At 42.3% G+C, this 144179-nt stretch overlaps 4 protein-coding genes and 3 pseudogenes across 5 annotated transcripts; 6 read left to right on the top strand and 1 right to left on the bottom strand.

Annotated features, from left to right (window-relative positions):
- The first annotated feature begins 3964 nt into the window (after positions 1–3964).
- Positions 3965–4587, top strand: LOC124077074 (interleukin-6-like; annotated as a pseudogene).
- Positions 4588–18393: 13806 nt separating this feature from the next.
- Positions 18394–20119, top strand: LOC124076990 (solute carrier family 25 member 16-like; annotated as a pseudogene).
- A 3798-nt stretch (positions 20120–23917) lies between these two features.
- Positions 23918–24499, bottom strand: Vpreb1 (V-set pre-B cell surrogate light chain 1). Its single transcript, XM_046421315.2, has 2 exons — positions 24454–24499; positions 23918–24362 (listed from the first exon to the last, which is right to left on the bottom strand). The coding sequence occupies exons 1-2, from the start codon at positions 24497–24499 to the stop codon at positions 23956–23958; spliced, it is 453 nt and encodes a 150-aa protein (XP_046277271.2). The 3' UTR covers positions 23918–23955.
- Positions 24500–49204: 24705 nt separating this feature from the next.
- LOC124076971 (clathrin light chain A-like) lies at positions 49205–49666 on the top strand (annotated as a pseudogene).
- Positions 49667–76178: 26512 nt separating this feature from the next.
- On the top strand, positions 76179–79608 carry Prame (PRAME nuclear receptor transcriptional regulator). The gene is made up of 3 exons (XM_046421140.1): positions 76179–76468; positions 76845–77459; positions 79077–79608. Exons 1-3 carry the CDS (start codon positions 76179–76181, stop codon positions 79606–79608), a joined length of 1437 nt encoding a protein of 478 aa, XP_046277096.1.
- A 4884-nt stretch (positions 79609–84492) lies between these two features.
- On the top strand, positions 84493–109696 carry Top3b (DNA topoisomerase III beta). Its single transcript, XM_046421294.2, has 18 exons — positions 84493–84576; positions 91566–91751; positions 92882–93013; positions 94856–94962; positions 95601–95675; positions 97059–97255; positions 97920–98076; positions 99060–99173; positions 100831–100921; positions 102621–102775; positions 102904–103009; positions 103678–103824; positions 103948–104121; positions 105901–106029; positions 106595–106744; positions 107168–107268; positions 107931–108132; positions 109147–109696. The coding sequence occupies exons 2-18, from the start codon at positions 91682–91684 to the stop codon at positions 109626–109628; spliced, it is 2589 nt and encodes an 862-aa protein (XP_046277250.1). The 5' UTR covers positions 84493–84576; positions 91566–91681; the 3' UTR covers positions 109629–109696.
- Positions 109697–113868: 4172 nt separating this feature from the next.
- Ppm1f (protein phosphatase, Mg2+/Mn2+ dependent 1F) lies at positions 113869–143825 on the top strand. 2 transcript variants are annotated; one of them, XM_046421162.2, is made up of 9 exons: positions 113879–113948; positions 114429–114498; positions 119658–119929; positions 124541–124683; positions 128939–129141; positions 130187–130375; positions 132589–132732; positions 137701–137794; positions 139554–143825. In XM_046421162.2, the coding sequence occupies exons 3-9, from the start codon at positions 119727–119729 to the stop codon at positions 139931–139933; spliced, it is 1356 nt and encodes a 451-aa protein (XP_046277118.1). In that variant the 5' UTR covers positions 113879–113948; positions 114429–114498; positions 119658–119726; the 3' UTR covers positions 139934–143825. The 2 variants fall into 2 exon arrangements, with proteins under 2 accessions (XP_046277117.1, XP_046277118.1); XM_046421161.2 differs by lacking the exon at positions 114429–114498 and having other exon boundaries at positions 113869–113948.
- The last annotated feature ends 354 nt before the right edge of the window (positions 143826–144179 follow it).

Below are 144179 nucleotides of genomic sequence, written 5' to 3'. Positions count from 1 at the left end.
TAATGCTTTCAAAATTTTGGTTTTGGTGCTTGGGATTGACCCAGAGCCTCACACATGCAAAATTACCCTGATATCAAAATCCAGAGAGACACCACTAGAAAAAAGAAGAAGAAGATAAATGCCTAAGGAAACTAATGCAAAAATCCTTAACAAAATAATAGCAAATTTGACAGAATGTTAAGAGGATCATAAACCACGACCAAATGGGATTTATTTCCAGGGTACAATATACACAAATCAAGCAATGTAATACACCATATAAACAGTATGAAGAATAAAAATCATCTGATAATCTCAACAGACACAACGCCCTTTTTTGATAAAAAATTCAGGCAAAATTAGGTACAGAAGGAATTTACTTCAACACAATGAAGGCCATATCTGAAAATCTTTAGCTGACATCATATTCAGTGGTGAAAAATTGAAAGCTCTTTCCCCTAAGATCTGGAACAAGACAAGGATGCCTACTCTTGCCATTTCTATTCAACATCATACTGGAAGTCCTATCCAGAGCAATTAGTCATGAAAAACAAATTGAAATTATCCAAATTAGAAAGGAAGAAATAAAGTATATAGGTTTTCAGATGACGGGATCTTCTATGTAGGAAACTCTAAACATTCCACAAAAAAATCCACTGGAACTAATAAATGAACTTAACAATACTGAAGGATACAAAATAAAATACAAAACTCAATTTTGTTTCTATACTAATAATGTATAATCTGAAAATTCAGAAAATAATCCACGTACAAGAAGATTTAAAACATAAAATGCTTAGAAATAAATGTAGCCAAATAAAAGAAAGAAATGTATTCTGAAAATCAAACAACATTGATGAAATAAATTATAGCAGACACATGTGTTTGTGTTGCAAGCCAAGTGTTATGGATATGAGGTGTTCCCTGAGAGCTTATATATGAGACAATGCAGGAATGTTTAGAAATAAAATGATTAAACTATGAGAGCTGTAACCTAATTCATGGATTAACCCATAAAATGGATTAATTGTTTGAATGGATTAATGAGTTGTAACTATAGGGAGATAGGGCATGGCTGGAGGAAGTAGGTCACTGGGAGCATGCCCTTGGGGATTATATTATCCCTGACTCTTTACTCTCAAGCTCTCTCTACCATGTCCTGAGCTGCTTTCCTCTGCCATGCTCTTCCACCATAATGTTCTGCTTCACCTTAGGTCCAAAGCAATGGAGTAAGCCACCATAGGCTGAACCACTCTGAAACCATGAACCAAAATAAATTCTTCCTCCTCTAAGTTGTTATTGTGGGATATAATGGTCACCATGATGCAAAGCTGACTAACAGGCCAATTGTTATTAGAAATGAAGCTACAAATTTTTCTAAAAATTTAGAAAATTTTATAGAAGTTTATAATGTAAAATTTTATAATATGCTAATGTTGATTTCTTATTTTTTAAATTTTTAATAAATTTGGTGTATCCCAACTCTACGATGATTATAAAGTCTACAGTAATTTGTACTGTTGGCCTAGGCCTTTACATTTACTCAGAACTCACTCATTGATTCACCCAGAATCTGCAAGCTCCATTCACAGTGAGTGCCATATACAGGTGTACCTTGTATATCTTATTTTTACTGAAATCTTGCCTATATTTAGATACACAAATACTGTTGTGTTACAATCACTTACAAAGTACATCACAGTAATATTCTGTTCAGGTTTACAGCCTAAGAACAGAGGCTATGTTGTCTAGATTTGTTTATATACACTTTGATATTTGCATGCATGAAGATGGAATTGCCTAATGACAGATTCCTCAGAATGTGCCCATCATTGAGTGACATGTGAATATTTATCTCTCTGCTTAGTTAGACTTTCTACTTATGCTTTCTTTTCTCAGAGCCGTCATTTGCTGCACAGAGCTTTTGAGAATACAATGATATTTAAATCGAAGTATTTAATATTAACATTTCATGGCATTGGGAATAGCACTGTTTTATGAATTTCAATTTCTACTTATTCATTGCTAACTATAGAAATATAACTGGTTTTTCTTAAATATTTGTCTTGTATTCTATGACCTTTCTAAACTCACTTGCTAGTTCTTCCAATTGTGAATTTTTTCCCTTTCAGTTCTGAGTATTTATTTCATGAACTTTGAACTTTTTATTTTTTTATCATGTAATTTTTTTAAATTTTTATTTATTCTAATTTGTTTTATATGACAGCAGAATGCATTACAATTCGTATTATATAGAGAGAACAGAATTTTTCATATCTCTGGTTATACACAAAGTAGAGAACAACCATTTTTGCTACTATTCATTCATACTCTTCATCTTTATCTTAGCTTCAATCACAGCCTGACTGGTGTCCTGAGTGATTGATTCTGTGTCTGTCTCTCTGTAGACTGTGAATTCCTTTGAAGCAGCAGACATATGTCTGTATCTGTATTTGCCAAAGGAACAACATTGAGCCATAAGTAGAGTCAGCATTTGATAAAAGTAAAGCTATGAAAATAAAGAGAATGACATTGATGAAGATGACAATGAAGAGGTAAAAATGCAAAAACACCTCTTGAGGCTATGGCAATACTTCCATAAGGTAGATATTATTTGCACATCAAATACTGAAATGCAACTAGGATCCACTTATGCTTGTACCCTTATTTAGTACATTTTCTTGGGATATTTGGTGAAACAATTTCCCTCTTTATGAAAGTTTCTTCAAAATTTGCTTTCCCAATTTATTTATTTATTTTATTGGTTCTTTTTAATTGTTTTTTTTTAATTTTTATTGTTGGTTGTTCAAAACATTACAAAGCTCTTGACATATCATATTTCACACTTTGATTCAAGAGGGTTATGAACTCTCATTTTTACCCCATATACAGATTGCAGAATCACATCGGTTACACATCCACTAATTTACATATTGCCATACTAGTGTCTGTTGTATTCTGCTGCCCTTCCTATCCTCTACTATCCCGCCCTCCCCTCCCCTCCCCTCCCATCTTCTCTCTCTACCCCATCTACTGTAATTCATTTCTCCCCCTTGTTTTTTTCCCCTTTCCCCTCACTTCCTCTTGTATGTAATTTTGTATAACCATGAGGGTCTCCTTCCATTTCCATGCAATTTCCCTTCTCTCTCCCTTTCCCTCCCACCTCTCATCCCTGTTTAATGTTAATCTTCTTCTCATGCTCTTCCTCCCTACTCTGTTGAACTTTTTATTAGTTCACATTTATAATTGTCTTCTTGGTGTACTGAGCCCTTTATCATTACTTGGTGTCTCTTTACCCTTGATAATAATACTTTTTCTGAAGTCTTTATAATTATCAGATTTTTTTAGTATACCATTCATGTAGAATATCTTTTGGCTTAAGACAATGGTGAAAATAAAATGGCATCATAAAAATACAGGTGTTCCCCTCATGTGCAGGATTCAGTTACCTGTGCAGTATGAATGTGAAAAAGTTAGGCAGATCATTGTCTCTAGCCCTACCCAGTTTAAAAGTTCATGGTAAGATTTGACCCCACCTCCCTCAAATAAATGTATTGGTGGTGGAAAAAAAATACAGGTGTTCCAAAACCCCTTCTAAGGGCATGCCTCCACTGACCTGAAACCTCCCACTAAGCCTTATCTCTTGAAGATTTCACCACCTCCCAATAGCACCATGGGGCTTTGAAGGACATTTCAGGTCCAAACTATAGCACTGTGTTTGAAGTTCAAATCCTATTTGGGAAAGACTTAATGTTCTTGACTTGGTAGACCTTCACTGCTCACATGTTGTTGCAAGAGAGTCTTCACACTTCTAAAGCCCAGATTTTAGAGTCAAATGCTCTCCAGTACTCTAAAGAATTCTTACACAATGTGTATTTGGGGACACATTATTTGACCATGATTATCCACAAATTCTTAACTGGACATTCAGCTCTTGAGCCCACCAGGAAAGAAAGAGAGCTCCATCTGCCCTCCAGGAACAGCCATGAAGTTCTTCTCAATTGCCTCCTTGGGGCTGCTCCTAGTGGTGGCTACTGCCTTCCCCCTCTCAGAACTTCAGAGAGAAGATGGAGAGAATAGTGTCACTCGAAATAAACCAACATGGGCCTCTTCAGGGAAAACTGCAGGACAGATTTCCTACCTCATCAAGGAAGTCTTTGAAATGAGAAAAGAGCTGTGCAAGAATGATGAGACCTGTATCAAGAGCCGTGTGTCAGTGTCCGAAAACAATCTGAACCTTCCAAAGATGACTGAAAAAGATGGATGCTTCCAAACTGGATACACAGGACAACAGCCTTGTGCGAATCACCTCTGGGCTTCTGGAGTTTCAGGTCTACCTGAGGTACATCCGAAACAAATTTCAGGAAGGCAATAACAGGGACAGAGCTGAACATGTGCAGTTCAGTTCCAAAGCCCTGATTGAGATCCTGAAACAAGAGGTGAAGGATCCCAATAAAATAGTCTTCCCTAGCCCAACAGTAAATATCAACCTGTTGGCAAAACTGGAGTCACAGAATGATTGGCAGAAGGTCATGACCATGCAACTCATCTTGAGCAACTTTGAGGATTTCCTGCAGGTTCACCCTGAGAGCTGTTCGGAAAGCATAGTGGGCATCTAAGCTTATTGGTTCATGGGCATTGCTTCCTATGGTCAGAAAACATGTCCTGTCCACTGGGTACCTACCTTATCTTGTTCTCTAAGAAGAACTGACAGTATGAGCATTAGGACACTATTTTAATTATTTTTAATTTATTGATAATTTAAATATGAGATTTGAGTTAATGTATATGTGATTGATATTTATAATTTTATGAAGTGCCACTTGAAATATTATTTTATATAATGGTTTTGAAATGATAATATGAAAGTCTAGGCAGTTTGAATATCCTGCTTCAGAGCCAGATCATTTCTTGGAATGTATAAGTTTACCTCAATAAAATTGCTAATTTATACGTTAAAAAAAATTCTTAACTGGCTATATCCATGTAATCATTGCTTATGCTGCATATAGAAAGTGTGGGGATTAAGGTTTTGAAAGAACTTTGTACTCTGTAGCTGAACTGTTGCTATGTGCTAAGGATGGAAAGATGCACACACCCCAACACACACATACACATTGTTCCCATTAGCCAGTTTCCTAGTGCAGTCCCAGGCTCTGATAAACTATATTAAATGTAAATTAATACAATGTTGTTTAAATGTCAAGTATGGTTAGAATTTGAAAGGCCAAGGCTCGTCGTCGGAGATTAAAATGCACACACACAGATAACAGTGACAAAGATGAAGCACTTTATTGCAAACTGCTGCTAGCTTATATAGAAAGTGAGAGTCAGTTATCTTAAACCAGGAAGCTCCCGGGGCCAATCATAGTAAAGGTCAGGTCATCACCTATGATGCACTTGTGTCCGCCCTGCATAAGATTCATGGGGGGCTCGAACTGTCCAAGAGCGCGGAAGACGGGAGGACCAATTAGAAAATTTTCAAAACAACTTGTTATCTGCCCACTGGCAACTTGCCCTCCGCCATGTTGCATTAGGGGCTCCTTATCTGAAAGGCCCGGGGAGTTCTAGCCGCCCCCTGGCAATTTACCCGCTGCCAAGTCTGAAAGGCCCAGGGAGTTCTCAGGGAGACTCCAACAGAATTGATGTTGGGGGGCGGGGAGGCAAACTAGACCACCTACATGTTTCACCTATAGAATAACAAAAAAAAAAAATAATTGGTCATTGTCTCTGGTTCCTGGCATAGAGTTCCTCAAATGCTTGGAATTTCCTAATGGGAGTTTCTACATCTAAGTTTATGCTAATGAGATATCTTGTGGTAGACCTCCTAGAGGGTGGTATAGCTAGCTGTTCATTAGAAAAACCAAGTGATTAGGGGTGAGAACTTTCAGCCTCCTCCCCCTTCAAGAAGAAGAAGAAGGACTGGATATTGGGTTATAAAAACTCTTGACTAATGTTGTTTTATCCTTGTAGAATGCTTATTTTAGATCTTTTGGATATATACCAAGGAGTGGGATAGCTGGGTCATATGGTAGTTCCATTCCTAGTTTTTTGAGGAATCTCCATATTGCTTTCCAGAGTGGTTATACTAATTTTCAGTCCCACCAACATGAGTGTGCCTTTTTCCCCACATCCTCACTGACTTTTTTATTACTTGTATTCTTGGTAACTGCCATTCTGACTAGAGTGAGATATCTCAGTGCAATTTTTATTTCCATTTTCCTAATTGCTAGAAATGTTGAATATTTTTCCATATATTTATTGGCTGTTTGTACTTCTTCTTTTAAGAAGTATTTCTTTAGTTTTTTGCTCATTTATTCATTAGATATTTTTGGTTTTAAGTTTTTCAATTATTTATTCTATATATTACTTCTCTATCTGAGGAGTAGGTAGCAAAGATCTCCCATTCTAGGCTTTCTCTTCAAACTCTTTAAACCATTATCTTAAGTAAATCCTCCAGAAAGAAAACAGCCCTGCTCATGCCTTGATTTTAATCCCATGGGAGTAATTTCAGACCTCCAGAACTGTACAATAATAAATTTTTGTATTGTAAGTGGGTTGTTTCACACCCAAATTTGTGATACTTTGTTAGAACAGAAATAAGAAATGAATACAAGATGAATGGAATATAAACTCTTTGAGATCTTTTAAAAAGTGGCAGGGAATCCCATGAAAATAGAAGACAGATCAGTGGAGCATGGAAGGGGGGGATTGAGTGGGATGGAGAAAGATGGGAAAAGGGAGAAATGGTGGAATGAATCTGACCAAACTTTCCTATATACCCATATGAATATGCCACAGTGAATTTCACCATTATGTGTGTGCACTAAATTAAAAATTAAAATTTTTAATTTTAAATGCACTAAATTTAAAAAACTATGAATAAATAGAAGAAAAATCAGTAAAGTAGAGGAAAGGGAACCGGGGAATGAGGAGGCAAGGAAAAGGAAGAGGAACTGGGGACTAAAATGGAGCAAATTATATTCCAAATGCTTATATAATTATGTCAAAATGAACCCAAATATCATGTGTAACTATAATAAACTACTATATCTATATCTATATCTATATCTATATATATGCATACGTAAACATACATGCTAACAAAAAAAAACTCCTGATGTGATTTGAAGAGCTTTGAAGTTGCTAAACACATCCAATGGCATTCCCAGAGAGGTCATGGGAATTCTGCACTATTCCCAACACCTTGCCCTACTCACTTGGCAATTCCTAAGTTGCATCCTTCCTAATAAACTTGTAACCATGAGTACAGTATTTTTCTATGAGTTCTGTGAGCCAGTCTAAGACATTATCAAACCTGAGAGAAACATGGAAACCCCTAAATTTGTAGTCCATTCACACAGAAATACAAATGGCTTGGGCATCCTATTAGTGACTGGAATATGAAGTAAAGCATGTCTTATGGGACCAAAACCTTTAAACCTGTGGAATCAGATGTTAAACGTGGAAAGTTATTGTCTAAATTTTTTGTAAGAGAAGACTGGGATTGATCCCAGGGGCACTCTACCACTGAGGTACATCCCCAGTCCTTTTTATTTTGAAACAGGATCCCACTAAGTTGCTTAGGATCTTGCTAAGTTGCTGAAGCTGGTCTTGAACTTGTGATCCTCCTGCTTCAGCCTCCCAAGTTGCTAGGATGGTAAGTGTGCACCACCACACTCAGATTAATGTCTGATAATTTAATTGCTGGAAACCTGTTGGTGTCAAGAGAATTATAAAAGTGGTGTCAGAAGACATCATACACCATATTTATACTTTTTCAACTAGAGCCACTCTGTTCAAAGATTCATGTAAAAGATCATGTGACTTTTAATGGTTACACTCTCATTGCCTGACACCATGGCTGGCATAAATAGAACTTCTCTTCCCATATGTAGCATTAGTCTCTTTAACTATAACTAGACATCAACTAATTCAGAACACCAGTCTTTACTTTGAATGAGTCCATAAGAATGACAAGAAGATAAATCTAGATTTGACCTCTGCTTTGATTTGATTTGATTTGGGGGCATGAGTCAAGAGCTCTCTAACTATACTGGGTTAAATATTGTTTTCACTCTCCCTGTGAGAAAATTCAAATCCAAAAGGAACCTATGAATATGATCTTATTTGGGAATTATATATTTGCATATGTAATCAAGTTGAGGCCATACTGAATAGAGTGAGCCTCAAATCTAATGATTAGTGTACATAAGAGAATACTTGGACAGAGATGCATGCATACAGGTGGAAAGGCCATGTGATGATGGAGGCAGAGATTGGTGTGATGCATTAGCAAGCCCAGGAATGCCAAGAATTGTCAGCAACCACTAGAAGTTAGAAAGCCAAGAAAGGATTCTTCCTTAGAGCTTTTGAAGGAAGCGTGGCCATATCCACACTTTGATTTTGACTACCAGCCTCTGGTGCTGTGGAGAATAAATTTCTGTTGTTTTAAGTCCCTCCATTTGTGACAATTCTAAAGGCAGCCCTGGGAAACTGATAACACCAGCCAATTGAACTTTCATATACACTTATCTGAGCAGCTTGTGTAACTAGCCTGAGAGATAGCCAGACATGAGAACCTTGTGGAGGCCGTCTAGCTTACTGAACCAGGGGGAGAAATCTACAGGAAAATCCCTGAAGATGTACTGTTGTGAGGTGTCCCCCAAAAGTTCATATGTGAGACAAGGCAATGGTCATATGTAAAATGATTAGATTTTGAGAGTTATAACCTTATCGATGGATTATTCCACTGATGCATGAAACTTCAGGCAGGTAGGGTATGACTGGAGGAAGTAGGTCACTGGAGCATGTCTTTGGGGGTTGTATTTTGTCCCTAGTGAGCAGATATTTCTCTCTCCTCCCCCCCTCCTTCTGGGTTGTCATGTCTTCAGCTGCTTTCCTTCACTATGCCCTCTGCCATGATGTCCTACCTCATCTCAGGCCCAGAGCAACGGAGTTGGCCAGCCATGAACTTAACCTCTGGAATTGTGAGCCTAAGTAAACTTTTCCTTCTCTAAATTGTTATTACTGGGTCTTTTGGTCAGGGTGATGAAAAGTTGACTAAGAATGTACTGGTTTGAGATTGCCCAAGTTACACATCTGCCTCAGCTGTGTGATACCAGATCTGGACAGTTGGAACTGCAGTATGTATCTGTGACCATTGGCTCCCTCTGGATGCATGCCATTTCCATCTTCCTCATGATTTTTGCCCCATGGAGGATGGTACTTCATGGATGTGCAGCTTGTAGCATCAGGGGTACAGAGAACCTCACCATGTTTTTTTAAAAATAGGCAGAACAGGAAATAACAACGAAGAACACTTCACTCTGCCCTGTAGGAGGAGACTGAGGTATATTTCCACTGGCTCCAGAACACATGGTGGCTCCTCTATGACACCTATATTGACCTGATGTTGGCTGCAAATGGGACCCACTCTGCCTTGACCAGTATATGAGAAAAGAAGGGATTGTGAATAAGCCACAGAATGGCCCCCCAGTGGACTACGTCAAGTGATAAGTAACACCTAATACCTTCAGCTTTGATCTCTGATTTGTGTAAAATAGAAGATTGACTAGATGATGAATCCTGAGTGCCAGCACAGGGCCAGGAGCAGTGGATATCATGGAGAAACAAGCCTTCAGGGGCTTAATCCTCTCTACAAGCCACTTGCCTGCTCCATCCCATCTACCACTCCTGCAAGGTAGAGTTCTTCTGTAGCAGATTTTCCTTCCAACCTTCTTTGTCTCTAACTCACAAGAGCTTGACCACCTCAAGAAGTCCCAACTTATTCCCAAGACTTTCATCCATAAGGGGTTCCCAAAAATGATGGAAGGCCTCCCAGAGACCCACGTTCGTGCACATCCTTTGATGTTCCACTTCACATTGCTCAAGTTGCTCTTGTGCACTAGCTAGCTGAAGAACCAGATCTGTGTAGCTATTAACATCTGCTCCCCTTGGGTGTACCTCAGCTGTCTTCCACACAGAACCTCCCACCACTTTTCTGAGTCCTTGCCTGCAAACCTTCTCCTCCACCACCTGAGACAAGTAACATCCCAGCCTAATTTTCAAGCTTCCTTTACTTAACAAGCCCATTAGTGGTCCCAGACAGATGCCCAAGACTTCACCATCACCAGCACAGTATTTGTGTGACCTGCATCATAAGGCCACCATGGACAGTATTGGTAAGAGGCCCACAGGGAGCTCTCCCAGGGCACACACGCACACACAGCTGAGTGTTTATTGTTCTGCAGCCTCTGCATTGTGAAAACCAAGAGTCTGAGAAGGTCATCTCCACTGACTGGTGTAAGACAAAGGAGATGCTGAATGAATTTAACCATGCTCAGCCTCCCTCCCTCCCAGGTTAGCTAAAAGTATCCCAGGCTTTCACTCCACTGAAAGCCCAAACATTCTAACTACCCACTCCTACTTATACTTTTTTTTTTGTGTCAAGCAGAAATCTACACATCATTTTCTGCCTCTGGTAACCACAGTATTCTAGATATAGATGCTATGAGGCTAATATGAGGACAGGGATCTCAGTATTTTAGCTGTTCCATCTCAAAAGTTTGAATTGCTTCAAATTTGCCTTCTCAGTTTCTCTCCACCCCCCCCCCCCCGAATTCACATTGGCACATGCACAATTTCATGACCTGGAAAGAAACTGGAATGAGTGGTCAGCTCCAGCACAGACTATGGAGGCTGCAATCTTAGTTTGTAAAGGGATGGAGAAGCCTCCAAGAATCAAACCACAGAAAGTAAGAAAACCAATGGGAATATGAAGGGCCAGAAGTCTTTTAGGGAGCAAACACAGGAGAACTGAGAAGGCATTTAGACTTTCAGGCATTCCTCATTCCCACCAGAGGATCAGACACTTACCTACAGAGAGGAAACCCCTCCCCCCAACCAAGAGATATGGGCAAGTGGTCCAGGTATAATGTGGGAGTGTTGTGCTACTGGGAGCAAGGGTCTCTGAGGAAAACAGACTAATTTTAAAGCAGACGTACTAAAGGATGAGCCTCAGCTTCCATTCCTAGCTGGGCTCCCAGCATGCTGGCAGCTAGGTATCTAAGCATCAGGAAGAAGTCTTGAGGATTGTTCTCAGAAGAGAGGAGGAATCTGCCTGATAAAATAAGAGAAACCTAAAGGTACTTTCATTTGAACATTTCCTACTCCTACAATGCTCTCCATAGTTTACAAGCCCTATCCAGGTACCAGAGAACCAGTCGCCTTCCCAATGCTTCCTTCTTGAATACAAATATACAACCGAAGATTGAACTTTTGTAGCAAGCAATCAGTAATAAGAAATCCAAAATAATGAACTAAGCATGAGGGTCTAATACTTAAGGAAACTAGAATATCACCCCAAAGTATGCTTTTTTGACATAAATATTTTTGAGCCAAAGAAAAGAAGAATTAGATTCAGGAAAAAAGCTTTCTGTGCTCCCCCATTTACCTAAAAGGAGCATACAAATTTATAAAAGTATTCCCCCTCCCCTCTCTTGTATAAAAAACAGACCAATTATAAGAGGACCATAGAAATCTGCAAACAAATGTACTACATTAGTTTACTCCCATGTGTATACCACCTCACAATTCCCTGCCTCTAAAAGTCAAGAGCTGCTTTCCTTTATCTTGTCACTTTCCTAAAATGCACTGTTCTTCTTGAAGATGTTATATAAGCCAGACCTTTAAACTACTGCATTGAGTTACCTCTCATTTATGTTTTTTCCTGCATGATCTGCACTGCAGGTATTAATAAACTTGCTTATTTTTCTCTTGTTAACTCATCTTTCTTTACAAGTTTCTGTTCCAATGATGAACTTATGAGGATGAAGGAGAAATTACATTTACTCTATGACAATGCCTCTTAAAGTCAAACAAACAATATCAATCAATTACTAATCTTTAATAAGAAAGAATATGGAAAAATAAACTTTGTCTCTACACACTCATACCAACACTTCTGGTCTCCATATGTGTGAATTTCCCATACCAAACAATTCTTCAGTTCTCTATGGACACTCAACTAGGTATCCTATAAGTCAACTCAACTTTTATACTATTTGCCTGGAGTTAATGTCAGATCCCACAGGTTAAGAATTTAAGTGTCACAAAACTGCTCCCACTTCCAACGCTGTTATGGTTTGGATCTTGAATGCTCCCCGCAGGCCCATATGCTAAAGCCGCAGCTTGCCAGCCTGTGGTGCTACCTAAAGGTGGCAGAACCTCTAGGAGGTGGGCCATGCAGAAGCAAGTTAGGTCATTGGTGACATGCCCATAAAGTAATATTGGAACCCCAGCCCCTTTCTCTATTTCCCAGCTGCCATGAGGTAAACAGACCTCCTCTGTCACATGCAGCTGTTCATCACGATGTTCTGCCTCACCACAAGCAAAAAAATAAATAAAAGAACAACATAGGCAGAAACTTCTGGAGCTGTGAACCAAAATAAACTTCTTCTTATCACTTGTATTTTGCCACACAACAAAAAGCTAACTGTTATCCTATCCTAATCTTATACTGCCTAGGTGACTTAGCAGCTTTAATCTTGCTTTCCTTTAAGGGCAGGATGCCTGAAAGTTCCCTTTGTCGAGCTGGCTGAAGCTGGTTGGATCTAAAATGGCTGTAAGAATAACCCCCAGACAACGTCTTGGGAATTCCCATGACAAAAGACTGGAAAAAAACAAAACGAGGTAGCACCTGAATTCCCAGGAAATCTCCTTGTGTGTTATGATGATAACATTTGCTACGTTACTTCTCAGGGACCTGAAGACCAGTGTTTTTGCTGAAAACACTGACTCTTTGCTTGGGCCTGCAGATGTCTGTTGGGTAACTGCAATGGGATGAAAAGTTTTTCATCTGTCTTCTTATTATATCTGTTCCCTTTCTGCTTTAACTTTTGTGTCAGATTCTACCTCCTCTGCAGGTTGGTGTGTTGATGGCCCATTAGAGCTGATATGTATTTTCTTCTACCCCACTCTTGAGCTCTTTCAGCAGCTATAGCAACCCAAGAACCTAAAGTTCTTCAGGCCTATAATAAGCCCTATCACAAGTAAAGCCACAAGACCAGGATGTTTGCACAGGATGTTGGTGCCAGCTGCAAGAGTGCTCAACAGTTCCTGGGGTAAGTTGACTATGACCAAACAGTAGGCCAAGTCTCACACAAGAAGAAACATCTTTGGGAACCATATCTCCAACCAAAGGAAAATTACTCCAGAAAAATCAAGAAAAGCTTAAATCTCCCTTTGTACAAGAAACAGCTTGGTCTCTCTCCTGATCAGTTCTGTCTGCCTTCCATTGAAGTTCCATTTAAAAGATTTGCCTGTGTGTATGTTTGCTTTCTCTTGGTTCAGTTACGTTTCTACCATCACCAAATCAGAAGTTCCCATCTCCAGTAACTTTTTGTGTATTACTTTGCAATTTCTTATAAATCTATAATTATTTCTGAATTAAAACTTTTCTAAAATTCAGTTACAGATGTCTTGACATATTTCCTACAAAGTCATAATATCATGACTACATTAAAAAGTTAATATAGTCCTAAATACCTTTGCCCTAAAATATCTAACATCCTCTCCATAGTCAGATCTCCATAATTGTCCTCAAAACGATTTTCCTTTATTAAAGTTATTGCTTTCTTATTTTGTTTTGTTTATAAACAAGATCTAAACCCAATTCATACATTCTAGTAATCTAGTTACTTGTTAAAACTCTTTAGTCTCTTATTTTTAATATTTTTAGTTGTAGATGGACACAACACCTTTAATTTATTTATTTATTTTATGTGGTGTTGAAAATTGAACCCAGTGCCTCACACGTGCTAGGCAAGCACTCTACCGTGATCCACAACCAGCCTTTAACCTGCAAATGCTTGCCTCTTTTCTTTCATGATACTCACTTGTCAGAGTCCAATCCAGTTTTCTTTCTTTTTCCAGCATCCCACAGTCTGAGTTAGTGTGATCATTTTCCTATGGCCCCTGTGTTTCCTAAAAACTGAGGCTGAAAGCTGACTTGTGGTATAAATTGTGGAATGCTCTTGTTACACCCCCTAGGAGACACTATTTACCCACAATTAGAGAATCCAGACTTGACTGCCTCATCAGGGGAAACATCCAACTCTCTCCAATGGAAATGTCCATGCTCCCTTTATGACTAGGGTTTGTGGGGTGACCCTTGTTCACTGATAACCACTCAATGCTTTCATTAAAAACTACTGTGTATCACATTGAGGTTGCAAATAATGATTTTCTAATTCTAGTACTCTTTCTTCATGTGTAAATTTTCATTCTTCTGTAAAATAAACTTTTCTTTGCCTCCTTTCTTTTGTGAATTAGCACTGTGCATGCACCTACCCAAGTGCTAATTCCATTATTCTTTGGTGAATTGGCTGAAATAAACCTTTCCCCAGAAAATTTTAATTTACTGTTTCAACACAACAAAAAGTTCCTGGTTAGGGACTAATTTGAATAGGCTTGCCCTGACCAAAAATCAGAAAATTTATAATCATTGCAATGAATTTAAATACCCATGAGCTTATAACACTAACAAACTAAAATTGAATGATGCTGACATATTGACTCATTATTTTGATAGTTAGTAAATAAAGAGAAAAAATTTAAATATTTAACCTGTTTTTACTTTTCAAATGTCCTTCAAAGTGACTAAATCATTTGGGGGAAAGGATTTTTATGTTACTTTTCTAGCTAACAAGTGCATGAGGAATGCTAGAAGGAAAATGTCCCCATTTTGCATTCCATAATGATCAAATGGATTGAACAGTGAGCATACATCACAAGAATGCAGCTTAAAATGAAGTTTTAAGGAAGGGCCTTCATCATTCTTCCTAATGGCCTCTGTATCCTGATTCCACCCTCTCTCTTCATGGTCCTCTCCCACTTTACCAGACCATGTCACAACCACAGAGGCCTTCTATATCCATGGAGAGTCCCTGCATTTCATTCTAAGTCTGATTGATTCTCCCCATCCCCCAATATCCCTGGGTCTTCCTAAAATTCTCTCCACCAAGAGTTTCAGGGTCTTCCTCAGGTCAGAATATGCAGGTCCCTGTCTTCTGTTCATATCCAAGCTTATTTGGTTTTGTGTTTCTTTGTCAAACTTGGAAGCTGAGAAGAGCATTTCTGTGCACAGTTCATAGTTCTTAGCACCCCACAGTCTTGTAGTGCTTTATCATCAGAAGTTCTGTTAGTTTCTGGTTGAGAGGGATCTTTGCAATATTGAGCAATGGACAGTTTGGGAACTCCACACTTTCTACTACCTTTCCCCTCTATTTCAGGTTCAGAAAGTTCCCCAAACATCCCCTTCCCATAATTCCATCTTTCCCTTCCAAGCCACTCTTATCTGTTGGATATAATCACCTGATACATATGCCAAGCATCAGAAGGGGTTGTATGTGTGTGAAAGAGACAAACAAAGTCAGAGAAATGAAGACATATAAACAGAGAGAGAGGCTGGCTAGCCACAAAGGTAAAAGAGAATGTGGGTTTGGTTCTCCCATCTTAGAGAATCACAATGATCCCAGCCACCTAGTGGGATCCTAGAATGTCGGGGTCTTTGGAATCCAAGGATTCACTCAGTAATGCATTCATTCACTCATTAATTCATTTACTCAACTCTCTTGTCACCTGGTATTTATCAGATGCATAACAGATCCTACCCACTGGGAATTTATAAACTAGTGAAGGAGGAAGCCTTGCTAAATAAAACCAGAGCTGTGTGGTTGGTGCTAAATATAGTTAGGAAAACAAGCTGTTTGCCCATTGGAGGAAGTTAATAACTGCATAAAGAAGTCAGGAAAGTCTTGCCCAAGGAGGGAGAGTTAAAATCATGAGGAACCCTTAGAGCAGCCATCTGGGAGGACACTGCCCAAGGACAAGAAGTCCTCCCAACAGGTAAACAGCTTGAACAAATGTTTGGAGGCAGGTAAGCAAATCGAATCAAGTGCATGATCAATTGCAGTTGGCTTACCATGGGAGAAATTAACCGTGAAGGGGTACACAAGTAATGGAACTTAGGACAGAAATCTGATTCAGTCTTCCAAGACAATGTCATAATAACGTGTATGAATTTTGTACCTTCAACCTGTGCTGTCTTTTCACAACTTGTATGTGGCTGTTGAGATGACCCATAGGGTAACATACATACTGGGTTTCAAAAAAAATAGTTTAAATGATCTCATGACTACTTTTCATATTGGTTGTATGTCAAAATAATACTAAATAAAATATATAATTAGAAATCATTTCACCTGGGGCTGAGGTTGTAGCTGAGTGGTAGAACACTCACCTAGCATGCATGAGGCCCTGGGTTCTATCCTCAGCACCATATAAAAATAAACAAACAAAATAAAGGTATTGTGTCCACCTGTAACTAAAAAATAAAATATTAAAAAAAATAAAAAGATGGGGCTGAGATTATGGCTCAGCAGTAGAGCACTGGCCTAGTGCGTGCAAGGCCCTGGATTTGATCCTCAGCACCACATTAAAAAATAAATAAATAAAACAAAGGTATTGTGTCCAACTACAACTAAGAAATAAATATTTTTAAAAAATTAAAAGAAAAAAAAAGAAAGAATTTCACCTGTTTTTTTTTTTTTTCACTTCTTTTTTTTAAGGGATGGGGATGGGAATAGGAAAGCCAATAGAATGAATCAGACATGACTTTCCTATGTTCTTATATGAATACACAACCAGTGTAACTTCACATCATGTACAACCATAAGAATGGGAAGTTATACTCCATGTATATATATGTCAAAATACAATCTACTATCATGAATAACTAAAAAGAAAAAATTTTTTTAAAAAAGAAAAAATATATATGGTGTCTCACTATGTAGCCCAGATTGGCCCAGAGCTCTTGGACTCAAGCAATCCTCTTGCTCAGCCTTTCAAGTAGCTGGGACTACAGGCACATACTACCAGTCCTGAATACTTTTCTTTTTATGTAGCCACTAGAAAATTGGAAATTACAGATAGGGCTTTCTTATGTCCCTTAGAGCATGTAAGGCAGTCAAGGGTCAGAGGGGAGTACAAGCAAGCCTGGATCTAGGTATAATGAAAGGGAATAAAGTTATAGGTTGCATCAGAGCCATAGACAGGAAGCCAGATGATGGTCAAAGTGAGAAATGACTCAGATGAAAGAATTGGACAAGAGGGAAGAACAGGTCTGGTAACTGATAAGGAAAGGATAGCATTATTTTGTTGAGTACCCATGACAGTCAAGCCCATTTTAAGCACTTCAAATTAATTAATTAGTGCTATCATTATTTCCTTTACATAAAACATTGGAAGTGGTGGCCTTGATTTCAAGTGACCCTCTAAGGCCAACCAGAGCCAAGTTCAGGATTTCATCCTCCATTGAGCTGGTGGGGCAGGAATGACAGAATGATGGATAAGCCCAACCTTACATCCCTGCTTTCTGGATTTCTTGTCAAGGCATGTAACCTCAGATCATGAAGGATGAAAGCAAAAAAAAAAAAAAATGGGGCGGGGGGGGCAGATGATAAGCAAAACATAGAGTTCTTTGGGCATCAATACAGAAAGAGTTAAGAAGGACCTTGATGGCCCCACCAAGTGTGGTTTGATGGAAACATGGAGGCAAGAGTTTGAGTGTTCCCTAGAGTAGAGGATCAGCCAGCCAGAGCCCCAATTATTTCTATAAATTAAGTTTAATAGGAACATAGCCATACCCATTTGTTCACCTGTGGTCTGTAAAGGGTTTCTTACTGTAGGGGAAAACCTGAATATTTCAACAGACAGTAGTCTCACCACCTTTGGCGCCAGCGATGGAATTTGGGTTTCCTCTGCATGATGCAGACTGGCTGCAAATTAAAGCTAAGAAAAGAAAACACCTGAATAAACCACACTACGCAGGAAGTAATTTTGAAAAGCAAGGGCTGGACAGTTCTACAACCTTAGGTGTCCAGCTTCCACACTGGGAAGGGAGTGGGAAGACTGAGCCCCCCACCCATCCACCCCGTTCCATTTATTTATACAAGGGAACTTCAAAGGTTTTCTACAGAATGTTCTTCGCCAAATTAAGGCAGGAGGTGGGCTGTCCAAACCCAATGGGTTACGCCCAATATTCCAGAGCTACAAGAACTGTCCCATTGTAGAGGGAGGGCAGATATCTCATGTCTTGGGTGGTCTACACATGGGAATGCTGGGATGGTTTCCTAGGGGAGATTTAAGTCCCCCATGGCTCAGTACCCAGTAAAAGACCACTCAAGTAGCTTTACAGGTGGCACACCACACAGTGGGACCCACAATGCCAAAAGTTAGTATCTGGCTGTTTACAGAAAATGTTTGCTAGCTCCTGCCACTCCCCTGTGCAGAAGAATAAGTGTGTTTCTCTCACCTAAGTGTCCAATTTTTCCACTGTGGGGACATTTAGCAATGTCTGGAGACATTTTGGGTTGTTACAAATGTGCAGGGAAACATCAGGTATGTACTGGCATCTGGCAAATTTACATTTTACAATACACAGGACAGCCCCTCAGCAAAAATTTGTCCAACCCAAAATGTTAGCAGTACCAAGGTAGATCTGGTACTCCCAGCATGGTGGTCAGCTTCCTGTCACTACAGGCACAGCTGTGTTCAGACCTGTGGTTTGTAAATTGACAACCAAGGCTCCCAAGATGTCCTTGTCCTGATGGCTGTGGCGGCAGCCCTGCCATCTCCCTCCCGCCATGCTGCAGGCAGCAGGGGCTGGAGGGCCCACTGTCTGCTGCAAATTCTACTGACTGGGCTCCTTCTTGGCCAGAGGTATTGCCAGATGCTGTGCAAAAACAACAGTGGTTCCTTTGGAATGAGTAAAGATTTTATTACAAGCTCACAATCACGATTACAGGCATTTAGGGTACTGATATTTTCCAAGCCAAAATCTTCAACTCATGGAAGAGTATTTTCTACATTGTGTGTTGCTCTCCAAAGAGAAGGACACCTGGGATTGTATAAAGGAAATGGTGCAATGATGATTCAAATCTTTCCCTATGGTCGTGTTCACAGATTAATGGATGGATCCATCACAGGTATGACAGCAGTTATCTGTACTTACCCTCTTGACATGGTTAGAATACATTGAGCATTCCAGATGAAAGGGCAACACACCTACACAGGAATCATTCATGCATTCAAAACAATTTATGCAAAGGTGGTTTCCTTGGATTTTTACAAAGACTGATGCTCACTATATTAGGAATGGCTTCTTTTTTATGCATTACAATTCTTGTTACACATATAGAGTACAATTTTCATATCTTTGTATATAAAGTATGTTCCCACCAATTCATGCCTTTATACATGAACTTTTTGGTTTTTTTGCACTACAATTCTTATTATACATATATACCACAATTTTTCATATCTCTGTTTATATATAAAGTATGCTGTCACCCAATTCGAGTCTTCATACATATACTTTGGATGATGATGTCTATCGCATTCCACCATCCTTGCTAACCCCTTGCCTGCTTCGTTTTCCTCCCATCCCTCTGCCCTATCTAGAGTTCATCTATTCCTCCCATGCTCCCCCTCCCTACCCCACTATGAGTCAGCCCCCTTATATCAGAGGAAACATTCGGCATTTGTTTTCTTTTGTGGATTGGCTAATTTCACTTGGCATTATCTTCTCCAGTGCCACCCATTTACCTGCAAATGCCATGATTTTATTCTCTTTTATTGCTGAGTAAAATTCCATCGTGTATATATGCCACATTTTTTATCCATTCATCCACTGAAGGGCATCTAGGTTGGCTCCACAGTTTAGCTATTGTGAATTGTGCTGCTATAAACATTGACATGGCTGCTGCAGGTATTTCATTTTTTACTTTTGATTATCTTAAAGAGTGTTGGGCTTTCCCATGCTCTTACCCTTCTTAGCAGACCTTCATCAGACAATCCTAAAGTCATGGTGCTGAAAACACATTAACTTACATTGTGCTGGTGTTGCTGTTGCAACAACATAGGCAATATCATACCCATTTGATGTAACTCATCAGAAAATATAACTAGGAACTATTCCACCAGATTTTGAAAAGCACCTTACCATGCGGGAGACTATGAACTATGTCTGTTGACACCACAGAATTTGAAAAGGATTATATTGTGGTTTATCCCTTAATTTCATTCTGTGTATTCCCTCTCAAGCAGTGACTTTTACAACATATGAACTTATGAAGCCGTTTTTTCACCTCAACTAAAAAAAAAAAAATGTGGTTTGTGGTTTCTTTAATAAACTCTCAGAAAAATAAAAACAGAGTGCTACTTTAATTGTGGAACAGGCATTACTTGAAAGAGGAAATGTATCTGTCACAGGAACCACTGACATTAGTACATGATTTTTTTATTCACAAATCAAAAGTACTTTCTGATGCCAAATATTATGCTTTTTGAATATTGAAAAAATATTCCTAAAATGGTGATGACTAATTATAATCAGATTGTTGGAGACCATTTTAAAATGTTATTTGGAAGCAGAACTATCTTAAAATGGAGTTTAAGAGATTGCCATTGTAATGTTTTGAGCAACTAATAAAAAAAAATTTTTAAAAAGAGATTTCTATTAGATTTATCATACTGTTCCAAACTTCCTCCTCCTCTTCCTCCTCCTCCTTCTTCTTCTTTTTGCAGTGCTGGGGCAAAATCCAGCACCTCACAGATGCTAGACAAGAGCTCCATCCCTGAGCCAAATTTCAACACTCCTGTTTAAAGCTTTTGATTGTAATCATAATTTGGGGGAGGGAGGGTGCTGAGGATTGAACCTAGGGCCTTGCACACACTGGGCCTGCACTTGACAACTAAATGATACTCCAAGCCTATAGTCATGATTTTGTAAAGACTCTTACTGTTTTGTTTATATTGTTAAAATAAATGGGTTTGATTATATTGCAGAAGAACAATGAGAACTGAATTTTAAGTTCTACAAAATATACCCAGCTTTGAAGTATAATTATTTCTCTTCTCATAATTCTGCTTCATTGGGAAAAAAGAATTTTTTTCTTCATTTTTTAGTAAAATAAATGTATTTAAAAACAGAGATTTGCTGGGCATGGTGGCACACACCTGTAATACCAGCAGCTTGTGAGCTGAGGTGGGAGGATCATAAGTTCAAAGCTAGCACCAGCAATTTAATGAGGCCCTAAGAAACTTAGTGAGACCTTGACTCAAAATAAAAAAAAAAATACAAAGGGCTGGGGATGTGGCTCAGTGGTTAAGTGCCTCCAAGTTCAATCCTTGGTATCAAAAAAAAGTAGACTCAAGCTGGGTATGTTGGCACACACCCGTAATCCCAGTGGCTCCAGAGGGTGAGGCAGGAGGATGGCAAGTTTGGCAACGAAAGGAAAACCTGTCTGGCGAGGCCAGTCTTGGCAACACAAGAAAAATCTATCTCAAAATAGAAAAGAATTTAAAAGGTCTGGGGATGTGGCTCAGTGGTAGAACAACCCTGGGATCAATCCCCAGTACAGAGAGAGAGAGAGAGAGAGAGAGAGAGAGAGAGAGAGACTCAAAAAAAATGAAGAATCATCAACTTTTGCTCAAATGTTATGACAAGTACCATGAGTGATTTGCATGTTTTTTTTTAAATTCAGTGTTTCCCAAGGCAGTAATAATAAAACCTGAATATCTTGAGTTTCAAAAAGAGTAGAACTATACATATGATCTTATTAATATCTACTAGAAAATTATTTAAGTGGACTGTGAACTATCATCAATTTAGATGTGAGTATCAAAGAATGTATGTAAAGTATCATGTCGTCAGGATACTTCTTCCATGTAAAGTAGTACAATATAAAGTTAAATAGAAAAATAAGATATGATCTGATCTATGAGACCAACCTAGGTGCCCTTTAACGATGAATGGATAAAGAAAATGTGGTATGTATTACTCAGTCATAAAGAAGAATGAAATTATGGCATTTGCCAGTAAATAGAACTAGAGACTATAATGCTAAGTGAAATAAGCCAGTCCCTCAAAAAACAAAAGCTAAATGTTTTCTCTGATATGTGAATGTTATCTTTTATATTAAGAAAAGTTTTAAATGTAACAATTTCATTTATTTTATATAGATCACTTTTATGTTTTATTGTAAGCATGACAGAAATGGGCAGGAACAATTAAAATTATATATTTAGAAATAGCAATTTATAGAATTAGTGTGATTTTTAAGACACTAGAAAAGTTAAAAGTGTTATTTCTGCACCAATTTTTTTTTTGCATAAAAGGTTTCTTGTCATAGTTTGGTAAAAATTTGATTAACTGGTTTCATTTTCCAAGTCTTTATTTTAAAAATAAATATGGGGGCTGAAGTTGTGGCTCAGTGGTAGCGTGCTTGCCTTGCATGCATGAGGCAGTGGGTTCGATTCTCAGCACCACATACAAATAAATAAAAAATAAAATAAAGGTCCATCAACACCTTTTAATAAATAAATAAAAATATGTATCTTTGTATGATACAGTAGAAATACATGTGTTTCTAAAAATATTTTGTATATTTTCATTTCTGGGCCATACTATATAGGTAATTATTGTCATGAAATCTCGAAATAATTTAAATGTATAAAATCAGTGTGTTCATTGCTGTTGGGACTGCAAATTGGTGCAACCACTCTGGAAAGCAGTATGGATATTCCTAAAAAAAAAAAAAAAAAACTATAAATGGAACCACCATTTGACCCAGGTATCCCACTCTTCAGTATATATCCAAAGGATTTTAAATCAGCATGCTACAGTGATGCAATCACATCAATGTTTATAGCAGCTCAATTCACAATAGGTAAACTATGGAACCTAAGTGTACTTCAACCTATGAATATAAAGAAAATGTGAGATATATATATATATATATATATATATATATATATATATATATACACACACACACACACACATACACACACACACATAATGGAATATTACTCAGCCTTAAAGGGGAATGAAATTATGGCATTTGCCAGTGAATAGATAAAGCTAGAGAATATCATGCTAAGCAAAATAAGCCAATCCCAAAGAACCAAAGGCCAAATGTTTCCTCTGATATGTGAATGCTAACTCACAAAAAGGAGGGGGGTGTCTATACTTCTAAGGAAGAATAGAAGTACTTTGGATTAAACAGAGGGAAGTGAAGGGAGAGGAGAGGATATGAGGGTAGTGAGGATAGTAGAATGAATCAGACATAATTACCCTATGTGCATATATGATTGTATGACCAGTATGATTCTACATCATGTACAACCAGAAGAATGAGAAGTTATACTCCATTTATGTATGATGTGTCTAAATGCATTCTACTGCCATGTATAAGTAATTAGAACAAATAAAAATAAGTATGTCGGTTTTGTTATTAATAAAAGAAAACTGCAAATATTTTAAAGTTAAAAAAATGCATTCTATGTCAGGGATATTGAATTTATTTTAAAAAAAAAAAAAACAGTACCAAAGTGGGGAGCCTGCTATATCTCTTTCACTTGGCTCCTATTGTCCTCCCCAAGGGCCCAATAAAAAGTGTTTTCTTAACCTTGTTCACCTCATAACTCCTGGGCATAATCAGATGACAATAGAAGGTCCTGTCCTCGGCAAGGATGTTCCTGCTCCAAGGCACTAGTGTCAGTCTCTTGTTCTCCTTCCCCCCCGCCCCCATAACCCTGAGTAGAGGCTCAGGTGAAACTGCCCACAGGGCCTTGACTGAGTAGACTGTGGTTGGTAACTTTCCTGGGACCTGTGCCCTAAGTTAGTCAGTTTCATCCCATGAGATCATGCAATCAGACCAAACTCAGCAAAACAACTTCTGAAAACACAAAAAAGCTTTAATTCTGTAATCTAGCTTCCAATGAGGTTTACAGCCATACTGCTAGACAAGAAGGAGCTAAGTGTCCCTATCTCCTGGGCTCTGTGCAGCCCCATGCTTCTATCCTCCCCCTTCCCACACCAGCCTCTCTGAGTGAAACCTTGTCTTCAATTCAGGTATACATGTCCTGGGGCATCTGGGATCCTGAAGCAGCAGGATCCTTTTCTTCCCTGCTCTCCCTCTCCATCTTTTCCCTCTCCATGCTTTGGGGACCCACAGCACAGAAATACATTGCCTCATCCTCAGACTTCAGTTTGGAGATGATTAAATACCCCCGGTTCCTGGCCACATCTTTGGATCCAGAGAAGCGATGGGGGACATTGGGACCCCAGTGCTGATCTGAGTATGAGAAGTATCTTAGCAAGAACCTTGGAGAGTTGCCCAGCCTCTGTTGGTACCAGTAGATGCTATAAACACCAATGTTATAGTTGCTGCTCAGGGTGCAGGTAAGGCGGACTGTGGTTCCAAGAGGTGAAGACATGGATGGTGGCTGATGCAGCACAGGCTGAGGAACACAACCTGGGAACACAGAAGCATGTGGGTTACCCCACGGAGGCAGGGCAAAGCAAGAGAAGGAGCAGAAGGCTTTGGACACTGGGAGTTCCCTCACCTGTGCAGTAGACTAACAGCATGAGCAGGACGGGAACCCAGGACATGGTGCACACCGGCAGAACTCTACTTCCCGAGGCTACTGCTCCTGGGGCCTTTGTAGGATAAGCCAGCCTCTTCCTCCCTGCTCCAAGGGGAGGAGCCATTGCAACCCTAGTTCCTACTCACTACCATCCCAGACTTTCTTGGGTTGGCATTGTCAGTTAAAAGAACGGTCCCACGGCAGGCTTTGTGGCTCTGGCCTTGCCATGTGGAAGGGTTTGGGGAGGAAGCACCTGCTGAAAGCTTACAGATCAGTGCCTAGGAGGTTGGCTGGTGAACTCAGGTCCCTGAGGGAGAGTGACATCAATTCCCCCTTGAGGAAGCTAAGCCTCACAGAAATAAGTTTCTCATCCAAATGTAGATGCCTAGTAAAATGGAGAGGACACATCCTCAGGGTAGTTAAAACACCTGCAAGTGTTGGGGATCCTGAAGACAGTGGGACGCTCTGTGCCTTTCCAAAACTCAGTAACACCTTTAACCTGGCTCTTTCCCCTCCTAGGACAAGGTGGAATGATTGGACTTCAAGAGAAAAGTACCAGGGGACCCAGAATTATTCCTCTTCCTGCTCTCAGCTCACTAAGGAGACACATTTTTGGCCCTGTTGTAGACTAAACTATGTCCCCCAAATTCACACATTGAAGCCATAACCCCCGCAGTGGGACTAATTTGGAGAGAAGACCTTTAAGGAAGTAATTATGGTTAAATAAGACCATAAGAATAGAGCCCTGATCCAGTACATCTGGTGTCCCTATAAAAATAAGAAATTTGAGCTCAGATACAGGGAAGCTGATAAGTGATGTAGAGAGGAGAAGGTCATCTTCAAGCCAAGAGAAAAATCTGGAACATATCTTCCTTCAAAACCCTCAGAAGAAATCAACTTTGCCAGTAACTTGATTTGGGACTTCTGGCCTTTAGAATTGTGAGACAATTAATTTTTGTTATTTAAGCCTCTTAGTTAATGGAACCTTGTCACTTAGGTCCTAGGAAACCAGTACAGAAGTTTCTTAGTTCATTTGGGCTGCTACAACAAAATACCATAGGTTGGGCAGCTTGTAAATAACAGGAATTTCTCACAGACCTCAAAGTTGTGGGGTAGGGGGACTCTACTATCAAGACATTGGTAGATTTGGTGTGTGGCAAGGACCTGTGTCTTGGTTCAGAGTAGATTGGGTTCTCGCTACAATCTCATGTGGTGGAGAGGCAAGAGACCCCTCTTGGCCTCTTTTGTAAAAGTACCAATCCTGTTCATAAGGATTCTTCCCTATAACATAATCACCTCCAAAAGGCCCTGCTAATGACACGTTGGAGGTGAGGATCAACATGGGAATTTGGGGAGACACAAACATTCAAAACATAGCCAGAAGTAATTCTAAGATGGCCCCGAAGTTCTCTTTTCCCACGGGCTCAATCAAAAGCTGGAGTCAAAGTTTCTCCTTAAATCTGCACAGCTCTATGACTATGGGTGAAGTGACCTTATGTGTTCTATATGGCACTGAGCAGCTGGGAAAGCACCAGTCCTCCCTTTCTCATAAATATTTGGCTAATTAAATTTATTATTCCCTAATATTAGTTCTATAGAGCCTTGAGCTTCCCCTTGTCCTTTATTTCCCTGACAAGGAGCAGACCTCACTCAAATTGGTCAGCTAGGGCAACTGAAGGAGATGTGTCCTTCTTCCTGCTGCCTCTCTGGCCAACCGCAAAATCGGCTCTGGCGAGGGGTGAGGAGAATCACTGCAGATATAGGACATCTTGATCACCCCTTGTCCAGTCACAGCTGCAACCACAAAAATGATCTGTCACTCTTCCCTCCTCAGCACAGGATGGTGGACACTGGGAAACTGACCAGAGAGTAAAGGAGAAAGGAAGCTTTGCTCATTCAAGCATCCATTCCCTCATCCAGTTTTTCATCCATGTGTTGTGCATGTATTCATGAAAAAGAAGTAGCATCTCCCAGAGCACCCAGTCCTTGAGAATCAGGGCTGGAGACCGTGCCACTTGTGAACATCAAAACAACTGAATCCCCACAATCTGGTCCCACCATAGTCACTGTCAGAGCTTTTTGATCCTTATAAATCTCAGAGAAAGTAAGTAGTTCCACTTTCACTTTTAGGTATACACATCTAGTTTTACTGAGACAATGAGTAAGCTGAGAACCTCCCATTAACCTTATAGAAACCCTGACCCCAACTTTGTTCTTATAGACTTAACCCCGGCATCCCAGGGTGTGATGCCTCTTGCTTCACTTTTCTTGGTAAGGATTGCTTTGGCTATTCTGGGTCTCTTATTATTCCAAATGAATTTCATGACTTTTTTCTTTCTATTTCTATGAAGAACGACATTGGACTTTTAATAGGAATTTCATTAAATCTGTTTAGTGCTTTTGGTAGTATGGTTATTTTGGCAATATTTTAGGTGGTTTGTCATGAAGCAGTAGATAATTAGAGTCTATAAGACATCAATAGATTAGGCAGGAGCATAGAGAAGTCTTTTGAATGTCTGTGGTCCTTGAGGACCTTGAGGTCTGTCACAGAGCTCAACAACTTTCTCTTGATTGATAGTTACTTAAAAGAGCTACATACAGAAGTGAAAATGATGAAATATATCATCTCCACTAAACTGCCAGGTTCTGAAGATGGCCCATGAGGCAGGATGTTGAGGGCAAAGCTGAAGGAACAGAGATGGGGATAGCCGTGCAGGGCGAGGAGTTCAGAATGTGTGATCCCCATCTACAGCCAGATGCTTTGAGGGCCAAAATTATATCCAGCAGGATCTGGAAGGGCCAAGGCATTTCCCAGCACATGTGTTGGCCACTGGGAGCCAATCTTTTCAGAAAAGTGAAGCAAGAGGCATCACAGTACCAGATCTTAAATTATACTACAGCTATAGTAACAAAAACAACATGGTATTGGCACCAAAACAGGCATGAATAACAATGGAACAGAAAAGAAGAAGACACAGAGACAAATTCACATAAATACAGTTATCTCATACTTGAAAAAGGTGCTAAAAACATATATTGGAGAAAAGTTAGCATCTTCAACAAATGGTTCTGGGAAAACTGGAAATATATATGTAGTAGAATGAAATTTAACCTCTGTCTCTTCACCTTGCACAAAACTCAATTCAAAGTGAATCAAATACCTAGGTCTTAGACCAGAAACCCTGCACATGCTAGGAAAAAAAAAGTAGGTCTAATGCTCCAACAGGTCATCTTAGGAAACAACCTCCTCAACAAGACTCCTAAAGCACAAGAAGTAAAATCAAAAATCAATAAACAGGATGGTATCAAACTAAAAAGCTTCTTCACAGTAAAGGAAACAAAGTGTGAAAAGAGAGCCTACAGAATGGAAGAAAATCTTTACCACACACCTCAGATAGAACATTAATCTCCAGGATATACAAAGAACTCAAAAAACTTAACACCAAAAAAACAAATAAACCAATAGCCCATCAATAAATGGGCTAAGGAACTGAACAGACACTTCTCAGAAGAAGAAATACAATCGATCAACAAATACATAAAAAATGTTCAACATCTCTAGCGATTAGAAAAATGCAAATTAAAACTACACTAAGATTCCATCTCACTCCAGTCAGAATGGCAATTATCAAGAATACAAGTAACAATGTTGGCCAGGATGTGGGGAAAAGGGTACACTCATATGTTGCTGGTGGGACTGAAAATTGGTACAACCAATTTGGATAGCATTATAGAGATTCCTTAGAAAACTTAGAATGAAACCACCATTTGACCCAGTCATCCCACTCCTAAGTTTATACACAAAGGACTTAAAGTCAGCATACTACAGTGATGCAGCCACATCAATGTTTATAGCAACTCAATTCACAATAGTTATTCTATGGAACCAACCTAGGTGTCCTTCAACAGATGAATGGATAAAGACAATGTGGTACATAATACACAATGGAATATTACTCAGCCATAAAGAGAAATGACTTGATGACATTTGTCAATATATGGATGCATCTGGAGAATGTTGTTAAGTGAAATAAGCCAATCCCAAAAAAACCAAAGGTTGAATGTTTTCTCTGATATGTGGATGCTAAGCCATAACAAGGGAGGGATAGAAGTTCAGTGAATTAGACAAAGGGAAAAAAAGGGAGGAAAGAGGGACCAGAATAGGAAAGACAGTGGAATAAATCTAACATAACTCTTATGCACATAAATGAATACATCACAGTGAATCTCCACATTATGTACAATCACAAAAATCGGATCATAATTAGAATAAGATATATTCCATATTTGTATAAATATGCCAAAATATACTCTACCGTCATGTATAACTAAAAAAAATAAGTCTAAAAAATTTTTAATAAACGATTGAGGCTGGGGTTGTGGCTCAATGGTAGAGCACTTGCCTAGCATGTGTGAGGCACCAGGTTTGATCATCAGTACCACATATAAATAGAATAATAAAATAAAGGTATAAAAATACAATAACACAAAAAAAATAAATAAACAATTGGTTATTTCTTCAATTCTTTGGTTTGCTTTAGTGGTTCTTCTGGTTCTACCTGGGATAACCTTTGTGGTTTTGGTCAATAATGGCTGACTCAGCATGGTTGGGAGAGCCAATATGGCACCTCATTTTCTGCACATGGCTTTGATCTCAACAAGACCCTCCACATCCCCACCTAATGGTTCCTCTACTCATCATTCCTCCCCATCTCTGCCTCTTCCCTCACTTGGTTCCTAACATTTCCCATTCTACCTCATTTCTCATGTAAAGGCATGTTTATCTCATGCCTTTCCACTCTCATCCTCTCACATGGTGCTAAGCCATACTGTCACCACACTCTTTGTCACCACAGGACATTTGCCCATGATCCAATGCCTTTTCTCATGGTTCTCTCCAAACAAACCTCCTTCCTTGAGGTGCTCATTTCAACATCACCTCCTTGGCAGACTCACCTGACTTTATCACATAAGAAGGCTCAACTGACTCTTGCTCTACTATGTATTATAGTTGTTAAGGTATTTGTCAGAGCTTAGAACTTCATATGTGCTTGTTTCTATTTACCACAATCTTTTGAAATCAAGGACTGTTTCTGTTGAGTTCATCACTGAAGGTGATGATCTAGTGCCCCCTCTATATTCACTACTGCAGAACTACATGAATGAATGTGCTCCTATTTTGGAAGTGATGTGTTTACCCAGTACCCAGGTGGGCACACAGGTGGAATGCAGCTTAATGGTACCTGTGAGTCATAGCAACTGTAGTGCTAGTGTTGCTTCTCTCTTCAGTCTCTTGCTCTGCAGGGACAACTGGAAATTCTTTCATGTACCAGTCGGGCTCCCAAACCTCAACTAATGCATCTCCCCCACATTGAGATCTCAGCCTATTGAGAGGGACCTGAACAGACACTTCTCAGAAGAGGATATACAATCAATCAACAAATATATGAAAAAAATGTTAATCATCTCTAGCATTTAGGGAAATGCAAATCAAAATTATTCAAAGAGATCATCTCACTCCAGTCAGAATAGCAGTTATTGTGAAGACAAAAATCAATAAGTGTTGGCAAGGATGTGGGGGAAAAGCTACACTCATACATTGCTGGTAGGACTGCAAATTGGTGCAGCCAATATGGAAAGCAGTATGGAGATTTCTTGGAAAAATGAAAATGGAACCTTCATTTGACCCAGCTATCCCTCTCCTTGGTCTATACCCAAAGGACTTAAAAACAGCATACTACAGGGACACATCACTGTTTATAGCAGCACAATTCACAATAGCTAAACTGTGGAGCCAACCTAGATGCCCTTCAATAAATGAATGGATAAAAAAATGTGGCACATATACACAATGGAATTTTACTCAACAATAAAAGAATAAAATCGGCATTTGCAGGTAAATGGATGGTGTTGGAGAAGGTAATGCTAAGTGAAGTTAGCCAATCCCCAAAAAACAAATGCCAAATGTTTTCTTTGTTATAATGAGGCTGATTCATATTGGGATAAATAGAGGGAGCATGGGAGGAATAGACAAACTCTAGATAGGGCGGAGATGTTGGAGGGGAAAGGAGAGGGCATGGGATTACAAATGATGGTGGAATGTAATGATCATTATTGTCCAAAGTACATGCATGAAGACACAAATTGGTGTGAATATACTTTGTATACAACCAGAGATATGAAAAATTGTGATCTATATGTGTAATAAGAATTGTAATGCACTATACTGTCATATATAAATTTTAAAAAAGAAAATCAAAGGGGAAACCAACAGGGAAATTTCTACTACCCAAACTGGTGATTAATGTGACTAAAACTACTTCCTCCAGACTGTAAAGTTTGATGTCTGTCAAGTTTTGCAGACTGACTAGAGGGATTATTTGGAAAATAAAAGGGCAAAGTAGCTTCAATAATGGCATCCTTCATAATTGGGGCTGGGGTCCTCACAGCAGTAAAGTGTTTTATTATTTCTTGTGTAGGTAATTAACATAGAGGTTAATTGAAACAGCAGTTAATTAATAAATTCCCATGACTTCTCAACAGAATAACTACTGGTATTGGAGATTAAATTATATGCATTTTCCAGCAGATCTTAGACAGTTTGAGGACCAGAGGATATAGGAACAAAACTAAAAAGAAGACCAAAATGCACGAAAATAAAAAGGGGAGACTTGTCCAGTGGTCCATTTTCAGAATCGTGTTTTAATTTTAAATGTAAAATTACTGAGAATGTAAGAAAAACAATCAGAGGAGAAATAAAGCAGAGTGATTACCTGCAGTTAACTCTCACCATGGCACAATAGCCTGTGGATGTGGTAGATTCAAAATCCATACCCCTGAACAGCCCCTTGACAAACAGGAAGTGGGAGGAGGGGTTGCCTGGACAAACACAGATAGAAATATCTCTGCTAAGAGATAGAACTTCCCAGGCCCATGCCTAGTTCCACCCCCACCACCCATTAGGGAGCCAAGGCCCAGGTTAAACCCAAGTCCGACCTGCTGACTGGCAGACCCACGCTGGAGTCCCAGCCCAGGTCAGGCCCAGCACCATCCCCTGGGCCCACCTGGGAGCTCAAGCCTAGCCCACCTCCATCTTGGGACACTGCAGCCATCACCATAGCCCTCCCGACACAGTAGCCTCCACACTGGGACAACAGACAGGGTCTAGAAGCAGTTGCATCTCAGAACAGGCAGCACGAAGCCATTGTAAGGTCCACCCATTCAGCCCCATCTCCAAAAGTGGTGGCATTCATCTTGGGACACCCCCACTGCTATCTTGAGTTACCTCTACTATTGCCGCCACCACCTTTAGATGCAGTAGCATCCATTATGGGATCACAACAGGGTCTGGAAGCCCAACACCAAGGTGAGGTACAGATAATCTGCATGGATACTATAAAATTATAGGGTAGAAACTGAAATACCTCAGATCCACACGGCAAGAAAAGAAGACACACAGACAACATGAAAAAAAAACAAGGGAAGAAAGGGCCCCAACAAAACCAGCTAAAATAATAGAATCCATGGACAGCGAAATTGATGAAATGTCAGAGAAGGAGTTCAGAATGTACATAATTAAAATAATCTATGAATTCATGAATGATCTAAATGAGCAAATACAAGCAAAAAAATGTTTACTCCAACAAAGAGATAGGAGAGAAAATACAGGCAACCATTGATTACACCAACAAAAAAGATAAGGGAGCAATTACAGGTAGCAAAAGATTACTTCAAGAAAGAAATAGAGATTCTGAAAAAAAATCAGAAATCCTTGAAATAAATAAAACAATAAACCAAATAAAAAACTCAATAGAAAGCATCACCAAAACACTAGATCACTTGGAAGACAGAATGTAAGATAATGAAGACAAAGTATATAATCTTGAAAATATAAAATATAGTTGACCACACAGCAAAGATGGTAAGAAACCATGAGCAGAATGTCCAAGAATTAGAGGACAGCATCAAATGATCAAATCTAAGGATTGTTGGAATAGAGGAAGGCACTGAGATTCAAACCAAAGGAATGCACAATCTCTTCAATGAAATAATATCAGAAAATTTCCCAAACATGAACCATGAGTGGGAAAAATCAAATACAAGAGGCTTAGAGGACACTAAATGTACAAAATTACAATAAATTTACACCAAGGCATATTATAATGAAAAGGTTTTTCTCAGCAAAAGAAATAATCAAGGAGGTGAAGAGAGAGCCTACATTTTGGGGAGAAAATTTTTGCCACACATATCAGATAGAGCACTAATCTCCAGGATATATAAAGAACTCAAAAAACTTATCACCAAAAAAAAACTAACAACCTAAACAACAAATGGGCTAAGGAGATGAACAGACATTTCTCAGAAGAAATTATACATTTGATCAACAAATATATGAAAAAATGTTCGACATCTCTAATAATTAGAGCAATGTGAATCAAAACTAAGATTTCATCTCTCACCAGTCAGAATAGCAGTTATCAAGACTACAGACAAGAATAAATGTTGACAAGGATGTAGGGGGAAAGACACACTCATACATTACTGGTAGGACTACAAATTGGTGCAACCACTCTGGAAAGCAGTTTGAAGATTCCTCAGAATCAATCATGAAATTCACTTGGAAAAATATGTAACCACCATTTGACCCAGTTATCCCACTTCTCAGTATATACCAAAAGGACTTCAAATCAGCATACTATAATAATACAGCCACACCAATGTTTATAGCAGTTTAATTCACAATCGCTAAACTATGAAACCAAACTAGATGCCCTTCAATAGATGAATGGGTAAACAAACTGTGATATATATATATATATATATATATATATATATATATAATGGAATATTACTTAGCATTGAAAGAGAATAAAATTATGGCATTTGCAGGTAAATGGATGGAGTTGTAGAATATTATGTAAGTGAAATAAGCCAATTCCAAAAAACCAAAGACCAAATGTTCTCTCAGATAAGTGGATGCCAATTCATACTGGGGGGAGGTATGGGAAAAATGGAGGAACGTTGATGAGGCAAAAGGGAGGGAGGGGTGGGGTGAGAGAATGGGGGCAGGAAAGATGGTGGAATGAGATGGACATCATTACCCTAGGTACACGTATGACTGCAATATGGTGAGATGCTACATCGTGTACAACCAGAGAAATTAAAAGTGTACTGCAATTGTATACAATGAATCAAAATACATTCTGTTGTCATATATACCTAATTAAAGTAAATTAATTAATTAAAAAATAGAACCCGGGGCTGGGGATGTGGCTCAAGCGGTAGTGCGCTCGCCTGGCATGCGTGCGGCCCAGGTTCGATCCTCAGCACCACATACAAACAAAGATGTTGTGTCCGCCAAATACTAAAAAATAAATATTAAAATTCTCCCTCTCTCTCACTCTCTCTTTAAAAAAAATAGAACCCAAGAACTGCATAATGCCAAAATGTACTCACCCCAAGACAATATTTTTTTTTGATTTTTTTGATCATCACTTTATTTTTTATTCAAATTAAAATTGTGTAAGGTATATAGAAACAAAATTGTGCATACTAACTGGGTAGCATGTGACATTTCAATATATATAGCATTGTGTGATGTGTAAATCAGGTTAAACATATCTACCTCAAACATTTATCATTTCTTTATAGTGATGACATTCAAAATCCTTTCTTCTAGCTTTTTGAAATACAGTACATCATTGTTATCTGTAGTTACCCTACTGAGACTACTGTGCAATAGCATACCAAAATGCCAAGACAATATTTTCACCATAAGAGAAATAAAGAAGGTGGAGACAAATAAAGATGCATTTCTTTAAATAACTGAATAGTAGACATTAAAACTTAGGCAATGTCAAGAAAGACTGTACACCCCATTGTATTCAGCCAGTGAGGAATTGAGGGAGGGAACTTGTGCGCAAGGGTACAAAATACTGATTGTAACTGCTTTGGGTGTATCTGACCACCAGACACCTGATCTTGCAAGACCCTCATTAAAACCTTGCTTACCATAAGGCATCACAATACCAGATCTTAAATTATACTATAGCTATAGTAACAAAAATAGCATGATATTGGCACAAAAACAGACATGAAGACTGATGGAACAGAATAGAAGAGAGAGAGACAAACCCACAGAAATACAGTTATCTCATCCTAGACAAAGGCACAAAAAAACATACATTGGAGAAAAGATAACCTCTTCAATAAATGATTCTGGGAAAACTGGAAATTCGCATGTAGTAGAATGAAATACAACTCCTATCTCTCACCGTGCACAAAACTCAACTCAAAGTGGATCAAAGACCTAGATATTACCCAGAGACCCTGTGCCTATTGGAAGAGAAAGTAGGCCCAACTCTTCATCATATCAATCAGCTTAGGAACCGACTTCCTCAACAAGAATCCTAAAGTGCAAGAAGTAAAATCAAACATCACAAAATGGGATGGTATCAAACTAAAAAGCTTCTTCACAGCAAAGAAACAATCAAGAACATGAACAGAGTGACTACAGAATGGAGAAAATCTTTACCACCTGCTCCTCAGATAAAGCATTAATCTCCAGGATATATAAAGAACTCAAAAAACTTAACACAAAAAAAAAAACAGATAACCTAGTCAATAAATGGGCTAAGAAACTGAACGAACACTCCACAGAAGAAGATACACAATCAACCAACAAATATATGAAAAAAATGTTCAATATCTCTAGCAATTAGAGAAATGCAAATTAAAACTTCACTGAGATTCCATCTCACTCCAGTCAGAATGGCAATTATCAAGAATATAAGCAACAGTAAGAGTTGGCAAGGATGTGGGGGAAATGGTACACTCATACATTGCTGGTGGGACTGCAAATTGATGCAACCACTCTAGAAAACAGTGTGGAGATTCCTCAGAAAACTTGGAATGGAACAACTATTTGACCCAGTTTTCCCATTCCTTGGTATATACCCAAAGGACTTAATATCAGCATACTACAGTGACACAGCCACATGAATGTTTATAGTAGCTCAATGCACAATAGCTAAGCTATGGAACCAACCTAGGTGCCCTTCAACAGATGAATGAATAAAGAAAATGTTGTATATATACACAATGAAATATTACTCAGCCATAAAGAAGAATAAAATTATGGCATTTGCCAGTTAACAGATGAAACTGGAGACTATCATGCTAAGTGAAATAAGCAAGTCCCCAAAAACCCAAAGACTGAATGTTCTTTCTGATATGCAGATGCTAACACACAATAAGGAGGGCGTAGAATAGAAGTTTATTGGATTAGAAAAAGGGGAATGAAGGGAAGGGAGGGAAGATGGGAATAGAAAAGACAATAGAATGAATCAAACATAACTTTCATATGTTCATATAACACAGCAGCTCAATTCACAACACATGACCAGTGAAACTCCACATATGTACAACCACAAAAATGGGATCCAAATTAGAATAAGATATACTCCATGTATATAAAATATGTCAAAATACACTATGATGTATGTATATCAAAAAAGAACAAATAAACTAAAAAACAACAACAATAAACCCTACTTCCACTGCAGCTTGTGTCTTCAAGTCCATTCTTTGAGTTTGAGAGGTGAATATGTTTCTCACACTCCTCAGGTACCAATCCCAAGGAAACTCCCCTAGTAAATGTCTACACACTGAACTCCATCTCATATCCTGCTTCCAGGAGAAGTCAATATTCCAGCAGGCCTGATCCTCTGGGATCAGGCATTCTACTTTGTTCAGTTCTAGGTTTGTTGGTGGATGCCTGCACAGAGAGACAGGGCATTGGGGCATTCAGCAGAAAGCAGCATTTCTTAGTGATAGCACTGGCCCAGTGGATTCGTATCCAAAGGATGAGCACCAAAGGCAGGAGGCATACCCCTTGCTAGTTCATCTTTCATTTGCCAACTCTTTGTTGCCCATATATGATAATGCACATTCTGATTGGGTGTTCTATTTCTATACTCTAGATTTGCTTCAGTGTTGCAGTATAATTGTGGAATGATACTGATGGTGCCATGTTCTTTTTTGTTCTGAGAAAGTCCCTACCACAGATTTTCAACACCTTAAATAATAGCTGAACCATCAGAGAAGTCAAATGATTACTCACTGAATAAGTGAATAAACCCAAACTCTAGGGTGACTGATCCCCGCAAATCTACCTCAAATGCATATTCTCTTGTTCCAAATCTTGCACCCCAGTCCCTGCATTCACTATCTTGGGATTCTAATGATGGGCTTCAAGAACAGAGCAGACCTCTTTTTGTTAGATACTAGGTAGGAACTTTAGCATAGTTTCTATGCTTATGAAGGAAATAACTGCTGCCCTTTAAAATGACTGTAAAAATCCCATTATATTGTTGTTTCTTTCAAATAAGGCCTTCCCCCCCAAAACACACACACACACACACACCAAACCAGCCAAAATTGCTGAGTCACTCTAAGTCACTCTTCCAGATGACCTAACATGAATTTTACTCTTTATAATCTCATAATGCTGGGCTGGGGTTTTGGCTAAGCAGTAGAGTGCAAGACCCAGGTTCAATCCTCAGCACCACATAAAAATAAATAAGTGAAATGAAGGTATTGTGTCCAACTACAACTAAAAAATAAATATTAAAAATAATAATAATAATAATTTCATAATGCTAAATTCTCCTCCCAGGAGACATTCCCAATCATCATTTTTGGACATTTCATGTATGAAGAAGCATGATCTCCAAATGAGACTGCTCGGGAATGTGCCTGCCTCTATATATGATGCTGGGTCTTTCCAGTATGAATACACATATTTTCATTTCCCCAATAAAAGTCCTTTGCTTCCTTTTTTCAGAGAGATATTGCTTTAGGAATTATATCTAGTGTTCTCCTTACTTGCTCCAAGTAATAAAGCTTACATCATTCTTTTATCTCCTGGTTGTGCTTATTGGCTTTTCCGCCACACCAAAGAGACAAGCCCATTTGTTCTACATTTCCAACCTTAGTATTGGCATTAAAGCTCCAGCAGACACAGTCAAACCACAAACCTCCAAAAAGAGATGGTATCAGTTTAGTCTTACTAGATAATCAGGCTGACCTAGGCCAAGAATAGGCAGCAATAAGCAACCCTAATATTTAATGGACAAGAAAAGTAGTAGTAACTGAAACTGTGGCTACTTGAAAGAACCAGAGCCCCATTTCTATCTATATCCTAATAAATAAAGACCTATGGCTTGGGCTGAAAATTCTAGTGAAAAGAAAATCTGTAATAGTTAGTAGAAAACCTGAGAAAAATCAGTATGACATTTAAAATATGGGCTAATTCCAATACCCACCTTAACCGGAGGGATGGGATCAAAGAGGACCTTCAGGGACTGAGCAGAGAGACATTGAGAGGTGCAAATGAAGGTGTCTTTGGTGGGAAGAAGACTGTCCAGGCAAAGAATACAGCTGACACCTCTTCAGCCAGACAGGCTGAGGAGAGGCAGGGAAATTGTCACATGCAGAAATATAATGAGATTTCTCGCCCCGTTCCAAGGAACCTCCACTCTGCCCCAAAAGAGAAATGAATAAAGTTGCACATTGCTCCTGAAGAGTTTGGTAGTTGGACTTGTTTTTGTTAAATTAGAAGGACATGAAACTGTCAGCTTACAAGAGCAGAGCTGGCCCTGAGGCTCCAGGGCATATTCACCATGACTATGAACTGCCCACAGACACTGAATATTACCTCTAAAGAGGTCCAGTGGCTTCCTATGGCTGCTCCTTTAGAAAAATGGGATACTAATAGAAGCACGGAAATGAAGATTCAAATTTATCACAGCCACCTCTGCAGCAAGGACTCCAACTGATGCAGAGGAGCTCTGCCTTCAGAACAACTGGTGGATTATAACAGAGACCTGGGCTTCCCTCTGTGACCCCACCTGATCCCTAGGTTACCCTCCAGGTCTGTGCCCCTTCTCAGTCACATGTCTGTGGAACACTCTCCTGTGGAGAAATTCAGGTCAAATCTAGCATTTTAATTGTTAAAATGATCATCTACAAAACCTGCCCCCAGGGAAACCCTTCTCCCTTCTCCCCCTCCTTTTCCTCACAGAAGAACAAACTTGAAAGGCCAAGGCTTGTCGTTGGAGATCAAAAGGCACACACAGATAGCAGTGACAAAGATGAAGCACTTTATTGCAAGCTGGTGCTAACTTATATAGAAAGTGAAAGTCGGTTATCTTAAACCAGAAAGCTCCTGGGGCCAATCATAGTAAAGGTCACCTACGGTGCTCGCAAGTCCGCCCTGCATAAGATTCATGGGGGGCACGAACTGTTCACGAGCACGGAAGATGGAAGGGCCAATTAGAAGGTTTTCAAAACAATTTGTTATCCACCCACTGGCAATTTGCCCACCGCCATGTTGCATTAGGGGCTCCTTATCTGAAAGGCCAGGGGAGTTCTTAGCCGCCCACTAGCAATTTGCCCGCTGCCATGTCTGAAAGGCCCAGGGAGTTCTCAGGGAGACTCCCAACAAAACTGCTGTGGGCTGAGGGCTCCATGGGGCAGCAAAACAGAGTCAGGGTGGGAATTAAAGGAATGATGGGCCTAGTTGTGCCACTGGCTGTGCCAGTAGTGGAGATAAATCCAGGTAAATCCAAGTGTTCCACCACTGCTCCTTACATCCTCTCTGTTCCCTGCCCAGGGCCTTAACCATCAGATGCATTCCAGGGGGCTTCCCAAGTTCTGTAGCTGGCTTCTTACTGGCTTTACCAGTCCCTATAGGCTTAGGCTTTCAATTTTTTTGTGGTCTTCACAGTAGTTCCTCTACTCTTTTTTCAGATTCTAGATTTTTTTTTCCTGGGAGAGGAACGAAGTCTAATTCATTCCCTTTGAATTCCTTTATTTTGTGTTTTCCAGTAGCCACTCAAAGCATTGATATTCAGTCATCCAGGTATAATCTGGAGATCATTTGTAAGCTCTCTAATGTATCACTCTCCTTTCATTCCTCGAGGAAACACTTTGTGACCAGACTTTTTCTTTTGTTTAGTTTGTGGTACTTTGAATCAAAACCAGAGCCTCACATGCTAGGCAAGTGTCATTCCCATCCTGGGCTTTTTAAAAATATATATATATATGTTTATTAAGACACTGTTATGTTCCCCTTTATAATACTTTACTAAGGATTTCATACATGAAACTTACTATAATTTTCCTTTCTCATCTCTTTCTTTTTGTCAAAAATTAATTAGTTCCATCCTTGCTAATCCATTCCTCCCATGTTCCCCCTCCCTACCCCACAATGAATCAGCCTCTTTATATCAGAGAAAACATTTGGCATTTGTTTTTTTGGGATTGGCTAACTTCACTTAGCATTATCTTCTCCAATGCCATCCATTTACCTGCAAATGCCATGATTTTATTCTCTTTTGTTGCTGAATAATATTCAATTGTGTATTTATGCCACATTTTTTTAATTCATTCATCCACTGAAGGGCATCTAGGTTGGCTCCACAGTTTAGCTATTGTGAATTGTGCTGCTATAAACATTGATGTGGCTATGTCCCTATAGTATGCTGTTAAGTCCTTTGGGTATAGTCCTAGGACAGGGATAGCTGGATCAAATGGTGGTTCCATTCCCAGATTTCCAAGTAATCTCCATACTGCTTTCCATATTGGCTACACCAATTTGCAGTCCCATCAGCAATGTATGAGTGTACCTTTTTCCCCACATCTTTGCCAACACTTATTGTTGTTTTTCTCCATAATAGCTGCCATTCTGACTGTAGTGAGATTATATCTTAGAGTAGTTTTGATTTGCATTTCTCTAATTGCTAGCAATGATGAATATTTTTTCATATATTTGTTGATTGATTGTATATTCTCTTCTGAGAAGTGTCCCAACACTGTTTGCCCAAGGTAATTGTAAAGGGGTGCTGGTAGGGGAATCACTAAGTTAAGGAAGAAGGAGCTGGGATTCAGGGATATGTGTTCAGAAGATATTCCAGAGTCGGCAGGTGGCCCAGCATCAATCATCGGGAGGCCTTGAAATCATAGAGTTCCTCAGAAAAGAAAGAAGCTGGTATGGTTCAGAGCTGACCATGCTGCTAAGGTGACTGAGATTATAGTTGAAGCTCCTGAGTGACATCCCAGGAGTGAAGACTGAGGGGTTTCGAAAGGAGAAATGAGAATGGAGAAGTGCCTTTTTAAAGGCATGGTAGACCGATGAGCAAGGCTGCTAGCTGGCAGGGAAGCTTCCTCCTAAAGTTTGCTACTGTGGATCTTATTCCAACACTGACCTGCAAATCAGTATCCTAGATCTGTTCCCCATTCCCCCACAGGAGATCAAAGCTAAAGGTGCTGGATTTTACCCATGACCTTAAGCACTCCAACTGGGAGGAATGCTCTGAAATCTCACCAGCACCCTTTGTCATCATGCACACACTGGAAGAGCAAGAAGCAGACCAGCTCATGCCCAGTTGCAGAGAACAGCCTCGGCATTACCAGGAACCTGTGGAAATACAACAGACCTTCTCCTAGGTAGTTTATTTGGTTTCTTCCACCTTCGAGGTTCCCTTCTTACACATTGCAGAGAGCTGAGAGGAGCCATAGCTATCTGCGCCTCTGCTGTCGGACACTGTTCATTAACCAAGTGCCATTCCGCAGTCTGGTCAAAATTCTAGGAATGCCAGAACTGGAGGCCATTCAAGAGGTATGGCTGCATCATTGGAGCAGGTTTTGCTTCCTATCAGACCTGATCCAGTTTTTCACCCAGATAGGACAAATGTGCAATCTGGGCAATCTCATCATGAGTGGCATCCCCTGGAACTTCCCTGCTGATTGTTTCTCCCTGATGAATCCCCTGGACCACCTTCAAAAGCTACACCTCATCTTTGGTTGTCTCTCAGGCCAGCTAAATAAGATGCTCAAGTGAGTCTACATTAAATCCCACTGGAGAGATAAGGCCAGGATTCCTGAATACTCCTGCAATGTCACATCAGAGACCAAACAAGCTTGACCTTCCCTTCCCTAAATACCTACAGAGTCACTTATGGGCACAGACTTTAAGGTTGGTGTCCTGGACCAACCAGTGGCTGGTGATTTTATAGAAAAAAAAAAATACTTGTCTGAAATTGGCACTTTGTCCATGCATCCATTCATGCACTCGGTCACATCAAATCACATCTTATCTTATATGGATAAGAATGGGAGATAAAACTCAAAAGAAAGCAATCAAGTGAAATAAGTCAGGCACAAAAACACAAATACTCCCTGTTCTCATCTATATGTGGAAGCTAAAAATTGACCTTAAAGAAATAGAGAATAGGGAGCTGGAACTGTGGCTCAGGGGTAGAGCACTCGCCTAGCATGTGTGAGGCACTAGGTCCAAGCCTCAGCACCACATAAAGATAAACAAAGGTATTTTCCATCTACAACTAAACAATAAATATATTTTTAAAAAAAGAAATGGAGAATAGAATAGTGGGAAGAGGCTGGTAAGGTGTGGAGGAGGGAGGGATGGAGAGTGTATGGTTAATGGGTACAAGGATACAGTATATAAGAGGAATAACTTCTAACATTCTATAACACAGCAGGGATAATTATGGTTGATTACAATTCATTAAATATTTTTAAATAGCTAGTAGAGAAGATTTTGAATGTTTCCAACACAAAGAAGGTGATAGATATGCCACTCACCCTGATCTGATCAGTAAACATGATATACATGTTTTGAAATATCACCATATACCTATAAATGTGTATAATTACTATATGTTAGTTAAAAATTAAAATATATCTTTAAAAGTCAGACAGGAGGCTGGGGTTGTGACTCAGCGATAGAGTGCTCACCTAGCACGTGTGAAGCCCTGGGTTAGAGCCTCAGCACCACATATAAATTTTTAAAAAAGTATTGTGTCCAACTACAACTAAAATAAATAAATAAATAAATAAATAAATAAAGTCGGACAGGTCTCAGCTCCTTGAAGCTTACATAGAGAAGTATGAATAGGGATAGTAAATTGTGAGGGTAGCATTGAAAGGAGTTAATTGCCCCCACAACATCTAAGCACAGCTGATTTTTTTGTTCCTCTCATTTATGTCTCATAGACTTCTCCATGCCCTTTCCTGGAATAGGGTTTTTTTCTCCTGGAGCCCAGTAATTAGGCAAATAGAAACGTGTAAAATAACTTACCAACCCTTCCACCACGTAAAATCCTAATTCTCTCCATGTGTTAAGGGCTATATATAAATTTCAATAATTCCTGCAACAATTTATGGAGCAAGAGTGATGACTGTGCTTATATGGCTTATTAGGAAGCTGAGACTGTGAGAGGTCAGTGCACCTGATACCATTCTCTGAAATATAAGGATGATTCTTTTGGGAACAGGAAACTGTTTCACTCTAAACTCTGATCCTGAGCAGTACAAACAACCTGAAAATCAAAGCTGACATCAAAACTCCCAGCTTTGATGTAGTTGATTTAGGAAAAATGAAAATTTCCTAAGCTAGATTTCTGTCCTTTCTCAAATGTATCTAGGGTCCACCTCAATATCCAAGGAGTAACTTTATCTGTCTTTTCACAGTGGCCTGCAGAAACCATTGGAGACCCTGGTGATTAATGGATGCAGGCTTACTGAGAATGACATCACCTACTTATCCCAGAGCATTCGTGCCACACGCCTCAAGGAGTTGATCCTGTGTAGCAATAACCTGTCCCAAATGGTTCCTGGACCCCTAGAGGTCCTGCTGGGTGAGGTATCAGGCACTCTGCAACACCTGAATTTGAGAAGCTGCAGGTTGAAGGAAGCCCAGCTCAGAGCCCTTCTGCCCACCCATGCTGCTGCACCAAACTCCACTCCCTTGTCTTCTATGATAATGTCATCTCCATGTCGGGCATAATGAATGTGCTTCAGCACTTAGCTTAAGGAGCTAAAGTGTGTACATTACCCTGTCCCTGCTGAATGCATTGTGTACTTGGATCAATTCAGGTGCAAGAACCTCAATAGAGTGGAACTTGACTGCATGCACACCAAGTTGCAGGAGATGTTGCAAACACTACAGCAGGATGACATGGAGTTGACTAATTCTACTTCCATAGTCTGACTTAGAAAAAAATACAGTGGGAAAGGGGAACAGCTGTGGGTCTTGTAGCTGTGCCAATGAAGTTCCTGAACAAGTGGTGTAACTAGAAAAATTATTTTAAAAAGAAACATAAAGATGAACACTCTGGTGGTGACCACTATTCTGGATGGAGCTGGGGCTCTGTTGTTCATAAAATCGACAGGCACTGGAGGGCAATCTACATTGTGCAAGGGGTGACATTATAATGCTGGGGATAAAAAAGACTTGCTCTCCTAGCACTTGTCCTTCTGGTCTATTTACCCAATTTCCCTTTCATTTTGTATCAGTATTTCCACTTTGAGCAGCAAGCAGTTGGGTGAGTTTCTCTTCAAAACACTCCGTTATTAAATGGAATCATTGAAATGTTCAGCCAAGGAAATTGAGAAGTAAACTCAGCACAGAGCTTTTATTCATTCATTTATTCCACGTTATTGACTTCCCACTTTATTCTTTCTCTAGGGAATAGAGAAATAAAACCTTCAAAGTTTCTGCTTTGGTAGAACATAACTTTGAAGGGATTGGTAAACACTAAACAAGCCAGTAAACCAATAAGAAAGCTGATTTCAGAGAATTGCCATAATATACCAATATGGAAGTTTACTGGAAGTTGTGGTGTAGAGGTCAGGAATAAAGGTTTCTCCGTCAATGAAACCAATTACTAATAGGTAAGTGTTGAGAAGCAGCCAGATATCAGGAAAGCAGAGGAGAAAAATGAGAGGTGCCATGAAAAGGATCCAGGGAGATAGAGGATGAGAATGTATCAAATCTTTTGATGATGAAAGTAGAGAATCACAGGACCCTTGGCTTTTCATATGGAGTCAACTCTAAGGATAAATGGGATGAGACAAAGGTGATTAAGGTGGGGAGGCAGGGTAATTAAGAGGAAGTGTTTTACTGATTATTGCTTCATGATAAACTCTGATACCTAAGTGCATCTCTCCTCCCCATTTTGCCCCTTACATCCTACACTACTACTTCTTAAGAATTACCCTTGCTATTCTTTCTTCCTTTCTTTCTAATAATTTGTTTTGTGGATCATTGGCAATAGCAGAAGTTCTATTCATTCATTTCTGATTCTATGTCTATAATACAATTTTCATGTAGTGACCTGGTTAGGAACTCTGTACACTGGCTAGAAGGAGTGAGGGTAGACGTCCTTGTCTCCTCCAGATTTTGCAAGATACACCTGCTTATTTAGAATGATGCTTCCTATTCAGGACGGTGTTTCAATTTATCCCTCTTTTGCCTTGCTTTTTACCTCTAGATAGTCCCTGAAAGTTTATGTGCATTTCCGTATGAAATTATCTGGGTTTGGTACTTCCTGCAGGATAGTTTTTGATCTCTTTCTCTATTCTTTGGAAATTAATCCATTTTTTAAAATTTTTTAGTTGTAGATGGACACAATATCTTTATTTGGTTTATTTGTTTTCATGTGGTGCTGAGGATCAAACCCCAGTGCCTCACATGTACAAGGCAAGTGCTCTGCCACTGAGCCACAACCCCAGCCCAAAACTAACCCATTTTTAAATTGTGATAAAAACATAAATCATTTAAATCACCTTAATTGTACAATTTCATGTCATTAATTTATTCACAATGTTCTGCAACTGTTACTTCATCTATTTCAAAAACTTTTCATTACACCAAACAAAAACTCTAAACTTTTTTATTTATTCTTTTTAGATATACATGACGATATAGTGTATTTTGGCATATTATTTATACATAGACTATAACTTATTCTAATTAGGATCCCATTCTTGTGGTTGTACATGATGGATTTTCAATGGTTGTGCATTCATACATGAGTATATGAAAGTTATATTCGATTCTTTCTACTGTCTCCTATTCCCTTCCTTTCCTTCATTCCCCTTTTTCTAATCCAGTGTACTTCTATACTTCCCCTTCCTACAACTCCCCCTTGTTATGGGTTAGCATTCACATATCAGAGAACACATTCAACCTCTGGATTTGGGGGCTGGCTTATATCACTTAGTATGATAGTCTCCAGCTCCATCCATGTACTAGAAAATGCCATAATTTCATTCTTCTTTATGGCTTCTTTGTGTATATATACATCATTTTCTTTATCCATTCATCTGCTGAAGGGCACATAGGTTGGTTCCATAGTTTAGCTATTGTGAATTGAGCTGCTATAAACCTCCATGTGGCTACATCACTGTAGTATGCTGATTTTAAGTCCTTTGGGTATATACCAAGGAGTGGGATAACTGGGTCAAATGGTGGTTCCATTCCCAGTTTTCCAAAGAATCTCCATAATGCTTTTCATATTGGCTGCACCAATTTGCAGTCCCACCAGCAATGTATGAGTATGCCTTTTTCCCCACATCCTCAATGTGGGGGAAAAAGGCATACTTATTGTTGTTCGTCTTCACAATAGCTGCCATTCTGCCTCGAATGAGATGAAATCTTAGAGTAGTTTTGATTTGCATTTCTCTAACTGCTAGAGATGTTGAATACTTTTTCATATATTTATTGATCGAATGTATATTGTCTTCTGAGAAGTGTCTGTTCAGTTCCTTGGCCAATTTATTGATTGGGTTATTTGTTTTCTTGGCATTAAGTTTTTTGAGTTCTTTGTATATCCTAGAGATTAATGCTTTATTTGAGGTACAGGTGGCAAAGTTTTTCTCCCATTCTGTAGGCTCTTTGCTCACATTTTTTATTTTTTCCTTTATTGTGACAAAGCTTTCTAGTTTGATACCATCCCATTTATTAATGTTGATTTGATACCTTGCACTTTAGGTATCTTGTTGAGGAAATCAGTTCCTAAGGTAACATGATGGAGAGTTTGGCCTAGAAACTGAACTCTTAAGCAAAAACTCCCCATTAGCTGGGTGCAGTGGCACATATCTATAATCCCAGCAGCTGGAGGCTGAGGCAGGAGGATTGCAAGTTCAAAGCCAGCCTCAGGAACTTAGTGAGGTCCTTAGAAAGTTAGTGAGGTCCTAAGCAACTTAGTGAAACCCTGCCTCAAAATTAAAAAGGTTTGGATTAAGTGCCTTTCATCAGAGGAATGTGTAAAGAATATATGGTATATACTTATAAATACACAATGGAGAATTACTCAGCCATTAAGAAGAATGACTTTCTGGGCTGGGGATGTGGCTCAAGCGGTAGCTCGCTCGCCTGGCATGCATGCGGTCCGGGTTCGATCCTCAGCACCACATACAAACAAAGATGTTGTGTCCACCGAAAACTACAAAATAAATATTTAAAAAAAAAAAAAGAAGAATGACTTTCTGACATTTGCCAGTAAATGGATACATATGCTTAGTAAAATAAGCCAATCCCCAAAAACCAAAAGTCAAATGTTTTCTCTGATATGTGGAAGCTAACCCTCAATATGAGGGGAGGGGAAGAATAGAAGGTCAGTGGATTAGACAAAGGGGAATAAAGGGAAGGGAGCAGGTATAGGAAAGGAACAACAGTGGAATGCATCTGACATAAATTTCCTATGTATATATATATGAATACACCACAGTGAATCTCACCATCGTGTACATCCACAAGTCTGGAGTCCTAATTAGAATAAGATATATTTCATGCTTGTATGATTATATCAAAATGGATTCTACTATCATGCATAACTAAAAAGAAACAATAAAATAAATAAACAAAAGGATTAGGGATGCAGTTTAGTGGTTAAATTCCCCTGGGTTCAGTCCCCAATACAAAAAAAAAAAAAACCCTCCCCATTAACCTCTCTCTCTCTCTCTCTCTCTCTCTCTCTCTCTCTCTCTCTCTCATCTACTTTTTGTCTCTGTAAATCTGCATGTTCTAGATATTTCATGTACGGGAAATATGAAAAGGATATGTGATGAAAATCCTAATCCCCGATATCTCAGAATGTGACCTTAGGTGGAAACAGGAACTTTACTGAAATAATCAAGTTTAAATGAGGTCATTATAGGGTGGGTCCTAATCCATTATGACTGCTGTCTTATAAAAAGAGAAAATTTGGACACAGAGACAGATATTCACAGAGGGAAGATGGTGTGAAAAGACTTAGAGAAGATAAACATCTATAAGCCAAGGAACACCTGAGGCTACCAGAAGCTAGAGACAGACCTGAAATAGATCCTTCCCTAGTGCCTTCAGAGAAAACATAGCCCTGTTGACATCTTGATTTGAGACGCTGGACACCGAAACTGTGAGATAATAAATTTGAGTTGTTCTAAGACAACGAGCTTAATGATAATTTTTAAGGAAGCCCTGGGAAAACTTCTATGACTCTTCTTTCATTTAACATGTTTTCAGAATTCATCCATGTTGTACAATGTACCCACTTCATTCCTTTTTATGTATCTTTATCTGTTCATCTGTTGATGGGCACTTGGATTGTTTCCTCCTTTTGGCTATTGTGAATAATGCTGTGTTGAATATTTGGATCCATGTTCTCAATTCTTCTGCATATATCTACAAGTGAAATTGCTAGGTCATACATTAATTCTATGTTTAACTTTTTGAGAAATCATCAAACTGTTTTACTCCACACCTTCACCAACACTTCTTATTTCTATTGTTTCTATGAGCCATTTTAAGAGGTGTGAAAGGGTGTATCATGTGATTTTATGCTTTCCTCATGTCTCAAAATGTTAAGCATCTTTTCATGTGCTTACTGGCCATTTGAATATCTCATTTTGAGAAAAGTCTGTTCAAGTCTTTTGCCCATATCTTAACTGGATGTTTGTCTTTTTGTTGTTGAATTGTAGAAATTCTTTATATATTCTGTATATTAAACCCTTGTAAGATTTATGATTTGAAATTTTTCCTTTCTAAGGGTTGCCTTTTCAATCTTTTGATGTTGTTTGCTGATGCATTAAAAATTACATTTTGATAAAATCCATCTTACCTATTTTTTTCTGTGTTATTGTGTTTCTAGTGTCACATTTTTAAAAAACAATACCAAATTCAAGGTCATGAGGTTTCCCTTATGTTTTATTTTTAAGCTTTTATAATTCTATCTCTACATTTAGATCTTCAACTTATTTTGAGTTCTTTTTTGTATGTGGTAAAAAGCATGAATACAACTTTTTTTTTGTATGTTGATATTCCATTTTTCCTAATTTGCTGAAGAGTCTGTTCTTTCCCCCACTGAATGGTCTTGGTACCCTTATTGAAAATCATACAACCATAGATGTGAAGGTTTATTCAGGGCCCTCTCTTCTATTTCAGTGTCTGTCTACCTTAGACCAATACCATGCCATTTTGATTATTGTGGCTTTGACATAAGTACTGAAACTAGGAAATTTGAATTCTCCAACTTTGCTGTTCTAATTCAAGATTAGAACTCCATTGGAATTTTATTAGAGATTGCATCAAATATAAAAGTGACTCTGAGTCATGCACAAAGTACCACCAGTAGCCAAAAGGAGGAAACAATCCAAGTGCCCATCAACAGATGGCTTTTCAAACAATGGAAATATATTTTCATAGTTCTAGAGGTTAAAAGCATAAAATCAAGCAGTGTAAGATCCCTCCTTGTCTACTACATTTTTTTATAACTCCAGACATTCCTTGCCTTATGGCAGCATAATGTCTGTCTTTCCTCTGTATTTAGGTACAAATTTTCCTCCTCTTATAAGGGCAATAATCATAGGGAGCAAAGAGCAAATGGAACACTTGGAAGCCCTTAATGCTATTCTTTTTTTTTTTTTTTTGGTGGGGGTTACCAGGGATTGAATTCAAGGGCCACTCAACCACATCCCCAGCCGTATTTTGTATTTTATTTAGAGACAGGGTCTCACTGAGTTGCTTAGTGCCCCGCTTTTGCTGAGGCTAGCTTTGAAGGATTACAGGCATGTGTCACCATGCCTGGCTCCTTGAGGCCAATTCTTGGGAGCAAGAAGCAGAGTGGAAAGAAAACATCAGTAAAGGAGCTAGAAGAGTGGTATGCAAGACAGGAGGAGCACCTACAGAAAATAAAAGCAAACAATGGCGCAGCAGAAGAAGTCTTTGTAAAGGACATTAATGAGTTGTCTCCAGGTATTGAGCAGGTGGCCCAAGTTCAGCAAGCAGGCCAAAGATGTCTCCCCCATGCATTCTGTCCTTGTCTCAATTAAGCAGGCCCCCTGATCACTAAAGAGCCACCTGTGAAAAAAATACATCTGCAATATCTTAATCCTACTCAGTGGAGTGTTCACAGTGATTGGATTAATTATGTTGAGTTCTTCTAAACCAAACCTTTTGTTTTTAGAGTTGACCATTGTTTGTGATTGCACATTTCCTTCAACTTGCATTCAGAGGGGAGGTGGGAGGATGAAGAGTAAGGGAAGGAAGCTCCCAAAAGTAGCCTCAACCTGTGCTTTGTGCATTATTCTGTGAATAAATTTCTGTTTCAAACAAACAAAAAGCTGGGAATATGGCAGTTAATAAGCATCTAAGAATCTGTCTGTTTAGTGGAAGGCATACAGGCCATCAAGAAGGAAATGAGAGGGGCTGGGGTTGTGGCTCAGTGTTACAGCGCTTGCCTAGCACATGTGGGTTTGATCCTCAGCACCACATAAAAATAAAATAAAGGTATTGTGTCTCCAAAAAAAACACTTTAAAAATACTTTAAACAAAACTAAAACAAAATATTTTTAAAAATAAAAGGAAATAAGATAATTTTAGATAATGATAAATTTTATACAAAATAGAGCAGGTACTAGGTGAGGGTGAGGATTCAGAAGTATTCTGATTAGATAAGTGATTTCCAGTGCACAACCTGGGAGCAAGAATGAATTTTCTGGTACAGTAACATGTACCTATAGTCCCAGCTACTCAAGAAGCATAGGCAGAAGAATTTCCTGAGTTCAGGAATTAGACACCAGCCTGGGCAGCATAGTGAGACCCCATCTCAAAAAGCAAAACAAAATAAGCAAAAAATTATGAGTTCTCATTGCCAGAGCAATGAGGTGATGAAATATACTGTAGTGTGGATCTTGAAAGCTCCCCTAAGCCGAAGTAGTTAAAGGCTGGATCCCCAGGGTATCAGGAGATGGTAGAGCCTTTAAAAGATGGAGCCTGGTGGGAGGTCTTTAGGTCATCACAGGTGTGCCCTTGAAAGGGACTATAGGACTCTAGTTTCCTTCTCACTTTCTTTTGTTCTCTGGCTTATGACCAGATGAGCAGTTTTGCTTAGCCATGCACTTTTGCCATGGTATGCTGCCTCCCCACTGGCCCAAAAGTAATGGGGTCAATCGTTTGAGTTGTAATCCCAAAACTATAAGCCAAAATAATCTTTTATCTTTACAGATTAATTATCTCAGATATTTTGTTATAATGACAGAGAACTGACTAACACAAAATATCCCACCCTAGAAGAGGTATATTGCTGTATACACATAATTGACACTATGATTTAAAGATTAATTCTTTGATTAGTTTTATTTACTTTAATAATTTCCAAGAGCCAAAATAATTCTGTGTATCCTGACTAAACCAAAGTTTTGAACAATAGGTGTTGAAAGCCAGACTCCAGAGTGTGGTACTCATTCCAAAGTGTTGCCACATGTCGGCTCACAACTGAAGATTGTCCAGGAACTAGGATGACCCTATTTCCTCATTACTTTCTTCTCTCACCAACCTGACCTACAATCTTACTAACGGCTGAGTTACAAATTTTCAACCGTGAATGCTCCCATCTTCCTAGTTTTAACATTTGATTGACTCATGCAACCACAGAGTTGAAGGTTTCCCATATTCATCTACACACCAGATAACATTGAAGTATGTAGATTGGACAAAACAGTTGGGAAACTTCTAAATGGAACCCCAACCTATGCAAAGGTAAACACTAAACCTAGTAATTTAAAAATAAAAGCTATGATTTAATTACTACTATATGGCAGACACTGGGATAAGGAAGTGAACATAACTCGGCACATTTAATCTTCAGTACTTTCCACAGGGAGAAACCAGTGTGCAGTGTAAATATTTAATAACTCCAATTCATACCTGCATGGCTACAGCAAAGTATTTTTTATCAGTAAAATAGAAACAAGGTACTATAGATCTTGCAAATTTGTGTGTGTGAAGATTAAATGATTTAGTGGTTATAAACTATTAAACACTTTCTTAATGTTAGCTGTTGGACTCATTATTGTAAACTTAATATGTATAGTCCTGGGTAAAGATTTTGTGATCATTCAATTCCATTTGCTTTCTGTTTTCCTATGTGGTTATGTGGCCCTTTTATCTTCCTGGAAGGTTTCTGACTTGATGTGTGCTTATTTACAATTCACCAGAAAAGGAGCCTCATATCACTTCCCACAGTCTGCCCAGCCCCCTTAAGACCAAAGGAAAATATAAACAAGTTTGTTGAAAGAATCTATGAGCACTAATAAAAATATTCACTGCACTGTGTGAAGAATGAAAAACAGCATCAATAATATCTTACTGCTTTCACTTTAAGTTTTATTTTGTAGGTGTGCATATTAATATAGTCAAACTGACCACAGAGTAAGTCTTGTTATGCTTTTAAAAATTAACATCATGTCCAAATTATCTTATTTTATTTGAAATACAATTACCATCATTTAAAATACTGACAAATATTCCATTATATGAATGTGTTGTGGGTTCTCTTAATAATTTTTAGTCATTTTCAATTTCACTAAGCTATAAATAAACCAGAATTTCAGATTATTAAGGATATGACTCCTTTACATTTTTTCATCCCTTTAGAGAACTGTGTGTGTGACTATTCTTTCCCCCCTTTTTTGTCTTATTAATGTGGTTGGGATTTTATGAATGTTGTTATATATAATGAGATGGTCTGCTCATATTAGAGAATCCTTACATTCCTAGTATTTCTCATTTGTTATACCATCACCAGAAAAGTGATGTCTCTGGGATAGTATCTTGAGGAATTCCCAGAGAAGGGGGGAACTCAACTCAGGACAAGTGGGATTCTTGACAAATACCAATGGAAAAGAATTTCAACACATGTAAATTGAGTCACTGACAAATAAATAAAGGGATTCAAAGCAAAATGTGGGCCATCTCAAGGGTAAGAGATGCATTTGGGGAATCCCCAGCTCTTCTTCTAAAGGAAACTTAGTGAAGAGTAGTCATAGGAAGGTATGTAGGGACGACATCTGTCTGGTAATTGGTTTGTGGTCATGTGGTTTTTCTCAAGATCCTTAGGCTGATGTGATCTCTATTATCTGATAGGTAGATAACACTGCAAAGTCGTCTCCTAAGTTAATTTTAGAGGACTTTGTCAAAATATTGTATCTCTCTTTGTGTGATCTATTTATTGGTAGACTAATTAACACTGCACAAGATAATTAACATATATGAGTAAATTTATGGTTAAATTTAAGATTTAAAGATTTCCCAGAAATATAGGAGTGGTGCTGAGAATTAAACTCAGTGCCTTACACATGAAAAAATATGGGGGAGAGCTCTACCATTGAGCTATAACCCCAGCTCTCCCCGATATTTCTTTTTTTTTTTTTAGTTGTCAATGGGCCTTTATTTTATTTATTTATATGCGGTGCTGAGAATCAAACCCAGTGCCTCACACATGCTAGGCAAGTGCTGTACCACTGAGCAACCCCACCCCACATTTCTTATTAGTGCACTATAATTGTACAAAGTGGTGGAATTGTTACATATTCATACATGCACACAATATGACAATTTGGCCAATATTATTCCTCAGTATTTCCTATTTCCCTTCCCTCCTCCCTCCCTCTGGTTCTTTTCAGAGAAAAGTTTTATAACGTGTTCAACAAAACAAAATATATTTGATTGACCAAAGTGGAAAGTCCCAAATTAGAGGTTAGTTAACAGCTTCTGGTTAGTTAAGCATATTGATCTGGGTTTAGTTTGCTTCAGTAGGAGTCCAAGATATCGGAGCCAACTAAGTCTAATGGACTTCCAATTAATTATTTTAATAGTGCCATTTCATTATATGGTCAGACTATAGCTTTCTTTCTACACCACCATTGTCAATTTATGTTTTAGAATTTCTAATTAAGGTTTCATTTAATTTTTAAATTAGCTCTGTCAGTTTTAGTTTGTCTCATGGAACATACTCTTGAATCTAATATGGCCTGGGATGAATGAGCTAGAAGGAAAAAAAAATTGTACTTCAGTGGAAAACTTTGCATTGTTCTGATCATACGGTTCACGTTAGCCCCAGTCTTCCTTTGTTGTTGGTTACTTTGGAAGACTGCTGATAGCAATGCACAATGATTCATTTTTCCTCATTCAAATTGAAGGCCAGTTTTACTTCCATTTACACATTCATTTCAATATTTATTGAAAATGCATTCATTTTTATATCTGTATGGCAGTCAGGATTTAATCATTTTTGGAAAATTATCTTTTTAAAAAATTGTATAATTTATCAAAATGAATTCTACTGTCATGTGTAACTAAGATGATCCAACTTTAAAAATTGTCATTAAATTGCACAAAACACGAAATAAACCATCTTAGCCATTTTTAGGTGTACAGTTCAGAGGCATTAAGTACAGTCACATTGTTATGCCACCATCACCACCACTCATCTCCAGAACTCTTCTCATCTTACAAAAATGAAATCCTATGCACATTAAAAAATAACCCTCCACTACTCCAAGCTCCTAAAAATCACCTTTCTACTTTCTATTTGTGAATCTGATTCTAGATATCTCTTCATATCTTATATGAGTGTGCCCAAAGGAAACACTTTTCCTCTACCAAGCTAGATGCAGTGGAGGAGGGAGTTGCTAATTAGCAGATTAACAGGAAAAAAAAGTTAACATACATATGAAAGAATAGACATGTTCAGATTCCCTGAACTACTAGAGTAGAGGTAGGGATTTATACACCAACTTAAAGGATTTCTATGGAAAAGACAAGTAAGCTTTTAGGAGAACAAATGGAAGGTATAACAGTTGATGATACGTTTACTGATATGATTTCCCATTTAATTGCAAGTGGTACTACCTGGGAGTGAAGCTCCCCCAAGGAGGGAGTTTATGGCAGCTTCATTCTTTTTTTAATTTTTTATTCTAATTTGTTATATATGACAACATAATGCATTAGGATTCATATTACACATATAGAGCACAATTTTTCATATCTCTGATTGTATACAAAGTATATGCACACCATTCATGTATTCATTCGTGTACTTAAGATAATGATGTCCATCTCATTCCATCATCTTTTTTACACCCCTTGTCCCCTCCCTTCCCCTCCCTCCCCTTTGCCCTATCTGGAGTTTGTCTAATCTTCCCATGCTACCCCTCCCAACACCACTAGGAATCAGGCTCCTTTATTAGAGAAAACATTCAGCATTTCGTTTTGGGGGATTGGCTAACTTCGCTTAGCATTATCTTCTCTAATTCCATCCGCTTACCTGCAAATGCCATGATTTTATTCTCTTTTATTGCTGAGTAATATTCCATTGTGTATATATTCCACATTTTGTATCCATTCATCTATTGAAGGGCATCTAAGTTGGTTCCACAGTTTAGCTATTGTGAATTGTGCTGCTATAAACATTGGTGTGATTGTGTCCCTATAGTATATTCTTCTTAAGTCTTTTGGGTATACACCGAGGAAAGGGATAGCTGGGTCAAATGATGGTTCCATTCCCAGTTTTCCAAGAAATCTCCATACTGTTTTCCATATTGGCTGCACCAATTTGCAGTCCCACCAGCAATGTATGAGTGTGCCTTTCTCCCCACATCCTCACCAACACTTATTGTTGTTTGTATTCATAATAGCTGCCATTCTGACGGGAGTGAGATGAAATCTTAGAGTAGTTTTGATTTGCATTTCCCTAATTGCTAGCAATGATGAACACTTTTTTATATATTTGTTGATTGATTGTATATCATCTTCTGAGAAGTGTCTGTTCAGTTCCTTGGCCCATTTATTGATTGGGTTATTAGGATTTTTTGTGTTTTGTTTTTGTTTTGTTGTGGTTTTTTTGATGTTTAGCTTTTTGAGTTCTTTATATACCTAGAGATTAGTGCTCCATCTGATGTGCAAGTGGTAAAAACTTGCTCCCAAGCTGCTCCCAAACTTGCTCACCTCACTGGTTGTTTCTTTTGCTGAGAAAAAAAAAATTTTTAGTTTGAATCATTCCGTTTATTGATTCTTGATTTTAATTCTTGCTCTATAGGAGTCTTATTAAGGAAGTAGGGGCCTAATTCTATATGATGGAGATTTGGGCCTACTTTTTCTTCTGTTAGACACAGGGTTTCTAGTTTACTTTCTAGGTACTAGATCCTTGAGTGTTGTACATGGTTTAGAGATAGGGCTTTAATTTCATTTTGTTGCATATGGATTTCCAGTTTTCCCAGCACTATTTTTTGAAGACACTATCTTTTCTCCAATAAGATAAGATATAGATATAAGATAATTGTAATTTTGTGAATTCGTCTCTGTGTCCTCTATTCTGTACCATTGGTCTACCAGTCTGTTTTTGGTGCCAATGCCAAGCTGTTTTTATTACTATTGCTCTGTGGTATAGTTTAAGGTCTGGTATAGTGATACCACCTGCTTCACTGTTCCTGCTAAGAATTTCTTTTGCTATTCTGGGTCTCTTATTTTACCAGATGAATTTTATGACTGCTTTTTCTATTTCTATGAGGAATGTCATTGGGATTTTGATCAGAATTGCATTAAATCTGTATATTGCTTTTGGTAGTATGGTCATTTTGATAACATCAATTTTGCCTATCCAAGAGCAAGGTAGATCTTTCCATCTTCTAAGGTCTTCTTTGATTTCTTTCTTTAGGGTTCTGTAATTTTCATTACATAGGTCTTTCAATTCTTTCATTTATTCCCAAGTATCTTTTTTTTTTGAGGTTATTGTAAATGGGGTAGTTTTCCTCATTTCCCTCTCAGAGGATTTGTCACTGATATACAGAAATGCCTTTGATTTATGGGTTTTGATTTTATATACTGCTACTTTGATAAATTCATTTACTAATTCTAGAAGTTTTCTGGTGGAACTTTTAGGGTTTTCTAGGTATAAAATCGTATCATCAGCAAATAGTGCCAATTTGAGTTCTTCTTTTCCTATGTGTATCCCTTTAGTTTCTTTCATCTATCTAATTGCTCTGGCCAGTGTTTCAAGAACTTTATATGTTAAATAAAAGTGGTGAAAAGAGGGCATCTCTGTCTTGTTCCAGTTTTTAGAGGAATGCCTTCAATTTTTCTCCATTTAGAATAATGTTGGCCTGGGGCTTAGCATAGATAGTCTTTATGATGTTGAGATATGTTCCTGTTATCTCTAGTTTTTCTAGTGTTTTGAACATGAAAGAGTGCTGTATTTTGTCAAATGCTTTTTTGCGTCTATTGAGATGATCATATGATTCTTATCTTTAAGTCTAATGATGTGATGAATTAATTACGTTTATTGACCTCCCTATATTGAACCAACCTTGCATCCCCGGGATTAATCCCACTTGATCATGGTGCATGATTTTTTTGATTTGCTTTTGTATTTAATTTGCCAGAATTTTATTGAGAATTTCTGCATCTATGTTCACTAGACATATTGGTCTGAAGTTTTCTTTCTTTGATGTGTCTTTGCCTGGTTTTGAATCAGGGTGTTATTGGCCTCATAGAATGAGTTTGGAAGTGCTGCTTCTTTTTTCAATTTCCTGAAATAAATGGAAGATTATTGGTATTAGTTCTTCTTTAAAGATCTTGTAGAACTCTGCTGTGTATCCATATGGTCCTGGGCTTTTTTTGGTTGGTAGGCTTCTGATGGTGTCTTCTATTTCATTACTTGAAATTGATCTGTTTAAATTGTGTATATCATCCTAATTCAATTTCGGCAAATCATATGACTCTAGAAATTTGTCAATGCCTTCAATAATTTTTATTTTATTGGAATTCAAGTTTTCAAAATAATTTATAATTATCTTCTGTATTTCTGTAGTGTCTGTTGTGACACTATTACACTACTGTGTTCCTTTTTCATCAAGTATGTTAGTAATTTGAGTTTTCTTTCTCCTACTCTTTGTTAGCATGCTAAAGGTTTGTCAATTTTATTTATTTTTTCAAAGAACTAACTTTTTGTTTTGTCAATTTTTTCAATTGTTTCTTTTGTTTCAATTTCATTGATTTCAGCCCTGATTTTAATTATTTTTTGTCTTCCACTGCTTTTGGTGTTGATTTGTTCTTTTTCTAGGTCTTTGAGATGTAATATTAAGTCATTTATTTGTCTACTTTTTCTTCTTTTAATAAATGAACTCCATGCAGTGAACTTTCCTCTTAGAACTATTTCATAGTGTCCCAAAGATTTCAATATGTTGTATCTGTGTTCTCATTCACCTCTAAGAATTTTTTAATCTCCTCCTTGATGTCTTCTGCAACCCATTGTTCTTTCAGTAGCATATTATGTAGTCTCCAGGTGTTGGAGTAGCTTTTATTTTTTTTAATCATTAATTTCTAATTTCATTCCATTAAGATCTGATAGAATGCAGGATAGTATCTCTACTTTTTTATATTTTCTAAGGGTTGCTTTGTGGCATAATGTATGCTCTATTTTAGAGAAGGATCCATGTGCTGCTGAGAAGAAAATGTATTTATTCATTGAAGGATGAAATATTCTATATATGTCAATGAAGTCTAAGTTATTGATTATATTATTGAGATCTGTAGTTTCTTTGTTCAGCTTTTGTTTAGACAAATTATCAGTGGTGAAAGAGGTGTGTTAAAGTCACCCAGAATTATTGTTTTGTTGTCTATTTGACTCTTGAACCTGAAAAGAATTTTTTGATAAATATAAATGCTCCATTGTTTAGGGAATATAAATTTATTATTGTTATGTCTTGTTGATGAATGGTTTCCTTAAGCAGTATGAAATATCTTCTTTATCCCTTGTGATTAACTTTGGCTTGAAGTCTACTTTATTTGATACGAAGTCTACTTTGGCTTGAAGTCTACTTTATTTGGTATGGAAATCCCTGCTTCTTCTGAAGTTCATGTGAATGGTATAATTTTTCCCAACCTTTCACCTTCAGTCTGTGGATATATATTCCTATGAGATGAGTCTCTTGGAGGCAGCATATTGTTGGGTCTTTTTTAATCCAATCATGGCAGCTTCATTCTTAGAAGGGTCTGCCTTTAGTCAAAAAAAAAAAAAGGGAGCCCCTAAGAAAATTACTTTCTGCATCTGCTGTATCTCAAATATTTTAAGCTTATATAATAATCTTTATACCATGTCTTGGGGGTATTAGTGGAATCACACAATATTTTCCTTTTGTGAGTGGTTTATTACACTTGTCAAAATGTCCTCAAGGTTCATCTGTGTTGTAACCTGTGTCAGAACATTTTTCTTTTTTAAGGGTGATATTTTTAAGGCTGAGTAATATTCCACCAAATGCATATGTGACATTTTGTATATCCATTCATCCATCACTGGATGCTTATGCTGCTTTTGACTTCTGACTTTTATGAATAATGCAGTAGAAACATGGGTGTATAAATGTCTCTTTAAGACCCTACTTTTAATTCTTTGGGGTACAAACCCAAAAGTGGAATTGATGGATATATTTATAATCCTTTTTTAAAAATGGCCATTCAGTCTTTGTTTTGTTTTGTTTTGTTGGTACTGGGAATTGACCCCAGTGGTGCTCTACCACTAAGCCACATTCACAGTCCTTTCATTTTTAATTTTGAGACGAGTCCTACTAAATTGTTCAGGGCCTCACTGAACTGCTGAAGCTGGCCTTGAACTTGCAAACCTCCTTCAGAATCTCTGGGATTATAGATATGTGCCATTGTGCCTGATTATTTTTTTTCTTTTGATAGTAGTAATCCTAATGATTGTGAGGTGGTATCTTGTTGAAGCTTTGATTTGTTTCTCTCTAATAATTATCAATGATGAGCATCTTCCCATCTGTTTATTGGCCAGAAAATTATTTTTTAACACTGAAATCCACCTTTTATCACTATACATCCACCAACCAGAATCCCACACATTGTATATGATGGAAGTATTAGAGATAAACAATTCAGAAATAAGTATGAGCCATACTTCATGGATATCAGATTTAATTAACAGCATTTTCTTTTTCTTTCCTTGGTGGTCCATTTTACAAATCCGCCTCTCTTGTAGTCATTCGACATTTGGCAAGAGGAGAGAGAGGGTCTATTGTTGCCAATTTATGGCACAGGTTTCAGGGTGGGCAATGGAATATTACATTGCTTTATATAAGATTTATGGTAATACCAGGTGAAATGGCACATACCTGCAATCCCAGTGAGTTGGGAGGCTGAGGCAGGGGAATCTCAAGTTCAAGCCCTGCCTTGGCAATTTAGCAAGACTTTCTCTCAGAGTAAAAGGGCTGCAGATATAGATCAATGGTAGAGCACCTTTGAATTCAATCCCCAGTATTGAAAATATAAAACATATAGTAATGTTGGTATCTCTTCAATATTCTCCTGTTAGTTTTCTGCTATTTCTTCTAGATTAAAGTTATGATTATTTGAACAGATTACCCAAAATATTCCAATTACATTTCAGTAATATTTATATCTTTTCAGTATTTGCTCTTTCAATGCATTTATGTGTATTTCCTTTTATTAATTTTATTCTATCACATCAATGTTTTGTTATGCTTAAACCATTATGTCCCATCATCCTATATACAAGACACTAAAAAAACTATAAACTCCTATTAGTCATAGTAGTCTTTTCCTCTTTTGTACCTTTTTTAAAAATATTTTCTTTTAGTTGTAAATGAATACAATATTTTTATTTGTTTTTATTCTTATGTGTTGCCAGGGATCAAACCCAGTGCCTCACACATGCTAGGCAAGTGCTCTACCACTGAGCCACAACCCCACCCCCATCTTTTTTACCTTTCTAATGTTAAAATATAATTTTCAGAAAAAGAATCTTGATTCTCTTACAGATATAAAAATGAACATGTAGGGCTGGGTTTGTGGCTCAGTGGTAGAGCACTTGCCTGGAATATGTGAGGCACTGAGTTCAATTCTCAGCACCACATATAAATAAAAAATAAAGGTCCATCCAACAACTAAAATGAATAAAATAAATAAAATTTTTTTAAAAAAATAAATATGTTAAAGAATTGATTTTGCTTGTATACCAGGAAGTACCATGCAGATGTTAAAGCCAATCCATAAGAAGAGTCAAAGTAGCACAGATTTATATGACATAAAGGAATGTTGAAATGAATTGCAAATGGAGATGGAATGGATTTTACCACAGTTGGACATTATGGGAAAATCCTACCAGACCAGATGAAATTTATATATCTATTAATTATCAATTATATATCTGTAATAGGATCAATTAAATAATTTTCACCTCAGAGGTATTCAAGTGAAGAAGTTGTCCCTGAGTATTTGTACTGAAACCAAAATTTAAAACACCATATTACTTAACAGAAAATTGTTCTGATGTGTGTAATAAAAGGAAATATCATATTCATTATCAGAAAATTGTTCTCATACATTGCAGTAAAAGGAACTTGAAAGCAATATTTCCAAATCAATCACACAACATTCTTCAACCAAACATGAGTCTACCATATCATGATGAATTCCTCTGGTAGTCTTGAACTTTGTTTTACATTTGTTCCAACAGGATTCAGTGTTTTGTGTATGCACACCAAGAGGTGACACAAAATTTTAAGTGCATTTGTTAGTTAATTATAATATGTTGGAAATCAAGGTGAGAGGTAATATCTATAATATTAAAAATTTGCATTTCACCCTCTGGTAATATTTTATTTTATGGCTAAAGCAGGACTTATTGATTTGCAAGTAATGACCCACACCACCAAGCTGTATCAGATACAGATCAAAGTAATGCTTGTATACTTTACAACAGATATTGTAGCTTTTGGCCATAGCATGGGCTGTGATTTCCATAGACCATCAGAGTAGAGGATAAAGTTATATTTTCAGTTAGTGACATGAGGAGCATTTGGAACATCAACAATAAATAGGCTGCAGCATATCTTGAAATAAATGGCTATACATTGGGAGAAGTAAAATGAAAACTTTCCCAAAGATAAAACCACTAAAAAAGTTTAAAATTTCAGTTTAATATGCAGGAACTAATCTAAATTTAGAAATTTGACCCACAGGGAAATATGTTCAATCAATCCTTATAAAGTTACAAAAGAACTCAAAAAAATGAACAGGATTAGAATCCAGTAACCCAAAGAATCCAGTTTGCCGCAGTCTGGCTGGGCACAATCAGGAGCCACTTGTCAAAAGAAACTAACTTTATTTTTAGAACCACACACGACAAACAAAATAGTCTCTCAGGAAAAACCCTCAGAGCCTCAACTGCCACCACCGGCTTTCCCCAAGCCTCTCTCTCCCACACAAGCTTCTCTCCACCTCCCACAATCCTCCTGCTCTTGAGGCCGATTGGCTGGGTCACGTGGGCGGAGCCAAAAAAGTCCCCCAATGAGCAGCTCCGTGGTCTGAAAGGGCAGGGAAACAGTCCAATGAGCATCACCGCAGAGGAGCCAATCAGCTAGATGTTGCTGGGGCCGAGGAGCCAATCAGCTAGATGTTGCTGGGGCCGCTGTGAGCCAATCATCAGCCAGCAGCTGGAAGTTTGCTGGCAGCTGGAAGTTTGCTGGGGCCCCTTTGGCTGTGGCTCTCAACATCTCCCCCTCTCTGTTTAAACAACAAGCATGTGGCTTAGGGACCGTGCCTGTTAGGCAGTCCAATTCAACATATGGTCCTTACCCGTCATCGGATGAACTGACCTCTAGGCGTCAGCCTCCTGTCTTAGGTTGGTACCACTGCAATTGGATCATACCCGTCACTGACTACCGGTCCAGCATACAGCCATACTTGTGGATAGGCCTTTGCACCTGTGGGGGGGTGAGGTTCTTTGCCTCACCTCTGTTGGCCCCCAAATTTTAGACCATCACTAGTAGAGGAGGATGCAAAATGCCATGACATTAAGCCAATTGAGGGCTCCTAAATTGTACCACCGGTGACACCATCAGAAAAAATGCTCCAGCACTACCACAATTCGCTGTACCAACAGATAGTTCACAATGCATACAGGTGAGCTCACAATGTGTCCAGGTAAGTTCTGCAAGCAGTTCAGTGATGGCTATTGTAGAAGCTGTAGATTGGTTTTATCTTTCACTTCACCAGCACTGGGATGAAGATAGGAATTCTGGCAATAATGGCTAAAGAAAAAATTATGTAACATTCCAGAAGGCACTAAAAGAAAACAATTTTCTTAACAATTTACATTATCTTTAAGAGAATTATTAAATATAATGAAAAGGAAAGGTAAAAGTAAACAAACAGATCTGTTAACCTTCTTTTTTGTTTACATATTAAAACAATCCTCAACAATTGTTTACCCAATTTAAATTAAACCATATAAATCACGTGAAAAAAAATATTTGGATCCATTTTATCATGAGCGCTCATCATATATGATATATGGACATACGTACATTCAAACATATAACACAAAACACAAGTGTGCACACATAATATAATACATACAACACATAACATTATAGTAAAGGCCTTATAACTTTTTACAGGTGAAATCTCCATTGCAATGTTTAAAAACTCTATAGTCAAAAAATAGAACTGATCAGCAAAACATTAACCTAGGTCTGTATGAGCTCAAAAAACAAAATAGAACTTCATGATATGGCAAAGGGCAATAATAAAATAGATATTGAAAAAAGCATCCTGGTTCTGTTGCAGATGTAAGAATAGCCAAACTGGAGTTTTGGATATCAGTTGTTATGGATTTGAGCCAAATCATCTTCTTTTTGGTCTGTAGAAATCGCTTTAGTTAATCTTTCTGGAATCCAAATCGGCTGCTGTTCTCCCTGTGGAAACACACAAACAGACCCCCGACTCCAGACAATTACTGGGTCAGGACCTTTCCATTGTCCTGTTAGAATATCCTTCCAAAGTACCTTGGGCTTATGTACATTTTTTGGACACATATGCCTTTCCGCAGCACTAAGTCCTGATGAATCCAAATTTAAAAAGTTTAGAGTAAAAAGGGTTATTTTAAGTTTATCTTTGGGGAATATATACCCCTTCCCAATTCCTTCTTTTTGCTTTAATAAGTACATTTTAATAGTTTGATGAGCTCTTTCAACTATGCCTTGTCCCTGTGGATTGTATGGGATTCCTGTTATATGAGTAATGCCAAATGTTGAGCAAAATTGTTTAAAAGAGGTAGAAGTATAACCAGGGGCATTATCTGTTTTTAACTGTTTTGGAACACCCACAGTGGCAAAATTTTGTAAGCAGTGAGCTATAACATCTTTAGTTTTTTCTCCGGCATGAAGGGAGCCCATCAAAAATCCAGAAGAAGTATCAACTGTAACATGCAAATATTTTAATTTTCCAAATTCTGGCAAGTGTGTGACGTCCATCTGCCAAATATGGTTAGGTATCAATCCTCTAGGATTGACTCCAAGATTAACTTGTGGTAAAAAGGTCACACAATTTTGACATTGTTTTATTATTTGTCTAGCTTGTTCCTTAGTTATTTTAAAACGCTTTTGTAAAGTATTAGCATTGACATGGAACTTTTTATGAAAATTTATAGCTTCTTCTAGTGTAGAGAAAATATGTATGTCATGTGTAGTTTTATCTGCTAAATCATTGCCCAAACTAAGGGCTCCAGGCAATCCTGTATGTGCCCTGATATGTCCTATAAAGAATGGATCTTTTCTGTCCCAGATTAGACTTTGTATAGTGGAAAGCAAAGAGAAAACAGTAGAAGAAGGGGAAATCCTACCAGCATCTTCAAGAGATACTATAGCATTAACTACATACTGACTATCAGAAAATAAATTAAATACAGAATCTTTAAACATCACAAAAGCTTGTAAAACTGCATTAAGCTCTACCTTTTGAGCTGATTGTTTGGGTACTAAAAATGTAAAAGTTTGATCAGGGGTAACTACTGCTGCTGTACCATTATTTGACCCATCAGTGAATATATTTGGAGCATTCATGATAGGTGTTTTTCTTGTCATTTTTGGAAAAATTACAGGATGCAATGACCAAAAAGACAATAAAGGATTAGATGGTAAGTGGTTATCAAATGAAACATTAGATTTGCACATGATTATTGCCCAAGTATTTAACTCATTAGCTAACTCATCAATTTGATTCATAGTATATGGAGTAATAATTTTATTGGGAGAAATTCCAAACACTCCCTTTGCTGCTTTTATTCCTTTGAGTATTAATTGTCCTACAGCCTCAGGATACCTAGTAAGAATAGTGTTAGGAGAATAAGATAAATGTATCCATAATAATGGACCTTCTTGCCAAAATACTCCTGTAGGAATATTTTTTGTTGGTAGTACAATAAATAATAAAGGCAAACTTATATCAATTCTATCCAAATGCATATTTTCCATATATGTTTCAATGATTTTTAATGCCTTTCTTGCTTCAGGCGTTAACATTCGGGGTGAATTTGGATCTGATGGACCTTTTAGGATATCAAATAAAGGTCCCAACTCTCCTGTTGGTATACCTAAATAAGGCCTTATCCAATTTATGTCTCCTAATAACTTTTGAAAGTCATTAAGTGATTTGAGTTGATCTACTCGTATTTGAATTTTTGGTGGACGGACCATGGTTGAGGATAATAGAACTCCTAAATAATTAATTGGAAAATTTAATTGTACTTTATCTATTGCTATCTCTAGATTATAATTTTTTAATAAGTTTGTAAGTGTGGCATAACATTCTAGCAATGTGTTTTTATCTTTGTGTGCTAATAATACATCATCCATATAGTGAAATATTTGTAGTTCAGGATTTTGATTTCTAAGTGGCTGGATTACTTTGTTAACATAAATTTGACACATAGTTGGGCTGTTAGCCATCCCTTGAGGGAGTACTTTCCATTCATATCTCTGATCAGGACCTTCATGATTCAGTGCAGGGATAGTAAATGCAAAACGTGGACTATCCTCAGGATGAATTGGAATTGAAAAAAAACAATCTTTAATATCTATAACTAAAACATACCAGGTTTTTGGCAAAGCAGACAACTGAGGAATCCCTGATTGAGCAGGTCCCATAATAACCATCTCATTATTAAGGCTCTTAAATCTTGCAATAATCTCCATTTACCAGATTTCTTTTTGATGACAAAAATGGGAGTATTATGGGGAGATACAGAAGGTTGTATATGTCCTTCTGCTAATTGTTGTTTGACCAGGTCATGGGCTGCTTGTATCTTTTCTTTAGTCAGGGGCCACTGAGGAACCCATACTGGTCTTTCTGATTTCCAAGTAATTTTTATTGTCTCAGTGGCCCTTTCTGAAAATCCAACCCATGTCTGTCTGTTCCTTGATCTATTTGTATTGGTGCTGCTATACCTTGTTCTTGTTTTTCTAATCTTTTTCCTTTCCTAAAACCTTGTCTAGTCATAATAGTGGGTGCATTTTGGTTGATGTTATTTGTTAATGTCAAACCTAATTGATCTAGGACATCTCGTCCCCATAAATTTACGGGAAGATGATCCAATACATATGGCTGTATAGTTCCTTCACATCCTTCAGGATCCTTCCAATCTAATACCATTGCACTTCTATGGGGATTAGTCGCCACTCCTAGGCCTCGAAGCGTTTGAGTGGCTTGTTGTAATGGCCAATGTTTTGGCCATTCTTGACGAGAGATGATGCTAAGGTCTGCACCTGTATCCAGTAGCCCATTAAATTCATGTCCTTGAATATTTAGTTTTAGCATGGGGCGAGAATCTAAATTTAAAGAAAGCATAGCCCAATCTACACCTGTGGAGCCTAATCCCTTGGAACCTCTTTCTACAGTACGACTGGAAAATTTATCATGTAGGCTGGGTATTATTAGTAACTGTGCTATTCTATCTCCTGGTGAAATTACTGATATACCCTTTGGAGAACTGGCTATAATTTTTATTTCACCTTCATAATCGGGATCAATTACCCCAGGACTTATCATAAGTCCTTTTAGAGTAGAAGAGCTGCGTCCCAATAATAAGCCTACTGTTCCTTTGGAAAGAGGTCCTTTCACCCCTGTGGGAATGATTTGAACTCCCATCTCTGGAGTTAGTACTGCTCTGGCGGAGGCGCAGATGTCCAACCCTGCGCTCCCTCTGGTTTGTCTGATGAGGGATCTGATGGACAATGTGTCCTGGGCACTACCCTGATGGGGTTGCTGGGTTCCTCCAGTGCTCCGTATATTTGTGGTTTTGGGCCCCGGAGCATTGGGCCCCCCTGTCCGTTTTTTGGCAATGGAGCCCAATGCCTTTCTCCACGATATCGTGGATAAACACCTGGTCCTTGTTCGTTTTTTGATAATGGAGTACCCTCTATGGTGGTTTGAGAACGGCATTCATTAGCCCAATGTCTCCCTCTACGGCATCGTGGGCAAATACCTGGTATTCTACTCCTTTGATACCTAGTTTTGTTAAACCCTCCTCCAATGGGGCAATTCCTTTTAAAATGTCCTGTTTGTTCACAATTGTAGCATGTTCTTGGCCTGGCATCTAAAGCCTGTTTTACTGCAGCTGCCACAATTTGCCCTTGTTCATTAATGTCTCTGGCATCTAAAGCCTGTTTTATTGCAGCTGCCATGACTTGCTCTTGTTCATTAATGTCTCTACATAATTTAATATATGTGTTTAAATCTTCATGTTTCCATGGTCTAATGATATCTCTGCACCAACGATTCGCTTGCTCATAAGCCAGGTGTTTTAGTAATGGCATTGCTTGTTCTGTATTCCCCAAAACTCTGGTAGCTGTTTGAATAAGCCTATCTACAAATTCAGCATAAGGTTCATTAGCTTCTTGTATTACCTTAGATAATTGACCTTGTAAACCTCCATGTCCTTGTAAAGTCTTCCATGCCTTAATTGCATCTGCAGCAATTTGTGCGTATACGCCAGGATCATATGCAATTTGTTGCTGCTGATCCTCATAAGGTCCCTTTCCTAACAACATATCTAGATTTCTCTGAGGATAACCAGCTGCTGCATTTCGCCTAGCCGTCTCCTTGCAAAATTCCTCATTGGCAACCTTCCATAACAGGTATTGTCCTCCATTTAGCACAGCTTTACACATATTAGCCCAATCTGCTGGCGTCATGTTCAAGTTGTTAATGGATTCGACCAAGCTTACAGTGAAGGGTGCTTGAGGACCATAGGTTGTTACAGCCTCTTTTAGCTGCTTCACTGTTTTGAAATTTAAAACTTGGTAAAATCGCTGCCCTCCTGCCTCAAATACAGGGCATGTTAATATTTGAGACCTTGTCTCAGGATCCCAACTATCAACTGCGGGGGTTGGGGGCCTCCCAGCATATGGAGGTGGCGCTGTTGGTTGGACACTTACGCCCTCTGGTGATAGAAAGGTGTTAGTAGCAGTCTCCTGTAGAGGTGGTGCTGTTGGTTGGACACTTACACCCTCTGGTGATAGAAAGGTGTTAGTAGCAGTCTCCTGTTGTAACTTTCCCCCTGATGGCTTTTTCTGTTTTACACTTTCTTTCTCTGTCTGACTAGCTTGAGAGGCCTTCTCTTTTACTTGAATCTTTTCCTCTGTCTGACTAACTTGAGAGACCTTCTCTTTTACTTGAATCATTATGTCTTCTCCTTCCTCTACCATTGTCTGAACTGAAGGCTTTGGACTAAGCAAACAAGATACGAATGTCCACAATGGCAATGTGCCAACTGGCAGAGTCCCTGGGCTTTTCTTTTCTATTCTTTTTAAATCTTCACCATGATGGTTCCATTGTGATATATTCAACAACTCCTCCTTAAAAAGCCATGGGCTACATTTTTGTATTGTATCAACGTATGCCCTGACTGCTCTTGATTTTACTGGGATGCCTCCTTCCTCTAACAATTTACTTAACACTCTTTCAGTTTGTTTTTTACTAATTTCTGATCCCATATTTCTACTATAATACAACCCAACAAGATGACGCCAAACAAAACCGAGACAGAATGAAATAAAAAGGGAACAACAAAAAGTCATTATAGCCTTTCTATCCTCCTGACATGTGCATCCGTCCTTTCTCCCTATCTGTTCCTCAGACGTAAATAGTTTTTCCTCAGATGTGAGCGGTTTTTCTTCCGTCTCACTCATCTCCAGGGACAGGCAACTTAAAACAAAAGTGAAGCAAAATAAAAGAGGAATCTTAAAATGGCTGCCCATCCTCTCGCCCTGCCCTCAGGGGCGAGCAGTTTCACTTACCCTCAGTCGCTCCCCGTGCGAGCCACCAAATGCCGCAGTCTGGCTGGGCACAATCAGGAGCCACTTGTCAAAAGAAACTAACTTTATTTTTAGAACCACACACGACAAACAAAATAGTCTCTCAGGAAAAACCCTCAGAGCCTCAACTGCCACCACCGGCTTTCCCCAAGCCTCTCTCTCCCACACAAGCTTCTCTCCACCTCCCACAATCCTCCTGCTCTTGAGGCCGATTGGCTGGGTCACGTGGGCGGAGCCAAAAAAGTCCCCCAATGAGCAGCTCCGTGGTCTGAAAGGGCAGGGAAACAGTCCAATGAGCATCACCGCAGAGGAGCCAATCAGCTAGATGTTGCTGGGGCCGAGGAGCCAATCAGCTAGATGTTGCTGGGGCCGCTGTGAGCCAATCATCAGCCAGCAGCTGGAAGTTTGCTGGCAGCTGGAAGTTTGCTGGGGCCCCTTTGGCTGTGGCTCTCAACAGGGTTCATTGTAAAAGGATGTATAGCTGTCTCCATATAGGGAAAAACATAATAACTTTTCCTCACCTGTCATTAAGATCATGTATGGTGTCTTTATAACAGAAGACAGACTACCAAGACAAAGCACAACAAATTTATTTAGCTGGATGTTTTGTCACAACCTACAATCCCATTTCAAGGACAGCCTGCACAACTTAGGGAGACCTTGTGTCAAATTTTTTTTAATACAATAAGAAGGGATGGGGATGTAACTCAGTGGTAGAGAGCCCCTGAATTCAATTCCCCCAGTACTGAAAAAAAGAACTCACATGACATAGAAATCTTCAGAAATTAAGACCCAAAGAACTGTGTATTTTTATCTTTAGTTTAAATGAAGGACACACAGTTATGAGAAATCTGACTGAATAAAAAGACTAACTTAAGTCAGGAATGACTATGCATTCCTGAAATCCCACTATTCAGGAGGCTAAGGCAGGACACCCAAGGCAACAATAGTTGCCTGTCTCAATATAAAATTGAAAAATAGGCTGGGGATGTAGTTCAATGGTAAAGCACCCCTGGTTCATTCCCTAGTACTCCCCCCATACAGACAAGTGTGTACACACACACACACACACACGAGTATGACCTAATGAGAATAAACTGTTGGGAACTTGAACTTGTCAAAGTCTATTCAGATTCATCTTGGCCTCTGTGTAGTATTCCTGTAAATAGAAGGTCACCTCTCACATGAAAGTCCAATGACCAAGTTTCAGGAGAGATAGGTCAGAGAATTCTTTCATGGCCTGCTCTTGCACAAAAGGGAGAGGTAAAGTCAAAGAGAGATCTCCAAAGGCATTATGTTTTAGGGTCACATTCTAAGCCCAACACACCACTGAAACACATCTTTCCAAAAAAAAAAAAGAAACAACCAACAATAAAAAATTTAAAAAAAAAAAAGAAACACATCTTTCCTACACTATGTACATAATCATTTGCTCTTTTTATTGCTATAGGGACTTTGATTGTTATGTCTATTGTCCTGGCTTCAAGTTTCCTTGATGTTGACAGTTCAATGTTGTCAAAAAGTAGGCATGCTTGTTCCTAATTTCAATGTTGTCAAAAATACCCACAACACAGCTCCTATATCCATGGGTGTGGATTCTGTTGTCATGTATGTGTGTATCCATAATTGTAATTTTTTTTTCTTTTTACTATTTTCTTGTTTTGTTTTGTTGAGGTACTGGGGATGGAAGCCAAACAAGTCTGAGCTACATCCTCAGCCCTTTTTTTATATATATATTTTTTGAGACAGGATCAGTCTTATTTTCCCAGGCTGGACTTGAACTTGCTATCCTCTTGCCTCAGCTTCCAGAGTGGCTGGGATTTTAGGCATGTTTGTCACCACACTCGATTCTTCTAGTTTTTATTAGTTGTGTTTTCCCACTTTTCTTTTCTACTGCTGTGACCAATAGCAGTGCAGAGAGGAAAAGGCTAGAGGACAACATTCGTTGCTCCAGAAATACTCCATTAGGGCTGGGGATATGGCTTGGTGGTAGAGTGTTTGCCTTCCATGAATGAAGCACTGGGTTCAATCTCCAGCACCAAAACACACACACACACACACACACACACACACACACAGAGAGAGAGAGAGAGAGAGAGAGAAATATTTGTTAGGTTTTATTCAAAGTCAGCTATGAAAGAAGATAGAAGACACTTCTATCAAAAGTTTCAAAAGTTCTGTCTTTGAAACCTCTGAAGGTGAGCAGAGGTTTTTAAAGGAGAAGAGGCAGTGAAGTGAGACAAAAGGCAAGAAGCATACGTAAGCAGATTTAGTTCACCCACTTTAGGCTGAGTCTTCACTCTTAGTTTCTCTGGTGCCTGTCAGAGTGGATTGTAACCCTTCAGTCCCATTCTCAGCAGAAGGAATTTGCTCTTAATTGATGGAGGTGGAAGTGGAGAAGCCAAATTCAGTCTGTTTCACTGCCGTATACTTACCTACTTTTCCCCTATAAAATGAGTCTGGAATTCATTTCTATACCTACTGCTTTTCTGATCTCAATTCATTTATTTTGTCCTCACTCAGAATGATGCCTTGTCTTCTACTATATTTGTGATTAATTTTTTTAAACCAGGTGTGCTAAACCATGGAGCCACATCCCCAGCCCTTTTTCATTTCTTATTTTGAAGCAGAGTCTCATTAAGTTGCTTAGGGCCTCACTAAGTTCCTGAGGCTGGTTTTGAACTTGCGTTTCTCCTGCCTTATCCTCCCAAGCAGCTGGGGTTATAGGTGTGCACTATCATGCCTGGCAACTTTGTTCTTCTCATTAACTGCATTGTAGCATTTTTTTTCCAGTATTCTTTAGTAATGGAAAGAATCTGATTTATCTTTGATTAAAACTTTACCAAAATCAGAAAGTCAATGATCAATTATTTTATCTCATGTGTGAAATCCAGAGGGGGAAAAGGAAATTTAAAAAGAGAAAGAGAGAACAATAGAGTAAAGGAAGGGGATCAAGAAGGAAGAAGGGGAGAGCATGGGGAAGAATTGGGGAACAAAATCTACCAAATTATGCTATGTCCATGTTTGAATATACTACAATGAATCCCACATATATATACAATTATAGTTCATTACTTAATAATAATAGAAGGGAGATCAGTAGTGCAAGTAGATCAGGGAAGGAAGGAGGAGAGGAAAAGGAAAATACTGGGGAATGAGATTGATCAAATTATGTTTTGTGCATGTGTCAATATGGCATAATGAGTCCCACTACTATGTATGATTATAATGCACCAATTAAAAAATAAAAATTTTAAATTTAAAAAACTGATTTGTGGGGCTGGGGATGTGGCTCATGCGGTAGCGCGCTTGCCTGGCATGCGCAGAGCGCTGGTTCAATCCTCATCACCACATAAAAATAAAATAAAGACGTTGTGTCCACTGAAAACTAAAAAATAGATATTAAAAAGATTCTCTCTCTCTCTCTTTAAAAAAAACTGCTTTGCTTTGTTTGCTTTCATACATCTTGATATGTGTGTAAAGATAAATATAAATCTAAAAAATTCTATCTTTTAAATTTTCCCTGGTGCCAAAAGGGAATATTTTCTTTCAATATTTTCTTTCAATATTTCCTTCAGAAACTTGCGATCCTAAATCTTTTCTGTCTCTTTTTTTAAGTTAGGTAAGCCTCTTTCCAGTTTTACATTCCAGAAATATCTCTTAAAGCCACCTCTATGAAATGTGAACATAGAGGAAGATGGGATCCTGTCTCTCTACCTCTGTAGTTTAGTCCAAGCGCTTATCTATGAGTTGTAACTACTGGTACTCAAAAGAGAAACTGTTTTATTTTTATTTTTTTTCATTTGGAGAAAGACAATTAATTCATATGTAATAGTTTGTATCTACCTACCTAAAAGAATGAGATTATTTTCTATCTTTGCAATATTCTTAGTGGATTGCCTGTGGTTTAATATTTATTAAATATTAAATCACAACATGGTTTAATATTTATTCAATAACAAAATGGTTTCAATCTTGTTAACATTTTTTGAGAGACTGTACTGGGTTGGCAGGAGATTTTATTTTTAATTTCCCTAATAATGAACTTTTGTTATTTTATCATCTGTTGTAGTTCGGTTATTCTAAACATTTCTGGGCAAATTAAATGTCAGTTTCAGTGGTTGTCAAGTTATATTCTTTTTTTTAAACTTGTTTACATTTATTCTTTAGTTGTAGGTGGACAACAATACCTTTTATTTTTATGGGTGCTGAGGATTGAACCCAGTGCCTCACACATGCTAGGCAAGCGCTAAAGTGGTTAAAGCTCACTGAGCCACAACCCCAGCCCTCAAGTTATATTGTTTATTCTGTTATTAGTTATGGTCCAGATTTTTTAAAATTCTTAAAGACATCTTGATGACCTTTTTTGGTTAGATTTATCTTTAAGAACATTCTAGTTGTAGCTCAGCGGTAGAGTGCTCGCCTAGCACGTGTGAGGACCTGGGTTTGATCCTCAGCACCACATAAAAATAAATAAATAAATAAGGTATTGTGTCCAACCATAAGAAAAAAATTAAATATTTTTAAAAAAACATTCTAGTGTAATTGTGACCAGTAGGCCACTGGTATATAGGAACCACCATTGATGTTTGTATATTGGTCTTATGATTAGCAACCTTGATGAACTCATTATTCCATTGGTTTGTCTATGATAGCTTAGATTTCCTATGTTGTCACATGATCTGTACATATTGGCAGTTGTGGTTTTTTTCTTTTCCAGTGCTTACTTGATCTATTTTCTTGCAAATGTGTATTGAAAGGACCACCATTACAATGTTGAACAAAAGCAGCAATAACACCTGAGTTATTCCATGTTATAAGGGAAGAAAAATATTTTTCCTTCCCCCCATATCTTGGATTCATTGGATGATCCCCCTAAAGCAAAAAGAGAGAGAGATTAACAAAGAAAAGGCATTACAAATTTATTTAATGTAGGTTTTATATGACACAGGGACCTTGATAAGGAAATGAAATGAAGACCCAAGAAAGTGGTTAAAGCTCAGTGTTTTTATGCTAAGTTTGATGAAGAGTAGAGCATCTATAGAAATATGATAGGACAGGGGCTGGGGTTGTGGCTCAGTGTAGCGCACTTGCCTGGCATGTGTGAGGCGCTGGGTTCGATTCTCAGCACCACGTATAAATAAATAAAATAAAGGTCTATCAAAAATAAAAATAAATTTAAAAAAAAAGAAATATGATAGGACAGAGGAAGTATAAGTGTAACAAACTGAAGGAAAGAACAAGGCTTATGTGTTCATATTTCTCTTGGTGGTTCTACACCTTCAGAAATAAGGGTATTCCTTTCTTCCAGATATAGAAAATGTACCTCCCATGCAGGTGGCCACACAATCTTTATCTTATTTCTGATTTTAAAGGCAATGTTTACAAAACGTCATTACTAAATATTTAAGAACTTCCATTCTCTTCCTTCTTTGATTTTCCTGAGTCCATTGACACAATTACATTAATAAATCATAATCCTAATGTTCACCATTCTTGAATTTCTGGCATTAGTTGTACTTGTTGTGTTTGATTGCCTTTTTATTGATATTTATAGATTTCATTTGCTAGTACTTTACTATTTTGGCTTTTTGCATCTAGCTTCAACAAGTGAGATCAGGCAATAGTTGTTCTTTCTTATATTGGCCTTGGTCAGTTGTATTACCAAGGCTATAATAGCCCCATTGGAGTGGGATTTCATAGCTTGGGAAAATGTGAATAAGTGTTTCTTGTCTCTGACTTCCATAGATTCTAGACTTCAACTGTCCAAAACTGAAGCATCTATCTACATGCAGCTATTCAAATTATTTGAAATTTAATAAGATGTAGAAGTCAGTTCCTCAGTCATACTAGTCAAATTTCAAGTGCTCAGTAATCACATGTGGCTTGTGGCTCCCATATTGGACAGCACAAGTCTAGAACATCCTCCATCATTGTACCAATCTCTGCTCTGTAGTGTAGCCTGGGTGGCCCACAGAGGGTGATGGGATGGGGCTATGATTCCTTGTATTTCACTGGGCAGGAATAAGGGGTTTACTTTGGACAGTTGATAGAATCCATAATTAACTGTGAACTGATGCTTTGAGATTGAAAAAGAAAATCTCTGTTCCATATCACCCTAAACTCATTCAGTGAGATATGATGAGTTATACTGTGTGCTTCAACTTGCTTTTAAGTGCATTTAAAATATGCCTTGGGTTGTGTACTATATGTCAGGCATTATTCATAACTAGGCTACAGTAATGATAAAAGCAGACATGGCTCTTTTTTACATGGCACTTGCCATTAAGCAGAGCAGAAACAGACAATAAGTAACTGTGTGTGTTCACATGCACACATGTATGTGTGTGAGAGAAAAGGGCAGAAATACAAGGAAATTATAGTATAAGTGCTAGAGACTAAGATAGGATAAAAACATAATTAAAGGATGGAAGTGCTATTCTGCATGAGTGATCAGGGACAAGGTGAAATTTTTTTTAAATATTTTTTAATTGTAGATGGACACATTATCTTCCTTTATTTTTATGTGGTGCTGAGGATCAAACCCAGTACCTCACACATGCAAGGCAAGCACTCTACCACTGAGCTCCAGCCCCAGCCCCGACAAGGTGAAATTTTAACAGAGACTTGAATAAAGTGAGGAAGCCAGTTATGAATATATCTGGAAGATTTCTCTAAGAAAAAAAAAATCAGAGAGAGGAGTAAATGCAAAGGCCCTGAGTCAGGGCCTCTTCTCCTTTGAGTTGGAGAAGAGGCATGGAAGTCAGTATTGGTTTCTATTGCAGAGTAAATACTGGAGAGGGTGACAGGAGTTGAGCCCTAGAGTGCTAAGAGGCTAGATTCTACAAGTTCAATACAAAAGATAAGTTTTATACAGAGTGAAAGGGAAGCCATTGGAGAGTTTTCAGCTAAGGAAAGACATATCTAACAGACCGTAGTGGGCATCAGGCTAAAAACAGGAAGACAAGTTTTAGAAGGCCATTATACTAGCAGAGACCAGAAATATTGGTGGCTTGGTAAAAGTGGAAGTAATGACTAGTTGTACTTCATTTTGGAAAGTTGATAAGGAATTAGGCCCTATGTCCTTAGTAAATGTCATGGTAATCTTGCTGGTGAAGGCAAAGAAGGAAAGTTAGGACCCATTCAAAGCCTCTGAAGTCTATCAAAGAATTGATCTAAAACCCTGAGTTTCTGGGCTCCATGTTCCCAGAGTCTGAGGGTCTCTGGAGTCTCATATTTGCAAGGTTTGTGTCATGAATGGAAGATGTAAATGGTGTTTGAACCTGTGATGGATGTGAAAGGCTTATGTCTTTTGTGCTGATCTGAAAGTATGTTGAGCTAAAGGTCTTCTGAGGATTTCTACTTTACTCTGCATCAGGTTCACAGAGATGAGCAATCCATCCCTACCCAAGCTCTTGGAACTCGCAGCCTACAGCCTGCTAAGCAATGAGGCCTCTGCTATATCTGCCTTGGAAGAGTTCACTGTCAACCTCTTCCCACCACTGCTCACTGCTGCATTTGCCAAGGGGCATGAGAAGGCTCTAAAGGCCCTGGTGCAGGCCTGGCCCTTCCCCTTTCTCCGACTGGGCTCTCTGATTGTACAGTGGCCCAAACAAGATAGCTTGCAAGCTGTGCTGGATGGGCTGGAGGACTTTCCTGCTCACGGGGCCTATCCCAGGTAAGGGGGATGCTGGGCCCAATGCTTTGGCACAGAGTTAGAAAGGAAGTGATGTGGGACCCAGAACAGAGGAGCATTAAATATGGCTGAGGGTGCAAATGGGCCATCTATGGGTTTCCGGATTAAGTGGTTGATGATATCATTCATTGAAGGGCATTAAGAAGTGGGATTTTCAGTCTTCTAAGGATTATGGTACAGGTTGTATGAAGAATGGAGACTGAGAAGGAATCCAAGGAAAAGCTCATATGAGAGGGGAGGATGGGTGGGCTCATGCTGGCATCTGGGAGTGGCCCAACGTGCTGCTGCTTATCTTACCTGGGCCCAGTTGTGTTCCCCCAGATATGAGCCTCTCATCACACCACTCTCTTCCCTACAGGAGGTCAGAACTGAGGGTGCTGGATTTGACTCTGGACTTTGATCAGGTCCAGAGTAAAAAGGTTTCTGAGGCCTTGGCCATGTTCCCATTTTGGTTACCATCAACAGTCAAGGCACCAATGCCCCAGGCCATGGTTAAGAGCAATCCAGAAGAGGACACAAGAAGAGGACCAAAAAAGCTGTGGGAACCTGTGGAATTACACATTGATCTTTTCCTGAGAGTCCCCTTCAAGTTTGATCCATTCCTTTCAGGCCTCCTGACGAAAGTGGAACAGAGTGGTGGGTCCCTGTGCCTCTGCTGTAGGAAGCTGCACATTGAGGAAATGCCCTTTAACAGCCTGGTAGGGATCTTGAAGACACTTGAGCTGGATTTCATGCAGGAGCTAGAGGTGTTTGACTGGTTCTGGGCACTGTCTGAGCAGAGGCTGTTTGCAACACAGCTGGGGAGGATCTGCAACCTGCGCAGCCTCAAGCTGGCCTACTACCACTGGGCCTTCTCCCCAGTGAGTGAGCAGTCCTCCAGCTACTTTCTTTCACAGCTCAGCAAGCTGGGCCACCTCCAGAAGCTCCACCTCTCCTACTCCTACCTCTCAGGCAACCTACATCAAGTGCTCAGGTGAACAGGTGGGCAGGGGCCTCCAAGTCAAGCCAGGACAGGGATCAAGTCAGAAAATAGGGACCATTGTCATGTGTTCATGAAATACTGGGCACAACCTGGGAACCTGGGTGTTCCTAGGCAGCTGATGACTGGGATCTGCTTTGGAAGACAGAAATAGTGGGGAGAGATGCATGTTGCTAAAAAGAAATACAATAAATCTAGTTTAAAGACATAATTGATTCTTGAATTGAAGAAAATAGAATACCATAAGATAAGGTCTCCGGTGAGCTAAGCAGAGGACTTTGGTTGTATAGGCAAAAAAGGACTGAAGAAAACAAAGGTCCTTTCAAAGTTCCTTTCCTTATAGGGTTAAGAGGAGGATTTCCTCATCATACAGGCTCAGGTAAATTGGATCCTTTCTGATTAGTTGCTGTGAATCTCTTATAATTTATAAAGCTGACCTATTCCAAAATTCAACTTGGATACATAGCACTAAGTGACTTTATTCTCGTTTGAGCTGGTCTATTGGGGCCTACTACAGGAGCTCAGTCCAAATAACAACTACCTGTGAATTTTGTTTAACAATGTTTTTTTTTTAATTTAAGGTAAGATACTTTATTAACCTAAATAGTTGTTACTACATTAATTATATATTTTAAATTTTCATTCAATATGTTTATCTACTCAACAAACTTCTCTAGGCACTACTGAGTGCTATACTGGGCTTGAGGAAAGGACCAGAGACAGCACAGGTCAGGACTCTCCTCTTGGAGCATGTGCTGCCCAGGCAGGTAGATGCAGGGCCCTGCAGGACAATTGTGCAAGGAAATTGTCTTATTCTATGAAAATTTTCTAAAAACTTCCCAATGGGGCATTAAATAGGAGCCTGAGTAGCAGCTTCCCCAGACCCAAACCAGAGTACTAATGGGCCCATCCAATGAATTCCTAATCATCAAAGAAGCTCTTTCCAAACCACTCCTCTCAGCAGTCATGTTGGACACATGTAACATGTAGGTCACGAGTTCACCAAAAAGAAAGAGTTGGAGAGTATGTTAGCTTTCCACTGTTGTGACAAAATATCTGATAATCAACTTAAAGGAAAGATTTATTTTGGTTCACAGTTTTGGATGTTTCAGTCTACATCTTGTTGTTCCTATCACTTTGGGGCCTGTAATGAGGCAGTACATTATGGCAGAGAGTATGTGGTGTAGCAAACCTGCTCACCTCAGCTGTTGGGAAGCAAAGAGAGAGAAGGGAATGAGCCAAGGCCCCAATATCCCCCTTTAAGGTCATGCCCCCAATGACCTAATTTCCTTCCACTTGTTCCCCCATTCCAAAGGTTCTACCACTTCCATATAGGTCCACAGGCTGGTCCCAAGCCTTTAGCATATGGGCTTTAGAGGGGGAAGGCACTTAAGATCCAAACCATAATAAAGGGGTTGGTGGAGGACCTCATAGTTATGTTGAGACACAGCCAGGCCTTGGGACATCAAAGGACATATGATTCTAAACCTCCTGGTAAATGTCTTCCCAGATGAGGAAGTAGCCTTAGGGCTAGCCTCCTCTGTGGGCAAGCAGATACCCAGGGAGGAAGCCCTGGGCCCTCACCTGAGTTATTGCACCTTCTCTCCTCAGCTGCCTGCAGTCCCCACTGCATGCTCTGGAGATTTGCTCCTGCACACTTCTGAACACCGACATCATCTACTTATCCCAGAGCCTTCATGTCACCTGCCTGAAGAAGTTGGATCTGAGTGGCAACGACCTTTCCTATATGGTCCCTGGTTCCTTAGAGACCCTGCTAGAGAAGATCTCAGGGACACTCCAGCATCTGAACCTGAACCACTGCCAGCTAAAGGATGCCCACCTCAGTGCCATCCTGCCAGCCCTGCGCCACTGCTCCTGGCTCCATTACTTGGGCCTGTCTGACAATCCCATATCCCAAGCCAGCCTCCTGAGCCTACTGGAACACACAGCAGGGCTGATGGAGTTGAAGCAGGTGCTGTACCCCATCCCAGTCGAGTGCTGCACATACCTGCATGGCCTCTCCTGGGGTCCTGTCAACAAAGACAAGATGTACCAGGTGCAGGCTGAGATACAGAATCTGTTGCAGGCTGTGCAGAGAGCCGACATGCAATGGAGGCCCCACTGCCCTAGCCCTTGCCCATGAGGCTGGTGCAGCTCAAGTGAGGGACTGGAGACTGTGATCAGAGTAGGCAGCAGGAAAAACATCCAGGGCCAACAACTTCCTGACAGGCACATGTTTTTAGCAAGGAATATAAAGGAAACTTCCACAAGAACTGTCCAGTGCTTTCTTCTCTTCTACATCACTCCCTTCCTCGGTCCAAAGCCTAGACTCCTTCAAATGTTCATTCAATCCACACATGTTATCAAGGTGGCTTTATGGTCAGCTGCCAGGGATGGAAAGATATCAGAAGTTTGGCCTTCCTGAGCAGGAACTCACTTAACTTGGGTCACTCTTCTGACTACTCCTCTGTTTTTCTTTCTTGTCTTTTGCTTCTGGATAAAATGAAACAGGGCCTTAGTTGACTTCTCCATCTTCTGGTCATCATCTCCTTCTGGAGATCTGAGAACCTCAAGGGGACATTGGGAGACTGGAAGGAAATTCACACAGCACTCTTGCATTCACAGAACACACAACTAATTAGCTGGGCTTCCTGGAGCACATGTGTCACTGCTGTTCTCAGTCTGGGCATACAGAAGGCCCAAGACACAACTCACACTAAGATCAAGGCCATGACCATTAAGGAAGTCCCTGTGACAGGGCAAAGTCAGAGAGGAACCAGGAATGACTATCCAAGCAGGTTACAGAAGTTACCTCTGGAAGGAGACATATGGGCCATGACCTGCATCTAATGAAGAGACATGGAGCAAGCCTCCCTGGGGAAAAAGCAGAAAAGCACAATTGCTGAGCTACAGAATCTGAGCTTGATCAAAAGGACTGAGGGTGAGGGTCATGAAATGAGATTGGAGATCCATAGGCCCAGGTTCCTAGCATCACATGCATAGAATGTAGTCAAAGCTGATAAAGATAGAAAAATGAGGAGGCCAGAGAACCTACAAATGGCCAAGATACATGCAAAGGCTGCACTGGGAAAAACCTAGATCAAATGGATATGCAGGGCCAGAGAAAGCCAGAGGGTGATGGCCCATGCAGGACAGATTCTTGCTACCCAGATCCAGATTCTCCATTCAGAAAGATGTTTGATCACAAGTGCAGAAGATTTACAGAACATCCAGAGGACTACATGGCCTGTTCCCAGTAAGCTGGAAAGGAACGGATTATCAGTCTGCTCTGCTAGCCTGCTTGTTACCTTCTACATCCTGTCCTTGATTAAGACCCATCTTAGGTGTTCTGACCCTATCCATGCAACCCCCACTTTCAAACCAAAGATAGATAAGAAAGACACATTTTTACAAAGGTTATCAATAAATGTTCTGCCTGGAGGAGGAAGCACTCCTCCTTTCATGAGCCATCTTGCAGCAGGCTTAGCCCTTCCCTGGCTTCCTGACCCCAGGTTGTTAATAATGCCTGGTAACTTCCTCACAGGAATCCTACACAGGGTAAGAGAGACACTATGCTTGAGACATATTAGTGGCAGTCCTTGTGTACCCGCCCTGTGTTTGTGTGCCAGCATTCATCTCCAAAGGTCTCCAAGTGGAGTATGGTTTTCACATCATTCATTTATTTAACAAGTGCCTGCCAAATGCCTGCACAATGACAAGGTACATCTGTTTTTATTTTTGTTTATTTGCACATGCTAGGCAAGTTATCAACCACTGAGCTACATCTCCAGCCCTGAAGAGTACTTTTGCAAGGGTAGAAGGTAAAGCTAAAAATAATAAGTCCTTGCCCTGGGTGGCAAACAAATGGTATTATTTCAGGATGAGGAGAGGGTCAAGTCTTAGGGAGCAGGGCTTGCTGATGAGAAGAGGAAAAAAAAGAAAGGGAAAAGGAAAGGCTTGTGATCAAACATCTCTCTGAATGGAGAAGCTGAATCTGGGTGGCAAGAACCTGACCTGCATGGGCATTTGGGCAGAGGCCTGAATGGGCAAACCTCCAGGCAAAGGAGGAACAGAAAAAAAACAGATGGGGGACGTGACACTGTTGGAATTCCTTCCAGTGCTGAGAATTCAAATGCTTCCTCAAACCTCAATTACACAGACAGTCCCCAATTTATGATGGTTTAATTTTTTAACTTCACAATAGTTTTAAAATGAAAGAAATACACTTTCAGTAGAAACCATATTTTGAATTTTGAAGTTTGATTTTTTTCCATAGCACAATATGCAAGATGATACCTCCCTGTAGAGACGGGGCAGCAGCAGTGAGTTGCAGCTCCCAGTTGGGCACACAGTCACCAAGGATGGGAAAAAAAACTGATAATTTATAGTGTAAGGGAAAGAGCCTCTGATCCCTCACAACTTCTCTGATGTAGACACGCAGGCTCATAATTGTAGCTGTTCTACGTGTTATTATCAAAAGTATAAGAGATAAATTTTCTCCATCTGCTGAAGGTTCCTTCTGGTGTCATGGCTTTCCAACAGTGTGTCGGGGCATTGGTGCTGCCCACATACAAAAAGAAGCCAGTAGTGGGACTGCAAATTGGTGCAACCACTCCAGAAAGCAGTATGGAGATTCCTCAGAAAACTTGGAATGGAACCACCATTTGACCCACTTATCCCACTCCTCAGTTTATGCCCAAAGGACTTAAAATCATCATACTACTGTGATGCAGCCACATCAATGTTTATATCAGCTTAATTCGCAATAGCTAGGCTATGGATTCAACCTAGGTGTCCTTAAACAGATGAATGGATAAATAAATGTGGTATATATACACCATGGCATATTCCTCAGCCATAAAGAAGAAGGCAATTACGAGATTTGCCAGTAAATGGATGGAACTGGAGACTATCATGCTAATGAAATAAGCCAATCCCAAAAAAAGAACGTTCCTTCTGATATGTGGATGCTATCACACAATAATGGCAGGGGGGAAGAGTAGACGTTCATTGGATTAGACAAAGGGAAATGACAGAAGGGAGGGGGATGGGAATAGAAAAGATAGTAGAATGAATCAGGGAGGGGAAGAGAGGAGGCAAGGGGGTGAAAAAGATGGTGGAATGAGATGGACATCATTACCCTAAAGTACATATAGAAAGACACAAATGGTGTGACTATACTTTGTATACAACAAGGAGAAAAAAAACAGGCCAATGGTCAGAATGTAACTGAAGGGGCGGGGGGGGGGCAGTGGATATGATCCACACTGGGAGTATTCCTCTAAATTAGGGTGATCTGTCAACCTAAGGGCCTGACCCAGGAGGTCTTGGGAGAAGGCTCAGATGCTGGGCTCTCCCAGGTCAGCCGCACAGTTTCTCCGGTGAAACAAAGAACATCCTTAGACATTCAGCCTCCAGAGCTGATCACTCAGCGCCCCCTGGTGGATCCAGGCTTCAAGAAGCTCAGGTTTTGCCTGCCTTTCTACCAACTAGTCACATCCCTGAGATCCAACCTTGTAGCTCTGATGCTGCAACAGAGAACTGAGTGGAAAAAAGACTAAAGGGCTCCAAGATGGAAGCCAGTAGACCTTGGAGGGAGATGGCAGGGCTTAAATCAGGCATCACAGGCAGGGAGGATTGAGTAGATCTCTAGAATATTTTGAATACAGGATCTGTGAATAAATAATGAAAGAGAAGCGTCAAGGATGCTTCTGAGGCATTGGGCTTGATGATCCAGGAAGATGGAGTTGCCATTCTAAAGACAGAGAACGAACCTGTTGTTTTATTCAGCTTTTTTCACTGCTGTGACTAAAAGAACCAACCAGAACAACTATAGAAGAGAAAAAGTTTATTTGGGGGCTTACAGTTTTGGAGGTCTCAGTTTGTAGACAGACAGCTCTATTCCTTGGGGCTTGAAGTAAGGCAAACATCATGGCAGAAGAATGTAGCAGAGGGAGGCAGCTCACATGATGATCATGCAGCAGAGAGAAAGACTTCACTTGCCCGATACAAAATATATACCCCCCAAGGCCATTGGTCCCCAAAGCCACTGGTCCCAAAGCCCACCTTTTCCTGCCACATTCCACCCCCTTCAGTTACCATTCAGTTAATTCCTATCAGGAGGTTGGGTTAAGACTCTCACAACCCAATCATTTCTCCTCCATTCTCACACATGAGCTTTTGGGGAGACACCTCACATCCAAACCATAACACCTGCCAAGGAGTAGATTTGTAATCAGGAGTCCTGTTTTGAAAGTGAAATCTAACTGGGACTCTTAATTTGTGGCCTTTCTCAACCTTAATTTGCTAATAGAAATCTTCTTTTTCCATTTTTCGAGAATGGTATTCCAGTAAAGACAGCTTAGGAAAAGTGTCTACAGGAGACCAAGGAAATGTGTATGTGGTATTATTTAAAAGGTTATCCAGCTACTTGGAAGACTAAGGCTAAGCTACTTGGGAAGGATCACTTGAGCCGGTGAGTTTGAGGTCACCCTGAGTAACACAGTGAGAGCAGTCTAAAAAAATTAAAAATGTGTATTATATATTCAAATAAAGTCATGAAATTATTTTAAACCTTCCATAATCCTAATGCTCTAACACAAAAAATTTTTTGATTCATATTCCAGATATAACAACACATTCTGCAATGTTTATAGCATTGAAAGAAGCCTGTTGTACACAGATCTGTAGTTTTTATTTTAATTAAAAGCATATATGTTTTCGTGCGTGTTTTCATAATCGTTGTAATGCTAATTGTAATTATTTTCTCTCTGGCCAGGGAATAATCTAGAAGGAAGGCTTGGGGATTGCTTACGGACTGTAGAGGGGAGGGGTCATGCCTAAGGCTTAGGGACCCCCCAACGGTAAGAAACACAGGGCTCAGTAGGGAAAGTCTGGGATTCCCAGCCTATTGCAAATTAAAAGAGCAACTCCGGGACCCGCTTCCGGAACTCACAAGTTGCGGTACTCGCGAACACGGACGTGCGGGCATCGGAGGATATACGGTGATACGCCAGACGCGGCGACTCCCGAAGCGGCCGGACCGGAAGTAGGGGTGGCCGGTGGCGCCCCGGGAGCTGCGGCCAGAGCAAGAGCCGCGTTAGGGCTACCGGTGAGCGGTGGGCGGCGATCGCCGTGGCGGGCTGCGCAGGGAAGCGGAAAGCTTGGGAATTTTTTTGTTTCCTGAGTGCTAGCTGAACGCATACCTCGGGCTGGGGCGCGGACTTGGGAGAGGGTCCCGGGTGGGCTCTACCTTCTCTCCTCTTTTTTTCGCTGTCGGTGATCCTTTTCCCGAGCTTGCTGTGGGAGTTCAGGGAAGTGGTGTGGGTCAGCGCGTATAGCCCCTTGTCTGAAGGGAGGACGCGCTGCGATTAGTACTCTTCTTCACCAAACCCTCTCACAACTCTTTGAGGTGAGGTCTGTTTCCCAGGTCTCAGAGGTAGGGAAACAGGCTCCGGGAGGCAGTGCGACCGTCAGAGGTCCAGGTCCGTGCAGTCTGCACACTTAGCCTTTTGGGCCCTGGCTCGGTCTTGAGGGTACCCTGGCTCTCAGACGCGATCTCGGTAGTAGAGGGAGCAAACTTTTGTGAATAAATTACTTAGAATCCAGGGACAGTAATTTCTTACAGAGGTGAAAGGGAAAATGATGGCCTTGTCTTGCCTCTGTCCCTCTCGCCTTTGGGAACAGGGTTGTGAGAAACCAGCTCATCTTGGACTTGATGGCCAGAGAGCACTGGGATTCCTTTATCGAGGTCAACTGATGATAGTCTGATTTGTTCTGAACTTAAGTTTACTCGTGGTTTTAAAAGTTACAATGCCTGTCTTTTAGATTGTTGGTAGACTAAATAGTGTTTATAGTTATGGAATATTTAGTGCAGTGGAAGAGCTTAAGAAATGTAGGTTTCTTTTCCCGATTCAGTAGGTATTTGCTAAAGTTGCTGAAGTGGGAAATCCTAGACTCTCAATTCTGTTAGACCTCCACTCTCACTCCCGAGCTAAAATCCACTGGTTCATAGACACATGGAAAGAAATTTCTGTGTTTAGTATCTTCTAAAGGACACATACCAGTGATGGTATTGCTGGTGAGAGTTGACAGGATACTAACAAACTAACCTGCTTACTCATATTAATTCACCTCAGTCCTACTATACAATCCTAGTTCGGGTGTTTGCTGTCAACCACCCGGTTAAGCACTTGCTTGTCTCTTTTTGGAATAATACAAATTGCAGGCTTAGAGCTTTGATGGTCAATAAGATTGAATTGATATACCATGTAGGTATATCATAAAGAACCTATTTCTGGCCATTTTTATATACTTAAGCCTTTTAAAAAGCAAAAACTAGAATGAGTAATGATGTTTGTAAGGCAAAAGTGTGAAGATGATGTTTAAGTTTGCAAACCATTGCTCTCAGGTTTTCTCTTTGGTTTCCATGAGAGATGTCCCATAATGGGAAACTAGAGAGGCCCCAAGATTAATCACAGAAAATTAATCACCATTAAGACTGCAGAAATATAATTAAAGAAAAGTGTACTGGACTGAAAGTAAAGAGGCAGGCCCAACTTGACACTATTCCCAGGTGAACTTTGGTAAATCACTCTGAGACTTAGTTGGTTCTTCTTTGCCATAGTTGTACCATATGACCACCAAGGACCCTTACCCCAGAAGTCCATGATCCCATCCCCTTAAAGGAAGCAGTGTTTTGGTTTTTTTTTTCAACAAAATAGTGACACTAAGAATGTTACAAAGTCCTCATATAGTACTTAAGTTTAAAATGTTGAACTAGAACTTGTATTTCTTTAATGTCAAAGCTACGGAAGACAGATGAATATCAAACATAAATAGCAATTACACTTTCTGCCAGGTGGACAAGCAGTCTGAAATCACATGCCTTTGTGCATACTGCCCAATTTTATCCCTTTTGCTAGGTAAATGAGGTAATCCCCTTTAAGATGCTGAGGAAAAATGTTTCTCTCTGAAGGGACTTCTCAAACTGTTAATTATGTATTGAAAACCTAGGATCTTATGTGGAAAGAGAAGTAGTAGAAAGGCGAAATTTCTGGAACTTTGACACCATAGGAATAAAAGAACATTAAGAAGCAGAAGTGTTTACAATGCTCTTAAAATCAGTTTTTTAATTTTAGAGATGCAGCATTTTTATTATTCATCTTACAGGTAAAATCACTGCTTTATATATTCAGTCATATATATTTGCTTACCATCTAATACTTATCATTAAAATGAATAAGACAAAACCCCTACTCTCTTGGCACATACTTTTGTTCTAGGGGCTGCAAAACAAGAACCAAATAAATAGATGGAGACCATATCAGGTTTAGTTAACACTATAGGGAAGTAAAACAGGGCTGCTGTTGTATTTCAGGATCCTCATAGAAGCAGGACAAGATAAAGGTTTAGAGTGCAGGTTCTAGAGACAAACTAATCCAGGTTCAAATCCAAGTCCTGCAAGTGGGTTTCTGGTCTCTGTCCCTACATTCCCACTGTAGGACAACAGTACAATGGCAAGACTGCCTAGTACCTGGCATATTGTCACTACACCATAACTGCTGGCTACTCTAACAGAAATGAAAAAGTCTGAAGGAATGTTTTAGGACCAAACGTTTTTCTGTTTTGGAATAGATTGGGAACAGTCTCCCTCTGCTGCCAGTTTTCCCTTCTGGCTTCTGACTTCTCTAGGTGGGAAAAAGGGAGTCTTTGGGTCTCCTTAAACCTCACTCTGAGCTTCTGTCTTTGCTAGAACCAAAACTCCCCCAGAGCAGAGAGCAGAGCTACAGTTGTTCATTCATTTATTCATCCACCAAACATTCGGTGTGCACGGGATGCCAGAAATATAGCAGCAAATGACTCAGTCTATGGGAAAAATATCTGCAACACCAGGTGCAGTTTTCAGGAGGGGAGAGGCAGGGGATCAGAGCATTAGTCCCAGGGACTAATGGGGAAAAGTGATCTAGGTGGAGGCCTGAAGGCAAAAACAGCCATAATTACAGGGTGGGGGTTACAGCAGGGCAGTGAGAGATTGGTAGGATATGAGCTGGTGAGCTCACCTGCAAACTGCCAAGGTCATCACTCTCAGAGATCTTGAATTCTACCCCTCACAGACGATTGTATATTTAGGAGGAACATCCAAGTACTTAATTGAAGGGACCAAATTAAATTGGTTTTTTATTTGGGGAAACTTTCTCATAAATACTCTTAGCTTCATTTTTGTCCTACAGTAAGGGCCAGAATTGACAGCCCAGGTCAATCCTTGGACCACTTCTCCTGGGCATTATTAGGAAACAGAGACCCCGTTAGTGAAGGGGGTTTTGTCAACATCTTTTTGTCTTTCAGTTTTCTGATTTTATTTTATTTCTTCTTTACTTTTAAATTTATTATCTTTGTTATTTTTGACCAGTCACATATATCCATGGCATCAAATGCAAAAGGTACAGAAGGGACGGTAGCCAGAAAACAGGACCCCCGCACTAACATCCCACTCAGAGCAACTGCTTCTGAGTTCTACCCAGACACATCTGCTCTTTGTAAACGAGTAAAGCACATGCATGCTCACGTGTGTTTGATCACAGATGGCAGCACTCTCTACATACCAGTTAAATGCCTAGCTTTCTTTTTTAAAAAAATATTTATTTTTTGGTTGTAGTTGGACACAATACATTGATTTTATTTACTTATTTTTATGTGGTGCTGAGAATCGAATCCAGGGCCTCGAAAGTGTTAGGTGACCGCTCTACCACTGAGCCACAACCCAGCCCAAATGCCTACCTTTCTTGATGAAATTTGTCTGCAATCTGATTCACTTTTATGTTTAGCAAGCGGATTGATTCCTGTTTTAACTTCTGTGGGTATTCCATTGTATAGATATGTCATACTTACTTAACCGATTCCCTGTTAACATACTCTAGGTCATTTCTAAACTCTCATGAATGATAATGCTGCAGAGAATTCCTCAAGTGGTGTGTTTTGTCATAGGTGGTGCCATGTCCACCTTTATTAGTCACTCCACCCCAGTCCTATCCTGCCTCTCAGGAACTCCCATGAGCAGTCTTCAGTAGTGTCCACCACTTACTTCTGTCACTTCTCTCCTGGCAGCTTCACCCTTCACCCACTTCAGGCCCCTTTCCCTCCCCAAGTCAACTTTTCACTGCCGAGCTCCTGAGTAATTCCCACTCAAGCATTTCTGCCCCCTGAGAATTGCTTCCTCTGACTCCCTCTCTACCCTAATGCCTCATTTCCTACAGTTCTTGGAGGCCACAGTGTATAGGCTGTGTGGAACCTTCCCATCCCCTTATCTCTCTCATCATCCTTCTTGGAGTCAAGTCTGTCATCATGATCACATCCCTCAAACCCTGGCATGTCTTTGCCTCATACTCATTTGGAAGATCCTGTCTAAATCCCAGGCTCCCCTTCTAGGAGCCTACTCCAGCACTACCTCCTATCCTTTTTTGGCTTCCTCCTCCACTAACAGATGACTGACTGGACTCCTCCTCTTCTCCATGGTCTTAGCTGCCTGAGCCCTTCACCCATCCCAGCATCACTCCAGCAATTCCCTACTCTCGATTGCATCTCCTCTCTTTCCTTCTCTCCTGGAGTACATCAGTGTACAAACATGCTGATATGTTGTTCATCTTAAAATGGAAAAAGTACAACATCCCCTCCCCTTTTCCCAGCTTTCTTGAGCTTACACTGCTCAGCTTTTGCCTCTGTCATTCAAAAATCAGGGAGCCCTGATAGCTCCCATCAGGGTTACTGGCGTCATTCAAATTGCCGTACCCCATGGTCAGGTCTCTGCTGCCACATTGCACAGCCTGCCTTTGACATGTCAGTGACTCCCCCTGAAATGCTTTTTCCCTTGGCTTTTGGGGCCCCACCTCTCCTACCACAGTCTGCTAGCTCCTCCTCATCTCCCTGACCCCCATCCTGGGCTCCTTCCATGCACCACAATATCTCACAACTGCTGCCTTCTCCGTAATCACTTTGGCTATCTAGCTAATGGAACACATTTAACACACCTGAAATGCTGCTCCTGAGTTCCAGCCCTGACCTGCTCCCTCCTGGGTATTTCCCCCACTCTTCCTTTAGTTGTATGAGCCAAAAACCTGGGAGTCATCCTTGCTCTTCCCCATATCATGTCCTGCCCATCTCAGTCTTGAACAGACTGACTCCTCTCCCCCACCACCACCAGGGCCCACTCCCTTCTGCATGGCAAACAGAGTCCCTTTAACACTTGAGGTCAGATCATCCCATTCCTGTGCAAACCCTCCTCTTCCTTTCAGCTCCCCCAGAGCAAACCCAACTCCTCAGCCCACTGACCTCCTCATTGACCCCCTAATTCTCCACCAAGCCATCTCTCATAAGGGCCTTGTCCTTCTGTCTGAACTGTTCTCCAGATGCCACCCAGTCCCCTCCCAACTATGAACTCCTCAGCCCTGCTATGTGAGTTCCAGGACAGGACCTGCACTAAAACTAAGCTAAGCTTATAGTAGGTGCTCAGTAAAAAACTGAAATAATTGAATTCTCTCCTAGAAGTGGAATTGCTGAGGCTGTGCACTTGTAATTTTCAAAAGTATTGTCAAATCACTTCATATAGATGTCAATTCAATTTTACTTCCCCCATACCCCTCTGGATTGCATGCTTGGACTTTGGGTCTTTGCTAATGAGATAAGTACAAACTCATTTTAGCTGTAATTTTCTTTGTTGAATGTTTGGACATCATTTCATATTACTAAGTTCATTTTTCTGTTCTGGTATTTTTCTGGTTTTAATTTTTTATTAAATCTTGCTGGCTCTGTTATCTGTTTTGGTGGAGGTTAAGAAGTAGAAGTGTGATTTTATATTTTTTTCCCCAGATGGTTATCCAATTGTCTCAATACAGGTCTTTGTGTTGTTTTTTTTTAAATACAATGCTATACATACAATAAAAATACAGAAAGGGAGCTGGGAATCCCCAGCACTGCAAAAAAAAAAAAAAAAAGACAGTAAGGGTTTGTATGAGGTTTTTTTCTTCTCAGCAGCAGTTGTTAAGTGATGTAGGAGGCCCAGAAAGCTGTAGCAAATGCCAACAGTGTTTCCTCTTGGGGAGATGAGGCAGTAACTGACAGTGGCACTATGTGCAGTGGGCTGAGATGGAGACTTTGCCCAAGAGACATTGGACACAGGAGGAAGTGATTCATCCTGCCAGTGGGTGCTAGGAGAACTCTGTAAAGAAAAGTTCAGTGAGATGGAGATGTGGGTAATAGAGCACTGCTTATCATGGGTTAAATCTCTAGTACTAAAATATAAAGAAGAGTTCACTTTGGGCTGGGCCTGCAGTTAGCCAAGCTGCATTCTCCAGGTTTGATGGATGTTGCCAGGCAAGAAAGTAGGCTTTAAATGGATTTTTTTTTTTTACTTTAAATGATGGTATTCAGACGAGATCGGGCGCGTTCAGGGTGGTATGGCCGTAGACTAAATGATGGTATTCAATTTAATTTGGCTGGAGGATGGCCTGCAAAGCTACAGGTAGAGTAAGGTAGGTAGATATGAAGGGCTTTCTGAGCTCCTCTGAGTACTGGACCAATGGGCTTCAGACCCAACTGTAGGACCTAGGGAGCACTGGCCGACCGTATGCATTCTGTAAAGCATCCCATGGTAACCCAGTGCTGAGCCAAGATGGCTATGCCACTCAGCCTGGGAGCAAACAGAATTGATGTGCAGGAAAGGCTGCGATTGTTCCTCTCCCCTCCAAGAGATGAATCCACTGACAAGTGAAAGAGCTAGCCCAGGGGGAAGGACCAGGCACCACACTGCCCCAACCTCTGAATCCAGGTCTGTATACCCCAGCTTCTTCCTAGGCACAGATTTAGTGACAAAATTGATCTGATATCATTCAGGTCACCTCATCTTCCCCCAAATGAAGCCAAATTCCCACTTCAGTTGACCTGAGCATTATCTATATGCCAAATGCCATCCAGTTTCCCTAATTTTTCTTTCTCTTGTCTTGGGTTTTTTGTTTGTTTTGTTTTGTTTTTAAGTGAATTTCCTTGTTAGTTACATAGTTCCCTTGAAAGAATTGCTATTTCCTGAGTTTCTTTTCTTCTCCTTAGGCATTAGCATTGACAATTGTGTTGAGCCACAGAAGAGCAATTTCTGAACTTTTGCATTACTGTTGTTCTGAAACTGGGGTGTTTAGGGCTGAGGACCCTGACAGCCCTGAGCCAAAATGAAGACTGTTCTCATGGTTGCAGAGAAGCCATCCCTGGCACAGTCCATCGCCAAAATCCTTTCTCGAGGTAGGAAAGACCAACATTAATTTTTCTGTATTGCTTTGGTCTGTAAGCATTGTTATTTTTACTATTCAGAATGTTTCTCTTTTTTTCCAAAGTGTGATTCTACCTCTGTCAGGGTAGATTTGGTTCAGATCAGAAGGCATTAATGAAGCATCTGGACAGTAGTCACCCTGGATGTGTTTACTTCCACACCTGGTGTGTACCAGGGCTGGGACTTTTAAGAAAGAAAAAGACATAGTTCACAGTCAGGTGGAAGGTGCATTCGTTGTTAGAGTTCTGAGCCAGTCAGGGGCATTGGACACAAGTAGTAAACTGGAAGGAGGTACACAAGACAGCCAGGACCCTCTCCCATATCTATGCCATGGCCATTGTCATCTCTGGAAATTCACCAATGCCTCACATACTTTGCACTTCACATCATTCAAGAGGAGCCTATGGGGGAGCCTTGACCATGGGCCAAGTTCCAGTTTTCCTGAGACCAGGGAACTGGAAAGATAACGTCTGCCTCTCATGCCTACCTCTGAACACACTAGGGTGGCTGCCTGGTGGAGTGCCATTTCCCTTCCTTCTTTTAATTCCCTCTAAATATGAAGGATATTTGGATGCTGGGTACCCAGCAGTGGCAGGAATCTACCCTTGATCCAGCAGTTTAGGAAAGAAGAGGTCATAGTACACCTGAGCATTTATAGTCTAAAGGGGTTCAAGAAATGGCATCTCACCCTCAGAGGCTGAGAAAGTTGGCCTGCGGAACCATCAGTAGACAGGATGAAAAAGACACCATAGAATTTGATAATTTGACCTAATCCCTGGTGAACTTAAAGTTCAAATATAGTAAGGCAAAAATCAAATTGAAAAGTGGAAACAGAATTGCAGATAAAAAGCCCAAGAGGGTCTGCCTCTTGCTCCCAGTCAATAGGTTCTGTGTTGTGAGTGCATTGTACTAGGTCATTTACAGATGCTATTGTCTCTCATTATTATTAAATCTCCCAGTACCAAATTATCCACAGTGGCCTAAAGAATATTAAAACTGACCTCTCTGGGGAAGGAGGACTCTGGCCTTCCAAGAGATGACATCTGGGCCCAGGGTCTTCATAGTATCCACAGCTCCATCTCTCTATGCTTCTTCTTTTCAGGGAACATGGCCTCACACAAAGGGCTGAACGGGGCCTGCTCAGTCCATGAATACACAGGAACCTTTGCTGGCCAACCAGTCCGCTTCAAGATGACATCTGTCTGTGGTCATGTGATGACCCTGGATTTCCTGGGTGAGCACCCCGACCCACCTTCATCCTATTGAGGGGAGCCCTGCACAACACTGCTAAAGGTCCAGTTACAGCCTACATCCAGAGGTCATGGACTAGTGACTAGGGGCCACTGAGTGAGATGCCCAGAACTCAGGCTGTAGAGCTCAGCATCTCAGAGTTCCTGTCCCAGTAGTTCCCTTTAGGCACCTTATGCCCTGTACACCTTCCTGTGCAGATGAGGTGGTGATATCTATCTCATGAAGTGCCTGGCCCTTGCACATGTTTGAGAGAGGGCTGTTGCTCCTGCTGAGTTAACTATTGTCTGTTGGTCATTGGGTGACTGCCATTGTCTTGTATCATTACTGTTATCCATTTCCTTGATAAGGCCAGAATTAGTGACTACCTGGGTCTATGTGCAGAACCATGTGGTTAACATAAGTCCAACCCAAGCTCTGACCTGCCATATTAGTTTATTTTATACTACAACAGAATGCATGAGGTAAAATAACTTTCTAAAGAAAATAAGTTTATTTAATTCAATAGTTTTGGAGGCTGAAAATCCAGACAGCATAGTGCCAGTTCTAGCAAAGACATCATGGCATATCACAGTGTCATCTGGACCTAGTAGCATATGCAAGAGGGAGAGATCACATGGTAAAGCAGGAAACCAGAGAAAGATTTAGGGTCAGGCTTGCTCTTAAAACAACTTGCTACCTTAATCCTTTCTGACAGCAGTGCCCTAAGTGACCTAAAGACCTCTCATTAGGCCCAGCCTCTTAAAAGTTTTATACCTCCAATACTACCACACTAGGAATCAAGCTTCTAGCACATGAACCCTTGGGGGACTCTCAGACCATAGCTTCTGTACTATGCCACCAGCTGGAGTAGGGCAATGATTAGACATCTCTGAGTTGCCATTTCTCTCTCTCTCTCTTTCTCCCTCTCACCCTGCCTTTTTTTTTTGGCTGGGGATCGAACCCAGGTTTGCTAAGCAAGCGCTGTACCACTGAGCTACTTCCTCAGACTAAGTTGCCATTTCTCATTTGTGAAATGTACAACAATGTCCTCCTCCCATTCCCAAGAGGAACTCATTGTTATGTGATAGTGAAGGTATCAAAAGCACTAAAGCCTCAGTAGTTTTTCTTGCTCCATAACCATACCAATAACAACAAAGGCGATGAAGTGGTGTAGCCAAGCTTTGGGGCCCCAGGCTTTATTCTCCAAAGGCACATAGAGAGCAAGGATTAGAACTCCATCTGACCATGTACTCCCAGGCAGCAAGAATGGGGCCTAAAATAAAGCCAGAAGTCCAAGCTTGCAAGAGCCAGACCATAAGTAGAGAAGTAGGTGGAGGTACCAGACATGAGGCCAAGAGAGGTTGACCTTCCACAGGGAACATCTGGGCCCCTGTCGTATACCCTATGAAATGCTGTGTGGTGGGAAAGGTTTACAAAATCCTTTGATTTTGAAGAGAAGATGACACATGAGTTCAGGGCCCTGGCAAAGTGAACCAACCCAGAAATGGTGCTTTCCACTATAGGGAAAATACCAGAAGAAAGGCTAGAATAGCAACCCTGCTGAGAGTTTGCTTGTTTGGTTCCCAGGAGTGGCCAGGTCAGGGTATCATCAGCTTAACAGCCCAGGGAAAGGAAGGCCTGGTGGGTGGGGTTACCCAAAGACCTGAATCCACATATCAGCCCTGCTGCCTCTGACTGTCAAGTGACCTCGGGCCAGTCTTCATCCAAGCCTCCTCCTCTTCATTAATGAGAAGAGACTGTCTCCCTGGGGTTATGAAAGTTGTGGAGGCCAAGCCTTTGTGAGCTGTGCAGTGTGACTCAGTTTCACCGAGACTGTGGTTTATAGGAAAGTACAACAAGTGGGACAAGGTGGACCCTGCGGAGCTGTTCAGCCAAGCTCCAACAGAGAAGAAGGAAGCTAATCCCAAGCTGAACATGGTGAAGTTCCTGCAGGTACGTACAGGGACAGGAACTCACCAGGTGACTCCAGCCGTCTTTGCCTGCCATTAGTTGAGTCCTCATCCTCATCTTCATCTTAGACACAGAAACCTTTGATGGCTGCCCTGGGCCTCCTTTCTGCCCTTTCTGTGGGCATCTCCTGCTGGCCCACAAGGCACCTTCAGGCCTGGTTCCCCCATCCTAGTCATTCCTATCACTCAATCCTGAAGAGTAGACATTCTGCTTTTGGTTTAGTTGAGTTTTTTTCCTCCAATTTTAAAATAAATACATATTTATTTTGGAAATTATAGATGAGCAGAAAGAAAAAAATTATTTCTAACCACATGACCCAAGACAACCACCATTACTAATAAGGGTTATTTCATTTCAGGACTTTTAATATTTCAATTTTGGGGATAAAGACCATATTATAATTATCATTTTTTGATCCAAAAAACAACCCTTCTGAGATAAATTATTTTCTGAGAAGCTGAGCCAGCCTCACTGTAGCCAGCTCCTTGCTCAGCTTAGGCATTAGTCCTCATAACCAAGACTTAGTCCCCAGGGCCCAGTCTCTACCTGTTGTCCCCAGAGGGGAGTATCACAGGGCCTGGGCCTGTGACAGATGCATGTTAATGTGTGCTTTTGGACAGGTGGAGGGCAGAGGCTGCGATTACATTGTGCTATGGCTAGACTGTGACAAGGAAGGGGAGAACATTTGCTTTGAGGTAAGTATAGTGCCCACTTTGGTTCACTTTTAACTTTTCCAATAATCTAACACCCTCAATCCCATTATTCCTGAAGCTGAAGTAAGGGGTTATCTACAGCAGCTTTAAAATGCCTTCCCCACCCTTTATTTGGGAAATTCTATAAACACTTTAAAATGAATAGACCCTAGTGTTACTTTGCTTTCTAATGACACATGGTAGGAGCTGGCTTAAAAGGGGGCAGAATTATCTAGGGAGATGCAGATTTCAAAATGTAGTAAGTTAGTTTTCAGGGTCCCAGACCCAGCTCAGTGCCTTGGGACCTTCAGTTGATGTGATTGATCACCTCAGCACCAGAACACCTTTCTGAGACCTCATTCTTCTCATCTCCCACCTTTACACATCCTCTGCTTCATTCAGAATGCCCTCCCACCTCCCAGTCACCCCCAGTCACACAGCCCACCCTGTAGAGAGGGAGGGCTTCCCTCTCTTCCCATGTATCCCTTTCTTGTGCTTACTTAAGTCATAGTACCCTCATGCTTATTATAACTGCCAGTCTCACTCATGCCTCTCAGGCTGTAGCTCCATACAAGTCACCCTGTGTCCCTGTACCCTCAGCTTTCACCTATGGTCTGATATGCCTTTGGGTTCAGGAGATGATTCCAGTGAGATGGGGTTCTCAGGGCACCTGGCATTCTAGTGCAAATACCCTCAACCAACCCAATTGCATACTCCCTTCTTAGATATCCTTCTACCCCCTCCCCACCCACTTCCAGGGACCTTTGCATCTGGGGGTGGAGAATGATAGCAGCTCATTAGCTTTCTTCCTTCAGAAATAAAACCACTTCTCCCCAATAAGGACACTCCCGTCACTCTGCACAGCCTTCATAGTGCATCTCAACTCTAGGACCTGCTGTGCCGAACCCCCACCCACAAGCTGAACCCACCTGTGGTCTTGCCACTTTTGCCCATTTCCTCTTCCTTCCTTTTTCTTTCCCCGACTTTCCTCCAGTCATCTGAAAGTTTCACTTACCCTTCTAAGCACACTCTCCTCCAGGAAAAGGGGAAACAGATCAAGTGGGGTAGATTTGGTGTCCCTTGTATGCTTGGCAGTAGCATTTACTAACTGGGAGCAGAAGACAAGAAAGGTGGCAGTTGCAGAGTAATAGTAAGTAGGGGAGTGCCCAGGCATATTTATAGTTGGAAGGAAAGGGAGCCATGTGACGAAGGTTTTGTGGAGAGACCAAAGCTTCTGAAAAGGCAGAGAGATGGAGAAGGGTCTGGCAGGGGTGAAAGAAGGTGTCCCACACAAAAGGTTCAGCACTGGAAAGAGCCAGGCCCAACTGCAGAGGTGTGGAGGTAGATAGCCTGGGGACAATCACAGCCAGGCCTCCTTCCCCCCAGGTCCTTGATGCTGTTCTGCCTGTCATGAATAAAGCCCACAGCAATGAGAAGACCGTGTTCCGGGCTAGGTTCAGCTCCATTACTGACACAGACATCTGTAACGCCATGGCCCGCCTGGGTGAGCCAGACCACAATGAGGCACTCTCAGTGGATGCCCGCCAGGAACTGGACCTGCGTATTGGCTGTGCTTTCACCAGGTGCTGTCCCCCACCCAGACATACACATGTACTTTGGGCCCAAGCATACCCCTTCCCTCCCTTTACCCTAGGTACCTGCCTTTTCTGGTCCCCATCTGCAACCGCAGAGCCTCTTGGAGCCCAGATCAGCAACAGGCAATTTTCACATTTTAAAAATCTTAAAGAAAGGTCTGGGGTTGTGGCTCAGTGGAGAGCACTTGCCTGGCACATGTGAGGCACTGGGTTTGATCCCCAGCACCACATAAAAATGAATAAATAAAATAAAGGTATTGTGTCCATCTACATCAAAAAAAAAAAAAAACATGAAGAAAATTACATATATGGTTGGCATACACATCACACAAACTGCCACTTGATAAACAGAGGGTATCCTTACTCAAGAGTCCTAAGAAGAATGCAATGGATGGATAGAGTATAATAGAAGGACCCCTCACTCACAATAATAGGAGACTCCCTGGGTCTCACTCACTTGTCCATCATATGTACACATGATTCCTGCATGACACACTCTGTTACACTGACTTCAAACTAATAGCAGCTTACTTGTACCACTTCCCAACATACACCCCAAGCCCCAGGCTAGACTCACACAGGGGTTTAATGATAATGTCTTAAGTGAATTCTTAATCAACTGTCTTTCTCTTTACCCCACCACTCCCCCTAGGTTCCAGACAAAATATTTCCAAGGGAAATACGGTGATTTAGATAGCTCTCTCATCTCCTTTGGGCCATGTCAGACTCCTACCCTGGGATTTTGTGTGGAGAGACATGATAAAATCCAATCCTTCAAACCAGAGACCTACTGGGTGCTGCAGGCCAAGGTATTTTTTCCCCCCTTCTGTATTCCTTCTCTTTTGTTCCAGGTTTGGTGAGTGGATTCTCAGAGTTTTCCTCCACCACCATCATTTTTATTATCCTGCAGTCCCCTGGCTAAGGACACAAATGTGAATAGCTGTAAATGAGAATGGTTTTCTGTGCCCCAGAAAAGAGGTTCCCTGCCTTCATGGGGGGTAGTGGGGCTGGGTTGGACTTGAATATATTGAATTTGGATAAGTAAGAATGAATTTCACTCTAGTGGTACAGGGTGAAGTCAACCCCCTAAGGGACCAGCAACTGTGGTGGTCAGATCCAAGAACTGGATTGAGGCCATGGGCTTTCAAACTTTTTGAAAGTGCTTAGAACTTTTCTTTGAATAAAAGCCTCTTTAAGCTTGATTTAAAGCATAACAAAGCTGGGCGCAGTGGCACACACCTGTAATCCAAGTGGCTCGGAACGCTGAGGCTGGAAGATTACAAGTTCATAGCCAGCTTCAGCAAAAGCGAGGCACTAAGCAACTCAGTGAGACCCTGTCTCTAAACACAATACAAAATAGGGCTTGGGGTGTGGCTCAGTGGTCGAGTGCCTTTGAGTTCAATCTCCAGTACCCAAAAAAAAAGCATAGCAGAGTTGTTCTGATTGACACAGGGCTGGTGATCTTTGGTACGGGCATACCTAGGCACCTAGACTAGCCAGGCATTGAGGCTAGGCAGGGATGGAGTGAGAGATAAAGGCTCAGACACTTTCTTAATGACACATCAGCCTCAACTCCAGGCCACCCTCTTGAGACCACCCACCCAATTGCTGGCAGGGGAGTAGGGAGGATTAGATGCCAGCCTGCATATCTGTAAGCTAAACAACTACAGTTAGGAGAAATCAGAGTGGAGACCATTTTGCTCCCGTACAAAGATCAACTTCCCCTGATTCCCTTCCCTGAGAAAGCTCACCTGGATACTTCTTGCGTGTTCACTTTTTGTCCTTTCTACAGGTTAATACAGATAAAGACAAATCTCTCCTTTTGGACTGGGACCGAGTGAGAGTATTTGACAGGGAGATTGCACAAATGTTTTTAAACATGACAAAACTGGAGAAGGAAGCTCAGGTATGCCTCCTACTCCCATATCTATCATATTTGCCTTTTGTGGATGTAGAACTCCAGAAAACTCTGGCCAGGGGCTGCGGTTATAGCTCAGTGGTAGAGCGCTTGCCTGGCATGTGTGGGGCACTGGGTTCAATATTCAGCACCACATAGAAGTAAATAAATAAGATAGAGGTATTGTGTCCATCTACAGCTAAAAAAATTTTTAAAAAGAAAGAGAAAAAAGAAACCTCTGGCCAGAGGTACAGTCTATAACCATGGGTCACATCTTTCTTCCCCTTTCTGAAACAGATATCTTTTTGGAAAGAGGAATAGTTACTCACACATACACTCCTAAGATACTTCTGCCAGTGTGGTAGCTCCAAAGTTCTGAGTATCTACTCCCTACCAGACACTACACACACCTGTGGCCCTGCCAGATCTCTTAATTCTCCCCTTTCCACCATACATAACTGATCTCCTTTGTCAGGCCTTCATTTCACACAGATGTCCCTTTTTTATGATACTGAAAGCTAACAACTATAGAGGGACCTATGTGCACATGGACACACTTGCCCAAGATCATTCAGCTAGCAGGGTATAGACCTGGGATCCTCAGTCAACTTTCACAACTCTGTAGAGTTGTATTTCTTACTTATAGTTAGATAGATAGATAGATAGATAGAAGGACATACTGCTTGGCTGTTAGGAAGAGCAGCCTGGCAAGGGGCTGGCTACAGGAAGTGGGGGAAAGTCACTGCCATCACAGCGGATCAATGCCCTGCAGCTCCGATAACTCCCAAAGTCAGTGAAATACAACTTGGCTTTCTTCAGTTGCCTTCTTCTTGTCTTTCTTAAGGTTTCCTTGCATGCCATTTTGCCCAGGCTTCCGTTGTCTCAGATTTCTTAGACTTCTTTTAGAGCGGTTCCATGCCTATAGCAACAATGACATTCCTACGGAGACGCCATCTCCACCTCCAGGTCTCACCCTGAGTGACCCTAGTCTTCTTTGCTACACATAAACAATTGGCGTCAGCATTAGCACCCACATTTGTCAGTTTGGAATTCAGAATGTGCCACCCTAGCCAGTCTACAAGGGATTGGCAAGGGCAAAGGGCAGAGTTTGAGTTATTCTGGTTGTATTTGCAGAAGACAAAACAAAGAATCATCTCTTCCAACAAGTGTGTGGTCCAGAGGTAGGAAGTTATAGCTCACCAACCAAGCACAACCCACTGATGTTTCCATTTAACCTGCATGGCCTTTTACAAAAAATCACATAGCAATACGGACTTGCAGCTTCCCTTGAAAAATTAGAAAATTTTGTAGCAATGCTTGTGGCCCAGTCAGCAATTCCCATGCACAGCAAACAACAGCCACCGTCCCTAGAACAGACCCATGTACCATCCCGTAACATTGGCCTCTATGGGATTTGTATTTGCTGTCCCTTACCCTGACTCCTCCCCATACCTCCATGTTTTCTCTTTTTCTAGAAAAGAATTTTCATTATTTTTCCTTTCCTGGTCCTGAATATTCAATCCAGTCTTCATACTACTGGAAAGAGTGAAATCAGAAACAGGAAGACCAAATGAATGAAACCAAATCCATTGCCCACACATCTGGATTCCCTCTGTTATGGGCTCTTCTCCCTTCCAAAAATTACTCAAAATATCCCTTCTTCTAGGTGGAGACCACAAGTAAGAAAGAAAAGGCCAAGCAGAGGCCACTGGCCCTGAACACTGTGGAGATGCTGCGTGTGGCTAGCTCTGCTCTGGGTATGTGGGGGCCAATTTCATTTCTCTTTAAGTTCCAGAGTAGGAATAAGTCAATGTAAACGAGAGAATAGTGTCTCATAGTATTCAGTGATTCAGTAGTTGCTATCAGGATAAAACACATGGAGGCTACCTTCAATGCAGGGCCCTGGGTCAGCAGAATCCCTCAGAGGCCTTTTACTCTGGAGATCCATCACCAGAGCCAAACTCTGGTCCAAACTCAACTTAACCACTTCCTTTCTTAGCCCAAGCCTCAGTTTCTTATCCCCTGAGAAAATGGGGCAACAATATTACCTGTGTCTTTGGTTTGCTATAAAGACTAAATTATGGGAAATAGCATCTTTTAAAATAGCAATGATAATATTGGCCACTACTTGAGAGGGACAACCTAACATTAGAATTCTCAAGCAGCTTCACTAGCACAAGGGAGAGGCCTCAGCCAACTAGAAATAGATGTAAACTTCATCTCTGAGCTTCCTACTCAATCATAAAGGGGTTGGGCTGGAAACCTGGCAGTTTCTAACAGCTAGCAGTCTCTAGGCTTTGGTGGCCCAGCCATGGGGAGCCATGGGCTATGTCCTTGCGGATCAGTGCCTCCAGAGTCCCAGGAGGACAGTGGTATCATTAAGTGATCATTAGCTGAGTGCTGGCCTCTGTTGGTCAGGGAGCAGCAGGATGAACCCTACCTCAGTATATTGAGAAGGATAAAACACCACAATGGCTCAGAACTGTGATTGTGCTCTTTGTTATCATAGTAGGCTCAATAGCCACTATGGTTATAGCCCTATAGCTATATGTGTATAAGAGAGGTGCTCCATCATCACCATAGCCATGAGTAACATGCATGTGATATTGTTACAGAGCTAGGCTTTCTGGGAAACTGAGGCCTCATAAAGATACCCCCCCTTTAAGCCCCATTCTTGTGATCAAATTAGAAATATTAAAGACATTACTGAGAATAACAGGGATGAGTTTATTGAAGGGATAGGAAAAGGGAAAGGAGGCACTCTCAGGGGAGAGAGTGGGTCCTCTCAAAGAGGAGAAGGACAGTGTGCCTCTCCTGCACTCCAGTTTTATTTTGTTTTTAAATTTTTTTTTTGTAGTTATAGTTGGACAGAATGCCTTTATTATATTTATTTTTATGTGGTGCTAAGGATCAAACCCAGTGCCTCATATGTGCTAAGCAAGCACTCTTCCACTGAGCTACAGTCCCAGCCCCTGCACTCCAGTTTTATTGGGATCCCAGAGAAGTTTCTAGAAAGTCTCACTCAGGTCTACCTCTTGACTTTTGACTGATAGCAGGATGACATCAAACTTTCAAGTCCCCACTGCCATGACAACTCTAGGTTACCTTGGCCCATGCTGACCAGTTCTAATTGTATTCTTAACCATAAATTCTTACAGATTTTATGGTTAATAGGAATTATCCTTATCTTTCTGAGTTTTGGGATGTAGTCTGTGAAAAGGGTCACAAAAGTCTCCCTTCCTCCTTCAGCATAACTGGAGTTCCTCTTATCAACATTACTTCAGGCCTGTATTTCTCCTGCAGATAACAGGTAGTTTGCTGAGGAATGTAAGATATCCTGTCCACTTAAACCAGGCAGGGCTGCAGGTAAATTTCTTCTTGGACAATAAAGCATGTGAGGGTCAGCACACCGGCTATCCCCACATTCCAGGCTCCTGAGTCTCCTGTCTCTCACAGGCATGGGACCACAGCATGCCATGCAAACAGCTGAGCGGCTGTATACACAGGGTTACATCAGCTACCCACGGACAGAGACCACCCACTATCCTGAAAACTTTGACCTGAAGGGTTCTCTGCGGCAGCAGGCCAACCACCCCTACTGGGCAGACACGGTAAGTGGAGTGGACCTTGCTCTTGCTCACTCAGGCCTCAGAACAGGCTCAGGCACTTTGGTCAAACCCAGGACTAGTAGGAGGCAGCCATGCCCAGACTCATTTCCACTCTGTGCTCTCTTCCTCAGGTGAAGCGGTTGTTATCAGAAGGTATCAACCGCCCACGGAAAGGCCACGATGCTGGAGATCATCCTCCTATTACACCCATGAGATCTGCCACAGAAGCAGAATTAGGTATCAGATGCCCTGCCCGCTTCCCCACACACTTCTCAAGCTTCTGGCGGGGCAGGGAAAAGGGCAAGACACCATAGCTACACAGCACCATTAGACAGAGTCAGGCCCTATTGGCAATATGCTCCTCTTTCCCTGGCTTGGTGAGGGGTTCACCTGAAAGCTTTGCTTCATTACCATGGACTGAGGTTAGTAGTGAAGTTGTGGCAACTGATCAGGGAGAAGTCAGTGAGCAGACAACATCAGAGGAAATGGAATGGGATCCAGGCAGAGAGTGACAGGGCTCAATGATAGGCTGCACCTCCTACATGGATCTCATGCCAGGAAAAGGCAGATGGGGAAGAGAGAACAGTCCAAGTGGAAACAGGAGCTACTACACACACTGGAGTTTGAAGTGAGGTGGCATGTCACTAGACAGTAGGACAGGCTGGAGCCTAAAGAGCAGCCCCAGAGAAACAGGTAGAGGCTGTGTAGAGAGGTGGGAGCCATGGCTATGAAGATACCACTAAACATAGGAGACTGGCTTTCCCTTGCTGTGTGTTTTCCTTCCTTCTTTTTTGGACTTTGGAGCAGGCCATCCCTGGCAACCATGCCAAGGATGGAGGGAAAGTGCTAGGGGTCCTTAAAACCTGGCCAGGCCACCAGAGTGACTGACTGTGGGCCTTTTGCAGGGGGTGATGCATGGCGGCTCTATGAGTATATCACCAGGCACTTCATTGCCACTGTTAGCCATGACTGCAAGTACCTCCAGAGCACCATCTCCTTCAGGATTGGTCCTGAGCTCTTTACCTGCTCAGGGAAGACTGTCATCTCACCAGGTAAAACTGTGAGTCCTAGGAATCCTCCTTCACAGATTTTGGATCCAGAGATGGTAGGCCTAGGGTCTGAGGCCTGGGTTGCCCAGGATGGGGACCCTAAATGGTGGTGCTGTCTCTATTTAGGCTTCACAGAGATTATGCCCTGGCAGAGCGTGCCCCTGGAAGAGAGCCTACCCACCTGCCAGAGGGGTGATACCTTTGCTGTGGGTGAGGTGAAGATGCTGGAGAAACAGACAAGCCCACCTGATTACCTTACTGAGGCTGAGCTCATCACACTCATGGAGAAGCATGGCATCGGTGGGTGCATCTACCCAGTTACTAGACCCAGGGTTCCCTTCCCCAGGACTGGGGCCAAAAGGATATACCAGCAAAGCTGCCCAGTAACCCCTACACACCCAGCCCAGCACCAATCTGTGGACCAGTATCTGATAACTGGTGGCACCCTGTAGAATAGTTGATCCTGGCAGATCCACAGTGGGAAGCAACTCACAACACTGTCACATCAGGACCTAGCCTTCTTTGTGAAGGCCAGGATACATTCTCATGCACTGTGGGGTCATGTACTAACTAGCACACACAGCGCTGAGAGTTGACCCACAATGCCAAAAGATTCATAAGTCAGATCAGCAGCCTCCCAAGTCTACATAACTGATCATGCCTTTCCTGGAATCAGGTTCTGGTCTTGCTTCTCTTAGGGGCCTGGGGCACCTGTGGTAAGTCCCAATGGAGCAGCCCTCAGCCTGCTATGGAGTATGGGTGCTGCTCCCCAAGTACTCTTAGCTCCTTCCCATTAACAGAACAGCCCCTCTCTGGCTTAGGAACCCTTTTCAAGTCATGACTTCTAGCAGCCATACATGAAAAAGGGATCTGGACCCAGTGACTAAAACAAGACAAGCTACATTTGTTACAGCGAAGAGGGCTTTTAGGTGACCTTCAAAACAGGAAAGTGGGCAAGGGTAGCCTTGTTGGTGGAGGCCCACAGGGCTGTGTAAAAAGGGTCTGGTCAAGCCCACTGTATGCCCAGCAGCATACACCTGTAATCGCAGCTACTCTGGAGGCTGAGGTAGGAGGATCCCAAGTTTGAGGCCAGCCTAGGCAGTTTAGCAAGACCTTGTCTCAAAACAAAATTTTTTAAAGGGCTGGGGGTATAACTCAGTGGTAAAGCATTTGCCTAGCATACATGAGGACCTGAATTCAGTCCCCAGTACTGCCAAAAGGAAAATGGGCCGGGGAGCCTGAGCAGAGCTGCCATTCAAGGCTATGGCAAGAACATACTGGGGATTCAGAGCCCTACATGGGCACAGAACCACTCCTATCCTAATCCACAGGGTCTGTGAGCTCTGGAACTTCAGCATGCTTCTTAGACTCCAGGTACCCATTTCTTCATATGGAAAATTCTCCTTCATTGAGTTGCCTGTCACCCACTAGCACTGGCAGGTGTGCCGTCAGCATGAATTTCCTTTTTCCTTCTCTTGACCAACGCACACCACACTCAGAATGCCTTACTTTCAGCTGCCTTCTCTACCAAGTAGGCTCCTCAAGGCTGAGGGAGTTACATCCCTGGAACTGGGAACCTGCCTTGGGGATCATGAAGAACTCTAGAAAGATGGAGAAAGAGGGAGATAGGAAATGGGTAAAAACAGCTGGGTTCAACAGTGAACTTGTAAGCTCCCCTTGGAAGGTACTGGGGCTCTTCCTCCAGGAAGGGTTGCTTGCTATAGTTTCCAGGTAATAGAAGCCAAGGAGGTTACATTTAATGGTTGCAGAGTAAATTCTGTGACCTTGACAGAGTCACTTAACCTCTCTGAGCCTCTGGCCTCAATTATAAAGCTAAAATAAGTACCCTATGAGTGGTTGTCCTTGGATTCACAAGACAAAATAGGAAAGGCACTTAGTGTGGTGCCCAGCCCCGTGTAGAGGGAACCACAGGCATGCAGTCCTCCCTCCTGTTGGTGGTTGGGAGGCACTGAGATGGAGGGTCCCAACAACAGGTGGGGATAAAGCTCAAGTGCACAGTCCAGTGGGTACTGTTGGCTGCAGGCTAAGGAAAACCCAGGGCCTTGCTATGTGTTTTAGGGACTGATGCCAGCATCCCTGTGCACATCAACAATATCTGTCAGCGCAACTATGTCACTGTGGAGAGTGGCCGCCGACTCAAGCCCACCAACCTTGGCATTGTCCTGGTGCATGGCTACTATAAGATTGGTGAGTCCCCTGGTCCTGTATCCTAGAGCCTGTGGACTCCCCAGCTTCTCCCTGAGTGGTGACTCTGCTGTCTCCTCAAGATGGGTCCTGGCCCTGCATTGAGCCCCTACCCCCTCATGTACTCCCCCAACTCCCACTGCAGGAGTGCTGCCCAGGACCTACAGGCATGCTTGAAAGATCTAAAATGGAAAGTAAGGGGCTCTTTTCCACAGACAAGCCCTAGGATAGGTAAGGATAGCTCGCTAAGGAGCCCATCAACTCTCTCCTGTAGAGATGTCCTAGGCCTCTGGGAATGCAGAACCACAGCACAGATGTGGCCTGAGGACAGCCATATCTGTAATATGATCCTAGACAAGTTGTTCTCACCCACTCTGTGCAAGATTTCCCTGTGGGAAATTGGGAAAGGCCTATGGGTATAGTAGTCAGCCTGGTGCCATCAAATTCTGGCTGAACAGCCCAGGGAGAGACCAGGAGGCAAGCTGGATTTGGAGGGACAAGCAGGCAGTGGGGATGGCAGGGCCTTGGGTACAAGTGCTTGTAGCAGTTTCCACCCATCTGCTCACAGATGCAGAGCTTGTGCTTCCCACCATCCGAAGTGCTGTGGAGAAGCAGTTGAACCTGATTGCCCAAGGCAAGGCTGACTACCGCCAGGTCCTAGGCCACACCTTGGATGTCTTCAAGAGGAAGTTCCACTACTTTGTTGACTCCATCGCTGGTAAGCTCCACCTTTTCCCTTCCCCCGCCACCAAAGGATACCCACCATCACCACTACCAATCAGGGCTGGCAGTACTAAGGGCACCCATATGAGGCCCATTACCAGATCTGAACTCCAGGCCTCTGCAGGCTAAGGAAATGATGCCTCCTCACTGGTTATTATTGAGATTAAATAGCAGATGGATTAACAACACACACATTGCCAGGAACACACAGACCTGACAAATGGGGCTACTGCTCTGCCATTCCATCACCAACAGTAGAAACCCCACCACCTGCAAGGATGTGTTCACACTAAGGACATCAACCATGTGTGGTAACCCCCACTCCAGCCCACCCATTTACACCAAGCCACATACTGGAGGGTAGGCTGCCAGAGACTAGAAAGGATGTGACTCTGTCCTATACTATGCTTGCTTTCAGGTATGGATGAGTTGATGGAGGTGTCTTTTTCACCCCTGGCAGCCACAGGCAAACCCCTCTCACGCTGTGGGAAGTGTCACCGGTTCATGAAGTATATCCAGGTAAGAAGGGTTGAAGGGCTGTAACTGCCCTTCCTGCCCATAGCACCCTTCTGCACTAATTCAGGCAAATCATGTCACTTCTTAGGCCTCTGCTTTATCATTAGTCATACAGAAATAATGTATTTTGCTTTGGGTTTCACACAGAATAATTGAAAGACCTAAGTCAGTACCAACAAATACCTCCAATGTCCCCCAGACCCCATAAACACATCAGCCATTAAGCCATGTGAACACACATTGTCCATTATTTCCTAACACATGTTTCTTGCTATCATGGGTGGGTATTAACCTACATGCCAGGACTTTTTTTTTTTTTTTTAGTTGTAGATGGACAATACCTTTATTTTTTTAAATTTATTTTTATATGGTGCTGAGAATCAAACCCAGTGCCTCATGCATGCTAGGCAAGCGCTCTTCCACTGAGCTACAACTGTAGCCCTATGCCAGGACTTTAGAACTACCTTCATTCATGTGTAGAATGTACTAAGGCTTATAGTTTTTGGTTGAAGGTCCTTGATGGCAATGTATTATATTCTATATTAACATGTTATGTATTCTATATTACATACTTGTTGTGTATTCTATATTTTGAGGGAAAGGAGGGCAGGCAGGAAAGTCAATGGCCCTGGAAGCCCTTGTATTCCCTCTTGGCATTGCTGTAGGCCAAGCCAAGCCGCTTGCACTGCTCCCACTGTGATGAGACCTACACCCTCCCTCAAAATGGCACCATCAAACTCTACAAGGAACTGCGGTGCCCACTGGATGACTTCGAGCTGGTTCTGTGGTCATCAGGTTCCCGGGGCAAGAGCTACCCACTATGTCCCTACTGTTACAACCACCCACCCTTCCGAGACATGAAGAAAGGTGAGTTAAGCACCCCAAGTCCTGGCTGCCCTTTGTCCCCACTGGGTAGCTATAGTCTCTTTTTAGCACCAGTCCCAGCCTCATCACACCAGGCTCCAAGGAGATCCCTCACCCCAGCCCTTCCCACACTGACTAGTGCTAAGATGGAAGATCTGAAGTATATCTGGGGCACTGCTCAGCCACCAGTCAGCCTATCTGCCACTCTGCCTGAGTGGGCAGGCTACTCCATGCTGCTGGGTCACTGGGGATCTGGGCAAGGGGTGAGCTATGATTCCTCCTGGGCTGGGGGAATGAGAATCTGCAGCATGTGGAGGCCACTCAGCAAGCAGTACCCACTGCTATACTCTGTTCTCATATACTTGTTACTAGAAAAAGGAGAGCATGTATCCAGGCAGGGTAGAGAGAACTGAGCCAAGAGTCAGAGGGGACCCAGAAACCATCACACTCACCCATGCTGTGTTCTTTACATCCTGCACAGCCTCTCAGGTGTCACCATCCCCTACTATAGACTAGGAACCAGTGGGAGTGAGACATCTACCCATGTTAACCTGGGGATCTGGAAGGAGCCCTCACAGACTCATCCAGATTCATCCCCACCTGCATCCAGACTGCTAGAGTAATGAGGCCCCATCTTAGCCCTCCGGCTGTCCAAAAGACAGTCCTATGTGGCCCAGTGATACAAGGACCACATGGAGTTGCCAGTGATGAGCTGTGAAAGCAAAGAGAAGGTTAGGGATGGATTTGGCTAGGATCTGCCAAAAAGACACTAGGCTGGAGGGCCTTCAAGATTGAGGAGTTTTTAAATAAGCAGAAAACAGGGAGTGATGGCAGCTGGGAAAATTCAGGAATCCAGGATCTATAAAAGCAAGATTGTCCCCATGAGCAAGATCAAAAGGAGCACTTTGTGCCAGGACAAGGGGTCCAGGAATTTGAGACACTGAGAGCAGGCCCAGGGGGCTGTAGGGATAGGTGAGCATAGCAAAGGTGCATCACAAGTTTCCCCTCTACCCACAGGCATGGGCTGCAATGAGTGCACACACCCCACCTGCCAGCACTCACTGAGCATGCTGGGCATCGGCCAGTGTGTAGAGTGTGAGAGTGGGGTCCTGGTGCTGGACCCCACCTCAGGCCCTAAGTGGAAAGTGGCCTGCAACAAGTGCAACGTGGTAGCTCACTGCTTTGAGAACGCCCACCGTGTTCGAGTGTCTGCCGACACCTGCAATACCTGCGAGGCTGCCCTGCTCGACGTGGACTTCAACAAAGCCAAGTCCCCACTCCCAGGAGATGAGACACAGCACATAGGCTGTGTCTTCTGCGACCCCATATTCCAGGAGCTGGTGGAGCTGAAGCATGCAGCCTCTTGCCACCCCATGCACCGTGGTGGGCCTGGGAGGAGGCAGGGCCGAGGGCGGGGCCGGGGCCGGCGACCCCCAGGGAAGCCCAATCCCAAGCGGCCAAAGGACAAGATGTCAGCCCTGGCTGCCTACTTTGTATGACATCCCTGTCCTCCCTTACCCAGACTCCAGTCACTGAAACCATTAAAATGCATTTTGCCTTCTCCAGAGCAAGAGGCCTGGAGCCTTTTGCTGTTGCAGCGACATCAGAGGATTACTGTGCCCTAGGAACCAGTGGGGCTTCCTTCCTCCTCCCACACCTACCTCTTCCTCCTATGTATGCCAAAGTGTTCCCCACTTTGCCCCCACCCTGGCTGTGCCTCCAAGACCGGAGCTGCAGAGAATAGACCCAGTCGGAATTCACACCCCATCTCAGTACATGTATAATAATGCTAGCTATGTGCACAAGCAGGAGATAGCCTGATGCCATGAAGAAGATGGGGATCAACAACCCATCAGTCCTGCAGGTGTCCTAGGCAAAAGGCTTAATGGAGCAGTCAGGCCTGATAGACATCCTCTCTGGGCCTGGCTCACAAATCCCCTTGGCCTTGGCTCCAGCCCCCACACACTTGTATGCTTGTGACTCCCAAGTTCAGCACGTTTTTTGTGTGACTCCACCAGCTTCTTGGGGCCTGTTCTGATTCCTGTTCATTCTGATAATGAGCCTTTGTTGTCTCAGAAGCAACTGGGCACTCCATTGAAACTAATTGCATACCAGGCTTAAAAAATACCCTGTAAGTCAGTACCTCGTGGCAGACAGGTGTGGGCTTCAGGCCAGACAGCTCTCTTGACTGGCTCCTTCCTGTGCTCTCCTGTCCAGCCACAAGGAGGGGCTCCTATATTAGTTTTGTTGTGTGGGGAAACCTTCCACCCTCTTGATTATGCCTCACCATGTAGTAGCAAAAACTTAGCCCAAATGGCTTTCCAGACTAATCTGGAATATTTGTTCAAGGGACAGGCCAGAAATGCTTCCCATGTGAACCACCGTCCTCTGTAGTAGATTCATAGTCATACTAGAATAGATAAGACTGAAAAAACTCTTTAAGAACCCATAGTTCAACCAGGCACAGGTGGCACATGCCTGTAACCCAGCTACTCAGGAGGTTGAGACAGGATGATCACTAGTTTCAGGTCTGCTTCCACAATCTAATTAGAACCTATCTCAAAATTCAAAAGAGGTGGGGGTACTAGAGATATACCTTGTGGTAGCATGCCCCTGGGTTCAATCCCCTGTACTAAAAGAAAAAAAAAAAAAATCCATAGTTCGCTCAACAGTCCACATAGTCACAACCCCTACTGGGACACCTCCACCCCAGGCCCCAATGAGCCAACATTTTGGTTCCCTGGAAGACAGTTTGAGAAAACACTTGAAAAGATGAAAGAAAATATGCAATGAGAGGGAGAGGTGTCACTTTGGGAAGGCTGCCCCATAGGGCAGCTCCCTGGGAAGCTGTGCAGCAATGGTGGGGATAATGCATCTACATTCAAAGCCTCTGCTTTTGTCCCCATCCACTGTAGTCAGATTCCAGAGCCCTGAAAAGGCCACATCTCTTGGTGGGCAGGGTCCCTGACTTGCAGTTTTGATTGCGTTTCCACCTACATGTCCCTGTCACATAATCCAGGGCCTTTTCTCTATAGGAGAGCAACCTAGGACCCTTCCAGGGAGACCCCTCCAGGAGCTCTGTCTAGGATTAGCTTGGACTTTGAGAGGGAACTGTTCTGTAGTCCTTAAACCCAAACCTCCCTTGCCATCCTTACCACAGTTGTGCAACTAACATTTCAGTCACAAACAGGGCTGATGAAGTGTCTATTTTTTTTTTATCTCTGAAATTGTCCCTGTGCATGAATCTCCATCAAGGGGATCTCTTGGCTTTTGAAGCTGGATTCTGCATTCCTGGTTCCTTCACCTTATACAGTGACATCCAACCCTACTATCACTGCAAACCTGGCCTCTAGGAACAATGGACACAAGGAAGGAATGAGGCCTGTTTAAGGTCAGAACTGTCTTCTAAGTAGCCCTGTTCTGTGAGACCACCACAGAAGTCAGTAGCTGCAGGGCAGCCTTTCTGAAAGAGGCAGGATCTTGCAGACCAGGCTTCTCTGTCTTTGTACCTGGCTTACAATGGCTGGGCCTGGTTGTCCAGCTGATTTGTCTTGTCAAAGACTATTGCCCTTTGTAGACCCCATCTTTGTCCCCTTGAGATCACGGTTCACATTGGCACTAAGTGCCCTATGCATGTGTGTTTCATTGAGTGTGTAGCATCCTTCCAAGGCTATGGGGCAGAAGACACCACTGACCTGCAACTAAAAAGCCTCTCTTGTTTCATTCCCCATGAAGAAACCAGCAGCTAAGGGAGATCCAAAGGCCCCCTTTCAAAGGCAGCACCACCCGGGCACAGGTTGGCACACACCTGTAATGCCAGCAGCTCAGGAGGCTGAGACAGTAGGATCATGAGCTCAAAGCCAGCCTCAGCAATGGTGAGGCACTAAGCAATGGTGAGACCCTGTCTCTAAATAAAATACAAAATAGGGGTGGGGGATGTGACTCAGTGGTCGAGTGCCTCTGAGTTCAATTCCTGGTACCAAAAAAAAAGCACCAGGTGAGCATCCCATTGCAAAGAGCCTGCAAAGTCAGAAATGAGGACTCTCCTGAGGTTATGTGTATCATCCATAATTTGAAAGTCTACAAGTGACCTAATCCTGTCTCATTAAAATGAGTCTTGCCTTATGTGTGGTGTGAAGAGATGAAGGAAGGTACTTGTGGATGGCTGAAGTCCTCATGTGGCAGGAGCAAAGTATTCAGAGCAGGCATTCAACACAGGGGAAACTTGGAAACAAGGAAAGAGTTCAGGCAGAAGTGGGAGGAAGACCCAGGGCTCAGCATTCCAGGAGCCCCTATCTAACCCACCTAGCCAGGGGCATAGCCTTGCTGAAAAAGCAGAAAATTATGACCTTGGTATCCAGTTGGGGTGGGTGATATTGAGAGATTCCTTTCACAAGGGTGAAAGCCAAGAGCCAGAAGCTGAGGCGTGATGGAATGCAGACAGTGAGGCGTTGACAGAAGCCACAGGGCACAAGTAATCTCACAAGCATGTTCCTGGCCTAGAGCCCAATGGAGCAAGTTTCTGAGGTGTAGCTTTGCCATCCTCTCTTATCTGCCAACCTCAAGTGGAATCAGTGCCTAAGAGGCCAATACGGCACCCACTAAGGAAGCCTGCAGGTATATCAGCTTTCACAGGCACCACACTTTACAGTGTGGGAAGGCCTGTCTCACACACTGCCTTGCCTGAGATTTTCAAACTTCACACTACAGCTATTCTGACATCGGTAATTTGGGCATAATGATCAATACTGGCCCAGGGTCTCAGAACAACCCTAAGACAATAGGTTGGTTGCTGTTGTCCCCACTTTTATGGTAAGGAAACGGGATCAGGTGAGCTAAGAAATATGCCTGAAGTCACAGGTTAAAAGAGGTAGCTCAGGCCAAGCGCAGTGGTGCATACCTGTAATCCCAGCATCTCATGAGGCTGAAGCAGGAAGGATCACAAGTTCAAGCCAACTGGGCACTGAGCAAGGACTTGTACCAAAATTTAAAATTTTTTTAAAGGAGTTGGGATGGGCTTAGTCATAAAGCACCCCTGGATTCTGTCCCCAGTACTGAAATGAAATAGGGAAATTATCCTGAATTATCTGGATGGGCACAATGTTATCACAAGGGTCTTTAGAAGTAGCAGAGGAAATCATCAGAGAGATGGCAGCAAGATAAGGGCTTGAGTGGCCCTTACTAGCTTTGAAGATGGGGGAAAGGACCCCAAGCCAAGGAATGTGGGTAGTCTAAAAGCTAGAAAAGGCAATGGAAGTGACTCTCCCTAGAGCCCCCAGAAAGGAACATACACTGTTAACACCTGCTCTCAGCTCATTTGAGACCATGGGGACTTCTGACTGCCAGAACTGTAAGATAATAAATCTGTGCTGTTTTAAGCCTTTTGTTTTGTGGAAACTAACATGGCCTCTAAAAGTACAGTGGCTCCCAGGCATTGTGCTCCTGCCTCTCATGGTTGGGTCAGTCCTGGGCAGTCTGGGTTTGCATCCCTGCTCTGCCACATACCACTAATTGATCATATAAATGTATTAACTTCTGGACACTAAAAAGTAAGGATTACTTTCCCGTGTCGTCCACACAAGGCTAGAAAAGTGTTGCAACTCCGCTGTGAGTGACGCGCAGGTGCTCGCCTAGGGTGAAAAAGCCGCAGTCACTGGGCGCAATACCGCCAGGGGGCGGCAGAGGCCTGACCCCGCCCGCCCATAGGCCCGATTGCGCCTGCGCGGAGCCGGAGGCGGCCCGGGACGGGAAGTGGGCGGGGCCGGCCCAAAGCAGCTCGCGGGACGCTGGGCCCTGGGCGCCGATCCGCGGGATGGCAGGTGAGGCTGGCGGGGACCTGAGGGTGAGAAAGCCCAAGGGTGCGATTTTGGGCCCGACAGAGCTGGAATGAGGGTCAGGTGGGCGCCCAAGGTGCACAAGGGTGAATTGGGGCTGAGGAATATGAGGGGAGGATACAGGGTCTGGGAAGACAAGGAGGCCAAGATGAGGATCGAATGGAGGGACCCAAGAGGTATATAGGAGTCAAATGGGATACAGAGTAAAGGGAGAAGCTGGGGACCTGAAGAACCCGAGGCGAGGAATCAGGGGGCTGGGGAGCCAAAGGCTTGGAACTGGGGGCCCTTTGGGCCGGCGGAGGTGTGGCCAAGTCAAGGGCCAGGTGAGGATCCAGGGCTGTGAGGCAGAATGAGGTGCAAAAAGAAGGCACGCCCCCATTTTTAAGGATCCAGCCCTTCCCCCAGCCCATCCCACCCACCAAAAACATGAAGGCCAGGCCCACTGCCCTGCCCCTACCCCACCAGCTCAGACACCTTCGTTGGACCACATTTCTGCCTGAAGGCCCCTACCTCCGGCTCCCCAAGTGTATTTAAGGTGAGTGTTTCAGTTGATGTATTGCTTGGGCTGCAGCCGCTCTAACCTGATTGTGTAAGATACAACTTCAGGCATGGAGGCTTTGAGCTCCACCGCTGCAGCTTGATGATCTCAGGCAAGCCCCTTAACCTCTCTATGCAATAGAGAGAAATGGCACCTGACTGTAGGGATTTTTGCACAGGATCTAATACATAATGAGGCCCAGTGGATGAGAATGGACTCCACCAAAGCCTTTTGCCCTACAGTCCTCTGAGTGAGATAGACAGTTAGATAGATAGGTAGATAGGTAGATATATATATGGTGTGTGTGTCCCCTCATGGCATTCCCTGAGGCAAGTTCTGTGGGCTAAGCTGTGCTCCCACTATGGGGAATAAAATGTGAGGCTGTCTGACCCTCAGGCCATCTTTAGCTCATATCTGGCTTTTATGTCCATATCCATCCTATTATCAAATTTTACTCTTTTCCTCTTGTAACTCATTGAGGTGGAAATGGCAAAGTCACCAGGCATGAGAAGGCCCAAATTGAGTCCTGCATTGCAACTTCCCACCTGTGTGACCTTAGATGGGTGCTTACTCTCCGAGAGCCTATTTTGTTGTATGCAGCATGACCTGACAGTGTGTACTTGCCAGCATAGTTATAAGAGGGTAAACAAAATGAGTCCCACTTTATTTTTTTTTTAATATTTTATTTATTTATTTTTAAGTTTTCGGTGGACACAACATCTTTGTTTGTATGTGGTGCTGAGGAGGATCGAACCTGGGCCGCACGCATGCCAGGCGAGCGCGCTACCGCTTGAGCCACATCCCCAGCCCCCACTTTAAATACTACTTTGAAAGCTCCACACAGGTTCATTTGTAGAATTCCTTTGTGATATAACCCGATACCAACCCTGTCTTTAAGACTTGTCTGCTGCCCACTGTGCTGGGAGTATTTTAGTTTCCTCTTTAAAGGTACCAGGCCTAAGGCTGCATGCATATCTCAGGCCAGGATGGCTGTTCACTCTTCTCTCTACCATCACATCACCTGCTGAGCAGAAAGGACCAGGGTGGGCTCCCTGACCATAGGGAGTTTATCTATCAAGAAAGTCAAGTTTAAAAGAAAAGTGATGGTTGCACAATAGCATGAATGTGCTTAATGCCACAAAAGTGTAATCAAAAATGGTTAAAATAGGAACTAGGAGTGTAGCTCAGCAGGAGAGCTGTACTTAAGCCCTGGATTCAATCCCCAGCACCAAAAAAAAAAAAAAAAAAAGTTATAATGATAAATGATAAATTTTACATTATGTTTATTTTATCATAATAAAATATATATGTAGGAAAAGATGTGGAAGGATTTACGTCAAACTATTCTCAGTGGTTATTTATGAATAAAGAAATAAGATTCTTCATTGTCAGAGAATAATACTAACAACACTGTCATAACAATAGTGGTGCAATTTCCTTTTCTAAGTGTCACTATTTTTTCCCTTACCTAGGTTCAGAAATTAAGCAAGACTCAACAAGTACTTTGTCTGTACCACCTAGAAAAAAAATGCATTTGTACAAATATACATTAGTTGAGCCTATGAGTCAAAACTGGCAAGAGAAAAACTTCAAATTTAAAATAAAAAAATACTTTTTATAAGTCAGAGCCATGGAAGACAACATGCTAGACCCCTGGGTGGGGAAGATGTCAGCAGAGCTTTGTAAAGTCAGAGAGATCTTGGCAGAGTGGGGGCAAACCAACACAAAGAGCAAAGAGACTGTTATTGATTTAGGGCAAGGAGGTAGGGGGCTACCTTAGGGATGTAGACACGGAAATGAAAGGAGGAGCCACAGAGAACTTAATTCCAGAGTTGGTGACCAATGAGGAGTGCACCAGGATCAGGAAGGAGTCAGAACAATTTCCTAGCATTTTAATCACAGTGACTGGGGACCAGGTTACCCAGCATGAATCTCAACCAGAGAGTTTGGGCACGTCACAGACCTTTTTGCCCACACCTGTAAAGTAGAGATAATCACAGCAAGGTTGTTAGGAGTGTATAAGGGATAACACAACACTCAGAGACACAGTGCCCCAGAGTGCTGGTGGATGTCAGTTGGGAACACCCTTCAGGCTCATCAGTGTGGCTGCCACCTGATGAGAAATGCAGAAGATTCTGATCTGGAGCCAGAGAGTTATGTCTGGCCAGACTGATTGAGGCAGATGGCACTGGGGGGGTGGGGGTTGGGAGCTCAGTGTCCCTCTCATGCCCACCAAAGGCCCTTGGTGACTTGCACAGACTCTTAACATATCCCTCTCACTGTGAGCCCTTTATTATTTGCCATTTGTGAATTGTGAGGATACCAGTGAAGTCAGGACAATCACACTCGGCCCCAAATCTCTTGGGCCTATCCCCAGTCCCACCTTCTCCCCACACTCTGTTATCCTGCTGCTGCCTGCCAGCTGGCCACCACCCTTCTCCTGAGACTGTCTCCTCCAGTGATCCTGAAGGAGCTCGGAGCCCTGGCACTGTCTCCTGCCTGTCTGGTGACTTTCAGGGCTGCCCCTAGTTCCCCTTTGAGTTAACAATTTCTCCCTCCCATCACTGTCTGTGCCTTCTATCTAGGTTGTGGGCTTCGAGGGCAGGGATATATTTATTGCACCTAACCATATGGCATCCATCAGATTTGAGATTTATTGGGAAAAGGAAGGACAAGGAAGGAAATTTCTTCTTGTCCTTTATTCCAGCTGGGCCCAGGGAAGGCAAACTGTGGCCTGGTTGTTATCCTTACCTCCAAAATCCAACAATACAGAAACAAATCTGGGTGGTCCCAGCAAGCAGGATGACTTTGGGCACTCTGTCTTTCTAGCAAAAGTAGATCATTAGTGCGGGGCCTGAGAGTAAGCCAGCCCATCCTGTGCACATACTGGCAGAGCTTTATACATGAGCATCATCTTGTCACACTCCGCTGTCCCCTTCCCCAAGCCCCACTCAGCATGCATGGTTGTTGAGGTTCATGCTAGGCCCTGTGCTCAGGACAGTGGGCACATGGGCACAAAGAGCAGGCAGGTGGCCAGGCATATGATGAACTTGGTGGAGTTGGAATCTGTAGTGCTGCAGTGCAGAGAGGAGGGGGCCTGGAGGCTAGAAAGGCACCTGCATTCCAGAATGTCTGGCAGACATCATCTGCATATGAGGTGGAACGTGGAGGGGTCTTGAATTCTGTTCTTGTCCACAGGATTTTTCCATCTGGGGCCTCCTGAATTTATGGGGTATGATCATGCTGTCTTTTCATTTTGATGCTAATCATAAATTTACATAAGCACATTTAACTTAGCTGGAGATTTCAGGGCCCCTAGATCACTAAGCATTTCAAGGGAGCCAGGCCTATAACAACACTGGCAGTTGCTTGGGGCAGCTCTGCATTATGCACATTCTCTCCCAGGAGGCCAGAGCAATTCACAGGCAGAGGAGGGGGACTTGGCCTCTTCTGCTCAAGGATGCTAAGCTTGCTGGGAAATTCCTATCATCTTGTCTTCTGGGCTTTCCTGCAGCTCCACTGAACCCAGCTGGCAGACCCCCATGGACCCTCTTAATTCCACCCTCTTCTTCACCCCTACCAGAGCTCCCAGCCTGCACTCAGTTCTCCATTTCACAAAACCTTACCTTTGTGGTTAGAATGAAAATGTCCTATTCCCATCCTGATTTTTCTTTCTTTGCTTTACATTCTTTTTCTTTTTACCTGCTTGCCTTTTGTAACCTGGACTACATTTTATTGGGAGTAACTGTGAAGATTGACAGTGAATTTAAGTCTATCCTCATAACCTTCAATAAGTACCCCTATTTCTGCATTCTTTCTATATATTCAAAACAAATTAACTTTCAATTCCTATCTCTAAAAGAAGCGAGAAGATTTATGGGGGTTTTGTTTTGTTGTGGTAGTGGGTATTTGGTTTTTGTTTGTTTGGGGGTTTATTTTATTTTTTTTCTGGTTGTGTTTTTTGTTTGTTTTCTGCAGTACTGCAGTGAAGCCAGAGCCTCAAGCATGATGGGTAAACACTGTACTACTGAGCTACATCCCCAGCCTGTTTTGTTTTTTAAAAGCAGTCTCTCACTAAGTTGCATAGGGTATCTTCCAACTAGCAATCCTCCTACCTCAGCCTCCCTATTACATATGTGTACCACTGCCTGGCTTGGTTTTATGTTATTTTAATTTACCTCGATTCACCCTTTTTCTTTTTTTTTTAATTATTTTTTAACATTTATTTTTTAGTTGTAGGTAGACACATAGACACAATACCCCCATTTTATTTCCATGTGGTACTGAGGATCAAACCTAGTGCCTCACACATGCTAGGCAAGTGCTCTACAACTAAGCCACAACCCCAGCCCCTCACTTCATCCTTTGCATCCCAGATCCTGAATTGATCAGATATTTAACCTGGTTTTAGGGCCCTCACCCACAATCCACCCATATTTTTGTGTGCCTCTCCTAGCTAGGGATTCGGAGGCCTGAGCCTATTAGATATCATTGAATAGATTTAATCACCTCCCAAAGTACCCTCATCTGTCCTGAGTTATTAACCCTCTGCTTCTCTCTTGCCCATACCTTGGACAAGCCCAGTAGCCTCTGAAGAGCAGCTCCTTCCTGCTCCTACCATGGTCCATTTCCCAAATAGCACTGGACTGACTTATCCTACTTGTTGGCTCTTCCCTTCCCCAGTTCATCTCTGTAGCCCTAGCAGTTCACCACTTCAAGCACATGGACCTGATGATATCACTTTCCTTACCTCAGATCCCTCCAGCTGCTGGGGTCCCAGGATCAGGTTAACCCCATTTACCTGCCTAGATAGCCTAAGCTTGGCATCCCTCTTTTGCCTACTCTGGCCATTGCTAGGCACACTCTGCTGGGAACATGCCTTCTTTCTCTGTCACTTCTTCAAGGTGTCCATACAGCATCAGCTGGCATCATCTCCTGAGTCCCCTTCTCTGGGCACCCATGTGTCCCCACCCACATCAGAATGCCAGTTGGGTTTGTTTGCTCCACTTGTGTTTCTGAACTGTGAGGCACAGGGCTTGATGAAATCCCTGCCACACATTGGTCACAAGTAGAGGAGACACAGCAGGACACTTGCACTCTGCATTGTAAGGCACCTGTTGTCCTGTAATTTTGCTGACTCTGACATCTCTCCCCAGAGTGAAGACTGACTGGAGACCATCTCACTCCACACCTAGCTCTAAGCACCTACCCGGGATGCTCTGGGCATGGCCTCTGGAGCCCCACAGAACAACAGCCAGATGGCCTGTGGTGCAGAGATCCTGGGCTTCCTGGACGCACTCCTCCAAGATTTCCCAGCCCCACTGAGCCCAGAGAGCCCTTTGCCATGGAAGGCCCCAGGGACAACACTCAGCCAGGAGGAGGTGGAGGCCGAGCTGGCTGAGCTGGCCATGGGCTTCCTGGGCAGCAGGTAGGCCTATGTGACCTCAGGAGACTGGTCAGGACAAGGAAGAGGGGCACAGCATGTCTGCTATATGCTGACCTTAACCCTACCTAAACCCTATGACAGCAGTGCAGGGTTTTCCCGCCTTATCCACAGGGGATACATTCCAAGACCCTCAGTAAATGCCTGAAACCACAGATAATACTGAATTCTATGATTTAATGCTGTCTTCTTTTAACTAAGCACTTATCACATACTGTGACTATAACTTACAATTTGAGATGCAACAACAAAACTAGCATAAATTTCTTTTTCCTCTTTCACAGTTCCATAGATAGAAGATTCTTTTATATATATATATATATATATATATATATATATATATATATATATATATATATATATATATACACACACACACACACATACACACACATATATATTTTAGCGATCTCAGCAGGTGATTTTTTTTTTCTTTTAAGTTAGGAACTTCTACCTTTTCACATATGGCACTTTATGGATTATCTTTGGTGTTTTAAAATTGCCAGCATCACTACTCTTTGCTTTGGGGCTATTGTTAAGTAAAATAAGGATTATTTGAACAATTGCACTGCAATACCAAGAAAGTCGATCTCATAACCAATATAGCCACCAAGTGACTAGCAGGTAGTGGGTACACTGAAAAAAAGGGATAATTTGCATTCCAGGGAGCAACAGAGCAGGATGGGAAGATTTCATCATGCTACTCAAAGTAGTACATAGTTTGAAAGTTATGAGTTCATTTATTTCTGCAATTTTTTATTTAATATTTTCAGACCTTTGCTTCCTTGCTACACATTCATCCCTGCCCACCTATGATAGCCTGTTTGCTAGGATTCCAGCACAGTAGATGACATGCTTACCCTGTGCAGTATGGTAGTGGGTGTTGCTGAGCATATGTACACCAGGGCCACACCTACCCTGCAAATCCACAGCCCCATAGCTTAGGAGGCAATTCTTCATGACCATGTTCCACAAGGAGTGAAGCATGTGCAGTCTGTTGTTGGCTGGTTTGGGGGAAGTATTTTAGAGACAGGTGGCATAAAGTGAATGAGCCCCCAGGGGTGGAGCTGAATGTAGGAGGTGAGGGAAGGGCCCCTAAGTTCTGCCTCCTCAAGAGGAGAGGTAGGAGCACAACAGCAGCACTCGGGAGCAGGGAAGTAGAGAGAGTTCTGAGGGACAACAGCCACTGGGCCTTCTATGGAGATAACAAGGAAACTTTGCTTTCTTGGGAGGCTCAGGGATGGCAGGGAGGAAGCCAGCCCAGGGGGATTGAATTCAGCATGGTGCCTGCTGCCACATGGCCTGAGCTGGTGATAAGGTAGGACCCCGGGGCTCACAGGGTCTTCAAGCTGGGGCACAGGTGCAGGAGAGGGCCAAACCACAGCAGCAGGGCCTAGAAGGGACTCTGGTGTGAGCCTATGATTCCCAAGTGAGAGTTAATAGAGTACAGAGGAGGGACTAGTGGAGCAGGGGGAATCTAGATAGAGGGGACTGGTTTTGCTTACCACAGTGAGGTGGACAGTGGCAGCAAGCGGCCTGGCCAGGGAATGGCTGAGTTGGGGTGCAGAATCTTGGGTCAGAGGGTTTCAGATATGAGGAGAAAGGATCAGGACTTGTTTGAGGTGGATGTTAATGGCTAGTGATGGGGTAAGGAACCAAAGGCCCCTCAGGTCTGGTGGCACACAGTTCCCTGGGGGCCTCTTAGAAACCACCCCCCCAACCATATATTCACCTTAATATACCTTAAAGCATATCATAAAATGTAGTATTGTAAAATCATATATTTTCCAACCACCTTCATGAGTTTAAGTTATTCTTTGTTCTTCTCTAGTATTTTCTCATATACAGACATGAATGTTCTTAGGTGTAGTCATTACACACAAACATGCTTACATATGGTTACTCATACCTCATAGACCTCCTTTGTGCTCTGTTTCCCATCTCCACAGCCAAAGTTTAGTCCCTTGGGCATGAAGGGCTTCCAATATATTAGTCAACAGACTGTTTTTCAGATTGTAAATGACATCCTTTCTGAGACCATCCAGAAGTCAGATCCCTGAGCACTTGGGTGTGCTAATTTTATGTCCTGTCTTCCCTTATTAGTAGCAATTTCATTGTCACATATTTGGGGCCCCAAGCAATACATACCTTATACTTTAGTTATTTAGAAACACATCTCTACTGCTGGACTGGAAACTACTTGTAACCACCCAAAGTGGTGGGACTAGGGTTTCTTGGTATCTGGGTCCATTCTCTGAAGCATCTTCCAACCTAGATTAGGAATCCCACCCCGCAGGGACCAGAATTAGGGTTGACTTTCATGTTGTAACAGACTCAGGACTGAGGGCCTCCAGGGCATATGGGTGGGACCGTTGGATGAGGTGGGAGGGGTGTCCGGGAAGGGGATGCTGGTGGCCAGTGGCCAGGCATTGTCTGGGTCCCCATAGCCGGAAGCTGCCTTCCTGCCCCCAGCAGCGACAGCAATGGGCAGGCAGGAAGCTGAAGCATGACCTCACCAGGACCAAGGAGAACCCGCGCCCTCCTGCCTGCCTTGAAAAGGGAAAATCCAGAAGTTGGCAGGAAATCCCCAAATGGTGGAGGAATTCATTTCTCTATCTTAACTGGTTTGTTTGTTTGTTTTCCTTGTCTTTTTTTTAAAAAAAACATGTTAGGGATCAAAACCAGGCTTCATACATGCTAGGCAAGTGCTCTATCACTGAACTATCCCCCTAACCAAGCTGAATGTTTATCAAAGGTAGTTCCAGAGGCTTTGCCCTGATTCATGCTCTCATTTTTTTTTTCTTAAATCAAGAATTCATCCCACTAGATTACAGAGACCAGCAGTAAATGCACCCAGCCCCCACAGGATGTGATCAGTCAGGGTATTAGAAGGTCCTTGTTCTCTGGCTAAAGCTGGAGTGGCAGCCAGGCACGGTAGTGTGTGTCTGTAATCCCAGCTACTTTGGAGATAAATAATTGCAAGCTTGAGGCTAGCCTCAGCTACTTAAAAATTTAAAAATTTCTAAAAGGCTGAGAAAGTAGTTCAATGGAAGAGTGCCCCTGAATTTACTCCCTAGTACCACTAAAAAATAAAATTAAAAGAGCTAAATATGTAACCCAGTGGTAAAGCACTTGCCTAGCATGTCTAAGGCCCTGGGTTCATTCCCTGGTTAACCCCCACTCCCACCAAATAAAAGGAAAGAGAGCTGGAGTGTTAGCCCAGCAAGCAATCACCCACTGTCCCAGTCATGCCCCCCCAGGAGGAGTGACTTCTGCCTAGAAAGCCAGGGCTTCAATAGACATGGAGTTTGAACAGGGTCCCCAAGATGCAGAGCCCACATAGAGAAGTGTGGCAGGTATGGAAAGGTGCACTAATGCAGAATTTCAGGCTGTCTTCCCCACTGCCCTCTTCCTTGACCATAGCTGGCTTCAGTCTCCCTCCCCAAAACTCCTCCCTTGGTTTGCCATTCGTCCCCCTTATGTACTGCCTCCTATTAAAGCCCCTGGCTTGAGGTTGACATTTCCTCCCCTCCACTTGCCTTCATCCTGCCGTGACTTCCCTTTCCATCCCACCTACACCTACTTGACTCCGGCTCTGTTCTGTGACCTTCAAAGCAGTCAACCCAAGACTTGCTTCTCAGAATTATTCCTCCATGGTCCCAGGAGGAGACACCTCTGTGATCATCCCCATTTGTCTGTGTCCTACCCCATCCGTCCAGGGACCCTGTGAGCTATGCATAGCCACTGCTTCCACCAGACTCATCTTTCAAATGCAGCACCCAGGTCCCACACTCCCTCAATCAGCTTCCTGAGCTGCTTGGTAAAAAAAAAGCACCACAGAATGCAGCCTAAACAATGGAGATTTATTGTCTTAACAATTCTGGAGGCTAGGAGTCTGAGATGAAGGTAACAGCAGGGCTGGTTCCTTCTGGTAATTTGTGAAGAATCCCTAGAATTCCTTAACTTATAGTTTTATTATCCATATCTCTGGTTCATGTTCACACAGCTTTATTCATGTGTGCATATCTATGCCCAAAGTTTCTCTTTTTTATAGACATCAACTATATTGAAGTAAGAGCCCCTTCTAATCCTATATGACCTCATGTTAACTAATTCCATTTGCAAATAAGGTCCTATTTTCAAATAAAGTCCCATTCTGAGTTACTGGGGGTTAGGATTTCAACAAATGAATGGAGAAGGGGACCAAATTCAACTCATAACATGCCCTAACCCCTGGTGTCCTCAGCTGGTTTCGGTTACTCCCTCTCCCCTCCTGTGGTATGTAGACCAGGAGCCATCATCTGCTCGAATGTCAGGAAGTTTTCCCCACCATCAAGGCCACACATCTCAGCGACACCTTTTCCTCACCAGCCTCAGCACTGCATTCGGTTCACACAGGTTCCAGTAGATGATCTGCTTGTTGTGTGAACATCCCTTCCCAACTCCCCAAGGACACAGGTCCCTATGCTTATTGTGACCCCACAGCAGGGTGCAAACTGTCATCTCTACCTCTGGAAGCTCTGGGTTGGGGAATGCAAGTTCATGGGCTTCTGTTGGTGAGCTGCCCTAGCTTTACCTTTTATTTCTTGTCCCAAGGAATGCTCCACCATCACTTGCTGCAGCTCTGACCCATGAGGCAATTTCCCATCTGCTAAAGACAGACCTTTCCGAATTTAAGAAAGTGCCCAGCCAGGAGGAAGAAGATGAGGAGGAGGAAGAAGAGAAGGTTCCGATGACCTGTGAGTTCTCTTTCCTCTCAGGTGACCCCAGAGCTGCTTAGCAGGTGACAGAATTTAGGTTGATATTGTGAGAAACATATTGATCAGAGCTGCAAAAGAGTTGGCACTGGGTCACTCATCCATGATAAGGTGGCAGGATCCAGGTGCAGACAAAATGTAACACTGCAGCACAAACCCAGCAAGGGGAGTATGGCCATCAGGGTCCTGCTCAAAGTCAGCCAAGACAAAGTATTCAGTGGACACCAGGCCCCCTTCTGTGTCCCATCTCCCTTAAGTTTCAGGAAAGCCCTTGGAAATAAATGATGCTTGTCACATTTTACACTTGAGAAATTCAAAGTGCCAAAGTCAGGTGGCCAACTTCAAATGCATTTGTCCCTCCCTCTCTCAGCAACATGAAGTCAGGGTCAGCAGGGTGTTGCATGAGCAAACCAAGCAACATTGCTCTGTTGGAGGCATCATGGTCCAGATGGTAGCAAGGCGGAGCATGGGCCCCTTGCCTCAAGATGGAAATACCTTTTCCTGCCTGTCCCTGAGCTTTCTGAGGAGGTGGTGATGGAGGCTTCTCTATCAGCCTGCCCTTAAGACAGCCATCAGTGGATCCAGGCTACAGACAGCATGGTACAGCCAGAGGAATCCAGAAATTGGGACTTTTGAGAGCCGTTTGATAAATAATCTACTAAAAATAGAGAGCTCTTATTCTGACTTTCTTCTTCCTAGTAATTACTTTTTATTGTATTTCATCAGTGTTGGTTCATGTTGGACCAGAGAAGTAGAGAGAGGAAGGATGGCAGGCTGCTGGGGAGGTGCCACCTGGGGCCTCTGTGGTCCATTTACGAGGTAGAATTTCCTCTCTGTACAGGCAATGGAAAGCAGATTTTCCCTTCCTTTGCCATTTCCTTTCTGTGTTATTTTAAACTCAACATTAGTGCGTACATGGTAGGAAAAGGAAGGAACAATGTGGAGGGAAAGAGAAAAAAAAATACATGAAGTCTCTAGCATCAGTGATTGCCAGGCTATTTCTCTCCTCCTCTTTCTAGTCCTCTTTTCCTTGGCTCTTTGCCCACCTTCCATCAGAGCACAGAGCACAGCCTTGTGTTCCTGCCTGGGAGACAGCTGTCCTCAGTGACAGGCAGCCATTGTTCTCTGCAAAGCCAGCAGGCTTCCTGCTGGTAGCAGCTGCCACTGCACAGCTCCACAGAGGGAGCACCCCCACCCCCCACCCCCTGCTGGTTTCTCTGCCCTTTCAGGCAGAATACAGTGTCACCTGCTGGTGGCTAGGAGAACTGCTATAGCTAGCAAGGCGGAGCCTTATACCTGGCATCTGGAAATGAGGGACCCTAACCAGAAGGAAATAGCAACCTGCCTCTGCCTTCCCTGTCTGTCCCAGAGCAACTTCATGGGGCCTGGGCTAGAGGCTTTTATCACTCATGGCAGCAGAACATCAAAAAGTCTGTCATCTCTCAGCCATTCTTGCAAAATTACATCAGGGCAGGCATTGTGAGAATCACCACTGAAGGGCAAAGATGTGACTAAAGCAACCAACTCTCCCCAGTGATTGTTCTTAAAACAAAACTGGAGCAATTTCTGAAGGCACTCACCCTTGACCAGAGGAGTAGGCCAAGGCATCAGGAGCCTGCAGGCTGGGCATCACTGTTGTGGCTTTTTGCCCTCTTCTGTTAGTGCCTTTTTCTTGAGCAAGATTCAAACAACACATGTGGGTGGAAATAGCTGCATTATGCCTAATGCAAGAAAGAAACAGGCAGCTTAGGCCTGGGTTCCTCCTGTGTGCTTTAGGCCTGATGAGCGCCAGCAGTTTCCAAGAGTGAGAAGGAACCTGTAGCAGTTTAAGTGGTTTTCTGACTACAATCTTCTACAGAGGAGAAAGAGGAAGGAAGGCAAGGGAGGTGGCACCATGAGGACTGGCTGAAGGAGGAAGTCTCCCTTGGTCAGCAGGAGAGCTGCTAGGCCAAATGCACTTAGAGCTACTGTCCTTATAGGCCTTCCCATGATGGTTCTCTGGCTCATGACCCTCAACCTGGCCCTGCTAGTCCCACAGTTCTTGTCAAATGTTTGATTGGAATTCTGTCCTGGGTGTGGTGGTAGCAGCCCACTAGAGCCCACTACACATATACACATCCCTGCCTTGTTATATGATTCCCCTCAAACTTATCCTTCTGTGGCTCTCTGTGCTTGCAGGTCTGCCAGCTCATGGTTCCTTCTCTGGCTGGGAGAGTTTTGTTTTGTTTTTGTTTTTGTTTCTTCCCCAATTCCTCAAGTCGTTTGAGTGTGGCCTGTTTTCAGTTACTTGACCTTGAACTCTCCTCTTAGGTAACCAGCTCTGACTCATCTTTATTTACCATATTCACCTGGACTGGCAGGAGTCCTAGGAGGGGTTTGTACACTAAAACTGAAGTGAGTCCCTGAAGGCATTGACCCCAAAGTCTCCTTTGGACCTGGGCCTTATTGATCTTTTCTTTAGAAGCTAGACTTAAGTATGTTTTTTTTTCCTTTTTTCCTTTTAAAATGAGTATTATAAGTTGTATTATTTATTGCTACTTAATAGATTACCCCCAAATTTAGTGGCTCAAAACAACAGGTACTTATCTTCCCATAGTTTCCATGGGCCTGGAATTTGGGAGAAGCTTAGGAAGGTGATTTTGCCCAGGTTCTCATGAGGTTGTGGTCATACAGTGCCACTGCACAGGGGAATCCACTTCCAAAACGATTCAGTCACAGAGAAGAAAACATGCATGCAAGCTGGAAGCCATAGTACCTCTTAGAAACCACACATGATCTCTTCCATATTAATCCATTTATCAGAAACAAATCACCAACTTCAAAGAGTTGATGAATGTATTTTAAAGTCATCACATGAAGCAAACACTTTAACAGAAAATTGAGAAAATATTAAAACAAGTGTAAAATAAGGAGGGGAAAAAAATCACCCATAGAACCTGCCCCAGTAGGCACCTACTCTGTGACATCTTGGTTGTGTGCCATTTCCGCCCTTTTTTTCTGGGTCCAGGTGTTTTTTCATGTATTCATGATTAAATGATACAAATTGTGATTTTTAAGAATCTACACAATGGGATCATACAATGTATAGCTTTGGGGGATTGGCTTATTTCACTGGAGATCAACCCAGATTGTTCCATATGTTGGTAGTTCATTCTGATATATTGGTAGTTCTTTTACTGAGTAGTATCCCAAGGTATGGATGAACCACAGTTTGCTTAACCATTTACATGTTTTTTGGTTTGGGTTTTTTATTTTGGTTTTTTGGGGTTTTGGTTTGGTTTTGGTACTGGGTAGGATATTAAACCAAGGGTTGCCTAACCACTAAGACATATCCCCAGCCTTTTATTTTTTATTTTGAGACAGAGTCTTGCTAAGTTGCTAAGGGCCTCATTAGTTGCTAAGGCCAGGCTCAAACTTGCAATCCTCCTGCCTCAGCCTCCCAAGTCACTGGGATTACAGGCTTGTGCCACCACACTCAGCAACATTTACATGTTGAACAACTAGGCTAATTCCAGATTTGGGCTATTATAATTAAAGTCACTGTGAACATTTGTGTATAAGTTTTTGTGTGAACAATCTTTATTTTTCTGGAGTAAGTGCTCAGGAATACAATTGCTGGGTCATATGATAGTATATGCTTTAGTCATGAAAATCATTTTTAATAAATAGCAACTTAATTCTTCATCAAAAGAATAAGCCAATGCCTGGTTGTGGTGGAATGTGCCTGTAATCCCAGCTATTCAGGAGGGTAAAGCAGAAGGATTATGAGTTCAGAACCAGCTTGAGCAACTTAATGAGATCCTGTCTCAAAAACAAAACAAAAAGAGAAAATAGACCAGAATTTACTTGATCATTCATCTGTCAGTAGATATATATTGTTTCTAATTAATGGACAATTATAAAATGATTTTGTACTTTGTCCTTAAATTATTTTTGCATGTCCCATATTTACTTATGGCAGGTTCCAATGAGTGGAGTTACCCCATCATGGGATCAGAGACTTTTTGTTACTTATTGGACATTTCTGATTGCTGACAACACACTGTCATGCATAGGTTATTAGATTGGTGTTCTCAGCATGTCCTGGTAGGTGATTGGCTTGTGGGGTCCATGAAGACTAGTGGTGGGTACTATCTGGAATACCAAGGGAAATGACAAGAAAGGGGAATAGAGAGCCAGTAAAGCCTCAGTAGGCATGGTTTGGCTTCCCTAACAATTCCTTCATCGTGCCCATCAGTGCTAGATGCCAAAGGCCTGGCACGGAGTTTCTTTAACCAGCTCTGGGAAGTATGTGGCCAGTGGCAGAAGCAAGTGCCGTTGACTGCCTGGACCCCACAGCGGCAGTGGCTGGTCTCCATCCATGCCATCCGGAACACTCGCCGCAAGATGGAGGACCGGCATGTGTTCCTTCCCACATTCAACCAGCTCTTCGGTTTCTCTGTAAGTGTTCCACCTGCAGGGTCCAGGGGCAGGTGGTCCTACACCAGCATAGAAAAACTAGAGCAGAGGTGGGGACCTTGGGTACTAAGAAGAGATGCCAGTTAAGCCAGGAAGAACATCTCTTGGCTGTAATCTCAAGACTGAAGTGCTGGGCAGCTCTAAAGGCACTTCCTAGGGAGAATCTAGAAGCCCTAATTAATAGTTCCAGCAACTTTGGGCCAAGTTGCCAGGTACCCTGCTTTCCCAGGGAAGAACCAAAAAAGGCAACAGTTGGCCTATATCTATTGTAAGAGTAGGCCCCGGTGCCACATTTACCCCAGCACTAAGAACACCCTGGTACATCTTAGCAGCCCAGTACAGATGGTGAAACTAAGGCTTCAAAGGCTTCCCTCTTCCAAATCTCCCAATTCATAAGTGCATGAGACAGGTTTATCCTTCTGATGGTAAAGATCATGTTGATTCTTCCAGATACTGCCTGTCTCAGTCTGTTCTATTTCAACAATACAATACTCAAGACTGGGTAATTTATAAATAAAGGAAATTTATTTCTTATAGTTCTGCAGACTGGGAGGTACAAGGTCAAGGGCTGCATTTGATGAAGGCCTTCTGCAGAGTCCTGGGGCAGCACAGGGAAACACATGGTGAGATAGAACAAGTTTGCCAAAAAGGACTTGCTTTATAACAAAGCCACTCCCTTGAAAACCATTTATCCATTAATCCCTGAATGGATTAATTCCAATTACCTACCAAAGGTCCTATCTCCAAATACCATAAGACTTTGGGAGTGGGGATGTAGCTCAATGGTAGAGTGCTTAACATGTGCAAGGCCCTGAGTTCAATCCCTAGTACCATAAAATAAACAAGATTTGGGGGATTATATTTCCAACACATGAATTCTGGGGGTGGGGGGAGTAGCAAACATTGAAACCTTAGCGCTACTAGTCACTGCCTGGGCTGCATTCTCCCCAGATGAGAGCAGCTGGCCAGGGGCCCCAGCCAGGCGCAAAGCCAGCAAGTCTGTGACTCCTACTGCATTCACCACCAGGACCCCGTAGACCGCGCCTACTTCGCTGTGTTTGATGGTCATGGAGGTGTGGATGCCGCAAGGTATGCTGCTGTTCATGTGCATGCTAATGCTGCCCACCAGCCAGAGCTGCCCACAGACCCTGCAGGAGCCCTCAAAGAAGCTTTCCGGCGCACAGATGAAATGTTTCTCTGGAAAGCCAAGCGAGAGGTAGGAACCAGCAACTGGATCTCAATTGTGGTTTGGGGGATAGTAACATCAAAGAGTCCTGCCTCTTCAGAGGGAAAGAAACCAAAGTGATTGATGGTGCAGGAAGATCCTCACTGAATGCTGCTGGCAGTCATGTCATTTCATTCTTATAGGACAGGGCATCATTGCTCATTTGAGTGGAAGCAGCACAAAGCTTGCCCCTTGTATTAGGCTATTTTTCATTATTCTAACAAAATAACCTGGGGCTATATAACTTTATGAAGATAAGAGATATATTTTGACTTATGATTCTGGAAGTACAAGGTCAAGAAGCTTCATTTGTTAATAGTCTTGCTGGCAAATTCCCTCAGAGCATCAGATGTCAAGAGACAGGATGTCAAGGCTGTATCTTCCAGCCTTCCTCCCTTTCCTTGTCACCAGGATTCAACCATTGTGACCCCACCACCGATGACCTTATCTAATCCATTGCCTCCCAAAGGCCCCACCTATAAACACTATAGTTAAGTTTCTGCCCCCTTAATACCTGAGAAGGGAATTAAATTTTGAACACCTGAAGCTTTGGGAAACACTAGAGCAATCTCCAAGCCATACTACCCCTGACTCAGCTTGCTCAGCCCTCAACAATGTAAGCCTGCAGTGGTCTATAGACCATGGGAGGAAAGGCAGACTATTTTCAAATGTACTCAGGGTTTTGTTTTAATCAAACATGGTAAGGCAACAAGTGACTTGGCAGAAGAGTTTATTACTTCCAGCTTCCAAAAGGAGGAGGCATACCATGTCATAAGGACCACCCAGGGAAGCACCAGGGTGGGTCAGGAAGCATAGGGAGTGAGGCCAATGTGGCCTCCAAGGAAGACACCAATGAGGCCAGGCAGGCAAGTTCCAGCAAGCTCAGAATTGGATGGTTTGAATAACCTCAGTCAGTTTTATACATAGGTTGGCCCCCAGCCTTCCAGTATCAGGCTTTGAAGCCATCCAGGGCAGGGTGAACTTTGCTTGGTAGGTAAGGAAGGAGGTTTAGGGGAACATGAACTCAATATCAGCTGGCTTAGCCATGAAAGGTGCACTTACAGGCCAGGTGTATGCTGTCTCTAGGAGTTAGCTAGCTGTGAGGACAGTCTCTCTAGGATCAAAAAGGCTCTAAGATATCAGCCCATCATAAAATACAGAAAATGTAAAACAATAAACATCCCACCTCCCCTTGCTCTTCTGGGCAAGGTCTCAATAGGCTGCTGATGTCTACCTAGAGCACACTTTGCTCTCAAGAGTTTTATCCATGTGTGTGAATGAGGCCGTTGGTTCTGAAAGAAGAAACAGTGCAGTATCCCCACTGGCCCTAACTTCACTGTGCTCTCCCAACCCTGTGAGGGCCATTCTACTATTGGGCCTATTTTAGACAATGGGAAACTAAGATTCAGATTGCTTAAAAGTCCTGCCTCAGTGAGGAGCCACCCTGTCATCACACTCTGACCACATACCTTAGTGGAATTCAGTGGAGCTGAGCTGGATTTTGCATCTTAACAAATAACTGTAGAGCACCTAAAATCATAAGGGGGAGCCTAATGGGAAACTGATAAGTCTTTTCTCCTGGCCACTCTACCTTCAGTAGGTAAAACAGGCCTCTGAGCTTAGTACTGTTTCTCAGCGTACAGAACAGAGTCTCTGAAACAGGTGTTTATTTTATTTTTCTTTTTTGCTTTTTGGCAGTGCTCAGAGGGAACCCAGGGCCTCACACGTACTATACCTCCAGCCTCCATTATTTTCTTTAAACGGCTTTATTGAAATATAACTGACAATAATAAATCACATATATTTAAAATATGCAATTGGATAAACTTTGGCATATATGTATACCCATAAAATCCCCACCTCAGTAATGGACATATTCATCACATCCCAAAATTTTTCTTGCCCTATGTCATCCCTGTCCTCTTTCTGCCCTCTGTGCCCACTCATCAGACTTGCTCTTCTGTATCCTGCCGCTACAGACAAGCTTGGTGTTCCAGAGTTTGTTATCAGTGGGGTTCCATAAGGTGTGTTCTCCTTCCATGTGGTGTAATCATTACACAATTCAATTCATCTTTGCTACTGTGGGTTCTGTAGTCCTCTTTTTCACCGGGTGCTGTTCCAGCAGCGGTTCTGTCTCATTCAGCATGTGCTTGCCATGCAGGCTCCAGGTCATACCTCACCCAATTGGGTCCCCTCTCTTGCAGCGGCTACAGAGTGGCACCACAGGCGTGTGTGCACTTATCACAGGAACGACTTTGCACGTCGCATGGCTCGGGGACTCCCAGGTCATCCTGGTGCAACAGGGACAAGTAGTGAAGCTGATGGAACCACACAAACCTGAGCGACAGGTAAAGGGTTCCCTCTGTCTAAGCCCAGGACATTTCCAAACACCCATCATGCTTGTGTCTGTGTAGGGGACTCAAGTTCCCTGTGTAGGGAACCTCAAAGGGAAACAGAATTCCAGAAGAACAGCAAGGTATTGTTGGGGCAGATAATAAAGTATAAAGGGCCCTAGAAACTACTGGTTCTCCTGCAGAGGGAGGACTCTCCTGCCTCACTTGAGTGGCCAGGAAGCCCCAAGTTCTGTAGGTCACAGTGACATGGAGCCCAGAGGTCCTGGCAAGAGCTGGGCCCTCTCCCTCAACAACAAGTGGGATCAACTTATCCTATTATAGAGTCCTATAAAGCACATGAACAAGGAATGGATGACCATGGGCTAGGGGCAAAGAGGTGACACTGTACTGGGACTGGGAGGAACAGGCATAGGACTGTATTAGTTACAGGCTACACTGGGATCCTGGGATTCTGAGATCACTCACCTATTTGAACCTCAAGGTCATTACCTGGACATTAGGATCATGCTCCTGCTCAGACCATATTTTTTTTTAAATATATTTTTTTAGTTTGTCAGTGGACTTTCATTTTATTTATTTATATGTGGTGGTGAGAATCGAACTCAGTGCCTCACACATATGAGGCCAGCACTCTACCACTGAGCCACCACCCCGGCCCCAGACCATATTTCACAAATGTCTGTCTGTTCCCAAAAGTCAAAGTGGAAATGTTGGATATCAAGGAATGCCTGTATGTCCCACTCCAAACCCTGTTTTTTCCACACACTGCTCTGCACTGGCTTTTTTCACTTAGCATATACTTGGTGAGCCATCTTACATCAGCATGTAAAGCACTCCGTCCTTTCATAGAGACCTATGGCATTTCATTCATCATTTAGTCCCTTTAGGATAGGTATTAAGATCTTGAATCTTCCAGTGCTAAAAACATTGCAGCAATGAGTAGCTTTGTACTTCATATTGTTGAGTGTGTATATAGTTTTTTTAATATGTTTTTAATTGTTGATGAATCTTTATTTTATTTCTTTATATGTGGTGCTGAGAATCGAACCCAGTGCCTCACGCATGCTAGGCAAGTGCTCTACCACTGAGCCACAACCCCAGCCCCTGTAAATTTTTAAAACAGATTTCTTCAAGTAGAATTGCTCTGTCAGAATAGAAGAATCTACAGTCTTAATAGATTTTGCCCAACTGCCCTCCTTGGGCTAAGCCAGCGGGTGGGTGCTTAAGCAAATCATTTGAGAAGCTCCATTACCCACTAGTCCCTCCAACCTGTGGGATTCCACCCATCTGAGAGGTCAGAAAGATATCTAAGGGCAGTTGTTTAGTTTGCTTTTTCATCTTACAGAGCAAGTTTAAACTTTTTTCAAAAGTTCAAGGTCATTTTCATTGCCTTTCCTTTGTGTGCTCTGTTCCCGTCCTTTGCCTATTTGTTACAGTTTGTAGGCACCTTAGACATGTTGCAGAGTTTGGCTCTTGACTGGTGATTTGCAAAGTTTTCCTGCATTTGTCGTTTCTCCCTTGTCTCTGTTTACAGGCTTTTTCCATGTAAGAGTTTTGGGTTTCCTGCAGTGGGATTGAACAGTCTTTTCTTTTTATGGCTTCTAGATTAGGAAAATAGGAAAGACTATCAGGTATTGATAACCACCAAGGCTCTGACATGGGCCACACATGTACTCTCCCCATTGTACAGAGAGAACTGAGGCTTAGATAGGCTTAGTCATTTTTCTAGAGCGTATAGCCAAAGTGGTAGATAATCTCTGCCACTCTGCTGCCACCACAACCATGGGAGTTGTTACCTGCTCCCTGATGGGCCCTTCTCCCCGATGGGCCCTTCTCCCCAAGACAGGTGAAATGTAACCAGGTTTGGATTAGGTGCAAACCTCTGCTTAGAGCACTTGGGCACATCTCTGCAGGCCCAATGTCCAGCACTTCCTCTGAAGCCCAGTGGGGACCTTTTCCAAATAGTGCCCTACTCCCATTCCTCTCTACCATGCACCTGGTGAGCCATCTTACATCAGCATGTGAAGCATCATTTAGTCCCTACATTGTGGTGCCATGACAGAGCACAGAAAGATGTCCTTGCTTGGTCCTGAGGATTGCGTGGGGACCCATTTTGCTGCCTTAACCGTAACTGTCTAAACAGAGCCTCTTCTGCCACTGGAGTCAGTTCATGCCAGCAGACATTTGTCACCTACTCTGTTCAAGGTACCTTGCTGAGGCGGCAAGATGAAAACACAGAACCCATGACCTGTCTCCCAGTAACTCCCTGTCTAATGAAAAATCAAGGAATTACTGGTGAGGGTACAGGACATGGACAGAGTGCTGGAGAAGACAAGGCAGAGAGGAACGGGAGTGGACCGTGGGGCCACATCTTGAAGGCAGGCCACCTCAGCAGGCCAATGACAATGTCCAGGAAATGAGAGAGAAATTAAGCAAGAACCAGGCTCAAAGAACACTGACCTGGAGGGCTGCCCTGGGCCAAGAAGAATTCTGTAATAAATCACTAGAAGCTTCTAAAATGTTCAGACCACCAAAGGGCTAGGTCATAAAAAACTAAAGCCAGGAGAGTTATAAGAATCATCTGCAGTCACAGGTCATGGCAGACAAGCTGCAGCAAGGATCTACTTTAGGAGAGACAGAAGGAAAAGCTCAGGTTTAAGGATGGAGACATGAGAGGGCATAAGCATCCAAGAAAATAATGATGCTGTGGGCAGCTATCACTAGGGCCTTGTAAACCCTGGAGAACATGGCTATTAATGGAACTGCTGGGCCAACAGCATGGGGTTTGAGCTGGGAGATCAGAAAGATGAGGAAGATGAGGCAGAAGGAACAAAGGAGAGCTGAGAGGGTAGGTATCCAAGGAGATAGGAGACACTGTGGTCCTGGACCAAGCCAAGCTGGTCCAGCCTGTGGCTGTGGTGAGGCTGCTGTGGCTAGTACAAATGGAAGTGGAAGACATGGAAGGGGAAGGGGATCTGGACACAAGACCAGGGTTACAGGACCAAGTGGGATGAGGCAGGTCTGCTTCAGTTACAGTGCTCTAGGTCCCAAAGCCTAGGAAGCCTGCATGGACAGAGTGTGTCTGTTGGCCCAGGGAACCCTGTTAGTTTCCAAACTGCATGGCTGTCAGGATGGGGAGTCACAGGCCCAGAAGAGCAGCATGGCCCAAGGGCCCTCCCAGACTCCAACTCAGCCCTGTCCCCACAGCCACCTCAGGGGTCTGAGGCTTCAGGAAGGAGGGTCCTACTATTTGGAAGGCCTAGGCTCCCTGCTTTTCAGACTCCTTGGGAAAATCCTGCTCCCAAGAGGGACTATAGTAGGTAAGCCCAGGTCCTTTGGCACCACCCAACCCAAGGTTGAAGGTGGATGAATGTGGGCTGTGTACCTCCACATATGGGGAACCCCTGGGAGAATCTCATAGTTCTCCTTTGGTAACCCCCACTTACTGTCCCCACCTCCTGGCATTAAGGATTTGGGGAGAGCTGAACCATGTAGGAGCTAAAAGCAGAGAAAGGCTAACAATTCTCAACATATCTTCCCATGGGCATAGGCTAAGGGTGGGCTCACCACCCCTGTTAGGGGAAAGCCTGAGGGGATAAGAGGTCTGCTCCCATCTGCAGCTCCTAGCTGGTCTTCAGGTTCCTTGTGGGTGCATGTGTGAACATGTATGCGTGAACACCTGTGAATTTGCATGTATAGTATGTCTGTCCATATGCTTCTTTTACCCCTTCTCCCCAACCCTCAGCTCCATTCTTCTTTTCCTCCTTCTGGCCTTCATGACTTTCTCTGGCCCTGCTTAGACCCAAGGGCAACTTTGGGAGCCTTTGAGGTCCCTTAGTCCTGCCTCCTTCACAATTTTAAGAATTCCACGCTAGGCTGGACTAGGTGACTGCTTCTAGTGACCAAGAGTCTCAGCCCACCAGGCACCCATCCATTCACTGTACAAGGCCATAGCAGCTCACTCTGTTGGGTCAGAGTGCCTACAAAGTGAGTTCCTATCATTCCTACTGTGATATCCTTTATGGGGGAACTGTACACAAAAGCCCAGTCTTCAGTGCTCTCAACCACATGAAAGACACTGTCCTCCAGCCTCCTGTAATGTGTCTGCATCAGGACAGTGTCCCAGCCTGTCCAGCTAGTGCTGTGCCCCAGAGACTATGTGGGCATGTTGCAAAGTCGGGCAGCTTACCCAACAATTAAATTAGGGATAAAGGACATCCTCCCTCCTACAGTAGACATGTGAGATACCTTGCTCCCAGTAAGGCACATGGGATGCACTCAACTATTGTCACCAGCCTTCAGGCAACAGATCCACATCTGGAAAACCTCTCTTCTTTGGGGGAACTAATAGGACCAAAGAAAGTTTTTGAGAGACTTGTGGAAAGAAGTTGGACTGGAGCATCATGGTCCTCTGGTGAGCAGAGAGAGTACCTAGAAATGAGCTTAGGTGGAGGGAAAAGGACAAGAACAAAGCAGGCGCAGGACTGCCAGCCAGGGCCTGGCTTAGGTTTCATGGGCCCTCCCTGTGGCTGCACATATGTATCACATGCTTCATCTTGTCCCAGCAACTTTCAAAGTAAGGACAGTAGGCCTAAGTTGAAAGATCTATCATTTAAATCTGGGACTCGTGTCTTTCTGATGCTTTAAGCACTTCCCTGGTCCCAAAACACTGCTCAGGGACAGAGTAATGGCTTATTGGCCTCAGGTGATCCAGTTATGTTTACACCATTCCTTATACTTAGTCATTCCTGCAATTGAAGGACTTGCATGTTATTTATAGTTCTCACTTTTTAATGATGTCAAATTTGCATGCATATATGAACCTCCTGACTTGGTTTAAGTGATAGGTCTTTGAACACGTCTTAGAAACCAGCTCAGTCTCTCTGCTTAGGCATTGGCATTGGAGGGGCCCTGTCCCAAGGACTCACTGAGGCCTTGAAACTCTTGATTGTCTCCCTATAGGATGAGAAGGCACGCATTGAAGCACTGGGCGGCTTCGTGTCTTTCATGGACTGCTGGAGAGTCAATGGGACCCTGGCCGTCTCTAGAGCCATAGGTAAGGGTGATACAGAAGTGGGCACAGGCAGAGGGAGGTTGCTGGATGCCCAGACCTGAAACTATGGCCAAGGGCTTACCCAGTGGTTTAGGATAGAGTGGCATTAAGGATTTGGGGAGGGCTGAACCATGTAGGAGCTAAAAGCAGAGAAAGGCTAACAATTCTCAACTAATCTTTCCATGGGCATAAGCTAATGGTGGGCTGGCTCACCACCCCTCTTAGGGGAAAGCCTGAGGATGCCAAAAAGGGTTTGCAAGGATTCTCCTTGACTTATGGTAGAATTAACTGCCAATAAATCCCTAGTAAGTTGACAATATTTTAAGTCAAAAATGTGTTTAATGCAGCTAACTTAGCAAGCATCCTAGCTTAGCAATACAATCTACTGTTGGATTTCAGTTGTTTTCTGTCGATTATGGGGCTGACTGGAAGCTGCAGTTCTCTGCTGCCAGCAGTACCAAAAGAATCAGACTACAGATCACTAACCCACAAAAGGAGCAAAATTCAAACTGCGAGGGCTGGGGTTGTGATTCAGCGGTAGAGTGCTTGCTCATCTAGCATGTGCGAGGTGCTGGGTTCAATCCTCTGTACCACATAAAAATAAATAAATGAGATAAAGGTATTGTGTTCAACTACAACTAAAAAATATATATTTAAAAAATTCAAACTGCAGGGTTTTTTTAATTTGTTTTGCTTTCACATCATTATAAAGCTAAAAAAATCATAAGTTTAACCATCATACATCAGGGATCATCCATACTGTGTTTATGTTATCAGATTGTGACAGGTATAGGAAAGGTTTAAAAACTACAACTAAACACCTAAGAAATTTTCATCTCCCACCATAATTGCATTTTAAGTTATGCATTGTTAATTCTTTTATGTGTGTGTGTATATATATATAAATATTTATGTTTTAGCTATAGATGGATACAATACCTTTATTTTATTTATTTATTTTTATGTGGTGCTGAGGATCAAACCAAGTGCCTCACATGATCTAGGCAAGCACTCTACCACTGAGCCACAACCCCAGCCCTATATTGTTAAATCTTAATTAAAACAGGTCCCCCCAAAGTCTAGTAGGAAACCTTTAAATATTTCTTTTTTTTTTTTTTTTTGGAACTGGTGATTGAACTCAGGGGCACTCGACAACTGAGCCACATCCCTAGTCCTATTTTGTATTTTATTTAGAGACAGGGTCTCTAAATAATTCTTAAGTGAGGTTACACACACACATTCATGCTAATGATTCCTGTTTATCTTTTTGAAAAACACAGCAGTTTCTCATCCCATATTCTCAGTATCCCATCACTGCTAGGTCTCAGTCTAGAGACCACACCTGGCCCTTCCAGGTACTTAAAAATCATTCCCTTCCCAGCTTATTCCCTGGAATTTGCCACTGGCCCCTCTCACCCTCCTGAAATGTCCTGTCCTTGGCAGATGAGGTAATAGCCCATCTTCATACTGCTGACACCATTGTATCTCTGGACATACCAGGAGAGGGCCAGCAGGGGTAAAGGAAGCAACAAAAGCCCTATCTGAGTGGAAATTGGGAAGATTGGGCTAGGTCATGGTCAGGGGATTTCAAGGAGGGCTAAAAACATTGGGATAGTTTGCATGTGGGGGCTACAGATTTTGTGAGAGCAGGTGGGCTCTGTACTCTCAGGGCTTGGGGGCAGTAACCAATAATAAGGTTGGGGCCTAGGCAGAAGGAAAGAAGTAAGGTCCTCTGACAAAAAGCTCTTCCTCCCTTGCCCAGGAGATATCTTCCAGAAGCCCTATGTGTCTGGAGAGGCAGATGCAGCCTCCTGGGAGCTGACAGGCTCTGAGGACTACCTGCTGCTTGCCTGTGATGGCTTCTTTGATGTCGTCTCCCACCAGGAAGTCACCAGCCTTGTCCACAACCACCTGGTGAGGCAGCAGGGATGCGGGCTCCATGTCGCCGAGGATCTGGTGGCTGCAGCCCGGGAGCGAGGCTCCCATGACAACATCACAGTCATGGTGGTCTTCCTCAGGGACCCCCAAGAGCTGCTGAAGAGCAAGATCCAGGGTGCAGGGGACTCCGTGGCAGATGTGAGAAGCCAGAACTTGCTCTCTGGCTTCTCAGAGCCTGAGACCAACACTCCACAGAGAAGTTAGGTGGTCTAGGGCCCCCATCATCCCATCCTGACCCCTCCCCCTCCATCCTTGTGCTTCTCCCCCTTAGAGGCCTTAGGACCCAACAGGCGGTAGTGGGCAGAGGGTGCCCACCCATACAGCGCTTCCCCCAGTACCCCGAGCCGCTCATGGTGCGTGTTGCAGCCTGTCCTGGTGGCACCCATAGAACTGCATCAGGCAGCTGGTATGTCTCAGAAGGAAACATAGGGGAAAGACCTCACCAAAGAGAAGATGGCCCTGGAAGTGAGCCAGCTCTTTATCCCACCTCCCATCAGAGCAGGGGTAAGACCAGAGGCCATAAGCACCTGGTGGCAGCCCAATCAAAGACACAGGGTGTGTATGTGGAACAGCAGGCTGCACCTGTGCATGTGGGACCCTCAGACAGATCCAGGAGCCTCAGACATCTTCAAGCATCCTGGGTCAGGCCCAGTAGGCAGGGTGTCCAGCCCAGGTTTCTCATGGCTTCTCGCTATGGCTATGGCCTTGGCTGTGGCTGGGTATGACAGGCCCACAGGTCATGCCAGCTTCCAAAAGAAGAGAAAGTGGCCTTGCTGGAAAGAAAGGGGACACCAGGGCTCTGGTTCACAGCAGCCGTTAGGCAGCCTGTGATGTGCTAAGGCCTTCCAGGTCCTCTCTCTTCCCTTGAGCACCCTGAGGAGGTGGAGTTCAAAACCTTCGACATGACACACTTGTCTTTTGTGTAAGTTCAGATTTTATTCCAGGGAAAAGTCTGATCCAGAAGCAGTATTTCAGGTTTATCTTTGTTTTTTCAGTGCCAAGATGACCCACAGTGTCATATAATTTAAGCAGAGATTGGTGTTTATTTTACTTCTTAGAAAACTTAAGTATTTACTCTTTTTTTTTTAACCATTTTCTTGTGGAAACTTTTTTGTTGCAGTATTACTGAATTTTTTTCTAAATCAGGAGTGAAATAGAAACTTTTCCAGGTGGTGTTAATAAGCCATTCAAGTGCCTTAAACAGCTTTGGGGGTAGATGAGAACTGCTCATCCCGCCATGGATCTTGATAGGTGTTTTGAAGTTCTCACAAAAGCAGCATTTGTTTTGTTAGGGAGTCATGATTTTCAGCTAGACATCCTTCTGGAAGAGTTCTTTTGCCTCTTTGTAATGCCAAGCACCCTTAGGAGCCTCCCTGAGGTGACTGGCAGGAGCCACGGCTACTGTGGGACCACTCCCAGACCACAGGGCTCTGGGGATCCCGGGTGACATCTGTCTCTTACCCCCTGGCCCCAACCACAGGCAGAGGAACCTTACTGCTATTTGGAATGTTCCAGAATATCTTTGTGTATTTGTAATCACATAGGTTTCTTTGGTATAAACAATTAAGAGGGTCTAGCAAGCCTGGAGACAGCCCAGGGTCTCCAGCTTTGGCTGAAGGCAGTGGGAATGCTGCTGGCACTCTGACAGCACCAGCCACAGCTCCTCATCTGGCTTCTGTGACTGGTACCCTCCCCTGCTGGGCTCTGCCCTATAGCCTGAACAGCCATGAGAGATTCCCACATTCCTTAGAACATCTGGAAAGTGAGGCTCATAAGCGATGATTCTTAGGTGCCTAAAAGAGCTCACATAGTATGTGTAGGGGCAAAAGTGGCAGGACTGGTAAGGAAGCCAGGGTACAGGGACGCTAGGGGGACAGAGAGGGTTGAACAACTTAGGCCCTTCAGAAGTAGCCTCAGTGGGAAGGAATAAGTGATGAGCAGGGCTGCTCCAGCAGAGGCTAGCAGGTCCAAGGAGCAATGGATGGTTCAGCCAATGCTTATAGAAGTGGCAATAGGAGGTTTAGCTGTGAGGTCCCTTCAGTGATACTCAGTGTCCACCTGAAGACATCAGGGACCCAGAAATGTCTGCACAGCTGTGCTCAGATTGCCTTGGCCCTTCTCTCAGTTCACAGAATGGGTTCAAGAGTCACCCAACCCAAGACAGGTCTACTGTCCACAGGAAGGAAGAGAGCCAACCTTGGTAGAGCATGCGGCTGCAAGCTCAGTGTTCACCCCTAGTCCCAGAGCAGGGATAAAGGTCTTAAATCATGCGGTCAGTGCCTTGCTCAAGGTCCCCTGATAGAAAGCATCTTAAACATTGTTATTCAGAGAATGGTTGGTCACCAACAATGATCAGGTATTGCTTAACATGAAGGCCCTGTTGCCTTCTGAGGGCCAGAAACCAGAATCCCTTGTGCCCTCTCAGCTCAAGGCTGAACAAGATGCTGGGATGTAGCATCCCACATCCATGCTAGCATCCTGCCCTGGCAGTGACCTTGACAGAAAGAGGGAGCTATTGCTTCTGTTTTTCCCTATTCTTTTGATAATCTTATTCTGTTCATTTTGCCAAGAGTGGAGTTTCTCCCTTGAGGGGTTTAGACCACAACCATTTGGTGGTATGATTCATACTGTGGTCTGAGTCTCTACCAGATATCCTCTTAGCTCAACAGAGAGGAAACCCCTTCCCCAGGATTGTCTGAGCACCTCCCGCTACCCTGAGCCAGGCTGTCCTGCCATGGGAATGTCCAAGCCCCTACCTGGCAGAAGTCTGGAGTAAGCATTGAGAGCTGCTCCATCCTTACCTTGGGACCAAGGGAGGCTTTGTTCTCCTGTCAGGGACTGGCCTTACACCAACTCCTAGGCGATGGAAGACCCTTCCATCTTGACTGGGGCTGGACCAGGAGTCACCAGGTATCTTTAGCTTCCTAGATTCCTGGGCCACCTCCTTTTGGGCCTTAGTCCCAAGAGGGATGCTGGTCTGAAAAATCCAGATCCTTCTCAAGTTTCAGCTTTACCACCAGCTCACTCTATGAGCTGAACAAGTTGTTGCATCTCTCTGGGCCTCAGTTTCCCTTTTGTAAGATACAAGGGTTGCACAGTGTCTGGAATGACTCCAACCTTTTGGAATCCTGGAAGCTCAGGGGCTACTCAAGGTGAGCCTAGTTGGCCTGGGGAAGATGCACTGATACCAGTGCAGAGGACCCCTCCCCCACAGCCAGCAGGAACCAGTGATTAAGTATTATTAGTGTCTATTCTTAAAATTAAGTGGGTTGGAAAAGAATCAAGTTACAGATGCCAGCGCCTTATATGGAATACAAAAGCTGGAGAAACCAAACCCTGCTTTTACAGGTAAGGCTGACTCCCAGCTGAGGCCTGCAGGGGTTGTAGGTGTAGGAATGGCAGGAGGCCACAGCTACACTCTCAAGGGTGTTCTGGTCAAAATCCAAGATAGGAAGTGGGAATATTTTAGGGAGCATAGGGACACAGTGTGGGCAGGGCAGCCAATGGAGTCTCAGGCCCCCTGAGAGAGTAACAGGCTTCCTGAGATTTGAGGTCAGCCTTGGATGAGCCCCTGCCATTGACCATGGTCTGGCTCCTCCTGCCCTCCCTGGGGTCAGCATGCAGCCCCAGTCCTCACCCTCTCCCCTGCTGTGGCAAGTTTTGGCATCCCTGCTACCTCAGCAGTATTCCCAGGGCTGGAAGGACAGCTCTGGCCTTTCCTAGGCCTGGTCCTGACCCAAACTATATGGAAGCCAGGTAGGCCTGTGTAAAATAAGCTGTTTCTGATTTGATTCTGCCTCCGTAGTCCAAAGGGGGCAGCCCCTGGAGTCCTGTGCTTTTGCCGACTCCACAGCTTTGCCAAATGCGCCGAGCTTTGCCATTCACGTGCCATGTGGGCCTTGCCAAGGGTTTATCTGTGCACGCCTCAGGGGGCTTCCTGGGAGTTGTGTTCTTGTGTGACAGGGAGTCTTGTTCCAAGACATAATGACTGTTTCCCCTGGTCTTAGGGACAAGTCCCAAGGTGAAAAGGCCAGAAGGGTGGTCTCTTCCCAGGGACCCACCATGCTGAAGTGTCAATAAACTATGAATTCTGAGACTCTTTGTCTCCTGAGTTGTGCTTTCTTTTCTCATCTCTTAATACCATTAATAGTGGATATCCAGGGTATGTTTAAAAGCTCCTGAGGTGTTGGGGAATCATCTACAAATCTTGGGACGTATCCCTTTTAGCCAACCCAGCCTGCTTTTCATCCCCGAGACTTCAAGACCACTCCCACCAGCAGCAGAAGGGTTGTGGGAAAAGGTTGAGGCCCAGGACATTGGGGAGTCCCAGGAGCACCTGGTGACTCCAGGAACCTGAAGTGCCATAGGCACTTCACTACCAAGGATGAGACCATCCCAGCATGTCAGACTTGGACCCACAGGTGGCTATATGCCTTCATAATACCTCCTA

Source organism: Marmota monax, unplaced genomic scaffold (assembly GCF_021218885.2).
Source record: "Marmota monax isolate L192 unplaced genomic scaffold, Marmota_monax_Labrador192_F-V1.1 WCK01_AAM20220418_F8-fsc00157, whole genome shotgun sequence".
Taxonomy (NCBI): domain Eukaryota; kingdom Metazoa; phylum Chordata; class Mammalia; order Rodentia; family Sciuridae; genus Marmota; species Marmota monax.
Note: the sequence above shows the minus strand (reverse complement) of the source record. Positions and strands in the feature narration are given on the sequence as shown.

What these genes read in the sequence shown, in the direction of transcription:
- Top3b (XM_046421294.2), top strand. Translation starts at nt 91,682, where the DNA reads ATGAAGACTGTTCTCATGGTTGCAGAGAAGCCATCCCTGGCACAGTCC. An exon ending in GATGACCCTGGATTTCCTGG is followed by an intron (nt 93,014 to 94,855) that starts GTGAGCACCCCG and finishes TGTGGTTTATAG; the next exon opens with GAAAGTACAACAAGTGGGAC. An exon ending in CATGGAGAAGCATGGCATCG is followed by an intron (nt 104,122 to 105,900) that starts GTGGGTGCATCT and finishes TATGTGTTTTAG; the next exon opens with GGACTGATGCCAGCATCCCT.
- Prame (XM_046421140.1), top strand. Translation starts at nt 76,179, where the DNA reads ATGAGCAATCCATCCCTACCCAAGCTCTTGGAACTCGCAGCCTACAGC. An exon ending in GCTCACGGGGCCTATCCCAG is followed by an intron (nt 76,469 to 76,844) that starts GTAAGGGGGATG and finishes TCTTCCCTACAG; the next exon opens with GAGGTCAGAACTGAGGGTGC. An exon ending in AACCTACATCAAGTGCTCAG is followed by an intron (nt 77,460 to 79,076) that starts GTGAACAGGTGG and finishes TTCTCTCCTCAG; the next exon opens with CTGCCTGCAGTCCCCACTGC.
- Ppm1f (XM_046421161.2), top strand. Translation starts at nt 119,727, where the DNA reads ATGGCCTCTGGAGCCCCACAGAACAACAGCCAGATGGCCTGTGGTGCA. An exon ending in AGAGAAGGTTCCGATGACCT is followed by an intron (nt 124,684 to 128,938) that starts GTGAGTTCTCTT and finishes CGTGCCCATCAG; the next exon opens with TGCTAGATGCCAAAGGCCTG. An exon ending in GGCCGTCTCTAGAGCCATAG is followed by an intron (nt 137,795 to 139,553) that starts GTAAGGGTGATA and finishes TCCCTTGCCCAG; the next exon opens with GAGATATCTTCCAGAAGCCC.
- Vpreb1 (XM_046421315.2), bottom strand. Translation starts at nt 24,499, where the DNA reads ATGTCCTGGGTTCCCGTCCTGCTCATGCTGTTAGTCTACTGCACAG. An exon ending in GCTGTTAGTCTACTGCACAG is followed by an intron (nt 24,363 to 24,453) that starts GTGAGGGAACTC and finishes CTGTGTTCCCAG; the next exon opens with GTTGTGTTCCTCAGCCTGTG.